This window comes from Mustela nigripes, chromosome 6 (assembly GCF_022355385.1).
Source record: "Mustela nigripes isolate SB6536 chromosome 6, MUSNIG.SB6536, whole genome shotgun sequence".
Taxonomy (NCBI): domain Eukaryota; kingdom Metazoa; phylum Chordata; class Mammalia; order Carnivora; family Mustelidae; genus Mustela; species Mustela nigripes.
In genome coordinates, this window is record NC_081562.1 from 19,577,212 (window position 1) to 19,721,390 (window position 144,179).

At 38.6% G+C, this 144,179-nt stretch overlaps 1 protein-coding gene across 1 annotated transcript; it reads right to left on the reverse strand.

Annotated features, from left to right (window-relative positions):
* Window positions 1–14,946: 14,946 nt before the first annotated feature.
* MYBPC1 (myosin binding protein C1) lies at window positions 14,947–75,561 on the reverse strand (the record flags this gene model as incomplete). The annotated part of the gene is made up of 29 exons (XM_059404642.1): window positions 14,947–15,166; window positions 19,743–19,929; window positions 21,599–21,735; window positions 22,694–22,853; window positions 25,503–25,642; window positions 27,797–27,992; window positions 29,473–29,561; window positions 33,443–33,610; window positions 34,581–34,634; window positions 37,781–37,915; window positions 39,012–39,200; window positions 39,990–40,094; window positions 41,667–41,826; window positions 50,553–50,686; window positions 51,014–51,120; window positions 52,065–52,227; window positions 53,883–54,049; window positions 55,244–55,349; window positions 56,246–56,370; window positions 57,903–58,035; window positions 60,121–60,287; window positions 65,684–65,740; window positions 67,786–67,837; window positions 69,022–69,139; window positions 69,476–69,624; window positions 71,328–71,438; window positions 73,052–73,087; window positions 73,803–73,833; window positions 75,529–75,561. Coding segments are annotated over 29 exons (3,510 nt in total), but the record flags the coding sequence as incomplete, so codon positions are not given.
* Between the last annotated feature and the right edge of the window lie 68,618 nt (window positions 75,562–144,179).

Consider the following 144,179-nt stretch of genomic DNA (forward strand, 5'->3'; position numbering starts at 1 on the left):
CAAGGCGTTGAAAAGAAAAACCAGGACTTTGAAACATTTACTGAAAAGGGGACTGAATGGCTGAAACCCAAATGCCCCCCCCCCCAGCATCCAATACCAGTAACTGGATATTTTTACACGCAGCTTTCTCTGGGAGTAGAGGACATGGATCCAGGCAATGTGTTCCCACTGCAGAGTGGACTAAGCACACTTGCCACACAATGGTAGTTCAGCAGCCCCTTACCTCACAATGCACCCATTTAGGCAGGGGACATCTTGTCATAAACATATTTCACAGCCTGAGCTAAGACTGCCACTTGCCTTTTTTTTTTCACTTCCTGGTCCTGTTCTAAGGCATAGAACAAGCTCAGAAACTGCCTTGGAGATAGTGTGTTAGGCAACATCTCTCAGCAGATGCGGTTTGTCCCACAGGATTCATTACAACACTCTGAGAGGAGTCAGCAAACTACTGCCCAGCCCGGCCGCCTGTTTTAGTATAGCCTGTGAGCTAAAAATGGCTGAAAAAAATCAAAAGAATTTTTTTTTGATGTGAAATTATATGAAATTCAAACTTCAGTGCCATGGATAAAGCCATGCTTATGCCTCACATATTGTTTACAGTACTTTATCCCTCCAAAAGCAGAGTTCAGTGGTTGTGACAGACATTGGCTTGCAAACACTGGAATATTTAGTCTGGGCCGTCACAGGAAAGAGTTTGGCAATCCCTTCCTTAGAGCAATATGAAGGTTCCTACAGACCTAACCATCCATTGAATATACATCTCCTGATCTTTAACGTGGAAAAAAAAAAAAGTGCTGAAAAATGCAGGAAGGAATCAGAATGACATCCACTTTTAACTATGCTGGTTTTATGTACAGTAAACTTGGGGACATCGGTTTTTTAAATTTATCAATACCATGAATAATCCAAGGAGAAATCCTTTTCCACAATAAATTTAACTATGTTACAATTAATTTTTAGTGTACATCAAAACATCAAAGGAGAATGAAAAGACAAGCCACAAGCCAGGAAAAGGCATTTCCCTCAAATAAAATCCACATTGACTAGTACCCAGATTATATAAAGGATTCCTAAAAATCAGTGAGAAACAAAAACACTCAACTGGGCTTACATTCAGATACCTGTAACAAAAATCCCCCAAATCTGGTGACTTAAACAGAATAAATGTTTTTTTTTTTTTTTTTTTTTCTTGCATAAGTCTAGAATCATGGTGGCTTCATGATCACTGGGAACTCAGGCTCTTTTGTCTTCCGCTCTAATATCCTGTATCTGACTTACACCTATAAAGTAGGTCATCTCTTGGTTCTGAATGGCTGATGGAGCTCCAGCCATCCTATTTGCACTCCAAGTAGCAGAAAAGAGAAAGAGGGTGAAAAAAAAAAGTTGGATACCACTCAGCTGAGCCCCAAAGTAAGGTGCTTTTCTAGAATTCCCAAATGACACTTCTACATACATCCCACTGACCAGAACTTAATCATGTGGCCTACCTGAGTGCAAGTGTTAGCAAGGAGGAATAGATGAGACAACCATTTTGAAAAACAGTCTGGCATTATCTGGTAAAGTTGACGATGCACATGCTCTAACACCACAATTCTGATCCAGGAGTATATCCTAGAGAAATTGTTGCACATGTGTCCTAGGAGACAGGTATAAGAATATTCATAGCATCTTTGTATAATAATCAACAACTATAAATATCCTAAATGTCCAATAATGCTGAATGGATACCCTGAGGTATTTTCATATAATTTAATATTACACAAAAAGTTTAATATAGCAGTAGAAAATTGATAAACCATAGCTACACTTATTACACGGATGGACTGCCTAAGTACAATGTTGACAGAGGGAAAAAAGGTTATAGAAAAAGTGCACACAGTATGATTTCACTCATACGAAGGTTGAAAACATGAATGACTTTGCATTTCGGAGTATGTACATATGTGACCATGTGTGACAAAGCTATGAAGAAAAGGAAGTAAATGACACATACAATTCCAGAAATGGGATTGAAGAAGTGCACACAGATTGCTTCCAAAGTATTGATAATTATATTAGGATACAAAACCACACAGCCTAAATATGATGTAAGTGTATTTTTCTCTTACCTAGTGTCAGGCAATTCTGGGCTGCCATGGCAATGCCAAAATGCCAGAGACAGATTTCTTCTATTTTATTAGTCTGCCATCATTACGATGTTGCCCCTTGCCCTTGTGGTCAAAAATGGCTAACCACAAGTTCTAATCAGTTGGAATGGGAAAAAAGAGAAAGCAATGCTGCATTCATTTCCTTACTCGGGGAGGTCTAAAGTGTACCCCTTCTGCTCTCATCCTATTGGCCAGAGCCTGGTCACATGACTGTGTAAAGCTGCAAGAAAAGGCTGGAAATGTAGTTTTCAGCTGGGCAACCATTTGCCCCGCTAAATGATTTCTATTATTACTGTAAAGTGGGAAAATGGATATTGAAGAGCCCTCTTGCTATCTCCACCACAATATTTAAATTAGGTAGTAAGAACATGGTTTTCATTTTATTATTTATGTTATATATGTATAATCATTTTCTTTTGCAAATATGGAATATCATATTATTTATTTATTTATTCATTATTAAGATTTTATTTATTTATTTATGAGAGAGAGAGCGCGTGCGCACACAAACTGGGGCAGCAGCAATGGGAGAGGGAGAAGCAGGCACTTTGCTGAACAGGCAGTTGCGGGGTGGGGGGTGTTGCAGGGGCTCTATCTCAGGACTCTGGGATCATGACTTGAGCTGAAGGTAGATACTTAACTGACTGAGCCACCCACGCACCCCTGGAATATTTTATAATTAAAAAGTAAAAGTAATAAAAAAAATTTAAAAATTAAAAGCACATTTTAAAAATAATTTTTGTATAAACATATAATGTATTATTAGCCTCAGGGGTACAGGTCTGTGAATCGCCAGGTTTACACATTTCACAGCACTCACCATAGCACATACCCTCCCCAATGTTCATAACCCAACCACCCTCTCCCTCTCCCCCTCCCCCCAGCAACCCTCAGTTTGTTTTCTGACTTAAGAGTCTCTTATGGTTTGTCTCCCTCCCAATCCCATCTTGTTTCATTTATTCTTTTCCTACCCCAAACCCCCCATGTTGCAGCTCCACTTCCTCATATCAGGGAGATCATATGATAGTTGTCTTTCTCCAATTGACTTATTTTGCTAAGCATAATACCCTCTAGTTCCATCCACATCAACTAAAAGCGCATTTTTAAAACTCATGCGCCTAAGCTGATTTCCCCCTGGTTTTTTTTGTTGGTTTTTTGTTGTTGTTGTTGTTTTGTTTTGTTTTTTAGCAGATTTTTGGAAATTTCAAATGAATTCAAGACATACTAAGGCCAACCTATCTAGTGTCAAAGAAAAGTAGATTAGCGGTTTCCTATTATCTCTTGCATCATGGCTCCCTTTGATTATCATGGTTTATTACATAGTGACTGACGTATACACAAATTTTCCTTTTCTTGAACTAACATGGTAGCTTACATTGATGAGCTTCAATGAGGCACTATTCTAAGAATGAAGAGTAATTTCATTTAATATTCACAAAAATTCTGTGAATTAGATATAATTATTTCCTCATTTTGCAGATTTTTTCACTGGAGCCCAGTGAGGTTCAATAACTTGCTAGGACTGCACAACTGGAAAAGTGATGAAATTGGAATTCAAGACCACATAGCTGATTCCAGACCCTATACTCCTAACCATTGCTAAATGACACCTACTAAGTTATGTATATTAAATATCGGACTTACTGTCAGAGAAAGACAAATACCATATTATTTCACATATATGTGGAATCTAAGAAACATAACAGATGAGTGAACAAAAGAGAGAGGGAAGGGAAAACAAAAAAAAAAAGAGAGGGAAGCAAACCGTAAGAGACCATTAACTGTAGAGAACAAACAAACTGAGGGTTACTGTAGGGGAAGTGGGTGGGGGATGGGCTAAATGGGTGATGGACATTAAGAAAGGCCCTTGTGTTGAGCCCTGGGTGTTGTCTGTAAGGGATAAATCACTAAATTCTACTCTTGAAACCAATACATAAGTAAACATATACAAAAAATAAATAAATAAATAAATATTGGATTTAGATAGGAATTTTTGTCAATATCGAACAGTCCAGTTTCTATAGATTTTTGCACCATTCTAAATATTATGTAAAAAATTGTTTTACCTAAATACTAAAGCTGATGATGAATTCCCCTGTTCAGATGCCTTTGGTAAAATCCAACCTCCCTTGCTTGGTATTTGAAGGCTGAATCTATTTTTCCAGTTTTACCTCCCAAATGTCTCTTCTTCCCTCAATCCCCTCTCTGCATCCCATGCTCCAGCTCCCATTAGCTGTTCCCAAACACACCCAGCGCTTTCTCATGATTTGCTCCCTGGGCTAGGGACGTAGCCTCCATCTCTCATTACCTCTAAAGCATTGCCCATTTGTCCAGGCTCGGCTTAAATTCCACCTTCTCTGAGATGACCTTTCACATTCTTCCAGTTTGACCTCTCCTGCTTCCACACCAGGGACTTTGTACCTGTATTCCAATCTGTCTTTGGTCACTCACTTATGTACCAATCTGCCACTCATCCAGCTTATAGAGTACCAAGACCACAGTCCTGCACTAAGTGCGTTCCTCAATGCTTGGCACTCAGTAGACATCCATCCACATACTTCTAAGAAAGTTTAACTTTTAAATAATTATAGAGTCAGAAAGTTGCAAAAATAATACAGAGAGATCTCTTGTACTCTTGACCCAACCTCCCCCAATGGTAACATCTTAATATATTCATAGTACAATAGGCCCATAAATTTTTCTATTATTATTCTTATTTAAAATTTTATTTATTTATTTGACAGAGAAAGAGAGAGAGACCATAAGTAGGCAGAGAGGCAGGCAGAGAGAGAAGGGGAAGCAGGCCCCCTGCCGAGCAGAGGGCCTGATGCGGGGCTTGATCCGAGGACCCTGAGATCATGACCTGGGCCGAAGGCAGAGGCCCAACCCACTGAATCACGCAGGTGCCCCAAGGCCCATAAATTTTTATTTGCTTTTTTAGCTGAACTGAATTTCTTTCCCCAAAGAGAAAGGATACCTTGGTTTTACCACTGGTTCTCTTTGTGTATGTCACTTTCACTCACATTGCAAAACTCCTTCTTCAGCATCCTCAACATCTCTGCTGACCTTCCATGAGATCTAACACAGTAGCCTCACAGATTAGGTGCATCTGTTGTGATATAACCGCTTCAAAAAGCCACTGACTTTTATTGGTTTGGAAAAAGGCATGGGTTGAAATCAAGGAATCCACTCGCTAGATTTTTGGTGTAGCAGAATGTTATCATTTAAGGAGTCAAGCTCTCTCTGTGTTTAGAGGTTTAGACTCATAGGCTGGAGTATTTCTAAAGATTTTGCAGTATGAAGACTTGTCTTTTTTCATTTACTTCCTTTGACCTAATTTATGTTTTTATAGTTTTGTACTTTGAGACTATAAAGTCTACAAATTTATAGAACTAGGATACCTTACAAAATGCATGAGTAGACATGCAGTGTTTACTAATAGATTGCCAAAAACATTTGCTCTCCTCTTTTACAAATGCTTGATTTCCTGGACGAGATCAGAAATAAAATTTCACAATACGGTCTCTGAGAAGTTGTAATTGTGCTTTTTATCTGAAATTGCGAAAGCAATTTAGGATTAAGGAAACTGATTTCCCTCAGAGACAGTTCTTAGCACTCTTTTTTTGTATCCTTTAACCTTTTTAATTTATTATCCTTTTCTGAGTTCATATCCTTCTGCTTTAAAATTTTTTGCGCAGTATGATCTGAGGAGCGTGAGAGGGAATGCTTTTCCTCAAAAATTCTTTCTTCAGCAGTCTAGGGGGCCTGAAATCCCAAGAGTTATTCCTTTGTTCGGGTTAGGGTTTTGGGGAGTAACAGGTTAGGTCACATTTCTTTTTTTTCTTTTTGTAAAGCAGTCAGATTTTATTTCTATGTAATTGTATTTATGATTTGATTTTCTTATAAACAATACCTTCCAGACGCCTGGGTGGCTCAGTTGGTTGGACGGCTGCCTTCAGCTCAGGTCATGACCCCGGAGTTCCAGGATCGAGTCCCAGCTCCAGCTCCGGGCTCCCAGCTCCATGGGGAGTCTGCTTCTCCCTCTGACCTTCTCGCTTATGCTCTCTCTCACTGTCTCTCTCTCAAATAAATAAAATCTTTAAAAAAAAATTTTTAAAAAATAAACAATACCTTCCTCATAATATTACATGAGGATTAAATGACATAGTGCTTAGAAAGCAATTAGCACAGTACTCAGCATGGTAGGCGCTCAATAAATGTTAACAATTGTTATTATTTAACTTCCATAACATTTCCCCATTTTTAAAATTTTAATTCAATTAGTTAACATATAATGTGTTATTGGTTTCAGAGATAGAGGTCAGTGATTCATCAGGTTTTGCTTTTTTTTTTTTCCAAGATTTTATTTATTTATTTGAGAGAAAGAGAGAGGGCATGCACTCTTAAGGGGGGGGAGGGAGAAGCAGGCCCTCCACCTGGTAAGAAGCCCAATTTGGGACTTGATCTTAGAACCCTGGGATCATGACCCAAGCCAAAGGCAGATGGTTAACAGACTGAGCCACCCAGGCATCCCAATGACTCATCGGTCTTATATGATACCCAGTGCTCACTACATCACATGCCCTCTTTAATATTTATCACCCAGTTACCTCATTCCTACACTCCCCTTCCCTCCAGCAACCCTCAGTTTTTAATTTATTATCCTTTTTTATTATCCTATGATTAAGAGTATCTTATTGGTTTGTCTCTCTCTCTGATTTCATCTTGTTTTATTTTTTTCCTCTCTTCCCTTATGATCCTCTGTTTTGTTTCTTAAATTCCACATATTAATGAGGTCATATGATAATTGTCTTTCTCTGATTGACTTATTTCACTTGGCATAATGCCCTCTGGTTTCATCCATGTCATTGCAAATGGCAGGATTTCATTTTTTTGATGGCTGAGTAGTATTCCATTGTGTATTACACCACATCTTCCTTATCCATTCATCTGTCCATGGACAATTGGGCTCTTTCCATAGTTTGGCTGTTGTGGACATTGCTACTATAAACAGATCGCTACATTTGTATCTTTGGGGTATATGCCCAGTAATGCAATTGCTGGGTCATACCTTAGCTCTATTTTCAACCTTTTGAGGAACTTCCATACTGTTTTCCAGAGTGGCTGCACCAGCTTGCATTTCCATCAACAATGTAGGAGGGTTCCCCTTTCTCTGTATCCTTGCCAACATCTGTTGTTTCCTGGCTTGTTAGTTTTAGCCATATGGACTGGTGTGAGGTGGTATCTCATTGTTCTTTTGATTTGTATTTCCCTGATGCCAAGTGATGTGGAGCATCATGTGTCTGTTGACCATTCACACGTCTTCCTTGGAGAAATGTCTGTTCATGTCTTCTGTCCATTTCTTAATTGGATTATTTATTCTTTGGGTATTAAGTCTGATAAGTTCTTTCTAGATTTTGAATACTAGCCCTTTATCTGATATGTCATTTGCAAATATCTTCTCCCATTCTGTTGGTTGTCTTTTGGTTTTGTCAACTGTTTCCTTTGCTATGCAGAAGCTTTTTCATCTTGATGAAGTCCCAATATTTCATTTTTGTCTTTGTTTCCCTTGCCTTTGGAGACGTGTCTAGCAAGAAGTTGCTGCAGCCAAGGTCACAGAGGTTGCTGCCTATGTTCTCTAGGATTTTGATGGATTCCTATCTCACATTTAGGCCTTTCATCCATTTAGAGTCTATTTTTGTGTGTGGTGTAAGGAAATGGTCCAGTTTCATTCTTCTGCATGTGGCTGTCCAATTTTCTCAACACATTATTGAAGAGATTGTCTTTTTTCCACTGGACGTTCTTTCCTGATTTGTCAAAGATTAGTTGGCCATTGAGTTGAGGGCCCATTTTTGGGTTCTCTATTCTGTCCCATTGATCTCTGTGTCTGTTTTTGTGCCAGTACCACACTGTCTTGATGACTATACCTTTGTAATAGAGCTTAAAGTCAAGAATTGTGATGCCACCAGCTTTGCCTTTCTTTTTTAACATTCCTCTGGCTATTTGGGGTCTTTTCTGGTTCCATACAAATTTTAGGATTATTTGTTCCAGCTCTGTGAAAAATGTCGATTGGGTGTGGTTGTAAATGGGGTCGACTCTTTAATTTTTCTTCTGTCTTGGTAGTATATAGAAATGCAACTTTTGTGCACTGGTTTTATATGCTAGGGTTGGGTCACATTTCAGTATTAAATTAGGTTATTATCAGGAATACCTTAGGAGGGACACTTTTATCAGAATGTCTTTCCTTTGAAAGGGAATGATGCCAAATAAAGATGCATGCAAGGAACTAGTAAGAAGGTTGGAGCTGTACCTCTCCAACATGGACAGATACAGGACTCAGCTGGAGATCCTGTTACAATGCAGGTTCTGTGTGAGGGGATGTGGAGAGTGAATGGTGTTGAGAGTTTTCTTTCCTAACAAACTCCCAGGTGATGCCCATGCTGCTGGTTACAAGACCCCAGATATTGGATGAGGAGGGACTGAAACATCTGGTCTTAGAAGGCTTGGGTGGATGCACTGTTCTGAAGAAGCCCCTTGAGTACCAGCTGGAATGGGGCTGGGCAGAACAAACAGAGAAAGCACTCAGGGCAGTTGAAGGTCAAAAAAGACCAGTTTGGCTCACTTGCTTAGAGTTATTCTTTCATGGGGCACCTGGGTGGCTCAGTTGGTTAAGCATCTGCCTTCAGCTCAGCTCATGATCCTAGAGTCCTGGGATGGAATCCCACATTGGGCTTCTTGCTCAGTGGGGAGCCTGCTTCTCCCTCTGCCTGCCCCTCCTCCTGCTTGTGCTTTCTTCCTCCCTCTCTCTCTATGTCAAATAAATAAATAAAATCTAAAAAAAAAAAAAAAAGCTATTCTTTCCAGGACAAAGAAGAGATCGATTGATAGATGGATAGATAGATAGATAGATAGATAGGCGCATAAGATTTAGTATCTTATTTTGTATTTCTGTTTTGTTTTTTTTTTAAAGAAAGGCAGACTGCCACGTGCAGCACCTTATTTGGATGTATCTGGAGTCTTGGAAGCTTGACTACCCTATGTTCTTCTACAAATGGACCTTGAGAGCTTGTTTGGATGTTTTAGCAGGGGAGCGTAGCTACTGGTATACCCTTGACAGAAGAACAGTCCTCTCCTCTATCAGGGAAGGTTGTCCTCTTCAACAGAGCGCACAGCTTCAGGAGGGACGCACATGGAATGGTAAGGGAGGAAGGGGACTCCCGCCTAGCCAGCCAGATCAGCCAAGTTAACCCTGGCAATCAATGGGGTGACAGATGTTGCAGCCCAATCGTCCTCACATCCTGTATTTCTAGTTTTATATTAAATATATTTATTTATTTAAAACTCATTACATAGTACTCTCTTCAATGGAGTTGAAATCTATTTGTTGGCCCCTGATGAAGTTGTTGATTGTTGATGAGGCTTTTCTAAGATTATACAGTCCTTCCCAAACTGAGAGAACTTTAGCTCCCTGACAGAATGCCTGGAGCAACATCTATTGGAAGATCTGGGAAGACAAAAATGTTTTCTTTTAAAATAAACTCCTATATTACAGAGAAGAATGCAACATGTGGATGAACTTCAATGCGTAAGCATACCAGGGGTTGTGGTTGTAGCTTCGTGCTACATTCTCTTGTTCTATCCAAGGTTTTCCTTTCTTCTGCAAATAGGGCAGTGGGGGACAAGGTGAAGAAATCGTGACCAAGATAATGCCGCTAAAGGACATAACTAGGTGCTCTTGTTTTTTTTTTTTTTAATTGTTGATTTTCTCACTGCCATTTCCTCTTTTTTTAGTTTTTGCCTCATGAGGTTATTTCTGGATTCATTTCTAGCTCACTGCTCTTGACTTTTCTTCCCTCTGTACAAATAATATGGTGCTAGTCTGCCTTCCTTTTCTCCCTCTTGTTTGATGTTCATTCTTGGGTCTTGGCCTCCACTGAGGCCCTTTTTGCCATCTTCTGCTCGTCCGTCCATCACTCCTACTTAACTTCCTCAGAGATTGGAGTTACTAATGGCAGACTTTGGGTCAGAGTCCATGCTTGCCATTGTGAGGACTTGATAATCATGGAACTTATCTCACCAATGAGCCCCTACTACTGCTAGCTAATGTTTATTGAGTCTTAACTCTGAACTATTAAGAAGTACACAAAAATATCCTTGTGCAGAGATATTCTACCTCTTCTTGGTAACCTGCACTACCACCCCCCCTGCCTCCAGCTCAGTGGCGCCTCCCAATGCAGAAATGAGAACTGAATTGACAATGATGCCCAGTGGACACTCAGGAATGGGACTGAGATGACTAGTCCAATGACACTTCATCCCATAGCCTGCAGGAGATACATTACTTGGCTCTCTAGTGCCCGGAATTTTCCAAATAACCACATGACTCCAAATCAGCTTTGGTTTATTTTGCAACATGGCTGCTTTCCAATTACCCCTTGTCCCAATCATTTAAGAGGGATGCATTACAAAATCCAAATAATGGTTCTTTTCCTTGCCATGGTGTTGCTGGTAAACCCTAGTTCTTATTTATTTATTCATTCATTCATTTAATTAACTAAAAAACTTTAAGTCAAGATTTTAAAATTGGTATATAATGTCTTTAAGATGTTTTCTTGGGTTCTGTGACTTAGGATGAAGGGGAGAGTACAGCAATAAAGGAGGGAACTTCTTGCCTGTGGATAGCTGTGTAGGTGTCTCTCCACAAAGAACTAAAAGATGCTTTCCAAAGCTATTGCTTGGGAGTGAAAGAAGTTATGGTGGATGTGTACTTAAATGCAATGTTTTTTCCTTTTCTGACTTGAGTCATCCAGTGCCCCAAGCCACACTGAATGACCCCTCTGGGAGTGTCTAACAGTCTTGCTGCCTCTCTGGTATTTTGTTCCTAGTAATCTACTCCAGATAGAAGAAAAATATCCAGCTAGGCCATAGATTGCTCAGGCCAGTGCATTTGGGGACAGAGAGAGATCATCAGGTGACATTAAGAGGGTGATGACAGACCTCAGAATCAGGAGAACTGGTTGTTCCATTAGGTGGTTTCTCTCATCCATTCAAAGTTATCAAAGTCTAATTATAATGGATTTTATAAATATCTACATGTAGCAACCACCTGAATCTTTGGTATAAGGATGGCCTGGCTAAAATAGGAAATAAAACAAATGTAGAGTTCAATCTACAATCAGTTAATATCATAAAAGAGTTGGTAAGAAGACTGGCATTATTATTCCTGATCCTATTCCTATTCCCAGGAAAAAGAGGCCAAACTTGTATTTCTAGAATTCTTTTCTAGGGAACTTGAGTGAGGAAGGTGAAGGAGGGTCAGACATGGAGTTTGGTGAGTGAGGAGAGAGGAGAGTTTGGGGTGCAGTGGGAGAGATGTTAGATGGGATACAGAGAAGGAATCAAAGATGGTTGAGGCAGACTGACCCTAACTTTAATAGCTCATATACATAAATATTTATATAAGCTATAAATCAAGCTAACAGATGGTTAATAAACTAGTAGTATCTTCCAGTCTTCCTGAGCTGAATCCATAATGACTTAGAAGGCCAGGTTTGAATTGTAGAGTTATTGGATTCTTCAGCGATACTTGCCAAAATATTGTGACCCACTGCCAGTCTCTGGGCTCCTTGCTTTTTACATCCTAGCTCCTTCCTGTGTCACACCATGAGGGTTCCCAGGCACACATGTACAGATGTCCCAACCTCAAGCATAAGCTCTGGTCACATCTCTCACACCCCAACCTCCTGGCAAACGGGTTTCTCTAAACCAACTCTTGGACATCAGTGTGCATATATTGGTGATAGCTTTCTTGCTTAGGGGTTTGAACTCAGGGAAAATGACCAGAAAGGCCATAAAAGTGAGCTTGGGTTCAGTCTATAAGATGGAGGTGTGGGAGGGGTTCCAAGTAGGCACATCCCCTTGGCTTCATGGCTCTCCTGCACTGTGAAGGGAGATACAGGTAGAGGAAGGCCAGACTGAGGCACTTGAAAGTAAAAGGGTCCCTCTTGCCCAGCTCCAATGCTAGTACTAAATGGTAGAACCATCCAGTATTCCCACAAAGAACACCCTTAGAAGTAGCAGGTAAATAGCCAAGCTATGACTTTGGAGGTTGAAAGACCCCAGGTCCACACTTGTCCAGGTAGTTACAGTCACTTGTCTTTGAGTGGACTGTAGTGGGCTATACACAGACAGACATTTCTGTAGTCATCAGTGTGGACTGAAATGGGGAGACTTTCCTTCTCTCCATTTTCTAGGCACAGAACTGACCTAGGACCCGAGGTAGGGTCTCCAAACAGGACAGAGAGAACTTCTCAATCTCCCTGGCTAGTGGAGAGCTCGTATTTTAATTTGATTTAGAAAAATAAAGTCACATGGCATGTCTCGTGCTTCATCCTAGTGTGATACATACATGGATAGTAACAAAACACAAGCCACATTATCCAACTTCTAAATCCTTACGGTGCTCTCTTATACCTGCTGTCTGCCCTTTTTATGTTTCCCTTTGTTTACTAGTCTTCTGCTTTATAAACTCCTTGAAGATACGAAGATGCTTATTCATAGTTGGGTTCTAGCCAAATCCACCACCATGCTATCCACACATCAGATATTCAGTAACTCATTTGTTGAGCTGAATAGAATGTTTCAGAATTATTAAAAATGAGTGCCTAAGGACATATTACCTCATTCCAATGTTTCTTGGAATGAGTGTTTTTTTTTTAAATTTCTGTATTAATTTAGGTGAAGCATTCATTAAGCTTTCTTTTAAAGTAAGTAAATAAGCATGATCCTTTAAAATATTTTGTAAATGTTTAGTTTCCAGAAAGAATATAATTTGACATATAATTTTTCTTAAAAAAAGTGTAATTCAAACAAAATCAGGACAAAGTTGTAGGAAAGTTAATAGCAATGACAGTTTCTGACATTTTTTGCTTTTTGTAGTTTCAAAATAGACTTTTTCCTCCTTTTTGGAACTTTGTGGTACAAGAGCACCCTTAATAAGAGAAGAGAGCATACGTAGAAAAATAACATTGTCTAGTACAAAATATTTTTGAGAGCATAAGTCATGACTGGAGAACCAGGGTTTTGTAGGGATACTTTACAGTCACTTTTAGGCAATGTTTACATAAAGCCTAACAAACTTGACCCTTACTTGGCAAAATCAGTCCCTGAGGGTTTGAATTAAGCAACCAACTCAGTTGCTGGGGTTCTGGGGTTCTGACCCAGCCGCCATACTGATTGATTTTGCCAGTCATTTATTGGGTGTGCACACAGAGATATGATCTTCTTGACTTTATAGATACACCAGCCTTCTTTTACATAAAATAATGTGCAATAATTTTCTGATTAAAATGGATATTTACATTGCGGTCGCACACATTACTGTTTCACAATTATTGAGCATATGGGATGATAGCTAATACTCTTAACAACCAGTAAGCCAAGATCACCAACCCACCAGAACAGAAGAGGCCAGAGTTTGGACAAGAACACGAGTTTTCCCTTGCTGGTTCCTAAGGTACTACAACTACCTAGATCATCCATTCCTTTCCTTGATGAAACCCTCATCAACCCAGGAGCATGACCACCACAACTTCCCAGGCCTAATCTGGAAAGGAAGCAGAGCAGATATCTTAAAATGCTGTCCCAGAATGCTATGGGCCCATCTGCAGGTCACAATGTATTTAACTCCTAGCACAAAAGACCAAAAGGAAGAAATGGGGGGAGGTGAGGGAATAAACAATAGCCGTGAAGTGACCTACTCACACTGCATTCCATTCCCTGAACAGAAACTTTCTCTAGGAAGTCAGAAAGAGTGACAGGAAGGCACCAAGAAGATGATGAGCTCCTATAGCTGTTTCTCAACTTCCATATTTTGACGGTCTCCATCAGTTGGAAAGGATGCCATTAGCAAACTCTAAATCTGTAATTTCTCTGTAGTCTGCAGTAGCTCTCTGTCACCATAACTAGCTGTTTGGCAGGAGCCCTGATGCACTCAGCCAGGAGGCCCCACCAGAAACCAATGAAGGTCAGGCCCAAGTTGGGTAGCACCCCAGCTTCCACTCTTTTGTCCTGAGTTCTGTCTGAGCACATAATCCCAGACACATAAATGAGCACTCTGTCACCTCATCATAAACACTTCAAATTTATTGTACCATTTATTGAATATATTTTCCCTTCCATTGAGAAAACTCACCTGAAAGACTTTATGAAGTCTTGCAGTGAATTCAAATGGGAAAGAGGGTACAGATCCACTGGTGTTAAGCAGGATTGTGTGAAATAAACAGCCTTGTTTTGCTTAGAAAAATCTCCTCGATCAAGAAAAGAGAGGGTTTTCAGAATCTGTGCTGTATTGTACGATATATGTCTGTGAGCTTTTTAAAAAATATTATTTATTTATTTGAGAGTGAGAGCAAGAGCCAGAGAGAGAGAGAGAGAGAGAATAAGAGAGAGGGAGCATGAAAGCAGAGAGGGTCAGAGGGAGAAGGAGACTCCCCACTGAGCAGGGAGCCCAACATGGGGCTCCATCCCAGGACTCCAGGATCATGACCTGAGTTGAAGGCAGTCGCTTAACCAACTGAGCCACCCAGACACCCCATACAATGTGTTTTTATTCTGTAAAAAATAAAGCATTTACAGCCTACAATTTTAAACTAAAATGACTGCTTTTGCTAATTGTATAGCTTGCTTTTTTTGGTAAAGTACAGTGACCAAGCACAGGCAATAATGACCAAAAATCTGACTTCAAATGAAATTTTGTATGCAATTTTTAATTAAGCAATCCGTGCAAACATTTTTTTCTTCAATATCAGGAGGAAAGAAAACGACCACACTTGAGTGCCTGGTAGAAAAACAGAAAATGCTTTCTCATTGCAACCAGATTTCAAAGCAGTGGCGTGTAGGGAGGCAGGGCCCATGCCCTTAGTATTCCTCGGGATTGCTTGATTGCAAGTCTCGCAAATATGAATCAATTATGTTAGGAGGCACACCTTGCAAGAGGAGCCTGCAGAAGGAAAGGCCACCTAGAGAGGACAGAGAGGAAAAGGCAAAGTCAAAACCATCTACATGAAAGATTACTTAACTACTACTTCCTGACTAGCTGCTTAGAAATGTGACTAATTATGTTCCAGTTAGTTACAAAGATTCATTCAGCCCCTACTTGGAAGTCTTCTGGGTTTAGTACATTTAAAATTTAAAGCACTTGGCAACTAGAAGGGAAAGTAAGTTCCCAGCAGACCCACAGCAGTTTTTTGTTCCCTGCTATTATTCAATCTTAGTTGGAATTCCTGACTGGTTGGAAAGTATCTATTACTCTTGGAGAGGTTTTAGGATTCTTCTACAGATGATTTAAGCCTTCTGACTGAATGGCAGATAAATGCAAGCCACGTTATGAATCAGTGGAAAGATCTGTTTCCTGTTTGTTGTTAATGTTCTTTTTTTTTCTTTTTTAAAGATTTTATTTATTTTAGAGCATGGGCAGGGGAAGGGGGCAGAGGGAGAAGGAGAGAATCTCAAGCAGACTCTGTGCTGAGCGCGGAGTTGGATGTGGGGATGTATCTCATGACCCTGAGATCATGACCTGAGCAGAAATCAAGAGTCAGATACCTAACTGACTGAGCCATCCAGCTGCCCTTGTTAATATTTTTTTTTTAGTTAAGTACAAAGAATTCCTAGTCAAGCACATTGGAGAAGAAAAAAGGGACCACTCCTCTAACTTTGGCTATTTATATCCTGTCAAACGTGCAAAAACTGGGAAGATTTTGTTAAAAAGAGTAAAATCCATCCAATACCTTCTGAAGGTGAAACACCTACTAATATTTCAAACTTACCTTCCAGGTTTCTCAATTACATTAAAAAAAAAAATTATCCCTCACAAGAGAACCCATGAAACCATAAAAATTCTTGGTCCTTTAAGGAAGTGCTTTACTACTTACTAATAAATTCACGTCCAGGCAAAAACAGCATGCCATTTGAACATTCTTAAAACTTATTTAATGCAAATTTGGGAAAGTCATTCTCCTTTTTTAAAAAAAAAATTCAAATCACATATTTATAGAAATGATGCCACTTATGTACATGTCCATTCCTTGATGCAAAGCGTTCAGAATGCTTGGGTATCATTTTCATCTACATTAAATGCTTTAATTCATGCTCTACTTCATTAGGCAACTTGCTCCATGTCAACAGGAGATTGTTGTGATGAATAAGTACTAGCTGTTAATTTCAAGATACTTAAATACAAATTAAAACTACAAAGTTAGAGATTTTAAAAAGTCTATTTTCATTGGATTACATAATGAAAATCATGCCATACTCTACAGGCTTTGTATGGCTTATGATAGTCATAAGCTTCATATGCCAAAACCATATGAAAGCTTACCTTAGATGGTAATATACATTCAAAAATCCTTACTGTGCTACGACTAAGGGAAAGAGAGAGAAAGAGAGAGAGAGAGTTGTAAGCATTAATAAAGTTCTAAAAACAAAGTTGAGTGCTTGTTGGATGAAATTATAGTCACAATTATGATGAGGTGATTTCATTAATCCTTAGTCATGTGAAAGATGGAGGGAAATAGAAGCGCGTGGAATGAAGGGCAGGGATCCAGTCACTTCAAAAGGATCATTAATATGTAAAACACTTATTAATATGCACAACCACTTTGCCTGAACAGGTGACAAAGCCAATCTGATTGTACACTGAATATTTATGCTAAGAGCTTCCAAACCATTAGCTTAAAAAAAAAAAAAACCTACAACATATATATATTGTGTTTTTCAACAAAAGAAAAACAGAGACAATAGACAAAGCATTAGTGCACATATATATATGTTGAAATTCTACAAGGCAAAATTATCAAGTAGGTATATTAGACTAGCGTATCTGTAATATTCTGAACTGGTTATATATGATCTAAATAAACACAAGGCTTAAACAAACTTAGACTAGAAAGTGACTCTATGTTTAATCTACCAAACCTTAAAGAAAGAGCCCTAATTCTGTCATCTTTTGTAAGCTGACATTTTCTCTAGGAATTGTAAACTCGGGCATCTAATTATTTACATCATTAGAGTTTACATCAGTTTGCTTACCCAGGCCCAAAAAACTTAACTCGTTCTTCCAAATGGGAGTGTATTATACATACAGGATAGGACTCATTTACTGCTTAATACACTTAGTAATAGGGCCTGGAATTTTCTTTCAAGTTCATAAATATATAAAATAATTCTAATCCTATGAAAATATCCAAAGTGCCCAAAAGATAGATGGGTAAGTTGGTACTGGTAAGCTACTGGTAAGTTTTTCATCAGAAATCTTAACTACGAAAGTTTCTAAATATTGGATCCAAAAATTTCCAAATTTCTTGTGTCCTCTCTCCAAAAAAAATGTCCAGAACTCTTTTCTACCACTTAACAATTTAAAAACGTTAGTCTTCTGAACTTAACATGAATCCAAGGAAACTATCTTAAAGGAAGGTCGTATTTCTCTACATTCAAAAAATGAAAATATTAAAGAACTGACACTGAGTCCCAAGTTTTAATCATCTGATGTCTACCATGAGGTCATTTTCAAATGTAGCTTTCTGGCTTTATTTATGGAGATGTGTGGTATGGTACTTAGTTTCCTGACAAAACACAGTGCCTACATTAATCAATATCCTTGAATAATTTGGCCTTCCTGTTCATGGCATAAACACCGTATGCCATGAGCTGCTAAGAAATACAATGAAAAGCAAATGAGAAAGTCAAGCTTTACATGCAAAGTGCGATTTCATGTAAGAGGAATGGAACAGAAAGTAGAAATATCCAGTGGGATATGAACTTTTAAAACCTGTTGCTGCCCCTCCAGGAAGACTGGTTGTCCAGGGGTATTTACTCCTTGATATATCACTGTAGAATTAGAATATTTGTACCAGTATTTATTTATTCTCAGTTGATATTCTTACCTTTTTTTTTTCTCAGATTAACTTGATTCAAATCACCTATTATCAGATAACAATCTGATGATCAACAATCTTGGCTTTACTCGTAGGACCAAAAGTGTTGACCAACACAGCACAGTTGATACTTTATCATGAACTTTCATACAAGGTACATTACTTGTATTATTAAATGCAATCCCTATACAACTTACTATACAATTATTATAAAGGATATATCATCCATATGTACAATATTATTTGTTACTACGGAGGACTCCAAATGGTAAACCATTTGTGAAATAATCATTTTATATCAATAGCAACATGTGTTTATTTTCAAAGCATGCAGACCTGGTACTGGGCTTTTTTTGTTGTTGTTCTTTATTGAATATTGAGACGTAAGTACCAACAATACCTTGAAAATAATAAGGCTAGGAGTTGAGAAACCAGATATATCTGCAACTGTTAACTGCATTTAGAGCTAGTAAACAGCTAAAATAATATTTAAACTTGTAAACACTATCTCAATAGTCACATTTGACATTTTCTAAGAATATTATTGTTTTATATTTGAGAGAAAAAATAAAAAAATTTCCTCTTGTTCAGTCATGAATCTACCATACTGTATTACTTGAGGATGGACAGAAATCATAGCAGAAAGAAAACAGTTTTTTGTTATAAAAATTTTTTTTCAACAAATAACTTTTTATACTTATACTAGACTAAGGACTAAAACCTCTTTCTTACATTATTATCTTAAGTATTTACTATTTTTTCTAAATAGATATTTACAAAGTTATCTTTCTGATTTTTGGATCATAATTTCATTACAGAGAGGTATAAAAAAATAAAGATTTTGGTTATCATAAAACAATAAAATATAAACAAGAAAATATAACAAGAAAAAGAAAAAAGACATTTGGATCATGTCACCCATTATCTCATAACAGGGACTCTGACATCTGTAGGAGTTCTCATGGTATCCCAAAATAGGTTTTGATTGTCAAGAAAAAACTTCAGTATAAAAATTAAACTCAATTACTACAAAAACTCATTAAGATGACAGGTTGTTCTGAGACTTTTCTACCAATTAATCCTTACATGTTTTCTTGGTTTACATTAGTTGCAAAACTTCTATAAACTAGTATAAATGCATACCTATAAATGGAAATTCTCTAATGTGATTTTTAAAGGCAACTGATTATAATATGGTTATGCTATATTCTATATGTGCAATAGTAAACACTAAATTAGCAAACTTACCCATATATATATTAAAGGTTTCACAAAATAGTAAACTAATTAAAAATAGTACAAAGCCTTTAATTGTAGTTTCATTAGATGGGTTTTTACACTAGACTTTTTTTCTAATATAGGTTATATCACCAAAGTCATATCTCACTAACTTTATTCACTCCCACTCTACCATACACATACTACCATTCCACTGAAATTAATATTCCTTTAGTTAATAAGAACTACAAGAGATGAAAATAAGTCTACTCAAATAAATCAGAGTGAGTGCAGTATGGAATAATGTCTTCTCTCCCAGAATTCTCTTTCCTCGTCCCCTGCCACCCCTAGACATTTTAGCAAACAATTTGGATTTTGCAGTAAGGGCAATAATCAAATCATTTTCTTTCATTTTAGTCTATACATGAGATCTTCAAACTCATACCTTTCACCTCCAATTTGCATTCGATCTCCACAGTCCCAAGGTCATTGACTGCTTTGCAGCAGTAAGTGCCTCCATCATAGGGGCTGGGCTTGCGAATCTCCAGAGTACAGACCCCTTGGTTGCTGAACATCCTGTACCTTGGGTCATCCACAATAGCAACTTTGTTTTTCATCCAGGTTATTTTGGGCTGAAGATTGAAGTAAGTAAATAGGTCAGAACATATCAGTACCTACTGTAATAAGAGACCATTAAAACAGGGGACCAGATTTTAAAGAATAGCTTAGAAAGAAAGTACATCTAAGAAGAATCCACATCTGCTTGAGCATTGTTTCTCTCAAATGAAATTCTTCTTATTGCTTGGCAAGAAGATGTATGAGAAGTTCTGAAGAAGCAAGCCAGACTTGTTCAGAGGACCGCTCTGGGGCTCTCTTCCCAAATGCTTCTTCAGAAGCATTTCAATTTGAGCCACAGGTCCCTGAAGTCAGCTCGTCCTGAAGAATGTATACTGCTGGGCACTTTTCAGAGAATCCCCATAGGGTATCCTAACCATCTGATTTTCTTCACTTCCTTTTCCTGACATTCTTTTCTAATTCTTTATGTGCTGCTTATGCCTCCCCACCATTTTATCTCTCCTCAAACACCTCTACTGATCATCCAGTAGAATGGGTCCACTTCAGATAATGCAAGATCAGTAAGGACCAGTCAGTCACCCAGGAAGACGACTCTATTCTCCTGGGCCTCTGAATTATATTTGATACCCTTGACCCTCCTTCTCCCTTCCCATATTGTCTTCTCCTTCCTTTGGTAAATATGTACTCTTCATGTTCTCTCTTCCACCTTTTTTACGCTTTTGCCCTGTTCAGACCCTAGAGACTTCCTTCTCTGTCTCCTTCATACTATCACCTTCCTCCTTTCAAATGGGATGGTTCACTGAGGATTATACCTTGGACTTTGCCATTTCACTCACTACTGTCTTTCCTCAGTGGTATCCTTTCTAGAGCTTCAGCTCCAAGAGGTGGGAGGCTTCCAAATCAAGAGTCACAGTCCTGGCCTTTCTCCTAAGCTCTGGTGAACCGCCCCTCTCCCTCCTGGTCGTTCCCATTTGGATATATCCATGTTACTTCCAACTAAGCATGAATTCAGGATCTTCCTCTCATCCTCAGTCTACCTTCTTCCTTGACTTCTCTGTTCCTGCTCATGGTATAATGCAGGAAAAATGCCACTTTGCAATTTTTACAAATTCTAGGGCACTTTTCCCACAGTGCCACCTAGGAATAGATATCTCTATGAGCAGCATTCAATATTTCATTTTTTTTTCAAATACCAATAAGAAACCTTAAAACCTTTCTAAATCTCTTCAATCAGATGTGATTTCTTCTTTCTGGGTACTCTGTATCCTTATCCCAGCACATTTTAAATTCTGTCTTGCATTATAATATCATCATTATTTGCTTTAATCTGTTTCAGAGAATTTGATGAATTTACATTACCACCTAATTTTTCAGGTAAAATGATACTACGTTCATTTCCTTAACTTTCAGCTCTTTTAAGAATTAGTGTTTTTGTTTTTTCTTAGTAGGTATCCTTTAGTTAGTAAAGAAATATAAACAGATTTTATTACTATATTTAAATGGTGGATTTAATTAGCCACCAACACCATAATGCTGTACCTTCTTCCTATCCCAGAGAAAGACACAGTAACACTTGGAAAGTCAGTTTATATTATTACCCACAATAATACTGTGTCTAATATAAAAAAAGGGAATTTGAGACTAATTCTTAAATTTCACTAATGTGCAAAAAAAACCCAAAACAAAACAAAACAAAACAAAAAAAACACCCCAAACATAAGGTACCTTAGGATTTCCTCTCACACTGCAGTTCAGGGTAGCATTGTAACCAGCCACAGCATAGGTGTTAACCAAAGGCTGAGTAAACATGGGTGCCTCTGTGAAATCGAAATCTTCATACACTGGATTTTTGTAGATTTTACCTTAGAAACAATGAGGAATATACAAATTGGCCTGAGAATATATTATTCTTGGCATACTTTACTCATGATTAAAATTCCCCTGAGCTTAAAAAAAAAAAAAAAACATGTAAAAACGTGGGTGAATATCATACTACATTCATTCTGAAGGGTACAAAGAGATAGTCAATCCCACCTGGGACAGAAAGCCAGTGTGGTCCTCTGAGACTGAAAGAAATATTGAGAAGAATTTGGTGTCAGTATTTTGATCAACAGTGTGCTTTAATGTGAACGCAATGAGCAAGGGTTTTAAGGAGAGTGGCTAATTTGAAATAAATTCCGATGTCTATAACTTGAGCCATTTCTAGGCCCACAGCCCAGAAACTGGAATGAATTAAGCTTGCATTTAAAAAAAAATGCAATATTAAAAATTTAAATATTTTACTGATAAAATGAACATTTTGCTTGAATATTTTTACTGCAATTTAAAAATGTGTGTTTATCAGTTTCAGAATTCCCATTCATCACATCTCTTCTTCCAGGCCTTTCCATCTAGTCATGGAAAACTGAGGTTTCCAGATGTCTAGTTGTGATATGGTGATTTATAATAAGAAGTAGATATTTGGTCTTCTGGCCACATTTCTGGCACAGAGCTCCTAAAATCCTTAGAATTTCCTAAGTGAGGGGAGTTGTAAAGGGGTCTTTTTTACATTAATGAGGTGACCTTTGGACCCAAGGATGGGGATTAGTTGCCAGAGAAACCCAGCCCTGTGATTAGTGGGTTCAAACTCTCAGCCCCATCCCCAGAATCCCAGAGGCAGGAAAGGGGCTGGAGCTTGTGTTTAATCACAAAGACCAGTGATTTAATCAACCATGCCTATGTAGTGAAGACTCTCTTTAAAAAAAAAAAAAAAGGAAAATGCTTCTCACTCCCACAAACTGAAATGAGAACCCCCTTTAAACCAGTCTACTGCTAACTCACCATCCTTGGCAATCACAGCGCTCTCTTTAGTCATTGTTGCATCCTCACTGAGGCCACACATATTTTCAGCAAAGACCCGGAAATAATATTCATTTCCTATGACCAGTTCCGTAATGGTGGCATTGGTTCGGTGATAATGCTCAATGACAGTGAACCATTCCTATGGGGGAAAAAAGTTTGTTTGAGAAAAATCATCTAAAAATACACAACTATTCCTACGGTTGATCAGAATAAATAACAGGGATGTTTCATTAACTAAAAGAAAAATAGCACTGATTTTTATATTGAGAGTAATAATGACATACATTTAATTTGTTTATACTTTACAACAGACTTATACTTGACTATGTATAATTTAATCTTCATTTGCATATTAGATGCATAATCATAGATGTCAACTCCTACCTTTATATTTCCTTCGTAAGTATATAGTGTCTGTCACCTATCTCTTGCATAATGAAGTCTAATTATATAATATTGTAAGTTTCTTTTTTTTTTTTTTTAATTTGAGAGAGAGGGAGCATGAGAGGGGGAAGGGCAGAGGGAGAAGCAGACTCCCTGCTAAGCAGGGAGCCTGATGCAGGACTCCGTGCCAGGACTCCAGGACCACGACCTGAGCCGAAGGTAGTCTCTTAGCCAACTAAGCCACCCAGGTGCCCCTAATTAAAGAATTTTAATTTAAACTTACCTATTCTGAGGAAGAGATGACATTAAATCACTAGAGAAAAATTAATATCACCCAATAAATTTGCCTTCCAGGTCTTTGCTCAGATATTACCTCCTTCTTAATTGTTTCCCCTCCAACCACTCTAGGCTATCACCTTAACCTGGCGAGGCTTTTTTCTTTTTTTTAATAGAAACTGCTACTTTAAATTACATTATATATTTACTATTTTACTTGTTTAGTCTCTACCTCCTTCACTGAAATGAACACACCATCAAGGTAAAGACAGACTTTTCTTCTCACTCCTGTATCTCCAGGGCCTATTAGAATACCTGGCACATAATGGGTACTGTGCAAAAAATAATTGTTTATTGGATACTTGAACAAATGAATGAGAACCCAAACAAGTAATTTTCTTTTCAATTATTTTCTCATCATCCTGAGAAACATAGTGATCTCAAAGTTTATCTTGCAACCAGTAAAGAACCACCTTGCCGCATGTATGTTTAGTATCACTAATTGAGAAAATATATTTTATGACAGAAAGTTCATAAAGGAGAAGGATTTTTCTCAGAATTTTTAGGGGCCATCATTATTTCTGTATTTTTGGATATTTTTAAGACACCAGACAAATTTAGTTATGCCTTCCTTTATTCCCAAAGCACTTTATTCCAACATTTATTCCAACATTTGGTGTATTATTCTATCATGTGATACTGTGATGTCTTTCTTCTTGCCTAGATTATGAGTGATCTTTTCTTTTTTTTCCCAATCCAGCAGCTAGAACAGTGCTCAACACATAGTAAATAAATGAGTAAATTAATGTGTTGGCACACCCAATGAAAACAGTGTTTATGAAGTGATGAGTGACAATAGGAATTTAAGTGAAGAATAGCACCTGTAGCCACAGTGAGGCAATGGTGTGGTGATCTCCTGGGACTTACACTGGGCAGAGGGAGCATTGTTTGGCCTCTAGGTCTGTCCCTGCTGAAATGCAACAGACACACAGGAGTGCAGGGGTTAGGGATCAGCCCCTGTTGCCGGGTACAACTCAGGTACATGAAGCATTGGGAAAGTCCTGGTTCATCTGGAGTTGACTGAATATCTAAGAAGACAAACACTGAGCAAGTATGTTGGGGGTCGGGGAGAGGGCAGTGCTTGAAGGACCCTCTATAAGAACCACGGTACCCCTGGATTCACTGCCAGTATCTGGGCCAAGGTCCAAACAAGAGGCAAGGTCCAAACAAGGGCCAAACAAAACCTTCTCCCTTTCATAACTTAGGTCATAAAATTACAATCTGATGTGACTTCATAACTGAAGTTCTTACTGAGATCTACTGGTGTAGTTGCCGAATGACTTCCTATCTACATCATTGAGTATGATACTTTACTCTTCCTGTAAGAATGAAAAATGGCTCTATGCCATTGTGTGTCCAACAGTCATTTATTCATTCATTCACTTACAAGTAGGGCAGTAGTAGGGTGTAGTGGATGGATTCTGATGCAGGAACACCTAGACTTTAACATTTTTAAAAATCTGGTGATCTTGAGCAAGTCATTTATCCTTTCTGAGCCTCAGCTTCCTCAGCGATAAAATATAGCTAATACTAACTCATACTCTGACTTCTGAAACACACTAAGCTCCTCCCCTCTTCAGGACCTTTACACACACTGTTCCCTTTAGAATCCCTCTTTTCTAACTGATGTCTTTCTGTCCATGTTACGCAACATTTTATCTTATAAGGAGAAAGTGTTGCACCGATTAAATTTGAGTTAGAATCCAGAGTGAGTAAATATTTGGTGAACAAATGAATTAAGTTCCATTGAGCATTGTGCCAGCTGCTTTATATTGTTTTAGCCCCACAATAACCAAGCAAAGTTAAGTATTCATGTCGCTATTTTATAGATGAGGAAAATGGAGATCAAAGAAGTTAAGTGACTGTCCATGTACATGTGCTCTTAAGTGGCAATACTGGGATTCAAATCCAACTCTCTGTGACTCCTAAGGCTTTATCCTTTCCATGAGGCCACATTGTTTACCCATGCCCCCCACACATTCCTCACCATAGAGGACCTCATGCCCCACCTTCACCTCTGATAAAATGTGATTCTGTTGCTGCTGAACCAGAGAAAGCCAGACCTTACCATACTCTTCTTGTCAGCCTTCTGGATTGTGTACCCTGTGATGGCTGCATTTCCATCATCCTTTGGTGGTGTCCATGATAGAGCAACATTCTCTCCCCAGACATCCTCAATCTTCACCATTTGAGGTGGACCTGGACGGTCTATAAGATGAATTCATGGCATCACTGTAAGATCATTTTCCCTCTCAACTTCTGCAGTGGGTCCCTCCTTAACAGCACTTTTGCTTTCTGCTGACAAGTGAGGTCCAGAAGCAGATGCACCTCCTTCTGACATAACATCAGAAGGTCAATGGTAGCCTAACACTATGTCCCAATGCCTGCATCATCGTCATTCACCTCACTTCATGTCATCATGTAGGCATTTTATCATCTCACATCATCATCAGAAAAAGGGTAAGTATAGTACAATGAGATATTTTGTGAGAGAGACCACATTAACTTTTATTACAGTATATGGTTATACTTGATCTGTTTTATTACTAGTTATTGTTGTTAATCTCTTACTGTGCCTAATTTATAAATTGAACTTTATCACAGGTATGGGTGTAGAAGACAAAGTATAGCATATATAGGGTTTGGTACTACCTGTGGTTTTAGACATCTGGGAACATGTCTCCATCGATAGAGGGGACCGCTGTACCTCATTACAGAAGGATATTTGAAATATCCATCCTTCCTTGCATTTCTACCCACATTTCCTTCATCATTTTTTTTTAAAGATTTTATTTATTCATCTGACAGAGATCTCAAGTACGCAGAGAGGCAGGAAGAGAGAGAGTGGAGGAAGCTGGCTTCCCGCTGAGCAAAGAGCCCGATGTGGGGCTCGATCCCAGGACCCTGGAATCATGACCTGAGCTGAAGGCAGAGGCTTTAACCACTGAGACACCCAGGCGCCCCTCCCTTCATCATTCTTAAACATCAGAGTAATGAAATGCACTCCAGCTAAGCTTCTCTAAAAACTCTTGACTTTCATCTTCATGGAAAGAAATGGATTTTGAAAAGAAAATTTAAATGAAACTTCATTAGTCATCCCTCCAAGGACAGGCTACTGGCCATGAAGCACAAGGCTACCCTGCCTAATGGGAAATGTGAGCTGACTTGGGACTCCAAATCATAACAGCCCATTTGGGCCAAGCATCTCTGGTATTTGGTGAGAGGCTCAGAGGCAGGCCACAGCCTGTGAGTGGGTTCCTCTGTTATACCCAAAAGATACCTTTAATGGGCATGAGGAAAACTTGTTTTATCTCTCTGCCAACATAAATTTGGAATTAGTAAAATAATTAGAATGAAAATCATTATTCGTTGAGCACTTTGAGTGTGCAATCAATGGCCCAAACACTATAACTACCTGATAAAGTACCTACATGGCAAAGTAGAAAAGAAAATTTCTTTTGTATGTTTCAGAGGGCATCCCTCTTCCAGACCCTCCCACGCAGGCTCCCGTTACAATGGAGCCCAGTCAGATCCAAGGGCACAGGGCAGCCTCAACACTCTTCTCAACTTAACAAAAAATCAAGAAAGTTTAGCTGGTAGGAAGAGAGTACTTAATTTAAAGGGCATGAACTTTTATCCAATCTGCCACAGGAAGTTGCTCCTTTGGTGAGAAAGCCCCTAGTTTCATCAAATTTGCTGAAATATGATAATAAAAATGACTGGAAACAAGTCTTCTATAGCACTGCTCTTAAATGTATTTCTTGACATGGCAAAAATGATAGCAAGTGAGAAGGGTCCATCTGTTAGACATCCTCCATCTATTCCCTTAACTCTAGACAGGAGAACTACACTTATTTATTATTTGGACAAATGAGTGAGTATCTAGCCTTACAGGATCAACCAATTTAGTGTTTAACTATTTAGGTATATCTTCCTTACACTTAATAAAAACTTTTCATTCTCCATTAAAACTTTATTATTAGCAAATTTTAGGTGTAGTAGGAAACATGTAAATTGTGTCTAGAATCTACTATAGTCATAAAAAAATGCAAGAATTCAAAACAGAAAATATTTTGTCACCAAGGAGATGAGAAACAGAATAAGAGAGAAGTGGATTATGAAGCAGTACACATGTTTCATACTAAAAGTATGTGCATTAATTTTCTTTAACATGTATGCCCTAAGTCTCCAATGATTAGTATTTTCAGTCAGTAAAAAATTATTTTGAAGTACTAATGTTACCAATTTACCTATATTTTCTAATTCTAGAAAAAGAATTTAATAAAAATTCTTACTTTTGCCTTAATGACAAGACCAAATACTGCTTCGACAGAACATTCTACTTCTTTCTTTCAAACCTACCAACGATCTGTATATCGATTGATGCAGTTTCTTCGTATTTGTCCACCTTGACTTGCATATCATATTTCCCAGAGTGGCTCCTCTCTGCTTTTCTGATAAATATGATTGTATCAGTCTCAGAGTTACGAATGTTTATTTGATTCTTATCAATTTCTGCACCATCCTTCTTCCAAGTTACTTCTGGTCTTGGTTTTCCCTAAAAAGACAGAAAAAGTAGAGGGGGAGGGAAATCAGATGGTCTCAAGACTTTTTTTTTCAGCGTTACAAAAAATGACAGTTGCTTACCCCATTCTAGGCAAAGTTGGAGATAGTCTGGTGGTTAGCAACTGTGGCAGAAACAGTGATACCCATATTGCCTATTGTCTGCATTCTTTGTGCAAGCACTACACTAGGTACATGATGTTTAATATTTCCTTTAATCTTCACAGCAAGATAATAAGTATCATTATCCTCACTTTTTGGATAAAGGACTTGCATCTTCCTTGGCTTTCCTTCTGATTTCACAAACTGCATGTAGAAGGCAACTGCCTCTTCTAAGCTATAACTCCAAGTGCAATAAGGGAGGCCCAAATGGCTCTCCTCTAGCTTGCTTGTCATGGGATCCTGGGTTTGAATGAGCTCTGTGTGTATTCAAATGTGTGCAGAAACCTAAATTCTAATTCAAGAGCCATGCTTTCTGAGAGAAGAGCCACAAGCTACACATGGCTATTTAAACTAAAGCTAATTAAAATTAAGGAAAATGAGGGACACCTGGTGGCTCAGTGGGTTAAGCCTCTGCCTTCGGCTTAGGTCATGATCTCAGGGTACTGGGATCGAGTCCCACATCGGGCTCCCTGCTCGACAGAGAGCCTGTCTCTCTGCCTACTTGAGATCTCTGTCTGTCAAATAAATAAACTCTTTAAAAAAAATTAAGGAAAATGAAAAATTAACCTTCCCAGTTGCACTAGTTTCAAGTACCACATTTCAAGTGCTCAATGGTCATATCTGGTTGGTGGCCACCACGTTGGACATTGATGCTACAAAACATTTCCATCATTGTAGAAAATTCTATTGAACAGTGCTGGCTAGAGGCATAAAAAGAGTCCATGGGGTGGTGGTGCAGTATGTGTGTGTGTGTGTGTGTGTGTACCAGACCAAAATTATTATTGTAGGTGAGGTCTGGTTAATCTTGTAAACAACAGATTCTTTTGCTGGAGCAATGATTTAACAATGTTTGCATCTTTCAGTTAGTGGCCTCTAGATTTCAACATTCAGTTATCCCTCTTCCTTTGGCTTGATTATGGGAAGTAAGTACATGTTGTTTTCCTGAATGTTATACCAAGAGCTTCACTTAAAATGAAGATTAGTTTTATCACAGATGTGCAGGGCCAGAAGCTTTAAGCTTTTCTTATTTGGGCATCTCCTTGCTATTTCCTCTCTGCCCAACCATAGTCCCTGAGCTTCAGACCGGTCCAACCTAGGTATCATTCATCTCATGGAGAAGGAGTATCTATCAGTTTCATAGTTTTCTCATCAAGCACAGGATTGTTTACTCACTCTCCATATCTCTTGTGTTATTTATCTATTTTCCCCCTGAAGAAATCCTGAATCAGCATGAGTTTAAGTGCTAGAGTAACTTTCTACTTCTTAAACATCCCAGCACTGAAAAAAGAAAATAAATATCCCTGAGTTATTACCTGGAAAGGTATAACCAGATTGACAGCTTCACCAACTCTGCGGATATAAGTCTGCTTCAGGTGCCTTGGGATGCGAATCTTTGGAGGCTCTGAGTGAAAGTAGAATAGTATAATTTTGTGATCAGTAGGGTATACGGGAAATAGCCTTACAGAAGCACACTGGCATAATACTCACTGGGATATACTTGCGCTGATGTCTCTACAGGAAAATCTCAGATGTGCCATTACCAGATCATGTACAGTAACTTTAGTTCTAAACATTTTTTTTTCAGAGATGTTTGCATAGTTTGACTCAATAGAGATGTTTGCATAGTTTGACTCAACAGAATTTACCCTTGACCTCCTTGAATTTATGGTAACTTCCCTTTTTTACAGTCATTAGAAGTCTAAAACAATGTTAGAGAAAAACAGCAAATTTTCTCTTAGGACCTTTGATATATTTTTCATAGGTTCTAACAGCGAGAATATTCTCCAGTGAACATTCCACAAAAGATCTATAGGCACCACATTGGTTGGTAGGACTGCTCATTTTTTCTCACCAGAAAAAAACAAAACAAAACAAAACGAAACAAAAGAGTTTAAGCACGTAGCACTTGTTATTTGGGTAGTTCTGTTGCAAGTGGATACTAACTCTCTCCCTGTGTGGCTATAAGACACACAAGAGGTGGCTGTAGCCCACATGTACTGATGTTGGTTAATTAACCACCATAAAGTACTAGGATATGTTGTTGCAAACCCATCAGAAGCAGAGAGTCAAAAGCCTGTAGACTCACAAGGATGAAGCAGTTCTCATCATTTGAAGGCGTAGTATGTGACAGACACTGGACAAAATACTTTCCATGTGTATTTTCATGATTTCAAACTCAAGGACACCCTGTAGGATAGGTACTGTTTTACTTCGTGATAAAGAAACAGAGGGACCCTGGGTGGCTCAGTTGATTAAGTGACTGCTTTCGGCTTAGGTCATGATCCTGGAGTCCCGGGATTGAGTCCTGTATCAGCCTCCCAACTCCACGGGGACTCTGCTTCTCCCTCTGACTTTCACCCCTCTCGTGCTCTCTCTCACTCTCTCTCTCAAATAAATAAATAAAATTAAAAAAAAAAAAAAGGAAACAGGAGGATAAGAGGTTAGGTAACTTGCCCTTGGTGACACAGCCAGGATTGGAAGCTGAGTTAGCCTTAAGAGCCCATGCTCAGGAGTGTGGACTTCGGAGTCCAAGATCTGCGTTTGAGTCTTAGATCTAATATATAGGAATTCTGGTTTCAGACTTTTCTTCCATAAAATCAGCATGATGAATGCATCTAATTTGTATGACTCTTGGGAGGATTAAATAAGGTTATCCACGTAAAGCATTTAGCATAATAGTTGAGAATAATAAGTGCTCAATAAACTTTAGGAGATGATGATGATGATGGTGACAATGATGATGACTACTGAATGTTGGGGCTGGAAGAGAACTTGGAGATCCCCTAGCTCCCTAACTTTACAAATGAGGAAAAAAAAACTCAGCCAGATTCTGCAGTAAACTAAACAATCATCACAATAAAAGCTAACACATATGGAGAGCTTATTACGTGACAAGCATTCTATTAAGCAGCAACATGGATCCATGTATTTAATCCTCAGAGCCTCTTGATGGGTCAGGTGCTATTATTATCCCCGATTTGCAGATGAAGAAATTAAGGCTCCAGGAAGATCAAGTCTCTTGCCTGAGGTCACACGGCTAACACACGATGGAAACAGGATTCAACTTACATAGGCTGTCTCTAGAATCCACTAAGAAAATGTGCAAGCTTCATGTTTTCTTTCACCCAACCATTCATCCATCCATTCACCCAACCAACCACCCAAACATCTATCCCATAACTCACTTCTAAAAGGTTTCAGGCAGCCACAACATGAGTCTGTGGCAGAACATGGTCTAGAACCCAGATACCCAGGCCCCCGTCCAGTGTTCTTTCCCCTGAAGCGGCAACTCTCAGACATGTTGTCTCAGTATTCTATTATACTCTTAAACATTATTAAGGATCGCTCTCAAAAAAGCAATTTCTCAGCTTTTGTTTATGTGTGCCGTCTATATCAGTACTTGCCCTATTAGAAAGTAAAACAGGATATTTGAAATATTTAGTTATTCATGTAAAAATAAAAACATAAATAACATTTTAATGGCATTAGTTTCTATTTAAGCAAGTCTGCTTAATGTCTGACTTAATAGAGGAGATCTGCAATCTCCAACTTCTTCCTGCCTTCAATTTGACTTCAATATGTTCCATAAGTTGAAGTCATTTAGTGAAGAATATCTGGCTTCCCACAGACTGAAGAAATATTCTAATAAGCTTTTTAGACAATTTTGGATATTCCTTTTTGACTCTAAACTAAAACATGATAAATTATAATTTTTTTAAAGTTTTATTTATTTATTTGACAGAGAGATAGAAATCACAAGTAGGCAGAGAGGCAGGCAGAGAGAGGAGGAAGCAGGCTCCCCGCTGAGCAGAGAACCTGATGCGGGGCTCGATCCCAGGACTCTGAGATCATGACCTGAGCCGAAGACAGAGGCTTTAACCCACTGAACCATCCAGGCACCCCGATAAATTGTAATTTCTTAAAGGTGAGGGAAAATGTGGAATCTGAAACTATTTCAATTAACTTTTCACACTCTGTTACATTAAAATCCATTGGTCTAGCTTACATTTTTAATATACATTGTACTGATGCATGTTTTTAACATGTATTTGTCATTTGGGAAATATTGCTTCACCAAATTATGTAGAACTTCCAGATGCTGACACATTCCATTATTCAATATCAAAAAAATTACATCCATTAATATCACTGCCTATTTAATGAGAACAGTTATAAGTGTTGAGAGCAGTTAAGTCTATGGGGGTGGATATAAGTTTTCCAAAATTCTAATTTTTCCCTAAAAGCTTATTTTTTTTCACTGAAACGCTGACAACAAATACTGTAACTTGTTTTATTTGAAGTGATAGCCTCATCGCTTTCATTTTCTACAAAATACCTGCCAAATAGCCAGTCATTTCTTTTTCAAGTAAAAATAGAATTTTCTGAGAACGGTCACTAGCTCAGCCTCTCACTCAGTCACACAAGTGCTATTCTAGAGACAACCATTGCACTGCAATATGCAGTGTAAGGCCTCTGTACATCTTTTGCATTTCATTGCTACATAAACATAGGAAAAATGTGTCCTTGAGGACCAAGGCATAATGAATTAATAATTTTTATGCTTCATCAAGCACATGCCAAGGTGGGCCACCTGGGTGGCTCAGTCAGTTAAGCATCTGCCTTCGGCTCAGGTCATGATCCTGGAGTCCTGGGATTGAGCCCCACCTTGTTCTCTCTCTCCTCTACCCCTCCCCCTGCTCACGCTATCTCTCTCGCTCTCTCAAATAAATAAATAAAATCTTAAAAAAAAAAAAAACAAAAAGAACATGCAGAGGCAAAGCTGGCTTTTTAACTATAACTACAAGTTCAAGGTGGTGAGGAAGACAGAAATAACTAGCAGAGTTTGATGGCACTGACTGAGTCTGTGCGGATCCATCACTTGTGCATCACCAGGGCAGATGCCAAACACTGAAAAGGGCAACTAACGTGTTCATTTCATTATGAAGATGGTTCTGGCCTCGCAGACCCGTCGGAGCCATGTTGTTGCTGTGTGCCCTGCTGCATTCATGCTCCCTCTCTTTAGTGGAAATCGGCAGCTCAGCCAGAGTGGGCTCACGGGATCTGGTGAGGTTAACTAACTGGTCCTTGTACCGAGTTGCAAATACTGACCTCCACACTGGTGGAAAGGAGATGTTTCGTTCATTCCTAACTTCCAGAGGGGCACTGACTATACATCAAAGGAGCGATAGCAAAACAGAAAGGTTTGAGAAAAAAGGGGGTTAGAACATAAAACCAAGTGATGTTGGAAATGGAGACAAAATTCTAAAAGTCTTGCCTACCTACCTATGATTTCCTTCACCAGAATGGGCTGGGAGTAGTACTTGGGCTCGCTGGCGCCTGCAGCGTTCACAGCCTTCACACGCACAAAGATCTTTGCATCTGTAGGCAGACCTGTGATGGTGAACTTGGTCTTGTCAATCAAATCTGTGTTTGCAACTATCCAATCTTCGGCTAAAACCCACAAAAGAGAAAGAAAACAAGGAGAAATGGTATTTAGTGAAAGAAATCACCCTAACTGGTACAGTCGGCTCCAAACTAGCATTTGACTCATAATTAAATCAGTTGGAGGAAATACGTTTTTGGTCTGGAGTCATACTACATGGGTGAGCATTTTTCATATTTAAATGAAAAATGGTCTCGAATGGCTAATGTAAATGACAGGAAGAAGGATCATCAGATTCTGCTATTTCTGAAAAACCTCTTATTCAAGATACCATGATACTAGAGTATCCTGAATTCTTGGGGACAGTTACTGTGATTCAGGAAATTAAAGTGATACTGGAGTATTCTGAATCATAGTAACTGTCCCCAAGAGTTTTGTAGCAGTTTTATTCCAATTCAGTTTTATAAGGATTGACATAGTCATGACATTTAGCCACCTATACATGTTCAACTTTGGAAAACGAAAATGCTATTCTTATGAATGAGAGACACAGACCTTTATGGTCACATAATCTCTCTGTTTCATCTTAGCTGGTCTTTTATTATGAGGCACTATTATGGGCCCCGGGAGTCTGATCATGCTCCCATTTATGAAGACAAGAAGCTAATATCCATGGTAAAAAGGAAACACAGCTTGGGTAGGAGCCAAGACCTCTTAAGGAATTGGCATTCTTCTTTTTACCTTGATCAAAAATGTTGATATTTTTAAAAGGTTTTGGTAGGCTTTGTCTATAACAGCAAGAGAGGGGTTTGCAAATATTTCACCTTCTAAAAGTTTGTATGCATTATGCCCTCAGTGGGGGGGAAGGGAGAGAAAGTTTGTATTCCACATTATTAATTCACTGCCCACCCACTCCCTTGATCTCTAGGGGCTTTTTTGTGTGTGGGTGGTAGGTATACTTCATGCCTGGTCATGGAACATTCCCAGAAACTTTTATCGTAAGTAAAAAAGTTCGAAAGCTTTGATAGAATACTTTACCTGGTAGATCATATGCAGCCTCCCCATTTTCATCAGACTGTTTTGCTGATGTACCTTTGAGAATCCGTCATTAAAATTAATTAAAGACACCCACTTTCACACCAGAAGAATATCGTATCAGTAGTCAGCATTCTCTGTTAGTAAAGTATGCAAAGTATGCAAAGATATTTGTCTTCAGAGCAGTGACGGAAGAGACCAAACACATTAGGGAGGGGGGAGTTCCTCAGGAGAGCCACAGCCTGCTCTGTTCAGACTACGGTTTTTGTCCTGAGGCACCTGCCACAGAGAAGAGGAGGAGAAAAGAGGCTGGGCACTTCCAGCTGTGGGAACAAGAGATAGAGAGGAACAAAGCAAGACCCTGAAGAGAAAAGAGGAGCAGGTCTTGGACTCCACAGAGGAGCAGCACACAGTGGAACAGTCTGTTCTTTGACCTGTTCCTGCCCCCTCCGCCTGGGAGGGTCCTCCCAGGTACCCAGGGAACATAGTGCTTCCACCACGGGGTTCAATCGTCACAGGCTGGGAGTGAGGGCACTCATGATAAAGTCAACTCTGTCTTCCCAGCAGCTCTGGAGGCAGCTCCCCCCATTGCCATGGCAATGGGTTCTGCAGTCAAGAAAACAAATGGAGTCTGCCTGGGTCCCTGAGTTTCGCATGGGGTGGAGGGAATGTCGCTGGCTCCTGGACTGGTCGTGAGGACACCCCACTGGTTTGGGATGATGCCTTTCTAGTTTCTCAGGAGAGGAGCAGGGGATTGGAAGCCCACGGAACCTTCTCCTCTCTCTGATTCCATCCCTTCTAGAAGTATCAGGGAGAAGGAACAGGGAGACAGAATATCCTGGTGGCTGCAAGGGCATATGGACTGATAAAAATTTTAAAATTTCAATAGGACATCAAAAAAGAGATACATCTTTAAGCCAATGGTCAGATTGGGAGCTACTGTGCTGGTATTTTCATAGTGAAGAGACAGTTGATGAGAAAGTGAAAATAGGAGACAGAAAATGTGCTTGAAAGAGTAAAGACCTAGTAAAGGAGAAATTTCAAGAGAAAACAGGACGAAACAAGATCAGAGGGGAAGAAAAAATAGCCCATCCCTTCACATCTGAACCACTTTTATTGAGGAAAACGAAAGAAAATGGTGTCGGAGAGATGGGGAAGGAATACGAAAGTTACTTGATACACGAGGAGAATTTTTAAGAAAGAAAAGAAAGAGCTAGTGTGAAGGAAGACAACAAAGAAGAGTAATGTGCTGCAGGCATTAAAAAAACAAAAAACCAAAACCCAAAAAACAAGAGAAAGGCAGACTCAAAACCAACACACGATCTTATAAAAGAACGAATTTTCTTACAGAATAAAACCTGACATATCTAAAAGCATTAAACACTACAGAAAATTAGTCTGGAGGACAACAGCCATTAAAAAGAATGAAGAATAGGGCAGCCACATAAAGAAAGAAAAGACTGCAAGAAGAAAGATATACACGTTATGAAAGAACTTCCATAGAAAGCTAATTCCAAAATGTTATGTGGCAAAATAGATACATAATAATGACTGTGTACATATATATATGTATAAACGCATATACATATATATCTACACAGACCACACACAAAATTATGTAAAATACACTTCGTTGTATTTTATCTAAGGTGGGTAACATCAAAATGACAGCCATCTATCATTTTGCTGTATCTTCTTACTTTTTAAACCTATCAGAAAGAAAAGAGTAAAGAATTTGCTCTGTTTCATACGTACACAAATGTTCGTGCTCAGCAGCCACATCACATGTAAGATTGGGAGATTTTGCTGCTGGGGGTGATATAAATAACAGAGTGGATTACTCAGGATTTTTTTGAAATGGGGTGGGGAGGAGGGATGGAATGGCCATAACACTTATTTTGAAGCGCTCAAGAATCTATCTGTTGCATTAGTGACACTACCCCACTCCCACACGGGGATACCTGGGAACTTTCTCATAATGTCCCCACTGGTTTTGGTTAGTGGCTTTCTAAGCCCTGGAGAAATCAAGCAGAGTGTTCTGGGAGCCAAGCAAATGAAAATGGAACTGTTCCCGGATGCCTTGCCCCTCCCCCACCCCCCTTCTTGTTCCCCCGCAACCACAACAGCCACCAGTGGTGCTCATTTCGAGGGATGTCCCGATCCAGGGGCCTAGGATTTCCTTTTCAGCAGTTGTTTCTTCATACGAAGTTTCTTTTCCATAGAGGTTTTCCTCCTGGAAAGGTGCTTTATGTTCACATTCCTGATTTCTCAAATGTGCTCTGTAGTTTCTGTCCTTCATGTAAGATCCATATTAAAGTTTGGGATCCAAAGAGTTTCCTCAGAGGTTGTCTTGGCCTATCATTTATGGAGATAGGAACACGCTTCCCGGGTGGACTGTTAACCTACCTCCCGTCATCTAGAGCGGAACCCGAGTTCAAACAGGGGTAGTTTTATTCGCCAATTTTCAAATCATGTCAAGTAGGAAATCAAAAAACACAGTGAACTTTACATCATTTTTGGTTTTAGGTACACTCTGGCCCATATTTTCTTGTGTCATTTCTCTTTTTCTATCAACATTTTGGGGAGGGCACTGTTTCTCTTCTCCTCTTAAATTTAAGTGATTCAATTTCCCATACAGAGACAAGTTCTGTCACATGTCAAATCTATTGAATACACTCTCTGGGGTTTAATGCTGCTTTCTCTAAGCACTGAAAGAGATCCTTAATTCTTCTTTTTTTTTTTCTTTAGGAAGGTAGGGGATGATCACCAACTAGCCAAATATGATCTCTCTTTGTTACCCAGAAATAGGCAGCGCTTTTGATAGCTGACCTCTGCTTAGTATAGGGTTTAGAATTCTAATTCGTTTCATCCTAACTAGACTTTTATTTTGCTTGGTACAATTTTAACACTCAAATTCAAGAGGTGGAAATCCCTGAAGTTTTGTCAGACTCCCTTACTCTTACGTCTTAGACCTATCATGTTGTCTGATCTGGTAGACTAGCTAGGATACTTTTGAGATCTCCATTTGTTAGCATCGAGTACCAAAGAAGGACTAAGTTTTTAATCCATGTTAGAAGGATGACCTTTACCTATTGTCATTTTCTGCGGAAGGAGATTTCCCAAGAACGAACAACAAAAGAAAGAGGAGGAGCGTATCTCACCTATTGATGATGGTATTCATTTTAACTACCAGTTGTACTTACTTCCTTCAAAGCAATACTCTAGCACATAGCCATCTAAACCCGCCGCACCAATCTGGTCTGGGGGCCGCCACTTCATCGTGACAGTGTTGTCAGTTACAGAGTCAACGGTCAGAAGGGTAGGAGGGCTAGTTACAGCTTTGGAGATAAAAAAAAGAGAGAGAGAGAGAGAGAGAAACAGAAGACATTAACTATGGTGTTACTGCATAAGCTGTAATAAAATGAACTACGATACAAATAAGTATGTACATAGAAGGCCCATCCATGTCTTAATAAAATTCAGTGAAGACTCCTCAAGCCTATACTGTGTGGAAGGCAAAGATTTGCCAGGCATAGAAATTTTTAGAAATGCTGCCACACTTTCCCTCCAGTTTGGATTGGCGAGGGAGGCTGGGAAGCCCAAGGAAGTTGAAAAAAGCCAAATGAGATCTAATAATCCAGAGTAAATTTTCCCAGAACCTTCTAACTTTAAAGTGCAAACTCTTGCACTAAATCTCCTTTCCATTGAAAGAAGGACTTCACTACCATAAAAGAGTGTGGACATTTTCTCTTGGTTTATTTGTCTTTAAAGAACTGACTTTGGGGTGCCTGGGTGGCTCAGTAGGTTAAGCCTCTGCTTTCGGCTCGGGTCATGGTCTCAGGGTCCTGGAATCAAGCTCCGAATCATGGAGCTCTCTGCTCAGCAGGGGGCCTGCTCCCCCCCCCTTCCTGCTACTCTGCCTACTTGTCATCTCTCTCTCTCTCTCATATAAATGAATAAAATCTTAAAAAATAAAACATAAAGAAGTGACTTTGTTGGATCAATAGGTAACATTTAAGGTGTGATCGTAAAGCAAAGAGACTAGTTTTCAAGTGTGCTTTGTTGAAGTGGTCTCTGTTTGAGTTACAATGCTTACACCTAGGTAGGTGCTGGGTTATACCTTCAGGACACATGGGGAGTGGTCCTGTGTCATTGGGCTCAGATAAGTGCCTGAAGAGGAAAGCAGACTCCAGAGCCACCTACAGCTCTCACTGGAATTTTGGTAATAAATTCCAGGGTCTACATTATGAAGACATTCAACTCTACCAAACTTGTTTTTCAGTTTCTTAGAAAATTGTCCCTAACTGCCTCCAACCTTCTGCTCACCCACCACTCTAAGAAGCTTCCAGGTGTGCTCCATTTAGAGGTGGGAATGGAGCAGTCACAAGCCAGCGCAGTGATCTGCATGACAGAGACGCATCTCTCTTGACTCACCCAAAGGAACAAAAGGCTTGGAGGGCATACTGGGCTTGGAGATGCCAATGGCATTGACCGCAAAGATGCGGACCTCATAGGCCACACCTTCAATCATCTTCTTAGGCTCAAAAGTTGTTTCTTTGCAGAGATCAAAATTTAGCCTCATCCATCTGGAGCTTTGTTTCTTCTTCCTCTCAATAAAGTATCCTGCAAGTGACACAAAGTGGAAATTGAGGTTTTTCCATGGTCTCCAAAATTAAACTTTGTCAGGTGTTAGAATTCTTAAAATTTCTCATATTCTCAGCACTTAAGTGAAGTAGTTAGGTATGCATATATTTTTAAGCCACCTTATCCCATCAGTTGTTTGAGAGAGATAATAGGGAATATAAACATTAATGTTATAGGACATGGATAAAAAGAATATAATATTAAAATATTAAAAATAATACAATAAAATTGTATAAGAAGAGAAGAAAGAAAAACAAATCACAGATATGTAAACTGTAGAAACTTATACCATTCCCTTAGTTGAGTAATAGATTTGGCTCCGAGTCCCAAGAGTGTAGGTAAGAAGAGGGAAATGACCAGTTTTATGAGTTTCAAGTAGGAAAAATTCTTGTTCCATAGGGGAAGCAAATTCTTCTAAGTATTTATCTCTAAAAGAAATTTCTTCATAGACATAGTTCTATGGAAGTAGACATTTGCTGACTAGGACAATTTAAAGTTAGACTTATAGATGTTGCAAAATTGGATATTAAATGTAAATGTCAAACAAAAAAAGAATAGGCAGTCAGATAATATTAGAGTTATCAGAGTTATTTAAATTGCAAGTACTTACAGAGAATTCCAACATACATTTCAATTTGAATGGATATTTAAAGTCACAGTATGATAGGTCTTCTTCTAAATGCAGTTTTTAAAAGGCCCTCTATACTAATCAGCATAAAAAGGATTCCAACTCCACTGGCAGTTCCATGGACAGACTAACGTAGTTACCTAAGATTGGGGACCCTCCATCATAGGCAGGAGGCTCCCAGTTCATGATGCACCAGTCATCTCCCACCTCTGTCACATTTGGTGCCACTGGAGGATCAGGGATATCTGTAGTAAGCAAAAAAATGGAATAAATAGACTAGAATGAAAAAATAAAATAAAGTAAGCATATATGAGAGCACAATGAAAAATGTCACTTGAAAAAAGGATTTTTAGTGATAATCACTGAAGCATTTTTTTTCTGAATAATTTTCCGTTCTTATTGAAATGCACATAGTAACTAATTTAGGCAAAAAGTCACACTCCATATGGGATAAGGGACAGTGGGCCCAATAAAGATAAAAATAATAATGTATTCAAGTTCTTTAGTGTTACAACATTAGAGAATAAGCCCCATATGGAACTCAAGACACTTGTTCTTTTTTTTAAAATTTATTTATTTGACAGAGAGAAATCACAAGTAGACGGAGAGGCAGGCAGAGAGAGAGAGAGGGAAGCAGGCTCCCTGCTGAGCAGAGAGCCCGATGCGGGACTCGATCCCAGGACCCTGAGATCATGACCTGAGCCGAAGTTCAGCGGCTTAACCCACTGAGCCACCCAGGCGCCCCAAGACACTTGTTCTTTACCTTGAAAATGGCAACTAAGAAATTACTGCATAAATATCAGATGTGATTTTGTTTTTTGTTTTTTGTTTTTTTAAATACAAGGTGAACTTTCAGCAGAACTGAATCAAGGACTATTGTTATAAATTATTTGGAATAATAAAGATGTTGACTGGTAGAAATCCAAGTCAAAAATGGCAAATTACCATGTCCTGTTATTATAGTTCAGTGCCTGATAAAGTGACCTTAGTTTCTGGTCCATTTGAAATATATTTCTTAAGGGAAAAATGAAGAGAGATGAAGAGACCATAAAAACTTGGACCATCAATAATCCGCTGGACTCATTTCACCTGGTTTCAAACTTGTACTTAGGAGGTCCTTAGATGACCTTACTCTTCTACAATGAAGATCTTCTACAAAAAAGATGATCTTACTCTTCTACGATGATTGTGATGTTGGAAATTGTTTAGCAATTGTGTTTCAGTGAGTTTAGAGGGCACTGAAAGGGAATATGGCTATGAAGAGCTAATGACCAGCAGCCCCAAATGATTAACCTTAGTGATGCATTTATACAATTGGACCTCTAGGCACGAAAAAAGAAGAGAAAGATAAGGGAAGGGAGAGAAGGGAAGGAAATTTCAAAGATTTATTTATTTTATTTATTTATTTTCATTAGAGAGAGACAGAGAGCAATAAAGAGCACACAAGCAGGTGCAGAGACAGAGGGAGAGGGAGAAGCAGACTCCTTCTGCTGGGAGCCTGATGCAGGGAGACTGATGTGGGGCTTGATCCAAGGACCTTGGATCATGACCTGAGCCAAAGGCAGAAGCATAACCATCTGACCCAGCCAGGTGCCCTGGGAAGGAAATTTTTCAAAAAGGAAAGGAAAGAAAAGAGAAGGCAAGGAAAGAAAAGAAGTGGCAAAGATAGAAAAATGGTGATTTATAAAATATAGCTATACTGTGTTTTCCTTTGTTGGCTACCCAGAAGAGCTAAGAGAACCAAGAGCTGCCCAAGTCTACTCTGCATATGGACATGTCAACTTCATTCTAGAAGTCTGTTGACCCAGAGCACTTACCCACAACTTTAATTTTGATGCTTGCATGTGCTTCCCCAGCTTCATTTTTCAGATTTATGTGGTAAACACCAGAGTCATCTCTTTCAGCAACATCAATGACCAGAGTGCTGCTGTCAGGGTAAGATTCTGCTCTTATCCGGCCACTGCCCTCCGCAATAGCCTAAGAAGGAGAGAAACAAAATACAGCATGACCTATCTGACAAGGACTACTCCAGAGTGCCTTAGAACTTAAGCTGGATGTGGTGCTAATGCCTAAAATACATGTTCTTAGTGTGATCCTCCACCAATCCTAAGGACAAAGGTATTAACATTCCATATTACACAGCAGGAAGCTGTGGGATTTGTCTCAAAAGCCCACTAACCATGAACTCACCAAAGAAAAATTTGGAGGACAAAAATATGACTGTAGAACTGTTGTTTAAGGAGAGGAGTCTCTTTGGACGTGAAATTAGAATATTTAAATTCATATCAGGAACTGATCATGATTTGCTCATTTCCTTATATGTCTTGAAAATTTAGAAATACCGAAAAGGGTTGAAGAAGACCACAACGCCTATTTTCTATACAAGTTGTTGAGTATTGATCTTTCCCTTCTAATAGGACATGAAAGAATGAACATCTAATTCCTTAAGTAAAGACAGAGTAGGTTGGGCCTTTCATTATATTTTCTTTCTTTTTTTTCTCCTCCTCCACCTCCTTCTCCCCCTTTTCTTCTCCTTCACTACTTTCCTTCTTTCTTAAATCAGAAATTTAAAACAGCATTCCAATTTTCTGATTCCTAGATCATCTTCCTACATGACAATGAACAGCCAGTATACAAAGAGAAAACACAGAGAAGGTCAAGGTAATTTAGAAACTGGGTAATTTTCTAGTAACGATTAAATTAACTCTTTACTCTTTTGGGTTTGGATTAGGACTCACACGTCTTCAATAACAAAAAACTGTGACAGCAATAAAAATACCTGCAATAGCTTATAGTTTTCATAATTCTTCTGTTTTATAATTGAAAGAAGATATGGTGTATATATATATACAATGGAATACTAGGCAGCCATCAAAAGAAATGCAATCTTGTCATTTGCGATGATGTGGATGGAACTAGAGGGTATTATGCTGAGCAAAATAAGTCAATCTGAGAAAGACAGTGATTATATGCTCTCCCTTTAGGAGGAATTTGAGAGGAAAAGTGGGAGGCTTGGTGGGTAGGGAAGGAAAAAATGAAACAAGATGGGATCAGGAGGGAGACAAAACATAAGAGACTCAATCTCACAAAACAAATTGAGGGTTGCAGGGTAGGGGCGTAGGGAGAGGGTCGTTGGGTTATGGACATTGGGGAGGGTATGTGCTATGGTGAGTGCTGTGAAATGTGTAAGCCTGACAATTCACAGACCTGTACCCCTGGGGCTAATAATTATATGTTAATTAAAAAAAAAAAAGAAAGTTTCCTCACATTAGCTAAATTCTAATTTTAAGATTATAGAAGATGTTCTGCTTTCTTTTTAATGTGAAAAGAAAAATACTTATTTAGGCTGGTGTTATATTATCTTCTTTTGTTTTCAACATTTTGTTTGCTTGTCTATTGTGCTATCAGAGTACAATTCACACACTTTTTAGACATAGAGTTCTATGAATTTTTATAAACTTGTGTGATTGTGCAACCACCACCACAATCAAGATACAGACCACTTCTATGACTCCCAGTGGTATCCCCATGGTCCTTCACAGTCAACTCACTCACTCCACACTGGTCCCTGGCAACCACCAATCCTGTTACTTGTCTTTCTAGTTTTCCTTTTTCTGGAATGTCATATAAAGGACTGAAACCATATGCAGTCTTTTGGATCGGTCATCTTTCACTTAGCATAATGCTCTTTAGATTCATCCATGTTACTACATGTTTTATTAGTACCTTCCTTTTCACTGTTGAGTAGTATCCGAGTGTATATTCCATGAGCAGTTGGTGTATGCATGTACAAGCTGTATGTTTGTACAACGGGACTTTTCGGTTGTTTCCAACTTTTGACGATTATAAATAAAGCTGTTATAAACATTCATGTACAAGTTTTTGTACAGACACATATCATTTCCCTAGGGTAAATACCTAGGAATTGTCTTGTGGAGTTGTATGCAAGTGCATGTTTACCTTTATAAAAACTACCAAACTGTTTTCCAGCGGGTGTACTAGTTTGCCTTTCCACCAGTGATGTATGAGTCTTTAGTTGTTACATATCCTTAAAAGGATTTGGTATTGTTAGTTTTTAGAAATATTTTTGTTGCTATTCAGCTTCTTTCATTCAGCATCATTATTCATCTAAGTTGTTGTATACATCAATAATCCATTCCTTTTTATTGCTAGTAGTATTCCATTGTGTGAATATCCTGTAATCTGTTTATCCATTCATCCACTGATGGACATTTGTGTTGTTTGCAGTTTCTGGATATTATAAGTAAGGCTACTGGGGACTTTGGATGGCATAGTTGGTTAAGTATCTGCTTCGGCTCAGGTCAGGACTCTGGTCCTGTGATCGAGCCTTCTTCCTTTCCCCTCTTCTTCCTTTTCCCCTCTCCCTCTGCTGCTCCCCCTGCTTGTGCTCACTTGCTCTCTCTCTCTGTGTCAAATAAACAAATAAAATCTTTAAAAAATTATAAATAAGGCTACTATGACCATTTGTGACATATTTTTTGTAGGTTACATTGAATTTTCTACATCTATGATTGTGTCATCTATAATAACAATAAGCACAGTTTTATTTTTCCCTTTCCAATATGAGTATCTGTTATTTCTTTTTCTTGTGTGATTGCCCTGTCTAGAACTTCTATTACAATGTTGAGTAGAAGTTGTGAGATGGGGGGGCACCTGGGTAGCTCAGTTGATTAAGCAGCTGCCTTCAGTTTGGGTCATGATCTCAGGGTCCTGGGATTGAGTCCTACCCCCCATGTCTCCCTATCCCACTTGTGTTCTCTTGCATGTGTTCTCTGCCTCAAATAAAATATTAAATAAAAAAAGTTGTGAGATCATATGATAGTTGTACCCCTGGGGATAAAAATATATGTTTATAAAAAATTAAAAATTAAAAATTAAAAGTAAAAAAAAAAGTTGTGAGGACGGACATCTCTCTTTTGCTGCTGATCTGTACATTCAATCTTTGAATTGAAACATTCAATCTTTCACTATTAAGTAAAATGACCATTGTAGGATTTTCACAGGTTTTTTTTTTTTTTATCATGGTGAGCAAGTTCCTTTTACTTCCTAGTTTGCTGAGAGATATTTATTAGGAATAGATTTTGGGTTTTGTCAAATGTTTTTCTTTATCTATGAGATGACCATGCTTACTTTTTTTTTTTGCTGGTTTGTTAATACGGTGAATTATATTAATTGATTTTCTTTTTTTAAAAAAGATTTTATTTATTTGTCAGAGAGAGACAGCATGAGTACAAGCAGGGGGAATGGCAGGCAGAGGGAGAAGGAGGTTCCCCGCTGAGCAAGAAGCCCAATGCGGGACTTGATCCCAGGACCCTGGATCATGACCTGAGCTGAAAGCAGATGCTTAAATAACTGAGCTACCCAAGCTTCCCTATATTAATTGATTTTCAAATGTGAAACCAATCTTTGCATTCCTGGGATAAAACCCAGTTGGTCATAATGTATTATTCCTTTTATATATTGTTGGATTTGATTTGCTAACTTCTATTTAGAATTTTTCATCTATGTTAATGAGTGATTTTGGTTTATAGTCTCTTCTAATGCCTTTTCCTAGTTTTGCTATAAGGGAATGACTGGGCTTCAAAAATGAGTTGGGAAATACTCCTATTCTCTTTTCAATTTTCTGGAAGAGTTTATGTAGAATTGGTATTATTTTTTTCTTAAATCTTTGATAGAATTCTCCAATAAAGCCATCTAGGCCTGGAATTTTCTTTCTGAAAGGTTTTATCTACAAACTTCATTTCTTTAATTGATATGGGGCTATTTAATACTGATTTAGTAGCATTCTGAAAATTATGATTAGTGGTATGCTCATAAACATCTTCTAATTTCCCTTGTGATTCTTTTTCTGATCCATGATTTATTCCAAAAAGTGTTAGTTTCTAAATTTTGAAAAATTTCCATATGTTATTGCTATTGATTTCTAATTAACCCCATTGTGATCAAAGAACATACTTTGCATGTCTTAAATACTTTTACATTTATTGAGACTTACTTATGGTCTATCTTGGAAACTTTCCATATGTAATTTTATTTATTTATTTATATTTTTAAAATATTTTGTTTATTTATTTGACACAGAGAAAGAGAGAGAGAGAGAGCAAGAGCACAAGCAGGGAGAGCAGCAGGCAGAGGGAGAAGCAGACTCCCTGCTAAGTAGGGAGTGCCCAGCGTGACACTTGATCCCAGGACCCCAGGATCATGACCCCAGCCAAAGGCAGATGCTTAACGGACTGAGCCACCCAGGCGCCCACCATATATAATTTTAAAATAATGCCCATTCTGCATTTGTCAGTGGAGTGTTCTATAAATGCCAATTAGATCAAGATGGTTGCTACTATTTTTCAAACCCACAGTAGCCTTACTGATGGTCTACATCTATCAACTACTGAGAGAAGAATATTGAAATCTCTAATTTATTTATTTTTCTTTGCAATTCTATTACCTTGTTGTTTTCTACTTGTCTCATCTGTACTTTATGCCTCTTTTTCTGCCTTTTTAAAGATTAATTAAATATTTTTTGTGATTTTCATATTATGTCCTTTGTTGGCTTATTAACTATAACTTTTTATTATTTTAGTGGTTCCTTTGGGTCTTACAGTATACATGTTTTTCAGTCTACCTTCAGGTGATATCAAAATAGCATACCTCCCTTTCAAACCTCCTAATTCTTACCTTCCATTTCTCTCCTCTTGACTTTATGTTTCTATTGTCATAATTTTTACTTACATTTATGTTATAAACACTACAGCATATGATTATTATTTTTAATGAGTCAATAATCTTTTTAAGAGATTTAAATAATAAGAAAAAAACTCTTATGTTTATCCATGTAGTTATCATTTCTGATGTTCTTTGTTCCTCTGTAAAAATTGTTTCCATCTGGAATCATTTTCCTTCTGACTTAAGGACTTCTTTTTTTTTTTTTTTTAAGATTTTATTTATTTATTTGACAGACAGAGATCACAAGCAGGCAGAGAGGCAGGCAGAGAGAGGGGAGGAAGCAGGCTCCCCGTTGAGCAGAGAGCCCGATGCGGGGCTTGATCCCAGGACCCTGGTATCATGACCTGAGCTGAAGGCAGAGGATTTAACCCACTGAGCCACCCAGGAGCCCCTTAATGACTTCTTTTAGCATTCCCTGTAGTGCAGGTCTACCAGTGATGATTTCTTTCAGCTTTTATATATCTGAAAACAATTTTATTTTGTCTTCATTTCTAAAAATTATTTATTTTTACTCAGTATAGAACTCTAGACTGATAGGTTTTTTTTTTAGAATTTGTAGAATTTTTTAGAATTCAGGGATGCCTAGGTGGCTTAGTCATTAAGCATCTGCCTTTGGCTCAGGTCATGATACCAGTATCCTGGGATTGAGTACCACATCAGGCTCCCTGCTAGGCAGGAAGCCTGCTTCTCCTTCTCCCCTTCATTGTGTTTCTTTCTGTAATATAAATAAATAAAAATCTTTAAAAAAAAAAAGGAATTTTTTAGCATTCATAGAAATATAGGTTGATCGTTTTTTCCTTAAAGATGTTGCTCCGTTGTATTCTCACTTGCCTTGCTTCTAGAGAGATCTGCTGTCACTTTTGTCTTTGTTTCTATACATTTAATGGGACTTTTTTCTCTGGTTACTTAAGTCTTTTTTTCTTAATCACAGATTTTGAGCAATTTGGTTATAATGGGTCTTGATGTGGTTTTATTAATGTTCCTTGTACTTAGGTTTTAATGAGATTCCTGTACCTGAAGTTTTAGTTTTTATCAAATTTTGAAAAATTTTGATCCTTATTTCTTTACATATTCTTCTGTCCTCTTTGGGAACTCTAAATACACATTCATTTCCCTGCTTGAGGTTGTCCCAAAGCTCAACGATGTTCTTTTTTTTTTCCACTAGAAAACAGAAACTCAACCTTTTTATTAAAAAATTATTCTTTTAAAAATTTTTTTATTGTTTTAAAAAACTTTATTTGTTTATTTGAGATAGAGAGAGAAACCATGAGAGAGAGAGAGAGAGAGAGAGAGAGCAAGCAGGGTGGAGGGGCAGAGGGAGAGGGAGAAGCAGACTCCCCGTGAGCAGAGAGTCCCGCATGGGGCTCGATCCCAGAACTCCTGGATCATGACCTGAGCTGAAAGTGGAAGCTGAACCAAATGAGCCACCCAGGCACCCCTTCTTCTTCTTCCTGTTCTTCTGTTTTATTTTGTTTTGTTTTTAAAGAAAGAGAGAGTGGGGTTGAGGGGGCAGAGGTAGAGAGAGAATCTTAAACAGGCTCCATGTCCAGACTGGAGCCTAACACAGGGCTCAAGCTCATGACCCTGAGATCATGACCTGAGATGAAATCAAGAGTCAGTTGCTTAACCAACTAAGCCAGCCAGGTGCCCCAATAAATTACTTTTTGAAGCAGATTTAGACTCACTACAAAACTGAGTGTAAAGTATAGAGACTTCTCATAGATAACCTTCCCTACACATGCACAACCTCCTCCACAACTGACATCCCACATCAGAGTGGTATTTTCGTTACAGCTGATGAACCTACACTGACACATCATTATCATTCAAAGTCTGAATTTACATTAGGGTTCACTCTTGTGTTTTACATTCTGTGGGTTTTGCCAAATCTATAACGACAGGTGGTCATCACTATAATATCATATGGGATAGTTTTACTGCCTATAATACATTTTATAGGGAGCCCAAGAGTGACATTTGAACTACTACTCCACCACTCCAACCCTATTTATTATTCCCCTCATCATTCACTCTGATGCAGAGTGGCTTTTTTTCAACTCCTTCAACTCCTGGCTTTTTTTCAACTCCTTCAACACATCAAGCTCATTTTCTCCTCTCCTCTTGTCCCTTGCACTTGCATTGACTTTACCCAGAAATCTTTTTCTTTTGATCGTCACATAATGGTCTCCTTGTTCTTCAGAAGGACTATGGTCATTTACCTCACAATCACTTGCTAATCATATTACTCTGTTTTTTAAAAAAACCTTCAAGGCACTTATTACTATCCAAAGTGGTTTTGCTCATTTACTTATTTAATAATTTATTGTCTATTTCTCTTCCACTCCATTCTGTGATACTCATTAGAATGAAAAATGGGCCACAAGCAAAAGGATGAAATTGGACCATTTCCAACACCATCTACAAAAATAGACTCAAAATGAATGAAAGACCTAAGTGTGAGATAGGAATCCATCAAAATCCTAGAGAACAAAGGCAGCAACCTCTGTGACCTTGGCCGCAGCAACTTCTTGCTAGACACGTGTCCAAAGGCAAGGCAAACAAAGACAAAAATGAACTATTGGGATTTCATCAAGATAAAAAGCTTTTTGCACAGCAAAGGAAACAGTCGACAAAAACAAAAGACGAGGACAGCATGGGAGAAGATATTTGCAAATGACATATCAGATAAAGGGCTAGTATCCAAAATCTAGGAAGAACTTGTCAGACTTAATATCCAAAGAACAAATAATACAACTAAGAAATGGGCAGAAGACATGAACAGACATTTCTCCAAAGAAGACATATGAATGGCCAACAGATACATGAAAAAATGCCCCACATCAACTGGCATCAGGGAAATACAAATCCGAAGACAATGAGATACCACTCACACCAGACATTATGGCTAAAATTAACAAGCCAAGAAACAACAGATGTTGGCAAGGATGTGGAGAAAGGGGAAACCTCTCACACTGTTGGTGGGAAAGCAAGCTGTTGCAGCCACTCTGGAAAACAGTATGGAAGTTCCGCAAAAAGTTGAAAATAGAGCTAACTTATGACCCAGCAATTGCATTACTGGGCATTTACCCCAAAGATACAAATGTAGTGATCCAAAGGGGCACCTGCACCCCAATGTTTATAGCAGCAATGTCCACAATAGCCAAACTATGGAAAGAGCCCAGTTTTCCATGGACAGATGAATGGATAAAGAAGATTTGGTGTAATATACAATGGAATACTACTCAGCCATCAAAAAATGAACTCTTGCCATTTGCAATGATATGGATGAAACCAGAGGGTATTATGGCAAGTGAAACAAGTAAATCAGAGAAAGATAATTATCATGTGATCTCACTAACATGTGGAATTTAAGAAACACAACAGAAGATCATAGGGGAAGAGAGGGAAAGATAAAACAAGACAAAATCAGAGAAGGAGACAAACCATAAGAAACTCTTAACCATAGGAAATAAACTGAGGGTTGCTGGAGGGGAGGTGGATGGGGTAACAGAGTGATGGACATTAGGGAGCACAGGATGTAATGAGCACTGGGTATTATATAAGACTGATGAATCACTGACCTCTACCTCTGAAAATAATAATGCATTATGTTAACTGAATTTAAATTTAAAAAGGAATTTTAAAAAAGAATGAAAAATGGGATCTTGTTCACTGTACATAAAAAGTTGCCTGGTGAAAAAAACCCAAACAACAACAAACACACACACAGACACAAACCTGCCTGGTCACATAGTAAATAGTTAGAAATATGAAAAGTAAATGAATGAGGATTATATTTGCATGAAAATTAGTCATCTTCCTTAATCAAAGGAATTATATCTCTACTGAACCCCTATGTGTATATTGCTTTCTTCTTTCATCTAATTGAAAATGGGAAGTGGGATCATCAGTGGGTGTGTGTGTGTGTGTGTGTGTGTGTGTGTGTAAGCAAAACAAACCTTATCTGCTCGGCTCCAAATGGCTTTGGGAGGTGGCTCTCCAGTGACAGGAATCTCAAGACGAAGCTTGCTTCCTGCAATTACTGTAACTGTATTGTCAGCATCAAGACCATCCAGGATGATCTTAGGAGGATCTAGAATATTAAACATAGCCTTTGTTATCAGACAATCATTTCTGTGTGAATATCTGGGCTAGTACTTTCCTAGTGGTAAATACTGGTAGTAACCAATATTTCATCTGGCTAAAAAGAATATAAGAGGAGTCAAAGTAGTAGGTGCCGGGGACCTTGCAAAACAACTTCACTATAAGACTCCGTAAGAATCAACTATTACAATTAATGACATACGAATTCATGCATTTTTTTCTTTAAATATCACAGTTTCATATGTGTTATATTTCCAAGGTAAGCAAACAACAACAAAACATGAATATAAAACTCTGCAACGATTCATCTACTCACCAATAACATGAACTTTGGCAGGCAAAGTAATAGAGTAGGCATCTGGTGTAAATACATATTCACCTTCATCCTCAGTGAGAGCATTGGCTATCACTAGCTTGTGGATTCTAAGGAAACAAGAAAAACATTTCTAAGAATTTACAAAGATTTAGATGGTTTGCCGCCCAACTGAAGAGATACCTGGCCTTTATCTGATTAACTTTTTAGTGCTAGCTGGAGAGAAAGATCAGGAAATCGAGAGAGAGAATATGAATGTGAAGGCTTAATTATCCTATTATTGACCTACACTGAGTATTCATTTTGGAGTTTATGAAATTATCTGTATGAATACAACCTGCTTATCATGCATGCAAGAGTCCATTATTCTTGTCTCATCATATAGCTTTTGAAAAAGACTGAAATATAACATCTCACCAGTGCCACACTTTAAGATTTAAGAACTTACCAAGAATAATCTTGACCTTGGCTTTTTATCCCAAATCTAAAAGCAGTAGTTCTTAACTCTCTGAGGTGGGGGGCGGTCAGTGAATATCTGATGGACATCATGGATCCTCTCTCTAGAGAAAAGTGTGTATTTTTGTATACACAGACCTTGCTTTAGAGGATTCACAATCTCCTAGGATCCACAGATCCAAGATTATGAACTTTTGCCTTTTAAGATATTTGCTAGATTCCAGGGCATTATGTCCACCCCCCAAATTGTGGGAGGTCACATGACACTTACTAGTTACGGACTGTTAATCCATTTTGATTCATTCCTTAACTAGGACTCAATATCAGTCCTTTAACCTCATGATTGGATGGAAAGAATCAGTTATTGGCTTTTGAATAGTCAAAGCACGAAGCCATGAGGTGCAGGTAAAGTTTCACTGGTAGGACAGGACGTAGAACAGAGAAATCACATGTTCTTGCTATTTGGAAGCAAAGAACCAAACACAGATCCTCTCTTTAGGACAACTCTCTAATCCTCCTCACCAAATATATAATTTAGGAAGTGAAGAGAGAGGATATGGGGACCAGCCCTCCCTTATGAGCCACCTGACTTGCTCACCTTCCCTTGTGAACAACCTTTAGACGGTCACTTTCCTGAACAGGTAGACCATTTTTAGTCCATTTTCCTGTTATGTTTTCAGAGACTTCACACTTCAAGCATATTTCTTTTCCAAGGTGTACAGTTTGGTCAGTCAGAGGTGTCAAAACCTTCAGAGGTTTCACTACAGAAAAAAAAGATAATTATAGGTCCCAAACCCAAACACCGGAGAGGCCAAGATGGTTTCTTGTTTTGAAAATGAAAATGTGTTCTGGTGCAATTGATATGTTAGGGGGCAACTGGAACACAACAAAAATTTTGTTTTTGATGATGCATGATTTGATTCATGAAAAAGAGAAAACAGCATCCAGCTGACTGAGCCAGGTAAGAACGCACAAATTGCACTCACGCACATGTCGAACATTTACCAGCTCCCTGAATTCACCCATGCGGTATGAGCCACACTCATGCACATCTAAAATTACCACTGTCTGTCCAATTTCAAATAACCTCTTTCCATCACTTCACAGTGGCTCCCTAGCGGCAACACTTCCAACACCACTCACACAAGCAAATTCCAGGTCTCACTTAATGTAAAGTGCCATATTTATTAACCATTTGACATGTGTAAAACTGTGATACTGTTTTTTTTAAATTTGGTTCTTCTTCTTCTTCTTTTTTTTTTAATGTACGGCTGACAAAATTTTTGAGTGTTGTACCCATAACCTCACCTTCTCCATTAGTCTTGTGGTTTTATTGCATGACTTCGTATAGCTCAATGATTTTAGAAATGCCTATGCTGCATTATAGCAGAACTGGCTGTAATTGCTTTATTTACTTATTGTGTGTGTGTGTGTGTGGTGTGTTTTGTTTTTGTTTTTGTTTGTAATTGCTTTAAATGAAACAAATTTCAGGTTGCCTATGGTTGAAAAACTTTTTTCATAGTAAACTAAAATGGCCGCAGTTCTGTGAAGCATAAGGAGTGTAACTGAGATAACCTCTGAATAATCCAGGAATCCTATGGATCACAACTGGACTATGCAAGAAGTCAGGAAGCAGGATTTTTGCTCTGCATGTATTACGAAAATTCCTGTGAGATTTGTTATTTTAATTCTCACGGTTAATTGGAAGAGACAGACTCTGCTGTTGAGGACTGACTACTATTTGGAGGCATTTGGGGAAGTACATAAATTCTCGTATGCCTCTTGATCCTGGTAGCAAATAATTTCTTACAATGTTCTCATTTGAGCCTTCTTGGTTTGAGCAACTTTCTTCATACTCTAAATGTAACTGCAGAATGTTGAATGTTTATATAATGAATAGATAGCAAATTCACCCATGGGTTATGCAAACATCAGGATTTTATATGACATTGAAGTATTTACTATCTATTTATGTGGTCTTGGGATTAAAGTATTTCTTAACTATTTGGATAACTTCTCTGGAAGGTGATGTTTATACTCCCCAAAACTGTGTTTTACTGTTTTTCCCCCTTTTTAAAAATTAGCATATAAGGTATTATTTGTTTCAGAGGTACAGGTCTGTGAATCATCAGTCATACACAATTCACAGCACTGGCCATAGCACATACCCTCCCCAGTGTCCATCGCGCAGCCACCCTATCCCTTCCCCCTGTTTTTACTATTAAATTGAGTAGTTGGTTTCTATCTCAGAGACCCTGACTGATGTGACATAGACACTCAGTTAGGATGGAATCCAATTTTACATATTTAAAATTGCCAGAAGTAGAAATCAAATAGATTGAAATTAAAATTGAATTAACAAATGCAACACCAATAGTTAGCCAACTTGGAAGACATCCAAGGACATCTTACTTACAGTCGACACTGAGCTTAGCAGTCGATTGTCCTCCCGTTGTCATTACAGAATATTCTGCACTGTCAGCCTTCGTTGCTCCTTCTATGACCAAAATATGTTTTTTGCCTTCAACTTTAACTCGGTATCTTGATTTTGGACCAGGGATAATCTCCTCACCATTCTTAAACCTGAGTTAAAATAGATTGTAAATAGATTTTTTTAAAAAAGAGTTGTATAAAGCTTTTATAAAACTCTTTTTTAGGAGATGGACATTTTTGGTCTTGGTTTTGTTCTTTGGGTTTTTTTTTTTTTTGCTATATCCTGGGATCTAAGAACTATTTGTTGAATTAAAGAATGTATGGATCGGGGCGCCTGGGTGGCTCAGTGAGTTAAAGCCTCTGCCTATGGCTCAGGTCATGATCTCAGGGTCCTGGGATCGAGTCCCCCATGGGGTTCTCTGCTCAGCAGGGAGCCTGCTTCCTCCTCTCTCTCTGCCTGCCTCTCTGGCTACTTGTGATCTGTCTGTCAAATAAGTAAATAAATAAATAAAAATCTTAAAAAAAAAGAAGTAAAGAATGTATAGATCATCATATCAAATGGATTAATAATGTAACAAGTATTGTCTGAAAAATTACATTAGAAGAATGTAGGTCCCTTCTTCCCATTCAAGATCAATCCAATGAAGATGCTAAGAGTGGATTTTACCTCTTGACCCACACCAATAAGAATAGCATCATTTAATATATTTTAAAGTTAGCTATGATTCTAGATTAGAATAAACATTCTACTCTTTGCCAGATACACGCTGTGTAATTTACTATACTTCTTAATAAACTATTTCATTTTAGGATTCTGAAACTCTTAGCTTTAATTTTGAGGTTACTCAATTAGAACTTGAGAAAACATTCCCTATCCAGACAAAAGAAATGCTTTTATTCTTTAAAGTGATCGGTGATTCTTAGTCTAAAATATTTTCCTGTAGTACTGTAACAATAAGGTAACTGTGAATTAAATGAAAAATATGTATGTAAGTATATTTTTTCATGTAAGTTTCCAGCATGCCATAGTGAGAGTAAGCAAGGTATAGAAGTTAGGAACATCTACCAGATTTAGAGTCTAACAGACCCCCGGCAACTGTAAATCACCCATTTCTCAGTAAGTGCCTACTTCCCTACATTATCAATCTAGATTTCCGGATTGCTTTCCAGCTTCATAGGTGAAAAAAACCCCAAGTATCTTCACAGTTTTAGTTACCACTTCTATGAACACAAATGAGATTACGATTCTTTTCATATGTGTAAAAGCCATTTCCTGTTCTCCAATCCATGAAGGCATTTTTTTCAATCTATTAAAAATGGACAGACCTCAGGAAAGCTATTTACCATTTCACATTGGCATCATCTTCAGATACCTCACATTCTAATTCCACTGTTTCCCCACAGTAAGCATTCGTATCTTCCAGCTGTTTGGTGACCATAATTGGAGGCTCTAGTGTGAAAAAAGGGGGAATCAGAATCATTAAATGTTCAAACCTGCTCATGACCACAGATTTGTTCACAAATTAAAGACCAACAGTAAGAAAGTATCATCTACCATAGGGCTATGGTTAGATGGTGGTAGATAGTTGGTGGGTTTTTTTTTAAAGCTTTTTTGGCGAAATAGCTGGTAACCCTGAGTAGGTTTTCTTAATTTCCTCAAATCCAAACAATTATTGTTCTGGAAAACAGGCAAAACATGTATCAAATATCCTTCTTTTGGCAAATGACTAACCATGTGGTAGGAATTTCTGATGAAGGAGAATCTATAACAGCATGATTCTTTGATTCTGGTTCTAGATGGACGATAGAGATTGCAGAGCTGTCTGTATTGAGAGGGTTCGTGGACTCCCTCAGGCTATTTCACAAAGTTTAAGTCAATGATAATCTTCAGCACCCTCCGTGTCAAACATTGATACCCTTTTATTAATGAAGCTGGTTTCAAGTGAAATCTACTTGTGATCAGCTGAATGTGTGAAATGAGGACTATCTAGTCGAGTTTGCTGGGTTTTAGAAACTATATCCAGAATAATTATCTACCGCTTGCTTGAGTCAAAAGCATAAGGCATTTGGACTCATTTTCTCCCCTCAGCTTTTCTAGTCTTCAACAAACTTGACGATTAATTAGGATAACTTAAGATAATAATAATTATTATTAATTGATAACTGCCAGTGTAGAGGAGCTTCCACGCAGAGTCAATCTAACACCCAGGCTAACCTATTTCTAGAGGTACTATGACCTCTGCTCTGGAGCTCAAGAGCTCACCTTGTCATGCTCATTTTAATTACTACCCCTGGGAGGAAGAGTGCAGAGGCTGTTCAAGACTACAGTAGGAGATTTCATTTTACCTCTTACAAAGAGCTCGGTGGAACATTTCTCATCACCAGCTGTCACATAGTACTCTGAATCATCAGTCAGTGCACAGTTATTGATAAACATGATTCTTTCACATCCTTTATGTTCAAAGATGTATCTGTGTTAAATAGGAGGGAGAGAACAGTTTGTGAACTTGATTTTATTCTTTACTTAATTACCAGCAAATCTGGCTTATAATTCAGTAATGTTTGAAAGTCAGGGATATAATTTTGATTTGTAATTTATGTAGCACATCCTACGTAGTTAATAGAAAACATGAAGCCAATTGTTATCTTTCTAATGCATAATGTAATACATATGCATATTTACATATAATATATAATTTCTGTATTTTTATAGAAGGTTTCATTTCATCTATAAATTAGTACTCATATATTTGTTATTTAATTTTTTTAACCCATTATTGGAAAATGGGGTTGGCTGAGGTTGTCAGGGAGATTTAGAATCCTGTACACTTTTTTCAAGGACCAGTTCTTTTACTTTATAGGTAGACAGGGACTCAGTCTTACTCATTGATTCATTGGTTCCACTCATTGCCTAGTGCAGTGTCACAACAGATTTTGTTAGGTGAATAAGTGATTATGTGGTTTTAGCAATACTATGAACTTAATCACTAACATAGGCGGTAATTTTACATAATGTGATGGTCTTTTAAATGAGCTTAAGAACTAGTGTTATCATATCATAGTAAGCACCTACTGAAAAAGGACTTGAGCATTTGGAAACAAAAAGCTAAAAGCCAGGAATATCACAAAATTTAATTGTCTGTGACCAGATTATGGGTAAGTATATTAGGGCATTATAGCAGACTAACAAGTTCTCATTTGGAAAATTCTCAAATTGAACACTTTAAGAATAAAGCATTACACAACATTTTCTAGATAAAGATAACTGATTAAAATTGTGTTTTTGGTAAATTCAAGCCACTTTCAAGAGATTTTTATCAGACTAAACATTATCATCACAAAGTCACTCTGTAGGCATGGCCCCATTAAGAAACTGGAAACCACCTAAATGTATTCCAGAAGTGACAGATTTTCAGGATTAAAGTCTTTTGTAAATGTACATGTGACTCCTGTTAACTTAAAAAAATATACTGGAGTTGAAAAGCTCTCAGGCTGAGAAGGATCTCTGTAAAGTAGTTTCATAATAGACTAGCGATACCATCAGACATCAGGGATTAGTTTGTTTCCTTCATTGGAGAGAGGGCCAAAAAATAAAATACAGTCTTTAGATGCTCTTCTGGAAAACCAAAAGTTCTCTAATTGTAGGTGTTATTTCCAGTTGTTATATCAAATATGTATTTCAAAATTTTATTTTAAAAATTGGGAGAAATTTGACAATGCTCTTGACATTGTATTTGACAATAATCATATATAACGTGTATTGGCACATCTGGAACTGGAATCACTCAAAAATAGTTTGTATGGAATTAAAACAAAAACCAAGGTTTTATTTATATATCATGGTAATTTTAATGGTTCCAAAATATATGAAAAGTTTTTACTCTCCCTCCATATGATTTTGCATTAAAAAGGTATAATAAAATGTTTTTTATTCCCAGAAAATTGAGTCAGACTACTATTAGATTTATATAGCTATCACTGATTATTTTCAAAGCCCACTTACTTTGTACTGGGTCGAATTTCTTGACCATTTTTATACCATTTCACCTCCAACTTTGGGTCTGCCAGTTCCACAACAAACCTTACTCTGCCTCCTTTATCAATTTGATAGGCAGGATCAAGAATTTTTGCAAAAGCTGGTAGAGAGAAAAAGCAAAACTATGTCAGTATGGGCATATATATGCTGTGAACTTAGTCGGTGTGTGTCTAAGAACCTAAAACTAAATGAAAAATTGAGACTTGAAGTAGAAAAAAATTAGGAATCTTCCAAATTATCTGATATATTTTAGAATTCTGTGTTGATTTATATATGACAAGATGGTCTAAAAATTTGAAGAGAGTCCACATGTTTTTGAAAGAAACATAAGAATTATTGAAGAGCAAAGAAACTGAGGGCTGCTGGAGGGGAGGTGGTTGGGGGGATGGTGTATCTGGGCGATGGGCATTAATGATGTGATGAGCACTGTGTGTTACATGCAACTGATGAAGTGCTGAACTCTACATCTGAAACGAATGTTGGCCAATAGAATTTAAATTTAAAAATTGGAAAAAAGAAAAGGAAAAAATAATTACTGAAGAATCTTTAAAAGTGATTGTCCTAATTCTTCAGGAAATTATAAAGCATCCAAATGAAACTAAACTTGAAGAGCATGCCTGTTCTTCTAGCAAGATTACTATCAGGATCATTGGCATTATATTTGTACTCCCTGTATATGATAGTTTTTTTAATCACAGAGTTTATGAGATAAACTCAATGACTCCTAAGATTAAATCGAATGCCTTTGACTAATTGAAATAGTAGGCTTATCAAAGTTTTCGTACTGTGGAAACTTGCCCAAATAATGACACATTTAAAACACTCCTTATATAAAAATGGTTAGGAACTTGGGATCAGAACACTCTAAATGACAAAGAACATGGTAGTTTTTTTAAAAAAATCTTTGAAAGGTCCTAAGCAGTTGTTAACTTCTTTGCTTGACTTAATCATTTTCCCCTGATTTTAATATAATACTCATTTAGACAGTTTGGAAGATACACACAAGTGTGGAATGCCTCATGAAATTTTTATGCTTGCATTTCCATCATTCCAACTTTGTTATACTACTGCTTAAATCAGCTCACCTCCTCATACCTTAACATAATAAACATGAGCTTTAAAAAAGTTATCGATCATTTACCTCAAGACATCAATTGAGAGCTAAGTGATAAGAATTAGATGGGCCAGTGTGAGGAAAAGAGATGTCAGCGTGGCATTCACATCTTTGTGACTGTACCATCTCAGACACCTCTTAAGAATAAAACTTCAAAAAGTTTTGAAGCTTTGAAATAGTGGGAATGGCTGAGTTACGTAAACAAGCAAAAACAAAACTCTTTTGTATTTCTTTGGGTCTAATTGTTCAACCAGTTTACAGGGAGGTTTAGAAACAAAGGGCAGATTTTTAAACAGAGGTGGATAAATTAAATAGAAAAATTCTATTTGGACACCCAGCCCAGGTTGGGCGCCTAAATAAATAAATTCTATTTGGATCTTAACAAACAATAAACAATAATAGGACGGATATGTTACCTTTTTGTGCCACAAAACAGATAACTGACAAGGACCAAGTACAGGAAAGTTTGAAGAGCTTAAGATCAATTTAGAATGTATTTCTTTTTCTTTTTTTATTTAAATCGCAACATTTGAAAGTTTTTAAAGAGTTATTTAAAACCACAACAAAACGCAGTCATTTCAGATCTTTATGCAGAGGAGCATAGCTGTTTTACAAAATAATCTGATTTCTGCATTTGGAGTGAGAAATGAATTCCCCACTCCCCGGTAAACGAGTAGAAGAATACGATGGTAAAAAAAGGAACATAGAACCAACTCTACCTAAGTAAGAATCGAGAATCTGAGAGGGAGGGAGATGTGGAGGCTGAAGAAAGGGGCCACTAAGAAATCCCCAGTGACAGCGAACGTACTTGATGTTCCATTACCTGTTGTCTGTGGTACTTGTAAAGTAAATCTCCATTACCTTAAACTTCCGCTAGCTCTCGGCTACCGTCCTAGCTACTGATGATGTGCAGAGCGGGGAGCTACTTCGCCCGAAGTCACAGGTAACGAAGAGAAGAGTAACGACTGCGAAGGCCACCCCACCGGTGCCCACCCCAAACCCAGCCAGAGACCGGAAGGTCCGCGGCGTGGACGCGGCGGTCCCCGCAGCCACACCCCCCAGAGGGCTCACCTGCGCTCTTCTTCTCCACCCTGCGCATGCGCTTGAGCCTCTTGAGCATGCCACGCAGGTCGGTGATCCCGTACTGGAAGGCGATCTTCTCATACTCGTTGGGGTTCGCGTTCTTCAGCAGCTCCCACACGTCTACCTCGGGTTCTTCCTCCTGCTGCTTCACCTCCCTACCCGGGGAAAACCATTCCCTAGTTTAGTAGCCGCCCACCGGCCCTTAAGGACAATGAATGAAGGTCGGAGTATGGTACCCATTTCTCGGTTCAGGGTTAAACCCCCCACCCCCTTTTTTAAAGCCTGAGCATGTAGAACCCGCAGTCTCAAGGAAGCTTTCAGGCAGTTAAAGATTAGATGTATGCGCTTATATTAGCACCCTCGCTTTCCTGGTTAAAAACAGAATATTAGGAAGAGAGAAAGAAAATATTCTGAATAGGTTTTTATTTATTTTCACTTGAAAGTGTAAGGAGAAGGTGAGATTTTGAGGAATTTAAGATCAGTTGTCACCTAGGATATGGGTACTGAAGTAATTTCGAAAAGTGGATTGAGAATGAGAAGATTTAAACATTGGTTTATGAAAGAAAAATTATCTCTTTCTACCTTCATTATTGTACACATTTTAGCTATATATGAAGACAGTATAAATAAGTATTTAAAATCCTAGGAATTTGCAAATAGTTTTCCTATCATATTAGTAAATGTGCACACTAATCATATTTTGCAAAAAAAAAATATTTGAAACTGCCAGAAGGGTTTGTTTTGTTTTAAATATGATTTTTGTGGCTATATTGACTTTTTAACAAATTTTTTTCTAACTTGGCAGGGAAAAAGGAAAATGAAGCAAAAATTCTCTCATATTTAATCTTAAAGTACTGGCTTGAACTTTTTTGAAAGCAGGTTGAGTATGAATTATAAAAATATAAATGTTAAACTGTAAAGCAAATGGCTAGGTTCCAATGAACAAAGGGAAGGTAACTTGTTAGTGTAATTATCAAAATTATGACCCAAATTTTTATCACTGACTAAAGAATATACAGAGAATATAAAGAACATATATGAGTAAGAATATATAAGATTTCAAATACACTTGTCTGTCGTTATTTTAAAACCAACTAAATGAAAGAAAAACTCAAGAATAAACACTCTTTAGGGAAAGGGCACTAGTGTAAATGCAAAATGTAATTTAAATTGATTTCCTTTGCTGGCTAAATAGTCCTGATTTTTTTTTTTTTAAATTTAAGATTTAGTTGACTGTTTCTATCAGGTTAACTTGGAGATACTGCAGTGAGTACTTATTGTGAATAATACTGGTTTGGATATAGTTTTCCAGGAAAACTGGTCAACAGATCTTAAACATCAGTGTGAAAACAGATTCATGCTATCAGGTTAGCAAATGATGGGTTACATATGTTTGCATTGTCACACTAATTACACCTGTTTCTGCATTTTTTTTAAAGGAAATACCAGATTGTAATTGTAGGGAAGGGGAGGAGAATGTAAATATTAAGAGAGAATTTAAAGTAGAGTTAGGCAAGGATGACTTTTGAATATCTAATTTACATTGTCATGTAAGTCTTTTTGCCCAGTGGAGGATGATGCTGAGGCAAATCTCCTGGAAAAAATGGAAGGAAGTGAGAGGGCATTGGTCCATCGGTAACCTTTATGAGAAGGACTAGGCAACATCATTAGGAAAATGTAATTCTTAAAAAACTAAAGATACGGAGCACCTGGATGTCTCAGGTAGACATGGACATGACTCAGTAGAGCATGGAACTCTTAATCTCAGGATCATGAGTTTGAGCCCCACACTGGGTGTGGAGCCCATTTATAAATAAATAAATAAATAAATAAATAAATAAATAAATAATCTTTTAATACTCAAGAAACAATTATTATCTTCATATGTCAATGAAATCATAATTACACCCTCTATTAACACAGGTAAATTGAAAAGCTTAAGAAAATTGTCCTGAAGTTGGAATATCGATAATAACTTGCCAAATCTAATAGGTCAAGTGCCTGAAAGCAGTCTAAATTTTAAATAAATCCTTTAAATATTTTGTAGGAAGTTTTGGAGAATTCTAATTAAAATGTGTCTGTATGTATCTATATATTGTCTCTGTAGATGTTTCTTTGACCACTTTATTAATGCTCTATTTTTATCATAGTCCAGCCTATAGTCCCCAAACTATAAAACTATGCCATATTACATTGTGTTAAATTTGTATTTCAACCAAGAATTAAGTATAATTTCAGCCATCCTCCTAACACTGGTGACAGGATTCAAAGATACCAAACTAGATCAAAATAGATAGGAAGCAGCACAGGTCAAACACTGTGGCATACCTAGGTCCATGAGGTGAATATTTATATAAGAGAAGCCAATATAAAGATCATCATTTTCAGTGTGATTTCATAAGTCAGTTTTGTTGACAGATTCATAAAACTGATCATCCTCACAATTTTTTTTCATGAAAACACCAAAATATACCTCACTCTACCATGTTCTTAATCTTATCAAACTTGGTATACACATACCAGTGACTTCTTGCCTATTCCTTCTTTTTCTATCCATTACTTAATTCAATTCCAAATTGCAAGAAATATTCATTATTTTTTACTAGAAAATGAGGTTACCTTAACTCATCCAAACATATCTTTACTTACCATGGTGGCTGCACATGGCCCTATCTGCATGGTTATGTTAAATTACAGTAGGAAGAAAAACTCAAATTCCATAGGCACCACTGATGCCTTTTCAAGCATTGGGATAGACCTATATAACATTTGCAGTACTTACATCTACATCAAAATTTCTCTAACTTAATGGTCCTAGTAAAGTACAAAGCAATTATACACATTTTATATAGAATAAAAATTTCAAATATATATGTATTTGACATAGATATATATACACACACGTGTGTGTTTATACATATATAAAATCTCATAACAAGATACTGCCCAATAGATTTAATCTGATTTAGTTCATGTCTATTTGAAATACTATGGCTTTGTTTAGGTCAGGGAGATCTTTTGTTACAGACAGATGATGGTTGTAAAGATATTTAATCTGGTAGGGATTTTGCTACACACTCTTGGAGGAGTAGAAATGGTGTCATTACCACAATGAAAACACATGCAATCACAAATCAGTAGGGAAACACAATGATTTCTAAAGTTATATTGGTAGATTAGTATATCATATTAAATGAGTATAGTCTTTTGCTAACAACAATTTAATTATGAGTCAAAATCATAATTAGGGGATGTAAAGAAAATGAGAACTGGAGACCTATTGGCTGCCCACTTTTTTTTTTTTTTTTTTTTGCTCATTTGTTTTCTTTATTCATTTTGATATGCATTAGATTTCTTTTACTCTGCACACTACTGCAGTAGTTTGGTCTTTTTTCTTTTGTTTTTCCTTCTTAATCAGAGCATGGGGTTTAATAATTGACTGTGTCACATCTTGATTGATTCATGTGTGTGTGCCTGTGTAGTATGTCTTTTTGTGAATATAGGCTCTTCAAGGGAAAAGGTCACATTTTGGTGGGAGTGAATATTTGACACGTGCTATGAGCCAGCCTCTTCCATAATTGATCAACTAGTCACATAAATACACATAAATCACATAACTGATTTAACTAGATTTTGTTCTCCACATTTATAGATGTGGAAATAGTCTCAGAGAGGACATGTAATTTGGCCAAAGTCATGCAGTTAGTAACTAGGAGAGTTGAGACCCACATCCATGTTTTTATCGCTACCTTTTTTTCCCCCAAATGCGTATCCAACCCTTTCTGTGTGCCAGACACTGGAAGGCACTGGCACACACAAGGCACAAAGAAAGCATTTAGCATTTTCCTGACTGAGTAAATGATAGCAGGAGGAAAAAAAAATGTTCTCTTCTCAAATTCTCAATTTGTATTATAAACTGAATCACCCAACTTCCAAGGCATATTCAGAGTGGTATTTCTTATGTGGAGTCACAGGAAATGAGCTGACTTAGAGGGAAACTTGGATTTAGGTCCCTGCCCTGTTTCTAAAGCGCTGTGTGACTGAGGGTAAGTCACCTGACATCTCTGGTCTTTGGTTTCTCACCTGTAGAATGAGGAAGGGTAAGGTTCAAGGTTCACGGAGAGCCACTTATACTACTGCTTTAAATAAATTTGGGGAATTAATAAATATTATTTAGACTAATGATTATTTGAAGTATCTAAAGAGGGAAAGATGTATTTTATACTGCCAAGGTCTCTTGATTGGCTAATATTCATTGGTAATTAATAAATTGCACCTGTTAATATTTCTGTTTTCAACTGAATTTTTCATTCACAGGGACTTGGATAAAGCCATCCAACTAAACTGAGAATGATTAAGCCGTCCAAACTGAGATGGATAAAGCCATCCAACTAAACTAAATAGAGTCCAGTTTATTACAATTTGTGATTTGTTGTGAAGCATATATACTTAGGTTTCTTTAGTAACTATAGAAAGCACTAAAAGTAATAAAAAGTGAACCTGAAAAGCTAAATGAAAACGAATATCAATATTATATATTATTAATTTAGAATCATAGTTTTATTATTTATGCACAAATTTCATATTTAAATAAAATCCTAGCAAAAATCAAGTTCTTTTTGTTGCCCTATAGTAAATATCTGGATATGCATAGCTTTACATATAACACATATATATGATTATATGCATATATGGGCAGAAATCCTGTAAGATGATTATGTATTGAATATCCACCATTAAATCTATAAATTTTATTGTAAGAGAACAATGTTAAGGGAGTGTGAATGATAATACTAAATATTTATTTCCATTTTACTCCTGTATTTTATCTCTTCTAAAATGCATATCTTTTGACATTTTAAACATCTTAAATAAGGATGTATCTTATAATCAATAGTGTGTCATAATAAACTCTTTGGGGCAATTTTTTCATTGCTTAATAATTTATGAAATACAGGTATATATTCAAATGAATTGTGTCTTAGATTTGATGGAATACAGTTAATTATAAATACCATTTTAAAGTAGATCTGAGATATATATAAACATATATATGTATATATATATATATATATATATATATATATTTTATGTGCACGCACACACACATACATATACCTGCAGAGACTTTTACCAAAATTGTGAAATTGATTTTTTGGTAAAATATCAAAGGCGGGGAATAGAGGTTTTATTTATTTGATCATGACAAGGAATCATGATGGAAATGAGAGAAATCATCAAAGAAATCAGAGACTTCTAGGTATTTGGGTCTTCTGCTTCAGTTTTCAGATCTCCTCATCCCCAACTAAGAAAGATTTAAAAAAGATTTAAAAAGAAGGTTAAAAAGCATCAGCTGAAATCTTTAGCAGATTAGTATGCACTGATTTCTCTGTCTCTTTCTTAGTTGACTCTGTGTTATATTCCATAAGCAAAACACATTTTAGGAAATGAGAAATTCTTTGAAAAACATCCACTTTAAACTTGACTTCTCTGAGTGGGTGTCTAAAAGATTTCCAGGCCACAACGCCTCACTCCATCGCTGGGTTCTCACCTACGTTTCAGGAGACCACTAAAGTCAAGTTCCCCTGCATCCTCTTGACCTTCTCCACTGTCATTAACAAAAGAAAAGCAAATCTAGGTTTAATACGAAGACATATACACACAGTTTCCCCCAAACACTCTACATATAACGTATATGCCATTTCGTACCAGCACACAAGTCATGGGACTAAATCAACACAAACTCTTTCTTTTCACACAAGTGACATTTTAAGTTTTGGAGTATGTACTTGTGGAAAAGTAAACATGAGAAGCTTGTGTTACTCTACGATTTCAGAAGACATATTTTTGAAGATTGCTTTTATGAAACTGCTTGGATTTGTGTTAAAGCAGAGTAACACAAATGCGCTTAAGCCAAGCAACACAAAGTACTTTGTTTTTCCAAGTTGGGGTTTTTAGAAACATACCTATGTAAAAAGCAAAGGACTTTTGCTGACCTCTGTTATTTGGGTCAGAGATTGGCTTGGAGGACGAAGTATACCAATGTCAAATATATAAGTACAAAGCTTATATTCAAAGGTAACTTCTTTGTGTCCATCAATAGTTGAATCAGATAATGTGATACCAACAAAACATAAAAATGGAGCTAGTGCAGAGCTTTTCACGAGATGCATTCCTTTCTGTTTTAAAGGGATATCATTGTAAGATTTTCACTCTCTTGTTAATATTTATACCTTTTAAAATGTATTTTTCAAAAATTTGTTTTTGAATTATTGATGAACCCTTTACTAGGAGTGCTTTCCTACTGAGAAATGCATCTTAAATTAGGCATGCATTGACCTTCATGATTTCATATAAACTCTAAATAGAAGCTATGGAGCTGACATTTAAATGGCACTACGTATTTACTTACATGTTTAATTTTTTAATGAAGATTTTGTTTCCTGCTCTTTAACAAATGTTAGTTATGGTTTCTAAGAAAAGAGTCTGTGGGTTTAAAAACAGTGTGTATAACACGTAAGTTATAAGAATTAAAGTCAAGTAATGTGTTTTCAAAATTTCTTTAATAGTAGGTATTTAGAGCTTTTGAAATAAACCCATTTCTATTCTCTTAAACCACAAAACTTAGTAGACTACATCCCATTCTCTTAGAATATGCTCATACATGGGATGAAGATACTTTTGGACCCTTTGCATTTGTTGAACATGGGGTGAAGGAAAGTAATAGGAATTAAGGTTATGACTTAAAAAAATACCCATTGATTGATCAGGTGATATTAAATATATTTTTAAGCAATTAAAATTTTCATTTGTTCATAATTTAGGAGAGAAATATGCCTTTTATTAACACACTAAATCATTGCTTTATAATAGTTTGGGATGACTTTCCTTACTCAACAAAACTAAGTAGATTCAGTCTTCAGAAGAACAAAATATCTGCTCTCATTGATGAACTCATAGTATAGAAAAATTAAGTGCAGAGAGTAAAATAATGTCAGGAAGGGGCTAGTTACATTTCTAATAGCCTGGAACTTTTTTTTTTTTTTTTCATTTTTCTTCCTTTTCCCCACCCACCCCTAATTTTTCGGCGTTGGCAACTGCAAAATAAACCAAACAGGTTTTATCTTTCTACAGTGTTCTTTGTTCTGTCAGACTCCGTGGTCTTTCGTTTAGCAATCCGGTATTTAAATAGGGCTAACTTCAGTAAGTAGCTACTTAATTGCAGTTTTCTGGACACATGACTAAATAGCTCCATAAGTAATTTCTAGATGAAAAACAATATAAATGAAAGTTTTCTGACATTACTTAACTGATGCTTTATTATTATATACCTTTCTTGGCCATCTGGTTGAAAATCATGCAATTAAGGAAGAAGCCACATGTGAAGACATAAGAGTATGTTTTTATAAGGCAACTGTGAAACCTGGAAAAATGGGAGCTTCACTATGACGAGAATATTCTAAAAAATGATCAGTTTTTACATTAAACCTATGGCTTTTCTAGAACACTGACCTTTGGGTACACAGTATGTTTGACTACAGCGAAGAGATGCTCTCTCTGGAATACAGAATGTGGAGGAAGGGAATGTGTGCTTTGAAAACCCTCCACTTGCTCATTATACAGAAGCTACCTAAATTCCCCTTTTGAAGTTACCTTCTCTTGAAAGCAGATCTGATGTCAATGTTTGGAGTAGTCCCGGTAGATTCTTTGAAAGGAAAGAAAACAATAAAATAAATACCCATTAAGTAGGCAATTTTGTGCTCAGTTCCTTTCCAAGCTGTGGGGATTCTTCAGATGGAAGGAACACCAGGTGAAGGGGGCGTGGGGGTGGCTCTCCTCCTGGATGGCTGAGCCACTGAGGTCTCATACCTCATTCTCCTTCACACAGAATCAATGTGGGGACTGCCGGAATTACCAGATCCAGTTGTCATTCCACCTGCCTTCACACTAGAATCACCTGAAGAACTTAAAAAAAAAATCAGCTTCTTGATCTCCTTGTTGGAGATTTTGATTCACTAGATCAGGGATGGGCACCAAGAAATCAATATTCTTCAAAAGCCCTTCAGGTGATTCTCAGAAATGCCAGGTTGAAAAGGCATCACTCAGCACCAGATTCCCACTCAATACAGAAATCTCTACAGCACCTCCATGATCACCCAGGCTTTATTTCAGATTTCTTGAGATGGGCCTCTCATACCTTTGTCAGGCTATTTACAGAGCTTTAAATAGAAAGCTCATGCTAAAGTGAAGACAAAAAATTCACTTCCTCCTAATTCCTACCTTTAGATTCTAATTTGTCTGAAACACTTTTGTGTGATAGCACTTCCCCTATTTATGCGTTGTCTAGGCCTGGCCTCCCTCACACTACATTCAGGTGACTAGGATGTTGTTTCTGAGTTCTTCATCCTCCTGGGTACCATACTCTATAAGAGAGCCAGGCAGATGTGTGGTGACCATGGCCAAAGACATTACTCCAAATGTGGAGCAACTAACATGTTGCAGAGAGTAGTGTTATTTCCTAAACCTAGGTCCTATACCACTTATATTAGCCCAGTATTAAAGCATACCAGCTTTGCTTCTTGTAGCTTTATCACATTTGGGATTCACCTTAAGTTTATGATCTTTGCTGCCAAGTCAACGTTCTCTTTGTTTACTTATCGAAGTGGTTTTATTCACCCCAATCTACATGTACACCTTTACATTTATTCCTGTTAAACTCACTCTGGACAGTATACAGCACATATGGATGGATAACTTCCCCATCTGACATTAGTTCTTAACCCACTGAGCCACCCAGGCAACCTCATAATATTAAATGACTTTCTTCTCTCCTATCCCCTCACACACCATGAAAAAAACCCACAGCTATCCAGATAAGAAGACTCTTACCGTGTACTTCAAGATCGAATGTGCAGCTGTCAAACTTATCCTTATAGCTGACCTCACACCTGTAGTTTCCTGCATAGTTCTCTTTGGCCTTGATGATCTGCATCTCGAATGTGTATATCTGCAGGGAAATGCATCAGGCATATTTCAGACCCACCGTGTCAACAGAAAGAAGCTATCACATTTTGATGATTTACGAAATTCCTCAGCATTGGCTTAAAGCTGTGTCTGTATCTGGGCATTCCAGCCCAGCGTTCTCAACACAGGATGGGTCAGTGTGATTCCCAGCCCCAGGGCACAACAGGGCAACCATGCTTGAGTGCAGACCCCAGGAATGATAACTCTAGAGAAATTCTCTGGAACTGAAATTTCTCAAAGCTGAACTTGAAAATGACCTTCTCTCCACACGGAAGGAACGACTTAGCCAAGCCCCTGTGCCAGGAGTTAAGAGCCATACCCGAGTTTGCCTTTCGAAGGTTTCCTTCAGCTGGAGGTGCTTCCCAGCTTTGCTGGCCAGGTCCATCCATTTCCCTTTGAACCATTTGATGGTGGGTTTTCTAAGAAGATCTTCAGCCTTGACTTTAGCTATAAAGGTGATATTTCCACCTAGAAAAAGCACAAGTGATTCAGACTGAGGCTTAAAAATTGCTATTTGTTTTGGGAAGGAGTTATAGAGGATTGCACTGTAGAGACTATGATGTGACTGGTGCCCCTGGAGTTGTGCCCTGAATTTTTTACACATGCTCTAGGAGTCCTTAGGATACTCCAACTTGTTCTGTTTTTGAGGTTTAGGAGAAAGAAAAGGAGAAATGGGTTAATCGGTGGGAATAGTTTCTGCTTAGCTTTATCATATATACATGAAATAAAAATAGAAAGCCTTATAAATGTATGGCCTTTTTTCTATTCTTCTTATTAGGTATGATGATGGGAAGTCTGGACTTACATGACCAACTATGACTAAATGAAACTAATATTTTTTAAATCAACCTGCCTATCTGTTTGTATTGACTGATGGACCCTAAGGTCATCAAAACTCTAGCCCAGCACTTTGGCATCTTCCAGAAACACAAGGGAACAAATATTCCCATATACCTGCAGTATGCTTCTGTATTATAGATCTAAAAGCAGTAATTTTAGAATATAGTCAGTTTTGTGCTCATTTGTTGTGATCACAATATATTCCTTATAAAAATTTATTTTGCAGGGTACCTGGGTGGCTCAGTTGGGTAAGCATCTGCCTTTGGCTCAGGTCATGATACCAGGGTCCGGGGATCAAGCCCCACATCAGGCTCCCTGCTCAGTGGGGAACCTGCCTCTCCTCCCTCTGCTGCTCCCTCTGCTTGTGCTCTCTCTCTCTCTCTATCAGATAAATAAATAAATAATTTTTAAAAAATTTATTTCACCAAAATTCCTGAACCCCCAAATCCTCTCTAGCTTACCATACTGTTTTTTTCCATCATGGCACTTGGCTTTTGTCATTACCTGTAATTCTTGTTGTATGTTCCTCCCATTATGACTGTGAGTTCTGAATGTTCACATGTTATACTCAGTGCTCAGCACAGTGCCTAAAACAGGTGGTGTAACCAATATTTTTTGAATGAATCTCTCCAAAGTTGAGCCCCCTGTCCCACTAGTTTCCTCTGAGATACTACACCCTATCATACAACGTGTATGCAGATTTGTAATCATCTTATGGAAGGAGCATGTCATAATGGCAGAAAACACTGGCTCAGAGCTTTAAGGTATGCCAGATGCTGCTCATTGTACTTCACAAGTAGTACTCCCATTTTACAGATGGGGTGATTGATTTGAACCCAATCTGGCTCCAGGGTCCAGGCACTCAACTACTATGAAATGATAGCTGTCACTCTTCTTTTCAGGCTATAAAAAGCAGGATTTAATATATAAATACAAAGGAATAGTATTCATCCATAAAAAGGAATGAGGTACCAATTCATGCTACAGCTTTAAGGAACCTTGAAAACATTATGCTAAGGGAAAGGAGCTGGACGCCAAATGTCGTATATTGTGTGGTTCCATTTATACTAAATATACAGAATAGACGAATCCATAGACACAAAGCAGATTAGTGGTTGGGAGGGAGGAGAGAGGGAGGAAGAATAGGGAGTAATGGCTTGGTGGGGTACATGGTTTCTGTTCAGGATGATGAAACTATTTGGAAACTAGAGGTGGCGATTATACAACACTGATAACCACCGGTCATTTGTTCACTTTAAAGGTAAAGTGCATGCAATGTGAATTTCACTTCCATTTAAAGAGAAAAGCAAGACTTCATGCTTGGCGCTCACCAACTTTCACTGATCCTGTCTGAGGCTTTTCCACGAACAGAGTGGACATCTGGGAATTGGCATTCTGCTTGTCTTGTTCCTCCCCAGCAGGTGATTCACCTAGAGACCATTCTAATGAGCAGAAAGGAAGAAAAGGATCATTTCAGGACCAAGTTCTTCTCAGGCAGACTTACCTGGGTTTCTTGTTCTTGTCAACGCCGAGGCTTTTCTTTGTCTAATAGACCTGGATAAATATAACATCATTCTCTCCATCCCTCTCCCCTGCAGCCATCCGGAGAGAGTGACAGATTCTCATTCTTACAGGGATGCCTCTTTCATGAGAGGGTAAAGAACATTTTGTATTCCTAGAAATAGTAAAACTTTTCAGGTACATTGTTACTCTGTGTTTGTTGGCAGCCATGGTTTGTTTCTCCATTCTGTCTCCTAACAGATAGACAAGGTGGGAAGTATACTGTGTATTGAGGCAGTACCACGTCATATTAGGTGAATGACTACAGTGTGCCACACCCATATAACAGAACTGGAAAAAACTAAAGGGATAGGTCAGTTTGCTAGTCAACTGGGAAAGATCAAGCAGCCAAACCTGGCCTGGTATTCCTAGATTCCTTGCTGCTATAGGATTAGATAATTCCATTAGGGTTGTATAGATGAGACCATAGTTGGACGATTAAGTAAGGGATCATGACCAGCAGGCACAAATTTCAAGAATACTAGAAGCAAGAGAAGCAGAAAAAGAAAAAAAAAAATCAATTCTTTGAGGCTTTCCCATGAAGACCGAGAAGCTGAAAGTGAAGTTTATTTTCATTTTCTGGGTTGCACTCCAGGTGCTTAGCTGGTGTGAATCAGCAGTCCACTCCAGTGAGGAGGGCAGGGGAGAGAACTGAAGACATTCCCTCTGTCTCCACGAGCTAAATGTAGAGAAGTTCAGTTTCAGCCACTTAGTAACTGGGGAAAAAAAAATGCATGGGTGCCAACTCTGTTAATGTTTCTTGAAAAGAAGGAAAAATATTTAGTTATTTTAGTTTTCATGTATCGATCATGCTATTCATGGAGATCATCATGAAGTGATGTCAACTTTCACAATGAAGTTACGCAATGTAGTCACATGATTATGTAGGGGGGTGGGGTGGGGTATGTGTATGTCTGTGAAATTCATAGTAATAATGAATTGTGGCCACTCATATTTGTAATATGAGGGCAGGAACTTGTTTTTTTTTTTTTTTCCTTTTTTATACCTACAAGTACCTACAAAAGTGCCTGGTCCATGAGGCCCACAGTAGAATTGTAGTATGTCCTCAGAATGAATTTGTAGAATGAATTGTAGTGATTGCTGACACGGTGCATATGGAGGCTTTTATAAAATGTAATAAAGTTCTATGGAAATGTGAATTATTCTCTAACTTAAGCAGATCCCCCAAATGGAGATTTTCAGTTTCTTCATCTCTGTGCATTTGCTAAATGTTAAAAATGTCAGCTATAATGACCACAAATCTGTGGTATATGTGGTTAAGTTACTGTATTTGTGTGTGTGTCATGCAAAATTAATTATTTCTCAATAAATTAGTTTTCTTGTAAGAGGGTACATAATGAAAAATTGCTAAAAAAAAAAAAAAGCTACAAACTGAATAAAACAAAGATTAGAATCAAAACCGCTTCAAGAGATGAGGTCATTAGTGACTATATTAGCATGGCGTCCGGTCGCCTTACTCCAGGCGAGTGCTCACCTGAATCTTTTCTTTCCAGGGCCCGACTACCCAAACCTGAAAGGAAAGCGTGATTTGGATGATACAAGGGCAAGAAGTGAAAATGGAGAGCTGACTTCAACCTTCTTGGATTCCCCCAAACCCTGTCTCTCCTCATGATGGGGAGAAAGAACTAGAGTCAGCTTGGGTTGAAAATCAGTAGACCTTCAACTATGAAAGCATCTATAAAAAGTGTGTGTCTTATTTAAGAAACAATAATAAAATAAAATAACGCAAATATCTAAAGAACAGAGGATAAGGGCATACAGCTGGAAATAGATCAAACATTTTGTCCCTAAAATTTATATCCAAGATTTACTAATCTTATTTATTTCACAAAGAAATTCTCCTTTTGTTTAAAAAAAAATAGGGGTGCCTGGATGGCTCAGTGGGTTAAGCCTCTGCCTTCGGCTCAGGTCATGATCTCAGGGTTCTGGGATCAAGCCCCACATCGGGCTCTCTGCTCAGCAGGGAGCCTACTTCCCCTTCTCTCTCTGCCTGCCTCTCTCCCTACTTGTGATCTCTGTGTGTGTGTCAAATAAATAAATAAAATCTTTAAAAAATATATAAAAGATCACCATTAAAACCAAAGTATCCCTCCTGGGCTGACAGGGGCAAAACGTCGTGCCCCTGTTCTACACACTGTCTCATCAAGGTTCTCTGCCTTTCCTTTTTCTTTACTGTCAATTAACAATAATTATAATGTGGGGTAAGATGTTGGAATTGTCCTAACCTGGAGGCAGGGCGCTAGGTGGGGAGGCTTCCTCTTCATCTGAAACAAGAAATGGGAATAAAAAGTCAAGAAGAAAAGGATTTTGTCCTGAGTATCCTGCAAAAAGAGAAAGCTGAAAAAGAAGAAAAGAAAACACAAAATGCTTTAAACTGATGAGTAAGCTTCAGAAGACTCAGTACCTAAAAGATTAAACTCAATATTTCAGATCAAAAAGAAAAATAAGTAAGTAAGTGGATGAGAGAATAGAGAAATCCTCTGAAAGTGTAGATTGAGAAATGAAACTCTGTGCAAATATTTCATGTGATTGTACATTAGGAAAAAAAATTAATGTTAAAAACCAAACCTTAACAAAGTCAACAATAGAGGTGTTTTCAAGTTCTTATTTTGTAACCTGAAGTCAATGTCAGACGTAATTCATATGCCATAGTCATTTGGACATAGACATAAAAAAGCATAAATGAATGAGAACTTAGTCTCTTCTGCCCCTGAAAAACTTGTGATTAATTCCCCTTTTATATTTAGGAGACAAAAGGCAAAAGTGACTACATTAACTAAGATAAATAAATTTGTCACACTTGCTAAATTTACCAATATTAATTTTAGGAAATTTGAGGGCATTTTCCCATGATTATATGAATGTTGGTATGCTGTATACGTTTTTAATCCTTATGAAAGCACGTTTGTAAAATTAAAAATATGCCTTATATTATTTATATACAGAGGTACTGAATATTCTCCATTTCTAAAATGTCTGAATTTCGAAGTGTCTTTACAATTTTAGATGTTTAAATAGGCATTTGGTGTTATCTGAATCTCTGCCTTTGCTTTCCCAAAGCATAAACATTAATGTTAGGGTAAATAATAATAATCTTTGTACTTAAAACACTAGAATAGTTGTGAATTTCAAAGCACAAACCTATATGATTATATAAAATAGGATACAGGACACATGCACCCAGCTGTTAATTTTAAAGTGCTTTAAAAAATTCCCAACAAGAGGTAAAATAGCACATTTTTATATAATCTATTAGAATAGTTACTACAAAGATTATTTACTAGCCTGAAATTCTTTTCTAAAACTGCCAACCAGCAATATGTATTATTACTTTTTAACAAAATAATGAATGTAATATGTAAGAAACTTAATGTCATTATCTTTGAAATGGAGGAGATTCGCTGAACACTGTGCGATTTAGGATTCTCCAGAGGAAACTTTCTGGGCTCAAAGAAGCTTGAAAAATGCTAAACTAAATGAAGTTAAATGCATGTATTTTACTGGATTGTATGAATGTGCACTTCCTGAAGGGTATCACAGACTTCTGTGTGCTAATGGGCACTGACATTTAGGGATAGAGATAAAAAAAGATCCAGCAGTTAGCCTTTCCCAAACTTCGTTCATTTTTTCAATACTTTTCTCCTGAAACATCTGTTAATATTCCACAAAATCATGCATTTGGGGAAATATAGCTATGTCTGAGCTATTCCAAAACACCGTTAAATAATCACAATTCTGCATAACTAAAATAAAATATCTTGAGATTTTTCTATATTATTAGCTATGCATTTAATTCAGTATTTGAATTTTATTCTTGCAACCTAATCAGAGACTCTTATTTACTGAAATATGTAAAGAAACTTGATTTTAGGAATGCCTGTGTGGCTCAGTCGGTTAAGCGGTTGCCTTCGGCTCAGGTCTGGATCCCAGGGTCCTGGGATCAAATGCTACATCGGGCTCCTTGCTTGGCAGGAAGCCTGCTTCTCTCTCTCTCCCTCTGCTCTGCCACTTTGCCTGCTTATGCTCTCTCTCTCTCCCTGTCAAATAAATAAATAAAATCTTAAAAAAAAAAAGAATCTTGATTTTAAAGCCCTGTCAAAATTCTTGAAAATAAAGTTTTAAACCTCAAACAAATCCTAGAAAGGAGCATCTTTGCTATATGTAAAGTAGAAGCTAGAACCATTTTGATCAAATGATCGCTTCATTTTAGGCATTTTTATGGTTGCGTGTTTGCTTTGTGCACTGTGCATGGTGAATTGAATTAATTGTCTAGAATTCAAAATGAGAAAAGAGTATTAGCATACCTTCATAAAACTAAAATGAAAGGAGAATCCACTTTTTAAGTAAACATCTGATAGGTGAGTAGTTTCAAAGTCCACTAAATGATAGAGGGGAGTGGGCAAGGAATGAGCTAGTTGGGTGATAGGCTTTAAGGAGAGCATTTATTGTGATGGGCACTGGGTGTTAGATGGAAGTGATGAATCACTAGATCCTACTCTTGAAACCAATATTACCCTATATGTTAACTAACTAGAATTTAAATAAGAACTCAAAGCAAACCTAAAACCTTTGGGGGGGGCATGTCCAATTATTTTAGACTATTACTGTATTTTATTTTATTTATTTATTTATTTTTTTTTAAAAGATTTTATTTATTTATTTGACAGAGAGAAATCACAAATACACTGAGAGGCAGGCAGAGAGAGAGAAGGAAGCAGGCTCCCTGCTGAGCAGAGAGCCCGATGCGGGACTCGATCCCAGGACCCTGAGATCATGACCTGAGCCGAAGGCAGCGGCTTAACCCACTGAGCCACCCAGGTGCCCCTATTACTGTATTTTAGACCATTACAGTGTTTTAAGGTATCATGAAATGATACTCTGGATGATCCAACATTACTTCCGAACACCAGTTACTTCTCAATTGACGATTCATCATACATACATGTTCAAATTTACTGAAGTGCTAGAAAATATAATAGACCAGGGGCAAAGTTTTTGATTCCCTTTCAAAAGTAGCTTTGGTCCTGGCATCCCATTAGATTGGAAATGTAGTTAAGATGTTGGATCCTGACTTTAAACTCTTGAGAAGTTGCCTGCTTGAATTTGGTTGAATTGGATGATAATGAAAGGTCTAATTGTTCCCATTTACTGTGAGAAAACAGGTTCTACTGCTAGCAGAGAAACTGAATATCCAACTTTTCTGGGTTGTGCCTAATTCAACAACACATATGTGAAAGGCTTGGCATCATACAAAGAATATTTTCAAACAAAACAAAACAAAAAATACAATATGTAAGTTATATTTTCTTTTTTTCTGTTTACAAGTGACTACCATAATGATGAAAGACATCTGTTCTTGGATCCTTAGGGTATAGCATATCTAAAGACCAGAGACCATAGCAGCAGACTCTCTCCCCTAGTTCATGGAAGGAAATTTACCGAAGCAAAATTTCACTTATCTTTAAGTCATGGGAAAATAGCATTTGTAAAACCATCAAAATGATTCTTGAAATAACTGAAGTTCCCAGAGAAGAAGGCCTGGAAAGCAGAGAAGAAACTCGGCCTCATATTACAAGCCTGGGATTTTAAGGGGGCACACATGAAATCTGGAATGCAGGGTGAGAACTGAAGAGAGAGTAGAATATATAGATTCTTATGCTTCTACATACTTACTTTGCCATAAATTAACTTCTACTTGTGGTTGATTTAAGTTGCCTTTCTAAATTAATTTTTAAGTCATGCAAACTTGGGACAATAGATGAGATCTTTGCAAAGACCAAAAAGCACATAAATTAAAATATGTGGCTCTCAACAAACCTCACTTAAATACCTATATAATACCTTGTTTGATTGTGACTAAGTTCAGAATCCTCAAGTGGAGAAATCAGTTGTGGAAAACGTTGGCTCCCATGACAAAAATAACAAGACCAGCAACAACAACTATGTGTGGAAGGCAGTAGCATCAACAGCTAACATGAATTCATCATGTTTGGAGGCACTGGATAAATTTATCATAGTTTCATAATGAAAAGGCACATGCCTTCACATCTTGATGCTTCTAAAATCAGAATGCATATATTTGATGAGTTTTTTCCTCCTCCAAATCTATTAAATCTATGTTGCAACTTATAATGGTTGTGTCCCAGAATTGAAAAATGTGGTAATATTAGCTTCTAACAAAGACCATTACAAAAAATTAATGTAATTAGAAAGCATAGAGAAAGTCCATTAGATGGTTGGTTGTCTGACACCTAAAGGTAAAATTAGATGCAAAAAAATGTAGCATTGAGTAAAAAGCACCAGAATAATGTTATTGCAGAAAAGGGATCTAAATGAAGAAAAAGAAGTTTAATCATTCTTTTAAGAATTTTCATAACAGTTAAGAGAAAACTGGGTGGAACTTGGTCTGATTCACTTCCTCATCTGCCAACCACATTCACACCAAATGAAAGATTCTTCATCTCAAGTTACATGAGATCTTTAATATGCACAAGGTTCATTCACGATAGTTTATGTGGTAATATTAATGTGAGTGCCTGGAAAAAGAAAACACATCTTTATTTACTTGCAGTGATTACAGAACCAAATATTTTTCTGGAAGAAAAATAAAAAGAGGCAGTAAATATCCCAGTTGGGCTTACTGAAATATGGACAGACTATAAACTATTAAGATGCAAAAACCAAAAAATCGTTTTTAAATGTCAGAAGTTATGTATGGAAATGAATACTGCTCTTTAAAGTAGTGTTTGATTCTATGCTCTGACACATCTGGAGCTACTTTTAAGACCTGTTTTGAACCTCCCTTAGGGCCAATTGTTAAGGTAGAGAAGAGACCCAATCTCACTACCCTGTGTTCACATGTACCAAGGCTGGCTGATCTAAAGAAGTATGATCCTACTTGATCACCCACATTATTCTTTACACATGGCTCTCCGTGACAATTGCCTCTTCTAAAACTGTCCTCTGCTGATGGTTGCTCTCCTCTCCAAAGCTCCCTAAAGTTGGCTCCAGAACTGCAGGACCCAGCAGCCAGACCCGTGCCTGGCACAGAGCCAACACTTAGTGAAAACTTGCTGAATAAGAGGACATTGGGATAAAAGACAGATCTTTGGTCCCCCTGAGCGTATAGAAAGTACTTCATTGATTTGCCACCTGTATTATTCTGGATGAATTCTAAGCCATGGTAGCATTGTTTTTATGAGGACATTGCTTCCCAGTATGATTACTCTAAATGGGATTTGTGCATCTAATTTCTGGTATTGTTGTTTGATTACACCCATTTCTATATTGTCATCTCTTTTGTTTCAATTCCAGGAGAAAGTTGGCAGTACTAGGGAGCAGGATAGCTGGATGGACAACTCCAGAGGCAAGCGAGCAAATTAACAAACACATATTAAAACTTCTTCCTGGGAAATCAGCTATTTCCCAGATAGAGACCCTTAGTAAATGTGAAATATTTGGCAAATCTAACTACAAACACTACTTATAAGATTGATTTAGGAACCAAACAACGTTCTGCAGCTATGAAAACAACAACAACAACAACAACAAAAACCTTTTCAGAACATTTCCAGATTGTTGTAGAAAAATTCAGGCAATCTGAGAAAAATATTAAGGCTACATTGTTGTGAATGATGTTCTTACTGGTAATAGTTTTGGAGCTATTAACTGAATATACTTCAATTAACTCAACAGAGGACGAATTAAAGTCCTGAAAATGTACTAATATCCAGGAGTGACCATTTTCAATAGTTTTAAGTGAGTTGGCCTTACAGTAAAAATCATCCATCTGTTCTGACACAGTGCACAACCCCAGTGTCTCCTCCTCAATCTCATTGACTAAAAGTATGCATGCGATATTCATACTCCTATCCAGCAAACATGGCAAAAGGGAATACAAATCTCTGGAGATGACCACTGTCCATATCATCAACAGCTAAGCCCTCCTGGAAACTCAGTTGTTCATTCTACAAGTATTTACTAGGAGATTGCCACATGCCGCTCTCTGCCAAACACTGGGAGAAATGAGCTAAAGGGACCAAAGAGGTGTTAAGACATGGTGCCTGACTGTCAGAAAACTTCCAACCTGTTAGGGAAAGGAGTGAACCACTAATACGTGATTAAGTGGAGAAAAGAGTGATTTAGCAACAGAGGCGAAAGGTCCAAGAGAAATCAGGAGGAGGAAGGGCAGATGAAAGTGAGCTAAGACAGTCAGATGGAAGCTGCACAGAGGAGTGGAGCCTGAATTGACTGGTTAAAGAACAATGGGATGGGCTGAGGGCTGGGGGAGGGTAAAGGGTAGGAAGAGACACTCTGGTCAATGCAGAAGAACCTGTCCTGTTGCCCCTGTCAGTCTTGCTATGCTCATGCAAGCCTTCTTTCTCAGCCAGGGAAACACATATAGCCATGATTGCGTTGCCTTTTACTTAAGCATTTTCTTTGAAATTTCCCTGTCCTTGATGAAAGTGAGTAATAGTTGAAGAGGATTGTGTATTAAGAAATAACTTCCAGGGGCGCCTGGGTGGCTCAGTGGGTTAAGCCGCTGCCTTCGGCTCAGGTCATGATCTCGGGGTCCTGGGATCGAGTCCCGCATAGGGCTCTCTGCTCGGCAGGGAGCCTGCTTCTCTCTCTCTCTCTCTCTGCCTGCCTCTCCATCTACTTGTGATTTCTCTCTGTCAAATAAATAAATAAAATCTTTAAAAAAAAAAAAAAAAGAAATAACTTCCAACCACCTACTTTTCTTTATTTAGGGGTGTCACTTTGTATCATAAACCGATTTGCTTCCTAATCTTGTAGAGCAAATGTAATCATGGCAGTTTATGTGGTTAGGCACGTGACTTCATGTGGCCATGGCCTTGCTTAACTTCTGCAAATGTCGGAAAAAGTAAGGCTAATTACAGGATTCCTTAGTCATCTGTCTTTGCTCTTTTATCATACTGTGTTCTACATATAGTAATGAGCTTTTATTGTACATTGACTGGTTGATTTTAACCATATTCTCATGTAAGCATGTGAATATAATATAATGACTTTTCATATTAAGGGTCAGTCACAGGCTTTGTTGAAACACTGACAGCTTGCCCTCTGGGATTATATCATCTACTTTGTTGGTTGAGCCTTACAACCTAGTCCAACTACCTTTCCAAATTTGGAAACAGAGGTGTATGCCATTGGTCTTGTAGAGAATAATGTTACAATAGCTTCAGCCAAGATGCCCAAATATCCTTGAACCCATCTCATGGAAGGAGTTCTAGGAGTTTGCACTGTCTGCATTCCATAAGCAAATAACCTTCAGACTGTAGCCCACATGGCCAGGAGTAGTATTCATGTTACTATCCATGGGAGCCACTGAAGGTCAAGGACAAAATGAGTGCACCAACATTGTATGTTCATTTATGAAAGTGTAAGTTCAAGGTAGCTGAAGTAAAGAGGTCCAGTGTACTGAAAAAAAGAGAAAAGTATTTTATTAATGTATAGGAGACAATAATACCATAGGAATTAGGTAATGAAATATGACATAGTAAGAACAAAGAAATACTTAGCATAATTTTGAGTAGCATCCAAGACAAAGAGAAATATCTTATTGCAATCAGGAAATAATTGGTTATTCCAAAATTTAAACTATGTGATTCAATTCACAAATAAAAGATGAACGTTTAAAAATGATGATACAAACATACAGGCAGAACTGTCAAATCTACCTCTGTGAAAACTTTCTTTTTTGGAAGAGTAATGCTCCTTATCTTAGAAGAGCTGGTCAGTAATGACAATGACTTCCTCCATGGGGAGACAAAGGAATGAATATTTCATGGATCCACAGCAGTACATGATAAAGATGATTCATTTTCTCAGATTGGATTATGTCCATATAAAATAAAAATAGAATAATATTGTAATGATAAATGAGTTTCCAGCTCAATAAGGAGCAACATAATGTTTGCTTAAGGTTGTATGTGTCAACGTACATAAGCCATTATATAAGTCCATGAAAATACATAGTGCTACAAAATGAGATGCTAGCCTTCAAGATTACTAGTGAAATCTGGAACAGTTCACACAGTAATACAAAAACAGTTTTTTTTTTTTAAATTATGTGTAATCCAGATAACTTTCCAAATTGGCGTAATCCCCTAAAGATCAGACACATCTTTTCCTTCACATGCACGTAACTTGCAAACTACCAATTAATTTGCTGGCATCTCAACAAACACTTGTGATATTTTTATCATTGTTGTTTTTCTTTTAGAAATATGTATCATGGGGCGCCTGGGTGGCTCAGTGGTTTGGGCTGCTGCCTTCGGCTCGGGTCATGATCTCAGGGTCCTGGGATCGAGCCCCGTATCGGGCTCTCTGCTCTGCAGGAAGCCTGCTTCCCTCTCTCTCTCTCTGCCTGCCTCTCTGCCTACTTGTGATCTCTGTTTGTCAAATAAATAAATTAAATCTTAAAAAAAAAAAAAAGAAATATGTATCATGAAAACTGATCCATTCATTATGCTGACTGGCCATGCAGAGAAGATGCGAAAGAAGAACTCAAAACCACACTGATCAAAGGAAATGCAGAGAAATTCTATCAGACCATCATGACAATCATTACTGACCTCTTCCTGCTTCTAATTTTGTTGAATTCAGCCTTGTTCTCCCTCCCTCTAACTCACCTTTTGCTGGTGTGGTTTCAGCCTCCTTCTCTTTATTTGGTTCTGTGTGGAAAGTACAAGCACATTTTTAAAAGTGTCTTAAAGAAAACATTTTATTATGTGATGAGCAACGGGTAGAGGGAGGGAGAGAAGAAATTAATGAGAACAGAAGAGATCATAAATGATTCTACATATTCATTTATTATGCTATACATGAGTTATGAACTTGGGAATGATAATGTAGAATCACATTAAACTTTTAATAAAAGCAATGAGTAAATCTGACCACTTTTGTAAAAAGTATACAGAGAAACATGCAATACAGATTTTGTTAAAATATACTTAGCTATGCTGGGACTATGTTAAACATGCTGGTGTGAAAGTGAGTATAAAATGTGGGTCACTTCATTTTAGACCTCAAAAGGGACTGACTTTTTAAGGAAGATTGACCCATGTAATGATTCCAATTGTTTAGACTTCCGGTTAATATAGTAATAATGAGTCAGGGTATAAAATCTATAATTGTCCAGTAGTTTCAAGGAAAATATTTTGGTGCATGTACTAATCTTCTAGGTTGAGATGAGTGGCAATTAATGGAACCTGAGAGCAGTAACATCCGATTTCATCAGTTGAGATCTCTCTGTCCGGAATCATATTTAGATACCTGCAAATGGTGTCTGCCTTGGGATATGTGTAAGAAAATAATGATTTTAAGCATGAATTCTCTCTCTTTCTTGGATTGATGAGCAGAGGTCTGAATCTCAGCTAACTAGTAACTATTTTAAGAGTTTGGGAGGAGACCGGTTTAAGCAACAGGAGGTCAGTATTATACAATGAGTATGAAATATGCGTATGCTATAACAAGGGAAAATTTAGAGTGGCTCAGTGACAGCAACTGATCTGAAGAATAGAAGGAAAAAGTTATATCCATAATGGCCTGTAGGTCCTCAGTGTACTCAGTATTGTCAAAAATAAATTGGTATGTGCAAGGAGAAAACACACCAAAGAACATCCTAAGAAGAATGTCACACTGCACCGGCTAAAAGAAGACTAAACAGAGCTTGTCCCTGTTTGAACCCATAAGGCACAGAGCCTCATTCATTCATTTTGATACATAGCAATATTCTTCTATACTGTTTAAGGGCTTTGAGAGTGTGAATCCAGTGTTCTTAGCTGGACAAAGGGGCTCCCATAAACAGTCAGATTTCTCAAAGTTCCCTCCTGAAAATGATCTCCAGGATGGAAGAGCTTCATAATCTCATTATAAATGTCCATGCAAAAAGATCACCAGCAACTAAGGCCTAGTCAGCTTCTCTTTCACCTAGACTGTGGTCTCCAGTGCTCTCTCATCCCCTTCCTTCACACCGTGTTGTCAACTTAAGAAACCTGCCTTGAGTCACAGATGGCCTTGGGAGGGTCTCCCAGTATTGCTTGCGTTTCAGTATGGCGGTTGTGTTATACTAAGGAGTTCTTCAGGCTGTATTTTATCTTCTACTTGGTTGTAAGCAAACAGAATCCAGGGAAATGTTTTCCGCTTAGAGTTTCAGTCTTTTCTCTTCCTTAGGTCTATGTGAACGCAAAAGCGGGCTTCACCTGCTCTGTGAAGTAGTAATGCCCACTGTCGCTCCCTACAACTCTTTACTCCTTGTTTTTTTGTTGCCACCTGGTGGACAACAGGGTACTAAGAACGGGAGAAGTGGAGCCTCAGAGGCCACCAAACTGTCCTGAAAACTGCTTCTCCAGGTGCTTGCTGGTGATATAGTTCAAGTGGGCAGGAGGCTGCTTGTCTTCCAGGACTGAGGTAAAATGTGTTCCCTAAACTCACAAGAAAGTGTGGGCTTTGTTTGCCTTTAGCTCTATGTGAAGAAGTGCTACAAATCCTTCATTCCCTTGGAGGCTCAGGCTCCACAAAGCTAAAACATGGGCATAACAACAACTTTGGCGTCGCTAGAAAGGTTTCGTAAGTATATGACGTGCCATTCAAATCAGGTACCATGAGACGGATATATAAATACAATGCATTATTATTATGACTATTATTAGTAGTCTAAACTTATGCCAAGTGTGGTCATCCAACTTCTCCATAGGAGTTAGGTTAAAACTCACAGCTTCAGTGGAGGCCAGATCATGCTGGGGTGGACGTTCTGTATTTGCGGCCCAAACACGTGAAGCGGTGTTTTTACTCACCTGGGGGTGGGGCTGGGGCTGGGGCTGGGGCAGACACTTCATTTTCTGGAAATGAAAAGAATAATGGAAGTGTTAGTCTCACTTCTCACAGGCAAAAGCTATTTTCCAAAGCCCCACACTGCCCTCAACTCTAGGCAGCCAACTCACCTGTACTGACAAGAGGGATGGAGCAGGAAAAGTTTCAACCTGTGGCCAAGACATACTGCCTTTTAGTGTGTGGTATGAGGTGAGGATCTAAATCGTAGTCTATAGATTTCCATGGTGGACCGATGGGCAGAGCACAGGTAAAGTGGGGATCCAGGGTGTCCTGGCCAGCAGGCAGAACATTTAATGGCATTTAAACTGAGCCTGTTTTCCTTTTCTGGAAAAGTGAATACAGCACTTATCCCCTATGCACAGGTTGCAAAGAGCAGAAGATGAGACACACTGAGTGGCATGCGTGTCCCTCATGGTCCAAAGTACTCACACCCTGCAGAACCTAAGGTGAGGACAATGCTCGTAAATGAGAGCCCGCTTTCCCCAGAGAGCGAGGACACGGCGGCATCTCTGACATCATCTTGCTCCCATGAGACATGCTTCCTGAATGGTGATGAGACCAAAATCCTCTGGCTCTGCAGAGTTATCACAAGTCAAAGCAAGACTCATTGGGAAACAGAATCAACTCCTCTCCCGGTCATTTCTGGGAATGCAAGTATCTGGTGTAGATTTCTTTCCTTTTTTTAAAAAAATTTTTTATTTATCTATCTATCTATTTGCGAGAGAGAGTGCATGTGAAGACGAATGGAGGGGCAGAGGGTGAAGGAAAGAGGGAATCTCAAGCAGGCTCCACACCCAGCACGGAGCCCAGTGCAGGGCCTTGACGGCAGGACCCTGACATCAAGACCTGAGTGGAAATAACCAACCGAGTCACTCAGACTCCCCCTGGAGTAGATTTCTATCTACACATATCCAAATTTTTGAGAACTTTGGTTCTGAGGTTTTTATACCTGGCTTTGGATATCCAGAATTATAAAGAAGGCTGGCAGTGAATTCTGTTAAAGAAACTTCTGTTAAAAAATATATTATGTCCAAGTAGCTAAAGGAATATCCCATGACCAAAGGGCATGGAATTTCCCGTTGAATCCCCATGGATTCCGTGAACTGGCAATTAGTGACATGTGTGTGAATCAACTCCTCCTTCTCCAGGGCAGGAAGAGGCAGTTAATGAAGGTAATCTCCTTTAAACTTATTTTCTGCTTGTCAAAGAAAAATTTTCATATTATAAGCACATGTGGGATCCCAGGAGCTCTGTTCCTGTCCAGATCTAGGATTTTCTAGTTATTTTTCCCACGACTGGCTCTTTCTATGCAAAGAGGAAAACAGCTCACAGCAAAGAGTTTAGCCCAAAGGTCATCACTATGTGTAGTCTTGGCAGGCTGGAATGAACATAGAAGAAAGAATGGACTGCACCCCAACAGATCAAGAAAGGAACAACACAGTGCTATCAGGATGCCGTGACATCTCCTTCCATCACTAATTTTTTTGTGTGTGTGCTGGGTACAAACTCCAAATTAAAAAATAAAAAAATTTCATTCAGATTCCCATAAATACCGTACTATTTACTAAAGAGGAAGAAATAAAACCAAAGGAGAGAAAACGTATAGCTTTAGGGCAGAAAGTAATGTGGCAGGATGCAATGTAGTTTGAGGATACAGTGAAACAAGTGTCCCCTGGATGGCATCGAGAGAAACGCTTTAGTTTCTTTACCACGTCATGGAAAGGATCTGTAGTGCCAGATCAACCAGAAGACAAAGCCCTCGGCCAAAGCATTTTATTTTCAGAGAGCTGAGTGCAGAAATGGGAATCTAATGTTGACCCCTTGGCTTTGGGTGAGTCGTTGCAGCGCACAGGTATCAGAATACAGAGAGCAAGAAGCCAACTTCTTTGGCATACTATCTTTCGGACAGGGTCATTGTTGCCTAATGCCCGAGAACCTCTGCCTGGCTCTCCTTGTAGATGAGTTTCTCTGGCTTCCAGCCTCTTTTTTCCCATAACTGCAGGGATTACTTAATGTCACAACCGTGTTTCACCCTGTTATTCTACCAGAGAGGGTCTCTGTTCCCTATTTGGTTAGGTCTACACTCTTTAAGTTCACATTCAAAGCCGTTGCCAGTGGGAACTTCCTCCTTCCCTTCCCTTAGCGCACCCTGGTGGCCCCCGCTGTTCTGGTTTCTCTTTTCAATGTCTGACCTTTCTGCCCCTGAGAAGACTGATGATCTTCTCCCCAGTAGACTTTGTTTATTCTCTGCATGTGATTGTGTCAGGTAGATCTCGGTTTGAATCCTGACTCTACACCTTATTAGTTGTGTAATCTAGGGTAATTCCTTAATCTCTGTCAGCCTCCCTGGACTCATTTGTGAAATAACAACAAGGTACTAATCTAACTAAATTATAAGCACAGTTCCCATATGTAGATAGAGCTCTATAATTTACAACAATAACTACTATCGTTGTTTTGTCAGTCTTGATCTATCTTTTTGTATTTCTCTGAGGATTCCCAGAACTGATTTTCCCTTCTGTTCCCCTCCCTTATTCTCTTGGCATTCTGAAACCCATGATAATATACTCTTTATTCACTAATTATTTTAAAATTATTTTCCAGGGGCGCCTGGGTGGCTCAGTGGGTTAAGCCTCTGCCTTCGGCTTGGGGCATGATCTCAGAGTCTTGGGATCGAGCCCCCCATTGGGCTCTCTGCTCAGCAGGGAGCCTGCTTCCCCTCCTCTCTCTCTGCCTGCCTCTCTGCCTACTTGTGATCTCTTTCTATCAAATAAATAAAAAAAATATTTAAAAAAATTAAAAATAAAATTATTTTTCATTTATCACAGTGTATTTGTTTCTTTTCCCTCCTAGCTGAACAAGAACAGGGATCTTTCATTTCCTTTCTTGTCTCCCTAATACCACATTTTCTTGTTGGAAACACATTAAATGCATAGTGAATTGATAAAAAAAAGAATTCAAAGGACTTCATTGGTGATAGTGTAGGGACTATCACACTGGCCATGCTTTCTCAGCATCTATGTAAACAAAAGCCCATTTTTGTAAGGGAAGCTATGCTTGCTTACTTAAAATCCTGTTTTGGAAGTAAGGCCAAGGGTGAAATCTAATAAAAATAAATAAAAGAGAATTACTCTGGATACTGAAACTGTGTTCTGGATGTGAATTGTCCGTTTCCATTGTGTTTGTATGTAAAAGCCCCCAAATCAAAACAAAATGAGAATTTAAAGGGCTTAGTTCAAGTTCCAACAAATCCACAGAACTTCGATCATTAACTGCCAATTGGATTATCAACAGAACTACAGAAATATTATAGAATATTAATGCTGATATTTTTAGAGTGTTTGCACTCTAAAAATGCCTGCTTGGTATGAAGGCAGAGCCAGAACTTTTCCTTCTTGAAATCATAGAAACCCTGTTACTTTATAGCCAGTGGAGAAATAAATAAGCAGCAACTACTTATAGGCCTCCACTGCATGAAGGACACAGTGTATGCTAATGGGTGTTAATCCTTACCATCCTTAATACTCCCTAAAATCAGTGCTTTAATTATCCCCATTTTGCAGATGGGAAGTGAGGCCCTTTGAGGTCCCTCAGCCCATTGAGGGTGGAGCCAGGCTCTGTCCGGTCTGCCTGAGTCAGAACTTGGACTTTATCACGTGGGACTGCACTTCCCTTCTCAGCTTTCATATTTGGTGGAGGCAGAAGTGGACTGATGGACTTTCCAGAAATATCACTCCATTTTTCCTGGTGAGCTGGTTAATCTATTGCCATGGCCACATAGCCTCCTATGGGTGTTGTTCTAGCTGTAGGAGTGGAATGTGCCTGAAGTTCCTTATCTATGTAGTGGACACAATAGCATAACCTATCTTAAGAGTTGTTGGGAGAAGTGGGTGAATTCCTGCGGAAGCAAGGAATGTGGTAGACACCATATACACTTCAATCTCTTTTTATTGTTATCATTGTTATTGTCATAATTTTACTCTGACACATTTGTGAGAACAGCACTCCTGTCTTTCTACACATGCCATTTGCTAGGGATTTGACTTATTTCTAGGTCTGTGGCTGTATCACGTTAGAACATGTTTGGAATTGGGTCGGGGGCTGAGGAAGCAGAGGAGGTAGACCTCTCACTCTCCTAACCGTAAAATGGTAATAGTAATTGATTTTTGATGAAATTTACATACACTGCAGAGTCTGTACAATGTAGATAAATGGACCCACCAATCAGTAAATCCTCGTGGAAGAGAAAGGATAAAAAGATGAACTCTCAATAGTTTGCAAGACATTTGAAATGAAGAATTCCAGCTGTCTTGGACCTGAAGAAATGGGGAAGCTGGAATGGTAAAGGCCACAATTAAAGGGATCAAAGGAATTAGGTTGAAAATGCACGATTACAGGCATGTCTCAGAACCCAAGGCATCTCCTTTTGCCTCAAGGAACTGCTCATATATCTCTCTTACTCCAAGGCATCTTTTGTCGCTGGTAGGTTGTGCCAAGCCCAGCTTCACCCACACCTCTAAGAGCCATTTGTATGTTCCCCAGATTCATTAGCTGCCTCTATAACAATGATTCATACACAACGATTTCCATAGTACCCACTGAATGGGAACTGTGGGAAGAAGGACCCAGGTGGTCGGAATTCATTGAGCATAAATCTATTATAAATCTCCCAAGAGTGGGCACTGATAAGATGAGATGCCTGTGTTTAAGAAACTCACAGATTGGGGCTCCTGGCTGGCTCGGTCAGTGGAGCATGCAACTCTTGATCTTGGGGTTGTGAGTTCAAACCCCATGTTGGGTGTAGAGATTACTTTAAACATTTTTTTTTAAAGATTTTATTTATTTATTTATCTGACAGAGAGAGAGAGAGAGACAGAGCGCACAAGCAGGCAGAGAGGCAGGCAGAGGCAGAGAGAGAAGCAGGCTCCCCACTGAGCAAGGAGCCCGTCGCAGGGCTTGATCCCAGACCCCGAGATCATGACCCGAGCTGAAGGCAGCGGCTTAACCCACTGAACCACCCCGGTGCCCCTACACATTTTTTAATTAAAAAAAGAAGAAGAAGCTCACAGGTAAATTAACTACTCTTTTCTATCGAGTCAGTCACAAAAGCAGGTGGCTTTGCACTCTCAGAACATTCAAGACTCAACATCTATAGTCCCTCCAGTGCTTCTGAAATTGCTGTGCACATATGAATCACCTAGGGATTTGGTCAAGTGCAGATTCTGATTCTGGGGGTCTGTGGGGGTGTAACTTTCTGCACTTCTAACAGGCTCTCAGGTGATTCTGAGGCTGCTAGTCCACACCCCACACTTTGGGTAAGTAAGCTCAGACTATGCCCTAAATATCACCTAATCCTGTCCCATTTCAAACGTGATTGTAAATGGTGAAGGGTTTACAGTACATGGGGAGTTTTCCTCTCTGATCACAAGATTCTTGAGGACAAGGTCTGTCTCCTCCTCCTTTTCAAATTCTGCACAGCAGGTGCTCTATAAATATAGTTGACTGGCAGAGTGTTCCTACCAGCACAAAAACCCCTTCTTCTCATTGCCAAGAAATCAAGAACCATTTGCTGGCACTCCAAGGGCAGCTTTCTTCATCTGCGTTACCCACAGAGAACACTATGTCTCCCATTGGCGACCCTCCTGCTGGCTGAATGCTGGAAGGCATTCACCCAACCCCATCTGTTTCTTAACAATGGCAGGAGAGCAATCAGGCTAGAGTTTTGCCCCTTGGTGCCAATACAATCCTTGCCTTTCTAAGGAATTCTGCCTTCCAAAATCTGGGCTGTAAATAACCCAAATAATAAAAATTTCAGCAAATAACCCTCAATCAGCCATGCCAGTTCCACTGTCAATTAGCTTAGCCCTGTCCACACTCTCAGGAGGCACCTGTCCTTGGGAAGCTCTCCATGTCTTTAGATTTAGAGCAGAAGGTTATTTATTAAAGGGAGGCCCTGCTAGGCTTCTGCTTATTCATAAACCCAAAGGCAGCTTTTGTAGGACTTTTCTGCCAGGTGAATGAAGTCAGACTTTTGTCTCCCTCTTCCCCTTGCCTTGATTAGGAAACACACAAACGGGATGGACTAAAGGATGTAGAACCTGCTGTTTTAAACTTCTTTTTAACAAAAGGAAGAAACTCGGAAACCCAGAAAATAATAAGCCCAAGGAAATATTCTTATGGACAGCATGAAAACTAACTAGATTCTGAACCAGCAACGAAAGCTACCTCCTTCTTCCTCAGGCAAGGACGGCTGTTCTTTGATCCTTTTTAGTTCACAGATATAGTCTTTCCCTCCCTCTGCAACACTGAAACGTGTTCAAAGGGCTCGATCTATTTATGGTGGATTTTTCCTATGACCACCTACTGTAAAAAGCACAGGTATGCCACCAATGGCATTCCTGCACGGAGAGTGCCAGGGCGTTCTAACTGACGGGCGCTGGTGGCGGCTAGTAAACAGACAGCCCATATGTGGCCTTGGTGCTCTGCTGGAAGACCAGAACCTCGTCACTCCATAAATGGTCAGGTTTGCTCCAATGAGGTCCATTCCTATTTTCCAGGATCAAGGCTTCCATGGTCAGTAAATTGAAAGAGGGGAAAAAAATCTTCAGTCTTAGGAGGCATTAATTAACCTGCCCCTCTCTATCGAGGTGTCTCCACACCAAAATGATAGAAACATCCCAGCTCTCTCTTCCCATGGGCTCACGGGCTCATATAATACATTGTTTGACCTACTTTCAAGTATCCTATTGACCCTCAACTTAGCCTTTTGCTACCTTGGAGAACATACTTACAACATATGAATATGTTGTATAGGCATGGAAAAGACAGGGAGAACACAATAATAACAGTTGTGATGACTGAGGGGTAGGATTTTATGTCTTTTTTGTGGCTTTCTTTTTGTCACTTTTTTGGGATAAAATAAATGTGCTAAAACCATGTTTTGGTAATTTGGTGTGTAGACAAAGACTATTATGTTCTTCTTTTTTTTTTTTATTTTATTTTATTTTATTTATTTATTTGACAGAGAGAGAGAGAGAGCACAAGCAGTGGGAGGGAGAGAGGGACAAACAGGCTACCCTCTGAGCAGAAAGCCCAAAGCGGGGCTCGATCCCATGACCCTGGGATCATGACCTGAGCTGAAGGCAAATGCTTAACCGACTGAGCCACTCAGGTGCCCCTGTTATGTTATTCTTAAATATTATTTATTCTCAAAGTCTCACTCTTGGTTTGAAATAAGCTGTGTGAATGCTTTATATATTGTAAACATTGTGGTGAATGAGGCTCTATCTGGCCAACTCCAGTTTTTGTCATTTTTGGTAGTATAGCAAGTTATCTTTCTTCTTAGGTTAAATAGGCTAAACACGTCTGGCATATCCCCCGTTGATAATGGGGTTTGGGACTGCGTGCATGTTGCAGCCTCGACCTCATATGTCCAGCACAATGGAGACTGCTTTAATATAGAATATTATTTGCATGAAGGTGTTAATAATACCTGGAGAAGTTTTGGATATATGAATTATAAGTGTCATCAAAAATATCAGCAAACACAATGACAATGTGTTTGTGGTCATATTCTTTATGCATCAGAATCTAGATTTTGGACATAAATAAATGTTTAATGTAACATTTTCATAGTTTTATGCTTAATTTGTCCCCTATTCTATTCATTATAGGCTGTGGGTGTGGATATCTTGTACCTTGGTATTTAAGGATTTAGATACCTTTTTAGAGGCAATTCTTTACTGATTTATAATAGTGACTCCTAAAGTATTGTCTAGGCTCCTCAAGCACTCCTGAGGCTTTTTTAGGGAGTCTATAAAGTTAAAACTATTTTCATAATAATGTTAATGCATGGTTTGCATTTTTCACTCATATTCTCTCAACAAATATGCAGAGAATATATAATGTGTGATGACATCAAAATTGTCTGAAAGCTAATAGAATGTGTACTGTGTATTTTTATGTTTTAAAATTTTATCAATTTTAATTTCTAATGTAGTAAATATCAACAGATATAATGCATGTAAACAAACACATTTTAGTATCTCAATAATTATTAAGCGCCAATGTATCTGAGACCAAAAAGTTTAAGAAACATTTAGAATTTGTGGTAAATCTTCTTAAAAAATTATTTTGTGGTTGCCTAGGTGGCTCAGTGGGTTCGGCCTCTGCCTTCGGCTCAGGTCATGATCTCAGGGTCCTGGGATCAGGCTCTCTGCTTGGCGGAGGGCCTGCTTCCTCCTCTCTCTCTGCCTGTCTCTCTGCCTACTTGTGATCTCTCTCTGTCAAATAAATAAATAAAATCTTTAAAAAAATTATTTTGTGCCTATGTACTTAAAAAAAAAAAAAAATAGGGTGCCTGGGTGGCTCAGTAGGTTAAAGCCTCTGCCTTCGGCTCAGGTCATGATCCCAGGCCCTGGGATCGAGCCCCACATCAGGCTCTCTGCTTGGCAGGGGGCCTGCTTCCCCATCTCCCTCTCTGCCTTCTTCTCTGCCCACCAGTGATCTCTCTGTCAAATAAATAAATAAATGAAATCTTTAAAAAAAAAAGAATTAAAAAAAATAAACTCATGCCATATGTCATTGAGGAAAAATCTGTAGCTTTGATTAATAAAATGAATGAAGCAGTCAAAAATCACAAATTGATTTTGTGGGCTGAAATATAAGTTATTTTCCTTTGTGTACAGTAATAGAGACAAAAGGGCAATATTGTCTAGTACCTCACCATCTCCCTACTCAGAATTCAAGTATCTAGCAACCTCACTTGTCCAGATAACAGCTGCTGACCTGCCAGTTTAGAAGGGTCTCCAAAATGCAAAGTGGATTTGTCTCCACCTCCTCAGGCTCTGTGCACTGAGAGCACCAAATGCTTTACTCACAAGAGAGCCCACCCAGGTCCTCAGCTAGCCTGGGAAGTGGGACTAGGGTGAGGCAGGCCAGGGGCCAGATTTAAGGAGGCCCTTGCTCACAAGTGCCAATCCAGCACTTGCATGACCCTGAGAGTGAGTGCCTCCTTAAACATGTTGCCACAGGTGCCCCAGGGACACTCTACAGTGAAGCCCCACTCTGGGGGATTAAAGACCTGGCCTTGGGTCCAAAAACAAACAACAAAGAAAAGAAAGGGCAGTGTCAGATACTGACTGACAAGAGTAATAAAAGAAGACAGTGGACTTCTAGCAAGGGATAAAACAGGAGAGCTATGAAAAATTGTACACAAACTCAAAATACAAGTAATATGAGCCCATTTAATACAAAAGCAAATAATCTGGGCTCTCAGGATATCATGTACACTAACTGATATCTATAATTTAAGGCAAAGTTATACACAGCTGTCCTTTGTTTTAAAAGCAAGGAGTAACATACCATTTTCGGTATGTTTCTACCCAAAATGGTTTAAATAATAAGGTTCAAGAGCAAAATAAACTCTTAGATTTCCAAGGAAATCAGCTGCTTCAGTCAATAAAATCCATATTCATTCACTGTGGCTAAATATTGTCAGACCATATTCTAAGACTCTGAAGAGATGAATCTAATTGTGCATCAAGTATGCAAATTTTCAGTGACTCATTATTCAGTTTGATGGAATTTCCCTGAACTCACAGGACTTTTTTCCCCCTTCTAGTCAAATTGTTCTTATGTCTTTCTAATTACACTGTGTTTCAGCTTGCAGATGTCATTCCACACAGGAAGGGGATTAAAATATAGTTAGTATTGCATAGCAACACTATGCCTCTCATTGTTAACATGGGGCTGGATGAAAATGAGGTCATTTGCTGAGATCTGATGAATTGTCTCTTTTACGTTATTCTTAAAATGTTCTGAAGTAAGAATCAAACAGGAGTTGGAGTGGCATAGATGGGGGTGGTGGTATGGGAAAATCTTTACGCAAATAGAAAAAGTTTAAAAATTTAGCTCAGGTCACAAGGAAATTATTGCAAAAGTGATTCAAATTTTTAACAATTTGCCCTTTTAGTCCCTGATTATGCCTCTCCTGAGATGCTGTTCTTGGGCAGACCATCACCACAATCACACCATTCTTAAGTGGTTCTATGGTTATCAGATACATCCCCTAAAGGCCTTGCCACAAGGCATTGCTGGGCCTCACATTGGGTGACTTTTTAAAAATAGAGGAAGGACAGGCCTGCTGCCAGGTGGGGTCATAAAAATAAAATTCCACAGCAGTAAACACAGTGGCACTCAATCAATTACATCCATATGTGGTCATGGAGAGTTTGTTACGTGGACATCCTAGAGATATTCAGACCTGAGGAAGACCCCACCTGCTAAAAGCACCCCTGTTGGGGAGAGAAATCTTAATGTTCCACAAACCCAAGCCTTTCACACTTTGGGGGGGATATAGTTACACGGTCGACTGTGCAGGGTGACTCTTTCATCTAAGTGGGTAAGGCCATGCTCCCACAATGGAACAGTGAAGAAACAACTAGTCATCTTCATCTGTTTAACAGCTGGAGACCCCCAACTGGACATGGCATATTTCAGTAGGAACACAGCAGAGGCTCTGGAGTGTAGACCTCTTATTTATTTATTTTTTTACATTTTTAGAATTGGATGACTTTTTTTTTTTCTTTTCTTTTTTTTTGACAGAGATACAAGTAGGCAGAGAGGCAGGCAGAGAGGGTGGGTGGGCAAAGCAGCCTTCCCGCCTAGCAGAGAGCCAGATGTGGGGCTCAATCCCAAGACCCCGGGATCATGACCCAAGCCAAAAGCAGAGACTTTAACCCACTGAGCCACCCAGGCGCTCCTAGACCTCTTATTTGATCTGGGCTTCTGTGGGCGGAAGCTAAGATGATTTACAAGTAAAAAAAAGGAAATACTCATGTTGGTGGTGATCATGGCTAGGATAATAACAGCAACTGTTTGGGAATGTATTCTAAATATTGATGATATTTATTAAATAAATATTGAGTAGAGGAGCAGGCATTGTTAGGTACCTTACAGTGATTGCTATGGGTTTCTGGAATGCCCTCAAAATGTATGAGAAGAAGGCATGTAACACCTTATGCTATATTCTGGGCTTGCTGTTTTAGAAGGAAAAGAGTTAAGCTCTTATGAGCTAGGTCCTGTTCTGAGCTTTTTACCTTATTTATCTTATTTCCTTCGTGTAAAGACCTAATGGGTTAAGTATTATTATTATTCACGTCTCACAGAGGAGGAAGCTGAGGCATATGTAATGTAACTAACTCAATACAATACATGGTCTAGCTGGAATTGGAAGAACCTAGAATGTTCTATGAATAGTACACTTCGTTTATGTCACTACGCTTAATAATGAATATTAGTTAACAGGCATAAGGAAAAAGCCCAAATGCATACTATATGCAGGACAACTCTAAAGACATCTAACTTTTAAAAAATGAGAAATTAAAATGAAGAATTATACAAATAAGTGAATTTTTAGTTATAAATAGAGCATCTGTTGCAAGATATATAAAATTTTATTAAATGCAAAAGCTATTAGCTGACACAAGCAAAGAATTCCTGAGGAATTTAAAAAGAGATTTAGTACTATTTAGAGGGAGAATTAGATGATTCTCCCTCTAAATAGATGATTGGAGGAAAAAAAATATTTTCTAGCCTAGGTTCTTGTAAATATCTACAGTACAAGCCAAAAAAATGAATAAAACAAAATTATAAGACCTAACATCTGACATATTAATAAACATAACTTTAGGTGTTATATTGATGTGCCAAATTGGCCCATAAAAAGATTCCTAAGAGAGTGTAAAAGGGCAAAAGACTTATCAAAGTGGATTTCAGACTTGAAAGGCATAATGAAAGTCAGATTATAGTTAGCTTTTTATGAACTCATTTTAGAGAGAGAAGTAAGCGTGTGATTAAATGATCCTGGTTTGCCAAATCGACAACTTCATGCCCCAGTCTGATGGAATCTAAAATTTTCCTCTGGAAATGCATAAAAAATGCACTGCCTATAACACAGGAGTGGAAAACTCTGTCCGTGAATGGGAACATCCTGAACATCCTGAAATTCGGCTTGTTGTCTACTGGTGAGACCATCCAAAACAAATGTACTTTTTGTAAGTTAAAACTGGGCCTAGCCACACAGAGGAGAGCAAACAATATTGTCACTCTTATAGTTTGGGCTCGTCTTTATAAAAAGCTGTGGGGACTGAAGCCCTGTTCTCTCTGGTTATGAGATAATTTGCATACTTAGAGGAAGTTAAGTGATAAAGTCTTCTTTTTCACAGCTTCATATTCTTTTATCACTATACTTTCAAATATGAGGAAGTTGCTCTTGAGTAAATAATAGCTACTTCGTGATTACCCTAAATAGGAACACTGTAAATCAGTAAACTGCCTTTCTACATATTTTTTGGGTTTTCCTCGGGTGTAATAGGCTGTACCAACAAGTACTGCAGAAAACACATCTGTTCTTGTCAAGAACTGACAGAGAATAAAAACAAAGAAAGAAGACCTGGCCGAAGTCCCTCAGGTACACACATAAAATAAATATTTTCTGCTTATTTTTGATTGCTTGAGCTTTCTCTAATCCTGTTCTTTATTACCTAACACATCCAAGTATGTCTAGAGAGGAGGTCTAGAATTACCAGAAGTCATAGGCTGCCAAGAATATTTTGTGTCTCTTAATATAGGTTTCAAAGACTAGTTATGGAGGAGCACAGATAAAAATAGTCATTATTAACAATAATAAAAATTCTTCTCTGTGTGTGCATAAAGAACCTACAAGTAAATTTTAGAGAAAATAATTATAAGAAATTTCAGCAAAAATAACAGAAATGCTTTCTAGGGCAGTAAAAAAAACCACACTTATTTTCTATCATGGCAGTTTCATTCCACAACTCTCTAACACTTAAAAAAGGGACCTATTTGCTTACGAAAGTATTACAAAACCATTGTTTTCATATTTGCTCAAGTTTCTAAAAAGGCCACTTGTTTATTTAGTCCTTGCGCCCATGCATTTCTTTCTTTCTTTCTTTTTTTTTTTTTTTTAAAGATTTTGTTTATTTATTTGACAGACAGAGACCACAAGTGGGCAGAGAGGCAGGCAGAGAGAGAGAGAAAGGTTGAAGCAGGCTCCCTGCTGAGCAGAGAGCCCAATGTGGGGTTCGATCCCGGGACGCTGGGATCATGACCTGAGCCGAAGTCAGTGGCTTAACCAACTGAGCCACCCAGGCACCCCAAGGGACATGCATTTCTTAAAAGTGACTTCAGCCTGGATGGTTTCTCCAGCGTCCATGTCAGATGCGGGGATCCTTTGAAGTCGCTATAAATAAGGAAAAGTGTGAATTGTGTGTCCATCAGGGGCCTAAAATAACATGTTTCAAGGCCATGTCTTGTGTCCAAAATAAAGGGAGTCATTGCGGGAACGGAGGCTTGTGGGTGCTTTCCTTTTTCCTTTCTCTTAGGTCCCTTGGACACACGGGAGAGGCCCGCCTTTTCCTTTGTTCATTTCAGGAACTCTCTGACCGCTGACTTGGCTGGGGTTTAAAAGGCCTGGGGAAGACTTCTTCAGATTTACTGGATGAGAAGCAGGGATACAATTTGTTTTTCCAAAGTTTTTTTAAAGCGATATATTTAGGACGCTTGAGAGGAAAGAATTGGCCAGTCCTTTATTTATCTTCCGAACAGGTGCAGCCCGGGCGGTCATAAAAGCAGGCTACTGAAAAAGAATGATTTTGCCAAGTATTAAGCCTCTCTGGTGTGCGTTTGCCCCGGAGTATTCTTTCTTACAGCAGAGAGCTCAGATCTTCCCCACCCATCTCCTGTTTGGCGTGGCAAAATTTTTTCAGGGGGAAAGAGCATGGCATTCATTCATACAGCTTCTTTATTCCTCATCCAAATCTACAACTTGGCCTACACGCACCATTTCAAATTTGGAGGAAAATCGTTGCCCTTGATCAAATAGCTCCTCCCTCTTCTCCCATTCTTTCCCTTACTTCCTACAAATTAACTCTCCCTCAATTTGTTTTTAAAGATTTTATTTATTTGACAGAGAGAGAGAGAGAGAGGGAGCCTGATGCGGGATTCCATCCTAGGACCCCCAGGATCATGACCTGAGCCACCCAGGTGCCCCTTCTCCCTCAATTTGAATGAAAGGTGGTCTTCTAAATGTGAGATGACATTTCCCCCCAGAATTTATTTTGGTGTTTGAAATAGGCCTTCCAGCCTCATGCAGGTAGAACTTGAAGGTCAAGGAGTAAATCTGAGAGGGAGGTTAGCCATCACCAGGGCACATTTTCTGATGATGACTAAGCCTTGGGCGATGCTGAGGAATAAGCAAGAGGTCATAAATCCTGCTCTGCATTCAGATAGGTTTGGGGCAGAAGTTTAAAATGTGATGAAATCTCTAGGGACCAAGAAGGAAGGATAAAGCGAAGGAAAATCTCCTATGAACTGAAAGAAAGTTTTTCTCTATCACCATGTTCCTGTCTAGGAACATGGCCAAGATGGTTTTGACAGATAGACCTTGTATGTTGATGTTACAAAAGAGTCCACAGCAACAATGCCATACCTTTGATCCCTGGAGTTATCAGAATGGTCCCTTAAAGTTATGGTCATAAATGAACCTATGTTTTGTCATATGTTTGAATTTTCAGGAAGAGGTTTTACATGGAAGACAAGAAGCCTACAGCGTCTCTCCCAAGGTTTTATGAATCGCACCCAAGCACCAAAGAGAACTTACACCTTTTCCCTACAAGTTAAGCACATGAAATATAACAGGGCTTGATATATCACATAACAAATAGTGAAAATCTTGTTAAGGCCTCAACCTGGTATTTTAGAAGTTAATTTTTCTAAGCCCTATAGACTGTGACAGTTAACAACTGTCTAAGTATATTAAAGAACCAGATTTTAATGATCACGTACTGTGGAGACAGAATTCTGAGGAAATCATTTTTGTGGATTGAAAAGCCATTTACAGTATTTTAAACTATTAGGGATTCTACGGCAGAAGAATTTTCTAATTTCTAATTAGAAATTTTCTAGTTTCACGTTGATAGAAATCACTTTTTGACAGGAAAAGAGAAATTTCTAGTGAAAGGTAATTTCTTTACATAGTAGAACCCAGAGGCAATTAACCATGAGGGCTTTTAGAACAGAATCCCAGAGACTAGCGTATAGTAAGTCCTCAGTTAATGGCTGATACATAAATATATGTATCAGTAAGGCATTCTGGGAGATTCCCACAAATCTGAAACTTCCACCCACATCCTGTTACTATTTGATTAGAATAATCTAATTTTGCTAGGCCTCAGGTTCTGCATGATTCCCCAGTGCAAGATAGATCTTTTATTTCCAAATGGTCAGTACAAATACTCTAAAATTTCTCTGATGAGTAACTCTACAATTGATGAAGGTGGAGAGGAGAGCAATGGGAAGTGGTTGCTCCTTAAAAGCAGGGCTTTCTTTCTCCAAAAGGGGTTACTGAGCCATCCAGAATATTTTCAAGAGCCTAAATCAGGACTGTTGACTAATGACTTCCACTAGACTTCCTCCTTGAGGGACAAAGTTATACCTGTCCTTCCTCCACCTCCTTAGAAGATTTTAGTTCTCCCAAGACCCAACATGAAGCTCCCAGAATTCAGCCACAGTAGATTGGGAGGTGATGAAGAGAGATATCTTTTACAGGTGCTGAAAGCTCAGCCTCTTTTGAGGAATTGCCAGGTCCTCCTGGATCCTAGGCCCATGTACCCTATTAAGATTCATAGCAAGTGGGCATGGTTCTCCCAGCTGGAGAAGTGATGTAAGTAGATCTATAGGGACTGAAGGAACCTGTCCCTTGGGGGTGTTTCTGTCGATAGTTCAAAATGACTCTGAAGAACTGGTTTGGGGACATGGTTTATTCTTGAGGCGATCGTCCAGAGGGATGCTTTTATGGAACAAAACCACCCCCAGTGAAAATGAAATCAGTTAGGAGAAGGTGCAAGAACCAGAAGAGTTCCTGAATTGCCATACTCCTTACTCCTTAATAGAAACACTATTAAAAGGCAGTGATTTCATTAGGAAAACTGTGTAAGGTGCAGTTCCTTTAAGAATCAGTTCTGCTGACCAGGAAACAAACAAATAAATCCCTGTGCTTCCTCAAACAATTTTAAATATATCAGTAAAACTCTTTTTATCCCCACCATCCAAATTTAAACTAACGAAGAATCTATGAGTACATAATTACTGTCCTGGGTCGGGGGACTCCGACACAGCATATCAACAGTGCTTTTATGGCAAAAGATGATCGTGGCGACTATGGTATCTGTATTGATTTATTCAAAAGGAAAAAAGAAACATTTTGGGGGCGCTATGCTGAAGTTAAAAATAGATCTTCCCCTTTGTAGCTCTAAAATTTCATTGTTTCTAAAAGCAGAGTGGGTCAGATTCAGTTGTCAGACCAAGAGTAAAACTTCATCACCCCTAGCAATCAGAATAATTTAATTAGCTTTATAGGCTCTACAGTCTGTCATCTTACTTATTAGTTTTTCAGCTTGTCATTTTCAATGGAGTGTTAAAATAACACATGCAAATTCATCCACTAAATGCAGGATAATTAAAACAATATTCTGTCCTTAGTCAGGAAACTTAGAATGCAATTCACCCAAATAAACCTTGAAGAGGCTAGTCAAGTGACAGATCAAATAAAAAGGACACTTAATACACATGTAAATCATTTGCATTACAAATAAGACACTTTAGCAGGGGTTGGACTCACTGCCTGATAGTCGGGATTAAGTTCCCATATTAATGCATGCATTTGGTGTGGTTATTTTGGGTGGAAGACTTCATCCATCAATGCCCTCCACCACTAAGTAAAGCCAACCTGTAAACTGATCACCACAGCCTGTCAACACTGGTTGCTTAATTATATAAAGAAAATATATTTCAAAGACTTTTGGTAATTTGGGTAGTATTTCAACTTCAGGTTCAATGTCTAGCATCTTTTCCAAGGTTCTTCAAAACAGTGGTTAAAAGCAGTTTTAAGAATTAAAATTTTTATGCTTCCTTTTCATTTTTTAAAATTTTATTTGCAGAAGTAAAAAAGATTCGGTAAGCACTAATGAAGACTAAAACGAATGAAATAATATTTTAAAAAGATATTTCCATTAAAAATTAAACTCAATGTACTTGTGCAGCTAATGTGGGTTTTTTCATTAGTTATTTCAGTAATTTCTAATTCCAATTTATTTTTTGCTAATTAGTAGTTTTCAAATACTTATCTTTTCATAGAAAGGAAAAACTACTTATTGGAGGAAGCATTTCTTCTAATAAAGAATATTATCATATTTTCAGTGTAATTATTTTTAAAAGGCTACATATTATGAATAGGTCTACAACAAAACTCATTAAAGAACACAACCTAGCAGTAAAATTCTTTTATCAAGTTGTCTGATGTCCTTTTTGCATGCAAGAATTTAGCAATATAATAGGTAATGAAGGTTTCAAGACACCGATAAAAACAAAAAAATACCTGCATCTGTATATCTGTATATTTTAAATGTCTTTCCATGAAAAACTATAGCAACTCTGGAGATACTGTCATAAATTCTTTTTTGAAATCTCGATCAAATTTATTAACTAAGAAAGTGCTACAAGTCCCTCCCACCACCCACGAGTTTCAAACACATGGTGAAAACTTAGTTACTGAATCTAAGAGAATATGCTTGAAAATGCAGTCTATTCATCATGAACAATTAACTTCTTTACATGACACTTTGATGATCCCTTTCAACTTAATGATAACATAAAAATTTGATCATTTTATCCCTACACCTTCATAAACCATCTGTATCAGGTATTTTTCAATCTGTTATACTTTTCCTATAATTTGCCTCTGGTCTGTTTATTGGAAAGGATCTTTTCCTTAAATCACAGTGATTCTATTCTCTTGTAGTCTGTTGAAGAAATAAACGTACTTTATTAAAAAGTGCAGCAAAGAGATTTATGGTTGAGTCTTACCCTCTTTCTTAGTGGGTTCTGGCATGACCACAAGAAAGTGTTATTCTCCAAAGAGTTTGTTCCCCTCCGACACCGGCTGACAGAAACCCCACAGGCAGTCAGAAAGGGCGCAGGTCAGCGTGACAAGCAGCTGGGGGAAAGTCCAGGGCTTTTATACGCTGTCTGCACAGCAATCATGTTGGCACCTCCCTTTCTTCAACACAAGGATGCTGGAACTTGACAGCTAGGAGGACCTTTCTCACATCTGTTGTCTGCACTCTGCTCTCTCGCCTACTGGAAGGAATCTCCTGTCCATCTCATGTGGCTATGAGAACACCTCTAACTTTCTAAATTCAGCTGCAGCTTCGTGTTCCTTCTTACTTTTCTCTTTCTGTCTGACAGAGGCATGTGTCAACTCAGGAGCGCAAAACGTTTGTCAGATGATAAAAAATTAAGTTAAAATCATAGTATGCTCGCTCAACATACACCTTAATTTTCACTAAGATTATAAGGGGAAAAAAATCTCTGTGTTTGGAGAACAATTTTATGCTGCCATTAGCTTTTCATATTCATCTGTTTTCAATCATTGGTTTTTTTGTTTTTTGATTTTGTTTAAGATTTTTATTTATTTATTTGACAGAGAGAGATTACAAGTAGGCAGAGAGGCAGGCAGAGAGAGAGAGAGGGGAGGAAGCAGGCTCCCTGCTGAGCAGAGAGCCCGATGCGGGACTCGATCCCAGGACCCTGAGATCATGACCTGAGCCGAAGGCAGCGGCTTAATCCACTTAGCCACCCGGGCGCCCTCAATCATTGGTTTTAATGTTCTTTTATTTTTTTAATTTTTTTTTCAAGATTTTATTTTTTTTATTTATTTGACAGAGAGAAGGAGATCACAAGTAGGCAGAGAGGCAGGCAGAAGGAGAGGGGGAAGCAAGCTCCCTGCTGAGCAGAGAGCCCCATGCGGGCCTTGCTCGATCCCAGGGCCCTGAGATCACGACCTGAGCTGAAGGCAGAGGATTAACCCACTTAGCTACTCAGGTGCCCCTAATGTTCTTTTTAAAAAGATTTTTTATTTTTTTATTTGAGAGAGGGGGAGCAGAATGACAGAGAGAGAGAAGGAGAGAGCATGAGTGGGGAGGAGGAACAGAAGGAGAGGGAGATGCAGACTCCACGCTGAGCAGGGAGCCTGATGCAGGGCTAGATCCCAGGACCCTGGGATCATGACGTGAGCTGAAGGCAGACGCTTAACCAACTGAGCCACCCAGGCGCCCTGGTTTTAATTTTCTTTCCCATTTTTATTAACACAGTAACATTAATTTGTCAAGCCAAATTTCTTTTTTTTTTTTAAGATTTTATTTATTTATTAGAGAGCGAGCGAGCTCACAACCAGGGAGAGAGGCTGAGGGAGAAGCAGAATCACTGGTGAACAAAGAGTCCGACTTGGGGCTCCATCCCAGATCCTGAGATCATGACCTGAGCTGAAGTCAGATACTTAGACACTTAATCAACCGAGCCACCCAGGTTCCCCATCAAGCCAAATTTCTATACTGATGATCCTGTCTCATTTTCTTACCGAAGAATACCAAGTGTTTCTGTTGAGGAATATGTAGCGTTTACTTTTTTCAAGAAATGTCCTTTTAAAAAAATGAAACAAGATGGGTTCAGGGGGGAGAAAAACCATAAGAGACTCTTAATCTCACAAAACAAACTGAGGGTTGCTGTGGGGAGGGGATTTGGGAGAAGGGGGGTGGGGTTATGGACATTGGGGAGGGTATGTGCTATGGGGAGTGCTGTAAAATATGTAAGCCTGGTGATTCACAGACCTGCACCCTGGGGCAAATAATACATTATGAGTTAATAAAAATAATTAAAAAAAAAGAAATGTCCTTTAAAAAAATTACAGGGCGTGTAAAAGAATGAAGTAACGACAGAAGTTACAACATGCGTGAAGCTTCAGAGTGATATGCCAAGTGAGAGAAGCCAGGTGCAAAAGACCACAGTGTACAATTCCACCGATATGAAATGTCCGTGTTAGGCAAATCCATAGAGTTAGAAAGTCAGTTCGTGGTTGTCAGGGGCCAAAGGGAGCTTTGCTCCCTTGAGTCACTGCTAATAGATATGGAATTTCTTTGAGGGATGATGAAAATGTGTTCTAGAATCCGGTAGTGGTGATGGTTGTACAACTGTGAGGATATATTAAAAGCCAAGGAATCGTACACTTAAAAATATTTGGGCTGTGAGGAAAGATAGACCAGTAGCCATTGTCTTGCTTCAGGATGGCAAGCAGACACACAAACGTAAACTCATATTGGCAGACTGTGTCAGATTTGGCCACTTTCTTCCAAAACTCTCATAGAACTGATGAAGAAATATGAACTATCATGTGATCAAATTAAAAAACACACCTTCCTTTCTTTGTCTCATACATGGCACCTCAAAGACCAGGACTAAAATTAGTTTACGTGACAAGATAACCGCTCAGGTATCTTTATTGGCATGTGTTTTTGAGATTATTTTCAAGGGACTTTGATTGATTTGTACTGAACCAGCCACACTGTCTCGTTTAATTTCCCTTGTGGCTAAGAGCACAGCTGGTCAGACTTAGCTCTACCAAACTCTGTGCCAAGCTAACTTTTCATATAAGGATGGAAACTCAACTTAGAACTCAATGGCATCATGCTTTAGCTATGTGGTGGGGAGGGGAAGGAAAGCCAGTTAAGAAGGTCAGTGAACATCTTCTACAAAGAAAGACTTTTTCAACCACATAATGAGACCGACCACATTGTTCTGCTTTTTAAGATATTCTTGTGCTCTTAGATGTGAAACAGCTAAATGTCAGCCAGAAAACAGAAGTTTCTGTAATATAAAGTTAGAAGTGCCTTGAAAGAAACTGTAACTTTTTTTTCTGAGTCTACCATGAAAGTATCTATCACAGATGAAACCAATTAAAGAGGCTAGAATCTGAAGTCAGACCCCCTTGGGTTCTATTTTTCAACCTACCATTAACCAGTTGAGTTAATCTAAGAAAGGGGTGGCCTTTCTAGGCCTCAGCTTTCTTCTGTGTAAAATGAGGGGTTGAAAAAAAATGACCTCTGAGGCCCCTTCTAGGTTTAACATTGTGATTCTTTATGAGTGGCCCCTAAAAAGAATCTTTTTCCCCCCAACATTCCCAGCATGCTGGACACCGCATATGAAATGGACATAAGGACAAGGTGTCATGTTGCAGAAGAATGTCTACAGTGATGGAGAGATTTCACACATGCCACAAAAGAGGTGCCATGCCATCACTGGCTTCTGCAGAAACTCCATTGGGTCTTTAATGCACTGATCATTTTACTGAAGTGAACAAATGCCAAGATATATTGCAACCCATGGAGAAAATATTTATGACCTGCAAAAATTTTAGTGATACAGGACATGATTATAAAAAGACAAGAACTTACTGGAGGAATTGGAGTATGGACAAATTCTAGGACAAATGGTTGTGAAGTGTACAAGATGGTTCAAGTAAGATTTAAATTGGAATAGTAAGTAGATATATGTAATTTTGCTAGGACTGTATTGTTTTAGGAACACATAATCCTTGGTTCAGATCTTATATATCCATCTAGTAGGTTACAGACTTCAATCCAACAACACTCTCAGGAAGTGGGGGAAAATGGTCAACAAGGCTCTTTTTTTTTCTTTTATTAAAGAAAAAGAATTTTATTACATGCTTTTTTGGGCTTTTCCTTTTTTATTATTTAGGGTTATATTTGGGTGAGTATAGCTCTAAAACAACAGCAGTTAAACCAAGATATTTCTTGCTCACATAAAGCAAATCCAAAAGTAACTAGAATAGGGTCATTTGAGTGGTTCCACAGTGTCATCAGAAATCCAAGCTGCTTCTTCCTGCTCCACTATTCTCTAGGTAACTTCATGGCCGAGTTTGGCTGCTAGTGCTCTGGCCATTAAATCTACATTCCAGGCGGCAGCAAAAAAGAAAAAAGAACTCATTTTCTCCATTTTAAGAGAACTTTTTTGAAGTTCTACACAAAACATCTAATACATCCTGTTGACTAGAACTTAATTATATGGCTGTCTTTGGCTACAAAAGAATTTGGGAAGTGTGGATTTTTTGTTCTCAGTGGCAATGGACTTTTATTGCTAAAGAGAGTAAAGAGAATGTGTGTTGGACCTGCAAGTATCAATCTCTGCCACAGCTTCCTAAACAAAAGCAATAATGTTTCCTGCCCCAACCATAGAATACAGAGAAGTATAAATGTAAGCCTCATCCTCTTCCTAACCTTGTTCTCACTCCATGATGTGAATTAAGGTCTAAATTTCCTTGTGTATAAAAGTACAAACTTATATATTCACATATGGGGAGTTATTAATCTATTTTTTAATTTACTTGCTTTTTTCACTTAACCTGTCACTTCATGCTAATATATGTGTGTGTGAATGCATACATATATACATATGTGTGTATATGTATGTGCATGCATGCACATATATACACATGTGTGTATGTACATATACTTAACTCAATCTTTTTTTTTTAAAGATTTTATTTATTTATTTGACAGACAGAGATCACAAGTAGGCAGACAGGCAGGCAGAGAGAGGGAGAAGCAGGCTCCCTGCTCAGCAGAGAGCTCGATGCGGGCCTTGATCCCAGAACCCTGAGATCATGACCTGAGCCGAAGGCAGAGGTTTAACCCACTGAGTCATCCAGATGCTCCTAACTCAAACTTTTCAATTGCTGAATAATCATTCATGGTATGGGTGTGCAGTAATGTGCCTTATTTTTTCAATTAACTTCACTTTTGGTAGACATTTAGATTGTTTTCAGTGTTTCACCACCACAGTTAATACTGTAGCAAACATTATAGACATTAACCTTGTATATTGATACTTTCTAATTAGTAGGATAGATTCTTAATAGTGAACTTGCTGGTTCAGATGCATAGTTTAAATCTTAATAGATTTTTACTAGAATATTTTCTGAAAAAAAAAAGTTGCCTATAGAACAGGTCAATCAGCGATATACAAGATTGCCTATTTTTCTGATATCCTGGATGTTATCATTAAAAAAACCAAAAACTTGGGGCACCTGGGTGGCTCAGTGGATTAAAGCCTCTGTTTTCAGCTCAGGTCATGATCCCAGGGTCCTGGGATCGAGCCCCGCATTGGACTCTCTTCTTTTCCTCTTTCTCTGCCTGCCTCTCTGCCTACTTGTGATCTCTCTGTGTCAAATAAATAAATAAATAAATAAAATCTTTAAAAAACAAACAAACAAACAAAAAAACCCAAAAACTTGTCAACTCAATGTGTAAGAAATTATTATTATCTCTCTAAATTTCCATTTTTCCAAAAGGTTAGGCAATATTTCATGTTTATTGGTGATCTGTTTCTTTTTCTGTGAATTGCTTTTTTCAAATACTTTAGTTTTTATTAACAATATTAACTCTGTAATATATGTTTCAAATCACCTCCCCCCCTTTTTGTCTTTTGATTTTATGGTGTCTTGTGATAGAACAAATTTTTAAAATTTGTATTTATTCAAATCTGTCATCTTTTCCTTTATGGTTTCTGGATTTCCTGTCTTATTAAAAAAAAAAAAGTCTCTCCACCCAGGATTATTCAAAGACTCTTATAAATTTTCCTCAAGTCCTTTTAAATATTAAAATATTTTTATTGTGTGAGTTAGGGGCTATAAACTTGTTTTTGTTCACATCCCCCAGCTTAACAGGGACTCATGCCTTATGCACCATGTCACTGTTACTTTACCACTGACCTGAAATGTTGCCTAGATTCTATGTCCAGTTCCCACATAAATTTGAATCTATCCATAGATGCAGTGTACATTTGTCACTGGTTGGTGTGCTTTCTCTTTAAATCCATGAAGCCATTTCTCCTTATTCACCCTCCGGCCCAGCCCCGGCAATCAACGATATGTTTTCTGTCTTTGTGGATTTACCTATCCTGTGATTATTGTATATAAATGGTCATACAGTATGTGACCTTTTATGGCTGGAACAGTCTCTCTGATATTGATGCCGACCTCGATCCCTTTCTCACAATAGATAATATCCAAGTATGAATAAATATATTAATTGGGAAAATATTTTATTTCCAATAAAATATTATTTTGGGCTTAGTAATTGCTTATCGAGTAGTATCCTTTATGTTGATTTAATCAATTGTGTATAAACAATACTTATAAAAATAATTTAATTCTAAATATACTGCTAACACTCTAAAGCTCTGTGGTCATAGAAAAAAAAAGGTTTCTAAAAATTTCTAATTATATAACTTTTGAGGCAAAAATATATAAGATAAAAGATTTTTTAAAACTTAAAGCAGGACGAGGCACCTGGGTGGCTCAGTGGGTTAAAGTTTCTGCCTTCCGCTAGGGTCATGATCTCAGGGTCCTAGGATAGAGCCCCTCCTTGGGCTCTCTGCTCAGCTCAGCTCTCTCTGTCAAATAAATAAATAAAATCTTAAAAAACAAAAACAAAAAAACCCAAAAAACTTAAGGCAGGGAGCCTGGATGGGGCCATCAGCTAAGCATGCGACTCCTGCTTTTGGCTCTCAGGGTCATGAGATCGACGGTCCCCCCATCAAGTCTCATATCAAGCTGCGTGCTCAGTGCTCAGCGCAGAGTCTACATGAGATTCTCTTTCTCTCTCCTTCTGCCCCTCCTGCTCATACTTTCTCTCTTTCCCTCCCTCGTAAAATAAGTAATCTTAAAAACAAACAAACAAACAAACAAACAAAAAACCTAAGTCAAGAAATTATGTTAAATGGAGTAGAATCCTATAGAATGAAAATATTTACTCAGGGAGAAGGGGAATAATGTTAAATTTCCAGGGATTAAAGAACTTACTTATATGTTTAGAATATATTATGATAGCTAGTAGTATCATTTTGAAATTTTTATTCCATGGAGATATTTAAAACACTGAGGTTACAGTTTTATTTTTATTTTTGACGCCAACTTTTATGGAAGGTTGGAAATGGCATTTTTTGCACTATTTAAGCTTATAACAGAAAATTTTAAATAGCAATTGGAAAGAGGTGCCTGGATGGCTTAGTTAGTTAAGCATCTTTTTTTTTTTTAAGAGAGAGTGTGTACATATGTGCAGAGGGAGAGGGAGAGAAAAAGAATCTTAAGCAGGTTCCACACCCAGTGTGGTGTCCAACAAAGGACTTGATCTCATAACCCTGAGATCATGACCTGAGCCAAAATCAAGAATCAGACACTTACTGGACTGAACCACCCAGGTGCCTCTAAGTGTTTGACTCTTGATCTCAGCTCAGGTCTTGATCTCAGGATCATGAGTTCAAGTCCAGTTTTGGATTCCTCACTGAGTATGGACCTACTGAAAAAAAAAAAAAAAAGCACTTAGAAAATGTGTAAAGATTGTCCAAAATTTTCTTTGAAGGTGCGGTAGTCTGCTCAGGGTTCCATAAGAAAATACCATAGATTGGGTACCTTAAACAGAAGACATTTATTTCTCACAAGTCTAGAGGCTGTAAGTCTAGATCAGAGTACCAGCATGGTCAGGTTCTGGCCTTCTTCCCCGTCTTCAGACAGGTGCATTCTCATTGTGTCTTCATGTGGCAGGGAGACACAGAGATCAAGCTCTCTGGTGCCACTTTTTTTTTTTTTAATTAAGATTTATTTATTTTAGGGACACCTAGGTGGCCCAGTTGGTTAAGCATCTGCCTTCGGCTCAGGTCATGATCTCAGGGTCCTGGGATTGAATCCCACATCAGGCTCCTTGCTCACCAATGAGCCTGCTTCTCCTTCAATCTGCTGCTCCCCCTGCTTGTGCTCTCTCTCTCTCTGACAAATAAAATCTTAAAAAAAAAAAAAAAGGTAAAAAAAAAGATTTATTTATTTTAGAGTGGGGAGGGGCAGAGAAGGAGAGAGAATCCTCAGACTCCCCGCTGAGTGCAGAGCAGAAATGGGGCTCCATCTCACAATCCTGAGGTCATGACCTGAACCAAAATCAAGGGTTGCACACTTAACAGACTGAGCCACCCAGGTGCCCCTCTGGTGTCTCTTCTTATAATGGCACTAATCCCATCATGACGATCTCATCCTCAAGACCTCATCTAAGCCTAGTTACCTCCCAAAGGCCCAATCTCCAAATACCATCAACTTAGGTTTAGGACTTAGCATATGAATTTTGGAGGCACACAGTTCAGTACGTAGCAAAAGGTATGTGAACAAAATAGCTTCAAGGCTTTGTTTAAATGGCCCATTTCAGAAGAGGACAGTGGTCAGGAGGAAGGGGTCTGTATATCTAAGTGGCAGGAAACAGACCCTACCTCTCCTCTGATTTTCCTCTCTCTCTTTGCCTTGGGGTTTTGGGGGTGGTGGGCTTTCCCCAAGATTCTGCTGCGGGGCCTCTGCTCCCTATGTACATTCTCTCCCTTGGTGAGCTAATCCCATCTCGCATTCTCAGCTATTACTGTGTGAATGACTCCCAGAACCCATCTCAGACCTCATTCCCGAGTTCCACTTCTGAGCCTACCATGTGTATTGGATATTAAAAATTTAATCCATTAGAGATGTTATAATTGTTATATTTCCTTCCATTTTCTTTCCATACATATTGTATATTTGTTAGTTTATTTGTTATATTTGGGTTTTCTGATTTTTTAAAAAATTTTTAAAAGATTTTATTTATTTATTTGACACAGAGAGAGAGATCACAAGCAGGCAGAGGCAGGCAGAGAGAAAGAGAGGGAAGCAGACTCTGCTGAGCAGAGAGCCAGATGTGGGGCTTGATCCCGGGACCCTCAGATCATGACCTGAACCAAAGGCAGAGGCTTAACTCACTGAGCCACCCAGGTGCCCTATTTGTTATATTTGTTATATTTCCTTCCATTTTCTTCCCATACATATTTTATGGAGAATTTTGAGTTTTAAGTAAATTGTGAAAAGCACAGGTCCAGGATCCAAATTAGATGAGTCAAAACACAACAGAAAGCAGGTGATCTAGTAATTTAAAATGTGAAACCTGACCCCACAGAATTCTTACTGATATCCTCATGTCCATCAGTTTTCCCAATCATAACCTGCCTCGTTGTATGCAAAACAAGAAGGAAGAAGAGGCAAAGATGGTGAAGACTTGGCGAATTTGCACAATTTTAGCAGAGTTTTGCAAAGCGATGACTAAAGTGAAATTCATTTCTCTTTCTTTCCGTGTGTGTGTGTGTGTGTGTATGAAGTTTGTTCTATATGCCCTTACAACTACCAGGACAGTGATGTTTCTATCACGGCATTGTAAATTGATATTATGAATAACCAGTCTTTAAATTAAGCCCACGAATGAACAGATGGTGATAAATGGAAGCTGTTTCCCCTCCCCACAATACTCAAGGGGAATCTATTCCATTTTTAAAAACTTTCTTGAGCAAAATGCTCCTGGATTCCTCATTCTTGAAACGAGAAAGAAAGAAACCTGCCTTCTTGACATTCCTTAATGTGACTTTGAATTTCATCTCACACCAAGTACAAGTTCATGCTGGAAGCCTTGCAGGCTATCAATAGAACTCTGCTCACCCGCCTTATTTTAAAGCAGAAGCATGTTAAGCTCTCTAAGCCTCTTCTCATAAGACATACCCTTCATCTCCCAAATTAGTCCTGGTGCCTCTGCTGGATCCCTTCCAAGACTCAGATGTTCTTTTAAGCTTCATGTCCTACCACACACCATGCAGTAGACTACAAGCAGTGAGAGCTCTTCTGCCTCAAAAATCTCCATTGATTTATGGACCCTAACAATTTCCAGCCTCCATATCTCCTTCTCTGTGCTTACAGTGCTTACTGAAAACACACAAAATTTTTCCTAAGTTTGATGACTGTAGATGATGTGTAAAATATGTTTTTTTCAGTAAGAAACTAAAAACAAAGCAAAACAAAAAGCAAAGTAGAGTGTAATGGAACCCGAGTTCCCTGACCTTGACCCATCACTTCCCATCTGCAGATCTTCATTCCTACTGTTTCCGGCAGCTGAAGCAGCATTCCTACCCATCACAGTGGCTCCAAAGCTGACCCATTTTGGAAGGATAAACTCGAAGATGACTTCTTCCAGAGTCATCTCTAATGTTCTAACTCCAAATTATATTTGACTTCTCTGAATACTTCATGTACAATCCTTGCAGGGTAATTATAGTTTTGTTAACCTTATATTGTCCTTATTTATGTGTCTTATTGCTTAAGCCAGAGATCTCAGACTGGTAACCTCTAAGCTAAATCCAGTTTGCAGGTGAATTTTGCTTGGCCCACATACTTCATACAAAAAATATAAATATCACATAAAATATGAATGTGTAGCTTCCCTTGGGAATATCTGGCCCAAAGAGAAACAATATGGTGGAACTTACAGGGCCACCCTAGTTGTTTTTTGGGCCACTTCAATCATTTGTGTTACATGCCTGGTCCAGGTGGGCATTTGAACTTGCAATATTTTTTCTAGACTATAGTATTATTGAGGCAGGATTTTCTCTTAATCAAACCTTACAGCAGACACTTGGTAATTTGAAGCTGAAAAAAATAAATGCATCTGGTCCAAGAGGCAAGTATTTTTTTTTAAATATTTTATTTATTTGACGGAGAGAAATCACAACTAGGCAGAGAGGCAGGCAGAGAGAGAGGAGGAAGCAGGCTCCCTGCTGAGCGGAGCGCCTCATGCGGGGCTCTGTCTTTGGCTCAAAGAGATTCCCTTTGAGCCAAAGACAGAGGCTTTAACCCACGGAGCCACCCAGGCACCCTGAGGCAAGTATTTTTTTAAAGTAACTTTGAAGTATGCCATTGAGATCGGACCAATTCCTCCCATTCCCCTATCACTTTGTAACATTGTTCCAAATCTGTCAGTAAGTATCTACTCATCTTCTACTATTTGCTGAAAACTTAGAGATACAAAACAAACAAGTGCAGCACCCTGCCTCATCACAAAAGGGACTATTTGAGGTAACAAGAAATATACACATGGAATAATCTGTGACTGAAATATCACTGCCATTTCAAGGCCACACAAAGAAGTATTAAACAGATAAGATGCTGGAGCCAGATAGAATTGGGTCTAGATTTGGCCGTGTACTTAGAATCTTCTAATAATGAACAAAGTATTTGCCCTTGAGCCTCAGATTCCTCCATCTTTTGCTGGCCCCCTTTCAAGATCTAGATGGACACAATAATAACATCGGCCCTGCAGAGAAGTGGGAGGCTTAAATGAGCTAATACATGTGAAGTGTGTGGCTCCGTGTCTGGACCTGCTAAGTGTTTTACAGGTGGGAGGGGCTATTCCTGGCAGTGAAATGATTCAGAATCACCTGTGGTAGATACAAGAACATCTCATCCCTTGAGAAAATTTGCCAAGCCCTCTTTCTCATCTAGTCCCTATTATCAGTTAGGTGGCTATATTCTACTAAAAATGGTCACTTCATATTCAGACTTGACTCCTATGAGGGTTTGCTGATGCTGTGTGTGTGTGATGGAAAAGACGGCTTTGTCGCTGGGAGTCCTTTGACACTGTGGACATGTAATGGCCAGTCCTGGCGCTGCAGCTGCAGCTGCTATTTGCAGCCCTGGGGCCTCCGAGATGGGATTCTGGGGCTCAGATTTATTTTCTGCCCTGTCCTTTGTTTGCAAAGACTCTGGTCCCTCTCAGCTGCCCTGACTGCTGCTGCTGCCCCACAGTGCCCTCAGTTTGCCTCCCTGGGTGAAGGTGTGTTTCCTCCCTCAGCTGTCTCCCAGAAAATTCAGGGCAATCACGGTCACTATTTATTAGTAAACACTTACAGTGTCCTGGACATCTTGCTAAGCATTTTACATGTATTATCTCATTTAATTCTTTAAAAACTCTGTGAGATGGGTAACACTGTTATCATCATTTTAAGATGAAGAAACTGAGGTACAAGATTAAAAATTTTCCAAAGCTCATAAGAAGTGAAGCAAGTATTTGAAAGCAGTTGTTTCTCAGAATCTATGGTTTTGTTGTTGTTGTTTGTTTGTTTTTTGTTTTGTAAGACAGAGAGAGTGAGGGCATGTAGGGCATGAGAGACTCCCCAATGAGCAGGGAACTAATGCGGGACTTGATCCCAGGACCCTGAGGTCATGACCTGAGCTGAAATCAAGAGTCGGACACTTAACTGACTGAGCCACCCAGGGGACCCCAGAAATCCATAGTCTTAGCAATTAAACTATACCTCCTCAAATTTAGGTGAACATCATTCCTTTGAAAACACATTTTTTCCAACCTTCAGTTGTTTAATGTTCCTTTAGCATGACAACGAGGGTGACAAAGAGATTCCCTCTGTAGGCTTACTTCATAGAGCTCTGTAATGTCACCTGCAACAGGACATTAAGGACATTGAATACCATTTGGGCTAAGTGAGGAAAAAGGAGTGATCCATTAGCAAATCCTGCTATGGACTTTCAGAATGTCTATCTATGGATAATGAAGTGGAAAGATCCATAAGAACGGATCTTTGTTTCTTCATTTTGAGGGAACGTATCAATAGAATGATTTCATGAGTTAGGACCACAAATCGAAGTCATAGCATGATCTTAATATTCTTTTTTTTTTTTTAAGATTTTATTTATTTGACAGAGAGAGATCACAAGTAGGCAAAGGGGCAAGCAGAGAGGCAGGGTGGGGGGAGGAGGAAGCAGGCTCCCTGCCTAGCAGAGAGCCCGATGTGGGACTCGATCCCAGGACCCTGAGATCATGACCTGAGCTGAAGGCAGTGGCTTAACCCACTGAGCCACCCAGGCAGCCCCCGATCTTAATATTCTTGAAGGGTATGATGTCTTTAATTTCCTAAAGTTAAATAGAGAAACGCTTTCCTATTTTAGGACTTTGTCAAATTCTAAATCTTTTTTTTTTTTTTTTTTTTTTTTAAGAGAGAGAGCACCTGCATGAACCTGGGATGAGGGCAGGGAAAAAAGGGGCAGAGAGACAGAGAGAGAGAGAGAATCCCAAGCAGGCTCCACTCCCAGCTCAGAGCCTGGTGTGGGATTCATCTCACATTCCTGAGATCAGGACCTGAGTGGAAATCAGGAGTTGGATGCTTAACTAAGCCACCTAGGAGCCCCAACTTCTAAGTCTTTAAAGTTAAGAAGAAAAACATTTATGTATCTTCAAATTATATCAAGTCCAAAAGTCTTCAGCATAAGTGAGAAACCTACACACATATCTTAAGAGCTGAAGAAACACAAAATACAGCCGTCTGATTAGCGTGGTTCAGAGTTGTTAGGGAGCTGCAGACTCTTGACAATGGAGAACTGGGTACTGCAAGACAGAGGACAGCCTCCCAAAGCCCAAACTATAATGACTACAAGAAGGACCTCCAGGTTGACAGTGGAGTGCAGAATACCTCTGGAGTTCTAGGTCTCCTGTCTGGACAAAATCTCTAGAATAGTTTTTTCATGGTAAAAAGGGCAAGCTTAGTTAGCTAACATAGTAATCATCTTCATTAACTGACAATGTGTTTCTTTAAACTCTAGAAATATTTAAAACTAAGAGTAGAAAAGTTTTAGAGAAGCAAAATCATGGTATGAATATTTTTGTATTGCTCTTTGGCATTTGTGCTATACTATTTAGGAGACAGCCTCATAATTCCAGTGTAAAATGTGTAATTGTTTTAAGTTGAAACCTCATGGAGATTTTGGGTTATATCAGCATATCTCAGAAAATTTTATTTTACACACACACACAAGTTATTTAAATATTTAATGTGTTATTTAATTAATAAAAGTAAAATCTTTTAAAAGAAAACCAAATACATAAATTTATAAAACAGCTTATTAGAGTAATGTCCTGTTTTAGAAAGATCATTTAGCTCACTAGATTTTCAAATAGAACAATCTAATGTTATCTCTTTGAAAATGATGGCTAAATTTTACCACAGGTAAAAATATATTTGTAAGTTCAATTTAAAAGCTTAAAAAAAAACCCTAGATTTATAATGTGCAGTGACAATAAATTGTTTATCCCAAATTAGTTTCTGAATAATCTTTTCTGCATACAAAAGCCTCTGGCATACCTTAAATCTTCCATGGGCAAGAAGCATCTCTTATCTATCATTTGATTCAATTATGGTTTCCTAAGACATCCAAGACTCCTATGACTAATCCTTAGTCCCCTTAAGGGACTTCAATCCAATTCAATTCTATGTCTATTTATTGAGCATCTCCTTTGGGCCTAACACAGTGTTAGCCTGGGTTTTCAACAATGAAAAGACCCAGTGCCTGCCCTCAAAGAGCCTATAGTTTGCTGGGGAGAGACACTAATAATAATTCACCTCATGGCAGTTCACCGCATTGTCAGACTCATGGTGGAGGGATGGGTCGACACTTCTTCAATACCATCTAGTGGACTAGAGCTCACTGTTTCTGATGCCACTGTTGATTTAGTGTGATTGTTGGTGACACCATGAAACTATTCAAGAAGCCAGATACAATTTCTTTCATTGGTTGAAGAAGAATCTATCCCCACCTGCATGAAGGACTTCTTATAGTCAAAGTTGCATTAGCCACAGAGCATGGCTATTGCTTCTTCCATATTCCTTGCCAGGGTTAATAGCTCTACCACCAGTCCAGTCATCTACGCTAGAGTATTTGATTTCACATTGTCGCTACTATCCTTCAAGCTCTACTAAGTCTAGTTCCACCATAACACCATGGTCATTTACCCATTTATTATTTTTTTAAGATTTTATTTATTTATTTGACAGACAGAGATTATAAGTAGGCAGAGAGGCAGGCAGAGAGGGGGAGAAGCAGGCTCCCTGCTGAGCAGAGAGCCTGATGTGGGGCTCCATCCCAGGACCCTGAGATCATGACCTGAACTGAAGGCAGAGGCTTAACCCACTGAACCACTCAGGCACCCCCATTTACCCTTTTATAGACAAAGGGAGAGCTTCACATTGCACATCTAGACCAAGTTTCCTGTTACATCCATGTGTCTCTATTTGTGTATGATTTGTCCCTTGGGACATATTCCCAAGTAGAAGATCTACAGAGTTATATCCCAAACTTATATTACATAAATAGTCTAAACTTCCAATAACATTTTTTAAATACAATAACATGTATGTGATCCTGGGCCACCTACACAGGACCTTAGTTAGCAAGCTCCCTTGAAGTCTGCTCTATAATCCCAATTAAGGAATTAAACATTTTCTCCAAAGAAAGTTACTAAAGAGGGAGAAGGTACAGATATGGTATCTAAAACCTCTTAGATCTTCCCTTCTAGGGATTAAGAACTTTCCTACATAGGCCCTTCAGCTCCTCAGGACCATGTGGATGGGCTCTGAACTTCCCAGGTTAACACCACAAAACAAATACTTAAAAACTGAAACTAAAACAACCAAGTTGGAAAAATACTTGGCAATATTTATAAAAAGCTGAATCTGACCTTGCAATTCCACTCCTAGTCACATACCCAATAGAAGTGCATTTTTTATGCACCTGACAAGATAAATAACGTTTGTCATAATATAAAGAAAATTGGAAATAATCCAGTTGTTCACCACCACTATAATGGATAAGTCATGACATATTAGCTAGCAATGAGAATAAATGATATGGATGAATGTCACAAACCTAACGCTAACCAAAAGCTGTACAGAAGCAAAAGACACAGAGAGAACATACTATACATTTCCATCTATGAAGAACAAAACAGGCAAAGCTAACCTACGCTGTTAGAAGTTATAATGTTCTGTTTCTCAATCTAGATGCTGGTTACACCAATGCATTGTGTCTGTAAAGTTAATTGAGCTATATTATTATGATCTATGCACATTTCCATAAGCATATTAAATTTCAATAACATTTTCTAAATGGAGGGACACCTGGGTGGCTCAGTTGGTTAAGCAGCTGCCTTCAGCTCAGGTCATGATCCCAGTGTCCTGGGATCGAGTCCCACATCCGGCTCCGTGCTCAGCAGGGAGCCTGCTTCTCCCTCAGCCTCTGCCTGCCATTCTGTCTGCCTGTGCTCGCTCTCTCACCTTCTCTCTCTGATAAATAAATAAAATCTTAAAAAAAAATTTCTAAATGGAAACAATAAAATAAGTGTTTTAGCTATGAAAAAGACCAACTTTGGGAATACAGGATTTGCTCCAAAATAATACAGGAAGCAAGGGACTTGGTAGACTATAAATCAAAAAAGATTGGCTATGAGTTGATAGTTGTTGAAAGTGGGTGATGGATCATTATACATATAGAATGAAAGTTCATGATCTTATTCTTCTGTTTAAATTTTTTTATAATAATACAAAAAACAGAGAAAAAAGCTGACTACCTATCTCAGGCTAATTGTGACTGGAAAGACTCTGCCCGGAGGAAATGAAATCACCTTTCCCCATTTTCTCCTAGTGTGAAACACTTGGAAAGTAATAATTTGGTAAAAGCTTCTTTATTCAACATGATAAGATGGTAGGTTAAGGCAGCACCACTTGTTATTCAGAAGAGACCACAAGGAGAAGCAAGATGGTGGACAAGTAGGAGATCTAAACATTACTGGGTCCCAGGAATTCAGCTGTATAGTTATCAAACCATTCTGAACACATACAAACTCAATAGGAGATTGAAGAGAAGAAGAGCAGCAATTCTAGGAACAGATAAGTGACCACTTTCTGGAAGGTAGGATGTGCGGAGAAGTGAATCTGAGGCGATACATGGGAAGATAGACCACGGTGGGGAGGGGCCGGCTCCCGGCAAGCGGTAGGGCAGCAGAGCACAAAATCGGAACTTTTAGAAGTTTGCTCCCCTGAGGGACGTCGTTCCAGAGGCCAAGCGAAGGGGTGGATGCCTCGCTGGGTCAGTGTGGTCTCAGGACCCATGGGGTACAAGAAGACCAGCAGTGTCTGAGTGTGGCAGAGCTCTCAGGTATTAGAGGGGGAAGCTGGCTGCAGAGATGGAGATGGAGATGAGGAGTGGGCTTTCAGCTTGGGATTACTTTAAACTGTGATCCAAGGTACAGGTGGGCCACTGCTCTTTAAGCAGGGACTCCACAGGTGGCAGATCTGGGGAGATCTCCTCTTTCCTCATCTGGGAGGAGTGATGCGGGAGCACACTGCAAAGATCTGCTGGGTTTGGAGACTCCAATGGGGTCATGAGGCAGAGATAGGAATGCTCAATCACAGGCTGGGTGAGCTTGGAAGGTGGCTGGAGACCAGGGAGATGGGAGGGATTGACTGCTTTTCTCTGAGGGTGCACTAAGGAGTGGGGACCCAAGCTCTTGGCTCCTACAGGGCTGGAGATTGGGAGGTCACCATTTTCATTCCCATTCTCCAAAGCTGTACAGAAAGCATTAATGGAACAAAAGCTACCCAGAGCAAACCGGAGCAGATTACTTAGCCTGGCCACAGGCAAGGGTGGTGCAATTCCACCTCAGGCAAGGACATTTGAGAATCACTGCAATAAGCCCCCTCTCCTCAAAAATCAACAGAAACACTCTGCCAAAACCAAGTTCACTGATCAATGAGAAGTGCAAAATTTCAGAGCTATGGGAATACAGCACATAGAATTTATGGCTTTTTCCCCATGATTCTTTAGTCTTTCAAAGTTAAATTTTTTTAATTTTATTTTTTCTTATTCTATTTTTAAAATTTTTTCTTCTTTCTTATTTTAATGTTTTTAACTATTTTATCTTATCAATACCTTTTAAAAAAATCTTTTTAAATTTTCATTGTTATAGTCATATTCTATCCCTTCATTGTATTTAACCTTAATTTAAAAATTTAACCTTAATTTTAAAAATTTAAAAATATAGCTTTATCTTTCTTTAAAATTTCGGGATACAGTTTCTTCTAACAGGTCAAAATATACTCTAAATCTAACACATGGCTTTGGTCTAGTCTCCAGCCTATTCACATTCTTTCCTCTTTTTTTTTTTTTTTTCTTTTTCCAACCAATTTCTTATCTTATCAATCCCTTTTTTAAGAATCTTTCTAAATTTCCATCTTTACAGTCATAGTCCATCCCTTCATCATGTTTAGTCTTATTTTTGTTTATCTATAAGTTTTTCTTTCTTTAAAATTTTGGGAGTCAGTTTCTTCTAAGAGATGAAAATACACCCCAAATCAAGGGTGTGGCTCTGTTCTATTCACCAGTCTAATATATATACATATGTTTTTGTTTTTTCTTTCTCCTTTCTTCTCTGCCTGGTTTCAGGTCTCTTCCAATTTGGTTAGTGTATATTTTTCTGGGGTCACTGCTACCATTTAATATTTGTTCTCTCATTCATCTATTTTTTATCTGGATAAAATGAGAAGGCAGAAAAACTCTCCTCAAAAAAAAAAAATAAATAAAAAGAACAAGAGGCAGTACCGATGGCTAGGGACCTAATCAATAGGGACATTAGTAATATGTCAGAACTAGAGTTCATAATGACAATTATCAAGGTGCTAGCTGGGCTCGAAAAAAGTACAGGAAATACTAGAGGATCCCTTTCTCGAGAAATAAAAGAACTAAAATCTAACCAAGTTAAAATTTAAAAAAAGCTATTAATGAGGTGCAATAAAAAAACGAAGGCTCTTACTGCTAAGACAAATGAGGCAGAAGAAAGAATTAGTGATATAGAATACCAAATGATGGAGAATAAAGGAGCTGAGAAAAAGAGAGATAAATAATTACTGGACAATAAGGGGAGAATTCGAGAGATAAGTGATACCATAAAACAAAACAATATTAGAATAATTGGGATCCCAGAAGAAGATGGAGAAAGAGAGAGAGGGGCAGAAGGTACATTGGAGCAAATTATAGTAGAGTATTTCCCTAATTTGGTGAAGGAAACAAGCGTCAAAATCCAGAAGGCACAGAGAATCCCCTCAAAATCAATAAAAATAGGTCAACACCCTGTCATTTAATAGTAAAACTTACAAGTCTCAGTGACAAAGAGAAAATTCTGAAAGCAGTTCGGGACAAGAGGACTGTAACATAAAATGGTAGAAATATTAGAATGACAGCAGACCTATCCACAGACACCTGGCAGGCCAGAAAGGACTGGCATGACATATTCAGAGCACTAAATGAGGAAAATATGTAGCTAGGAATAGTACATCCAGGTAGGCTTTCATTGAAAATAGAAGAAGAGATAAAAAGCTTCCAGGACAAACAAAAACTAAAAGAATTTGTAAACACCAAACCATCCCTACAGAAAATATTGAAAGAGGTCCTCTAAGCAGAGAGAGCCTAAAGCTAACAGACCAGAAAGGATCAGAGACAATATACAGTAGTGGTCACCTTACAGGCAATACAATGGCACTAAATTCATATCTTTCAATAGATACACTGAATGTAAATTGGTTAAATACTCCAGTCAAAATACACAGAGTATCAAGATGGATAAAAAAACAAGACCCGTCAATATGCTGTCTATAAAAAACTCATTTTAGACCCAAAGACACCTCCAGATTTAAAATGATGGGGTGGAAAACAATTTACTATGCTAATGGACATCAAAAGAAAGCTGGGGTAGCAATCCTTATATCAGATAAATTAGATATTAAGCCAAAAACTATAAGAAAAGTTGAGGAAGGACACTATATCATACTTAAAGGGTCTGTCCAACAAGAAGATCTAGCAGTTTTAAATATCTACACCCCTAACATGGGAGCAGCCAATTATATAAACCAATTAATAACAAAATCAAAGAAACACATTGACAATAATACAATAATAGTAGGAGACTTTAACATCACGCTCACTGAAATGGACAGATCATCTAAGCAAAAGATCAGCAAGGAAATAAAGGTTTTAAATGATATACTGGACCAGACAGACACTACAGATATATTCAAAATATTCCCTCTCACACAACAGAATACACATTCTTCTCTAGTGCACATGGAACATTCTCCAAAAGAGATCCCATCCTGGGTCACAAATCAGGTCTCAGCCAGTACCAGAAATTGGGATCATTTCCTGCATATTTTTAGACCACAGCTTTGAAACTAGAACTCAACCACACAAGGAAAGTTGGAAAGAACTCAAACACATAGAAGTTAAAAAGCATCCTACTAAAGAATGAATAGGCAAACCAGGAAATTAATGAAGAATTTTTAAAAATTCATGGAAACAAATGAAAATGAAAACACATTGGGATACAGCAAAGGCGGTCCTGAGAGAAAGTATATAGCCATACAAGCCTTTCTCAAGAAATAAGAAAGGTCTCAAAAACACAACCTGACCCTACACCTAAAAGAGCTGGAAAAGAGCAAAGAAACCCTGAACCCAGAAGGAGAGGAGAAATAATAAAGACCAGAGCAGAAATCAATGAAAAAGAAACCAAAAGAACAGTAGAACAGATCAAAGAAACTAGGAGCTGGTTCTTTGAAATAATTAATAAGATCGATAAACCCATGGCCAGACTTATCAAAAAGAAAAGAGAAAGGACCCAAATTAATAAAATCATGAATGAAAGAGGAGAGATCACAACCAACACCAAAGAAATACAAACAATTATAAGAACACAGTATGAGCTACTATATGCCAGCAAATTTGACAATCTGAAGAAATGAATGCATTCCTAGAGATGTATAAACTACCAAAACTAAACCAGGAAGAAATAGAAAACCTGAACAGACCCAAAACTAGTAAGGAGATTGAAGCAGTCATCAAAAATCTCCCAACAAACAAGAGCTCAGGGCCAGATGGTTTCCCAGGGGAATTCTACCAAACATTTAAAGAAGAATTAATACCTGTTCTCCTGAAACTGTTTCTAAAAATGGAAGGAAAACTTCCAAACTCATTTTATGAAGCCAGCATTACCTTGACCCCAAAAAACAGACAAAGACCCCATCTAAAAGGTGAATTACAGACCAATATCCTTAATGAACATGGATGCAAAAATTCTCACCAAAATACTAGCCAATAGAATCCAACAGTACATTAAGAGGATTATTCACCTCGACCTAGTGGGATTAATTCCTGGACTGCAAGGTTGGTTCAACATCTGCAAATCAATCAATGTGATACAATACATCAATAAAATAAAGAAGAAGAAACATATGATACTCTCAGTAGATTCTGAAAAAGCATTTGACAAAGTACAGCATCCTTTCTTGATCAAAACTCTTCAAAGTGTAGGGATAGAGGGCACATACCTCAATATCTATGAAAAACCCACAGCAAATATCATTCTCAATATGGGAAAAACTGAGAGCTTTTCCTCTAAGGTCAGGAACATGGCAAGGCTGTCCACTATTACCACTGCTATTCAACAGAGTAGTAGAAGTCCTAGCCTCAGCAGTCAGACAACAACAAGAAATAAAAGGCATCTGAAATGGCAAAGAAGAAGTCAAACTCTCACTCTTTGTAGATGATATGATACTTTATGTGGAAAACCCAAAACACTCCACTCCAAAACTGCTAGAACTCATACAAGAATTCAGTAAAGTGTGGGGATATAAAATCAATGCACAGGAATCTGTTGTTATTTCTGCATACCAACAGCAAGACAGAAGAAAGAGAAATTAAGGAGTCAATCCCATTTACAAATGCACCCAAAACCATGAGAAATCTAGGAATAAAACTAACCAAAGAGGCAAAGAATCTGTACTCAGAAAACTGTAAAGCACTTATGAAATAAACTGAGGAAGACACAAAGAAATGGAAAAACATCCCTTGCTCATGGATTGAAAGAACAAATATTGTAAAAATATCTGTACTCCCTAAAGCAGTCTACACATTTAATGCAAGCCCTATCAAAATCCCATCAGTTTTTTTCGAAGAAGTGGAATAAATAATCCTAAAATTTATATGGAATCAAAAAAGACCCCGAATGGCTAGAGGAATGTTGAAAAAGAAGACCAAATTTGGTGGCATCATGATTCCAGACTTCAAATTTGAATTTCAGCTCTATTATAAAGCTGTAATCATCAAGACAGTATGGTACTGGCACAAGAACAGATACAAAAACAGACACCCACAATGGAACGTAATAGAGAGCCCAGAAATAGACCCTCAACTCTATGGTCAACTCATCTTCAACAAAGCAGGAAAGAATGTGCAATGGAAAAAAGACAGTCTCTTCAAAAATGGTGTTGGGAAAATTGGACAACCACATGCAGAAGAATGAAAGTGGACCATTTCCTTACACCGCACACAAAAATAGACTCCAAATGGATGAAAGACCTCAATGTGAGACAGGAATCCATAAAAATCCTTGAGGAGAACACAGGAAGCAACCTCTTCAACCTCAGCTGCAGCAACTTCTTCCTAGAAACATCGCCAAAGGCAAGGGAAGCAAGGGCAAAAATGAACTATTGGGATTTCACCCAGATCAAAAGCTTTTACACAGCAAAGGAAATGGTCAATAAAACCAAGAGACAACTGACAGAATGGGAAAAGATATTTGCAAATGACATATCAGATAAAGGGCTAGTATCCAAAATCTATAAAAAACTTATCAAACTCAACACCCAAAGAACAGATAATCTAATCAATAAATGGGCAGAAGACATCAACAGACATTTCTGCAAAGAAGACATCCAAATGGCCAACAGACACATGAAAAAGTGTTCCACATCACTTGGCATCAGGGAAATACAAATCAAAACCACAATGAGATACCACCTCACACCAGTCAGAATGGCTAAAATTAACAAATCAGGGAATGACAGATGCTGGTGAGGATGCGGAGAAAGAGGAACCCTTCTACACTGTTGGTGGGAATGCAAGCTGGTGCAACCACTCTGGAAAACAGCATGGAGGTTCCTCAAAAAGTTGAAAATAGAACTACCCTATGACCCAACAATTGCACTACTGGGTATTTACCCTAAAGATACATAATGACCCAAAGGGGCACCAACACCCCAGTTTTATGGCAGCAATGTCCAGCAATAGCCAAACTATGGGAAGAATCTAGATGTCCATCAATAGATGAATGGATAAAGAAATGTGGTGTGTGTACACACACACACACACACAATGGAATACTACACAATCATCAAAAATGAAATCTTGTTATTTGCAATGATATGGATGAAATTAGAGGGTATTATGCTGAGCGAAATAAGTCAATCAGAGAAAGACAATTATCATATGATCTCTCCGCTATGAGGAATTTGAGAGGCAAGGCAGGGTATAGTGGGGGGAAGGGAGGGAAAAAATGAAGCAAGATGGGACCAGGGAGGGAGACAAACCATAAGAGACTCTAAATCTCAGGAAACAAATTGAGGGTTGTTTTTTGCATTTTCTCTCTCTCTCCCTCTCTCTCTCTCTGTCAAATAAATAAATAAAATATTTTTTAAAAGGTAATAATACCTATTATTCCTTGACTACTTAGATAGGGTATCTAACTCAAGCATTATGTTGAGCGTTTTGCATAGATGATTCGATTTAATCCTTTATTAAGGATTCTGCATTCACTATTTCATTTAATTCTTCCACTATCCCTGAAATTATCATCACCATTTCACAGATTTAAAAAGTTTGAGAGAAATTGAGTCATTTGTCCAAATATACAGATATTTAGGAAGTAAAAGAGTCAGGATTTCAACTTATGTGGTCTGTCCCCAACACCCACCCTTTAACTGCTGTGGTCTCTGCTTCTCATGTTCAGTCAGTCACGAAAAGCTGGGAAGAAATTGTTAAGACATGTCCCTATTTCCTAAAGGAGGAGAATGCCGTTTGACCAAAAATGTCCTCCACTTGAAAGTGTCACAGACTCACATTTTGAGGGCTTACTAAATAGGGGAGAGGGCAAGACATCAGAGGAAGCCAACTGGCTTCATCCTTTCTTAGGAAATGTTCTGAAGGATGCAAATGACCTTGGTAAGCACAACATCATAAATAGTAGCCGCGAGGCACCGTCAGTAAGACAAGTTCACTTTCCTTAAATAATTTCCATGGGTATCTTTACACAAGTCAGATTCTCTTCTCTCCCTCAACTGTCTTGGTTATTACAGTCCCAATGGCCCTCTTCTGAGGAAGGAAGGGGAAAAATGTCAAGTTCTAAGCAGATGCTTGCAAGTTGCTCGGGGAATTTGAAATAGAAATTTTTTTTTCAGATTTAGGGGGTTTGCAACCCTGCTATCCATCAGAATTTCCTGGGGAACTTTGAAAAAAATACCTATATCAGGCCTTTCACTGCCTTGTTTGGGTCCACATTCAGACTTAACTGGGGTGGGTAGGAGAGAGCACCAGCATAAGGATTTTTTTTAACTCACATTCTTCCAGGTGATTAAAATGCACAGCCAAGTCTTTTTTTTTTTTTTTTTAAGATTTTATTTATTTATCAGAGGGGGGGCAGAGAGCAAGCACAGGCAGACAGAATGGCAGGCAGAGGCAGAGGGAGAAGCAGACTCCCTGCTGAGCAAGGAGCCCGATGTGGGACTCAATCCCAGGACACTGGGATCATGACCTGAGCCGAAGGCAGCTGCTTAACCAACTGAGCCACCCAGGCGTCCCGGCCAAGTCTTTAACTATAGGTCTCAACAGTCAGACTTTTAAGGACCAAGTGGTGTGGTTGATTGGTCCAAAGGAAGGATTCCTGCAGGTGTAGCTCCCTTTTACAGTGCCGGTATTCCTGAAAGGCCACTAAAATTATAATCATCTCCTTGCTCACTAACTTTATAATTTCAAAAGGCCTATTTTTTTCTTTCATGGCTGCTCACTAACATTTCAGCTTCTTTGTCAAATAGCAATAACCTAATAATTCTGCATTATATAATTTTTAAAGATGCGTGAAAATTCACCATTCATTTCTCCCCTCCCCAATAACAATATCATGATATTCCAGGGGAAGGGTCAATGATATGTTCAGCAACTTAGAGCAAAACAAAGGTGTTTTTGGTATATCACTGGCCCACATCATCCGATTGTTTATGAAATAGTCTGTTAGAAAAGACCCTAACTTTACATTTTCTAATTGATTTGAAAGGGAAATAGAAAGAAAGAAGATCTGGATATTTTTTGAAGACTATACTTTTGCAGGTTATGCTGATTATGAGCATAACCATATAAAATCAGCCCCAGAGGGACCAAAGTGGAATTTTCATAGTGCTACATGGTGCAATTGGTCAAATATGTCATAAATTGTTATTTTCCCTTTCCTGCCAAACCCAAAAGCCTGCCTTTCTTATCTATTCTGAGAAAATCTCATGTGCTTGAATTGTTCTTTAAGAGAGAAAAGAACTCTGTCGGGACATTCCCATATTTACAGAAAAAATAAATCACACATTTCCAGTTCTCTCTTCTATTTTTCTTCAAGGTACATTCAAGGTCATAGTAATGTGTTTTTTTTTTTTTTTTGTAGGAAAAACTTTACAGTCACTCTGATCAAAATAGCTTTTTTTTTTTTTAAAGAAAGTAAAATATTAAACTCCTACGCTGAGCTTTTCTGATACATTTATTTTAAAAGACACTGCTGCCTGCTTAAAGCAAAATGATGTGTCATCACATTTTTTAAAAATTAGACTTTGCTGTTCCAAAATGCTGTTTGGCCATTTTAAACACATATATTTATAGGTTTGATGAAATGCATACTCTCTATATATTTATCCCACCAACTCTATAGACTTAAGGAGATTTATAGAGTCCTTTTCCCAAGCATAATGGGCTGAAATTGCTCTTCGAGACCTCTCAGTGTCCCTGCAGCTCTGTGTTCCCCTCTGTAAACTGAGTGACCAACACAGGAGTCTGGAATTTTCAGAGAGAAAAGGACAGCTCTGCGCATTTAAAGAAAGTTCTCCCCTCCAGAATTTCCCAGTTTCTAAAGGCAGAGAACTAGAGACACTGGTTGAGAGGCCCTCCTATGGGGGAAGATTCTTCATCCCAAAATAAACTCTTCCTGCTCAAGTTAGAGCCTCGGGCTTAAAGTCTCAGCGTCCTGGAACCAGAACAATACAAACATGGGCTAAGTGGAATGAGACAGGAGCATTTGTACGTGATGTGATCATCGCTTTGTTAGTGCGGGCTCAGTGACACCTCGGGAATGTGTGGAAGTTAGGGGGGATTTTAGTCAATATAAAGGAAGATTAGGTGCCATCTACTGGTGAAGAAACTGAACACTCCCCGTTTTTCCAACAAAACTTAAGTGTCTTTCCAGACAGTGCAGTGTGCAGGAGCTGGTTACAGGATATACAAATCATCATCCTGTTATGATAAGCTGGAAAGGCTGTCAAGCACATTCGCCAGCCTGCTTTGGAAACTTACATTTCCATTTCTAAAAATTTACTCACAAAACTCTGTGCACAAGACGGTAAAGATAACGTAAAAAGGTATTTACTGTGGCACTGTTTGCAATTACTAAGAAAATGAGCCAAGGGCCCAGTAACAGGAATCTGATTAAATATATTATATTTGTCTGCAGCACAATGAGCGGGCACATGAACTCGCAGCCATCAAAAAGAAAGAAGTAGAGTTAAACAGTTTGTCATGGAGTGCTATGTTTGACATATATCAAGGGAAATTTAGCAAGCAGAACAGAAAGTATAAATATATGTAAATATATATCTAATGTGAACCTGTTCTATAAATAATAATAATATGGAGGATTATTCAATAAAATAGTGACAGTTCTTATACCATGTCCCATTTGTAACTAGGATTATAAAAACCCAACACAAATTATTTTTAAAGGAAAGTAGGAAGTTTGCAAGATGAAGCTATGTCATATTTTATTATTTAAATTTTATTTCTAAAATAAAAATGGTTCGTGCCCTTTTAAAACATTTTGATTTACATATGCACTTCCTTTTCTAGAAATTTATTGTACAAAAAACACTTGAATGAAATAGCAAAGATTGTGTAAAATCACGCAGCTATAGAAAAGTTATAGAAATAGGGGAAAAATCCCACATGATATACAAAAGAAAAAAATTAGTCCCCTGAAATTCCACTACCCAAGTATTCAATGTTGTTGGTTTGTTTCCTTCCTTTTGGTATCAGTTCCACATTATTTTTTATACACACGGTTTATGTGCTGTTTTTCTGCGCCACTTTACAATAACTCTAGAAACTGCCCAGTTTTAAAGATGCTCCTTTTCATTTCTTATGCTGCATCCTGAGGTAATTTCAAACAAAGCATTTACAGTTTTACCCTCCCATTTCAGCCCCTTCTCTTTGTTAACCTAGTTTAAATATTGTTTTCATGCCATCACTAAGGATAAAACTCTGGCATCTTCCAAAATAGAGACCAAGGAAACGATCAGATTTCTTTAATGCTCAACTCAGCATAATAACTTGGCTGACGAAATAAATGCATGTTAAAGAGCGGCACACAAGGCCTCGTAAATAAAGGGCTCGTTGCAAATATCCCAATTCTTGCAAAATTTGACCAATTAAGAAAATAAGATCCTTTGGTGAAATGAAACCAGCTGGGAAGATGGACTTAATCTGGTTCGAATCTGAGTGAAGAACAGTGTAAGCCACTAGGAAAACTTACTTAGAGGAGTACTTGATAAGTCCGGCTTATGTACTTTCTTTTTAACTGACAGGGAGGCTCCCAGTAGGCTTGGAAAACAGAAACAGGGGTTTATACAACCCTGAGTGTTGACGGAAAATTTCATTCAAGTGCCTGGCTCACCTAAGAAAGAAGGAGAGAACAATAGGGGTGACCATGATAGGGAGCTGGAGGCTTGAGGGTTTTGAGGCCCCACTGTATTACACTGGGAGTTATTTTGGGATGGTCACAAGAGTACTTGAACCCTGAACAAAGAACCTCTCCTTCCCTTATCCTCCTGCAGATGGGAATGAAGTGTTTCAAGTGCCCCAAATCTAAAGCAACTGTGAAACTCCAACCAAAAGGCTAATGGATGGGGGTCTTTTTCATTCTTTCGGCCTGCCTTTCTCCTAAAAACCAGTAACGTTCCCAAATGCATGTTGGGCCCGTTTTCTCATGGCATTTATAATCGTCTCCTTAGGGGGCATTTGATAGGACTGATGAAAGAGTGGGCATCTGATACAGCTGGTGACAGGTACAGTAAGGAAATGTCACTAACTCTGGTTACACCTGGTTATAGCCAACTTTGTCCTCAGGGCACTGCCTTGGCTACTGGTGGGAGTTGAATTTAGAAAAGGAAAAACAGGGGGACCTGGGTGGCTCAGTGGGTTAAGCCGCTGCCTTCGGCTCAGGTCATGATCTCAGGGTCCTGGGATCGAGTCCCACATTGGGGCTCTCTGCTCAGCAGGGAGCCTGCTTCCCTCTCTCTCTCTCTCTCTCTCTGCCTGCCTCTCTGCCTACTTGTGATCTCTCTCTGTCAAATAAATAAATAAAATTAAAAAAAGAAAAGGAAAAACAGCGCCACCAAGAACACATGACCAAAGTCATTTTCCTTTGTCGGTAAGCAATTCAGGAATATTCAAGCCTTCAAGACTTTCCTACAGGAAAATAAGTTTTTAAATACTAATACAGAGAATAACATTTTTTAAGAAAAAAATTTAGTTAATTAACATACAGTGCAATATTGGTTTCTGGAGTGAGAAAAACACTTTATGATAAAAAACAAACCACACTGTGGTTAGTTGGATAATATTAACTTCCCTTCAAGTTCAATATTACTCAGTATCCGCTCTAGAAAAAAGCTGTAACAAGTTAAAATGTAGATTCTAAACCCTGTTATAGGTCAGTACCAGCTACCTAGAGTTTTTTCCCCCTTCCTTCATGGCCTGAACTTGACTTGGATCCCAAATGAACGAGGACATTTCATCTAAGCAACAGACTTCCAGGGCAGTTATAAATATAGTCTCAAACTGCCTTGCTCATGGGGTTAGGTTTAACTTCTGATATACGAAGTGCTAATAGTTTCAGTGAGGACCTGGCAAAACATCTGCTGTGCTCTCTTTCCTTATAATATATTGTGATTCTATTATCCAAGCTAATTACAAGTCATTCAAATGAAAATTTCTCCTAGCCCCTTTGCTTTCTAAGCTCATCCCATTCAGATTCAATTATAATGCTCAAGTTCTATTTCATCAAACATTGACTGTAAAAAGAAAACCATTCTCAACTCCCCATCTCAAGAGGGCTAATGTAATATTACTCCTTACTATTGATCACTACAACAATCCTTTGTGGCAGGTGGTATTATCAACTTTATTCTTCAGATGAAGGAACTCCTTTCACCCAAGTTACACAGCTAGTAAGTGGTGGAGATGAGATCTGACTCTGGATTATAAGGTTCCAAGCCCGTAGTTTGAAGCTTGGAGAAAATATAAACTCACTAATACCCTCAGTCTTTCATTTTATCTCCCTTCTCAATGTCAGCTTGTTCATATATTTTGAGCACAATTCAGTGAGGTATTTGTTGCTAATACAGTTCTTCAATAATTCACTTTCACACATAATACTTAAAGATTGAAGCAATAGCATCTTCCCCAAAGATACCAGATTATCTTATCCCTCTGGATAGTATTCATTCACCAGCTGCGCAAATTCTACCATTCTAATAACATCCAATAGCCATATCAGTAGGGTAAAAAAGATATTTTAAGTTACAGTCAGGTGGTTAGTCACCCCTTCTTCCTTTCTGTCCTGGCAACCCACCGGCTGTTGTTACTCCTTTGGCAACCTGCAGGAAGGAATATGATAGAGTCAAATGGAAGAGGAGAACCAAGTTAGCAGTGGAAAAGCATGTGAAAGGTCCCTTGTGATGGGACCAAGAAAAAAAAATTGATGCCAGGATATCTACAACTTTTTTTTCCTCACTGTCTCACCAAAGAGAATTCTCTCTTTCCTCAAAGCCCCCCCCCCCCCCAAAAGAAGGATTCTTGCTTGGTGAAAGAAAAGCTAGGTCAATTCAAAGATGAGGAAACTGAGTCATAGAGGTTGCTATCCCCAAAGTTCGTTCTGTGGTTAAATGATAACACCAAGATTCTAAATCTAAATAGTGCCACAATGACATCTTATTAATGCTTGTACACAACATGGTAGCATGGGGCTACATGCTTGGTCAAAATTTGTGTAAATGAAATGGATAGAAAGGAAAAGAGGAAAAGAAAGAAGAAAAGCAGGGCATCTGAGTGGTGCAGTCAGTAAAGCATGTGACTCTTAGTTTTGGCTCAAGTCATGATCTCATGGTGGTGGGATCAAACACCACACGGCTCCATGCTCAGCATGGAGTCTCTTTTTTTTTCTTCTACTTATTTGACAGAGAGAGATCACAGTAGGAGAGAGGAAGGGAAGAGATCACAGAGAGAGGAAGGGAAGCAGGCCCCCTGCTGAGCAGAGAGCCCGATGTGGGACTCGATCCCAGGACCCTGAGATCATGACCTGAGCCGAAGGCAGCGGCTTAACCCACTGAGCCACCCAGGCGCCCCTCAGCATGGAGTCTTAAGCAGACTCTTGCTCTCCCTCCGTCCATTCCCTCATGCTCTCTCTCTCTCTGAAATAAATAAATAAGTCTTTTTTTTTTTTTTTTTAAATGAGAGAGAAGAAAAGAAAGGAAATTGCTGGCAAGTGGTATTTATTACTGTGCTTGAACTCATGGAAGGCAGTGATAAAATTAGGTAAATTTATTATCATGGTTGTTTCTGTGCTTCTTCAAACTAGAACCCCTTGGTGACATCTGAACATGACTTTGATTTATGCCTAATTCTGTGTTAGACTTGGTTGCATAACAGTGAGCTGTTGAATCAAGCCGTCCTTAGATGTCACTGAATATCCAATTTTCTTTCTGGGCTTTCATTCTGCATGGATTTTTCCAACCAGCATATTTGGAGTCCTTTTATTTACTAGTGACTGACCCTGCAGGGTAAAAGAGGAACAAAAAATGAGTAGGAATGATAATCTCATTGGGGGTATCACAATGTGGAACCAAAGAGTACAGCATGGTAGGTGGTCTGGTGGAGAAGTGTGCCCAGTGCTGGGAACAGAGAACAGTAATTCCATCTTCTGTGGGAAAGAAGAAAATAATCAGGGGAAAATTTGCAGAGGAATCCTAGAGGGTAGAAAGGACATTCCTGATAGAGAAAGCAGCCAAAGCAAGGGCATGGAAGCGTACATATCATGCTGTGTTCAGGGCCTGGCAGAAAGGCTGGTGGGGCTGGTGCAAAGTGTCTGGTGGAGCCTGCATGGTGCCAGGGGCAGACACAACCAGGTGGCTGAACCAGATTCTGAGGGGCCTTATCTGGTCTGCTAAGGAACTCAGGCTTCCTCTTTCTTTCTTTTTTTAATTTTTAAATATTTATTTATTTATTTAGACATTTTATTTATTTGACACAGAGAGAGAGCAGGGGGAGTGGCGGGCAGTGGGAGAAGGATAAGTAGGGTCCTCGACTGAGCACAGAGCCTGGCATGGGGCTCGATCCCAGGACTCCGGGATCAAGACCTGAGCCAAGGGCAGACTCTCAATGACGGAGTCCTCCAGATGCACCCCCCCCCCCCCACTTTTTTTTTTTTTTAAATAACCAGACTTCTATAGTTTTCTTGCATAGACATATAGCTGTGCATTCCTTGTTCTTTAGTCTCCGAGTGGATCTGCTTCAGTGCTTCCACCAGCCTGTACCTTGGTCCTTTTGGTAAGAAGTCCTAGAAAACTCTGTTTCGGTAAGACTGCAACTGCCAGCCACAGCTTGATGAGAAGCCTAGAACAATGAGGGTATTCTGGAGATGTGTGTGTGCGTGTGTGTGACATCATAAACGTTTGTCCCAAGCACACCAGAAAACATTGTTTTTGTTGTCAAAGGACAAACATCTAAGAAATTTTGTTTCTTAAATCAGCTTTCAAGGGCGCCTGGTGGCTCAGTGGGTTAAGCCTTCGGCTCAGGTCATGATCCCAGGGTCCTGGGATCGAGTCCCGCATTGGGCTCTCTGCTCAGCAGGGGGTCTGCTTCCTCCTCTCTCTCTGCCTGCCTCTCTGCCTACTTGTGATCTCTCTCTGTCAAATAAATAAATAAAATCTTTTTTTAAAAAATCAGCTTTCAATATTATATATATATATTTTTGTTATTATGTAATTAACTAACCTGAAAGTAAAAGGTCAAAAAAATTAAAGAGGCAAATAATTCCGTGTTAAAATACCAACTACTCGCATTATAAATTTTCTTTTTTCTTTTAATCATTGTGTAAATCATTTTTAAATAACTAGTATAAAACACACATGTCCTGTTCTACTTTTTCACTTAGCCGTATCCCATACAGAGTTCTCCATTTTTCTATTCATCTTCTCATTTATTTCATAAATTATGAAGTAATAGTAGTAACCATAAGGATATGTGTATCTTAGCTATCTATTTGTTAGAGACTCTTGTTATCTCCATCTCAAAATGAAGAAACTAAAGCCCAAAGAAATTAGCTGACCTTTTTAAAAAAGATTTTATTTATTTATTTGAGAGAGAGAGTATGAGAGGGCAGAAGTTCGGAGGGAAAGCAGACTCCCCATGGAGCTGGGAGCCTGATGTGGGACTTGATCCTGGGACTCAATCCTGGGACTCCAGGATCATGACCTGAGCCGAAGGCAGTGGCTTAACCAACTGAGCCACGCAGGTGCCCCACTAACTCACATTCTTAAAGTCACACAGCCAGCAAGAGATAGACCCAGGACTCAATCACAAGCAGAGTATATATCTAGTTCCGGCCTTAGTGATTGTATTGAAATGTACTTAGTACATTATGGTTTGCTTAATTACTCCCTGGTTTTCAGCCATGTGAGTTTTCTATTGTATTGTTGAAGAAAAAATTATACAATTTTTTTTAAATAAAAGGGGTCATAAAGAGGGGAGAAGTAGCTATCTCTTCAGGGTATATTCTCAAAGTGAGTGCCATTTATTCTAGGAAATTTGTTTACGTGGCTCAGCTCCTTTCAAGAATGATGTCTGATTCTTACAGACCCCAATTACCTGTCAACAACATCTGTTGCTCAACAGTCCTGCCAACCTTGAGGGTTTTTTTCCCTCACCCTTTATTTGATTTTCTTTTCAAGTCTCAAAAGAAATGCCTGCTTTTTGCCACAAGCCAACAATACAATTTCCTCTACCACAACATCATTCTTCCTCAAATCTCAAGGTAATTAATAGTAACAGTTGAAATATATCATTCCATATCTTTCCCTGTCACATACAAATATATTTATACATATGGAAGGCTTTTCCTCTTACCTTTTTTAACTTGAATGGATTGAGTTATACACATTATAGTATAACTTATTTTCTCACTGTAACATGAATAGTACTTAAAATAAATACATACAGTATTATTTTTACTAGTATGGATATACTACAAATTTTCTTTTTTATATTAATGGAATTAATATTTTTGCTCAAATAATGTCACACTAAACATCCTTGTATAAATATCCTTATACTCTGGTGCTTTTATTTATCTAGGAGAGACTCCAGAAAGAACCAAAATGTATGAATGTTTTTAATTTTAGTGTATACTGCTACATTTCTTTCCCTGATAGTTGTAGTAACTCAAAATTTTTTTAGTAATTTAAATTTTTAATAGCAATGCATGGCAATGTCTATTCCCCCATATCCTTGTCAACATTGGATATTACTAATATTTTTAATATTTCCTCAAGTACTCACCCCAATGGTATCTCATTGTTTTAATATACATTTTGATGATTATCAGTGAGGTAGAGTATCTTTTCATGTATTTATCATGTTCATTAGCCCTTGAGGGAAGTTTCTCTTCTATGAATACATTTTTATTTATAAGTGCTTTATAATGTGTTGCTCTAATTGAAAATCCATGAATGAAAAACAGCAGTCTTTATAAATCTTTATAAATTGATAAATGTAAGAGAGCTTATTTAAGGTAGAGAGAGGAGTTGTATAGATGGGTTAATTTTGAGGTGTTTCTACTTACTAGTTAAAAATTTTTTATAGATATTACTCTGTATGCACACAGTTGTTTTTGTGTTCTCTTCATTTTGCTTTTCACTCTACTTTTCTCTTTCTCCCTAAAAGATCCTGTTGGTGCCCTTTCCATGACCCCTGGGCACTAACCATTCCAGTCATGCCTGTAGGAGTCATCTTCCCTTAAGGGCCTGTTCTTGGTCCCCTGGAAGCAGGCTAAGTGGTTCAGAATTGGAGGATAAATACCTTAGCTTCTTCCCCTCTGGGGAAGGCAAATAATTTTGAGATGCCTCTGAGATGGTCTCCCAGATTTCCCCAATGTGATCATGTCCGGTACTCAGTGACACACCATTATTGGCCTTGTCTTCCATGTCTCTCTTCTCTGCCTCCTTATTAATGCTTCCTCCTGGAATATCTACTTCAAACCAGGCCCTTTTTGAACTGCTGGCTACACTCTGTTGAGGAAGATGGCCAAGGTTCTTCTCCATGTGAACTTAGTCTTTTTTTTTTTTTTTTGCTTGTGAACTTGTTGAATAGCATCAGCAAGTGTAAGTTGCAGGAAACAAATGCTGCTGAGCCCAACACTGTTCTTAAGGAGGTCTAATATTCAGATGGTGTTGGAGCGAACACAAAAGAGGCAGAAAACTTGGAATCTGCTCTTTTCCCCATTCTTTGCTAGGAATTTGGCATGAACATGTCTAACTTGAGACATGTTTCCATAATCAATCCCAAGTGTTTACATCCTTTACCCCGCCCTACCCTGGTGCCATCTCCCAGTTAGGAACACAATCTGACTGATAAGTAAATTCTCCATCACAGGAGATCTCAGAGCACAGTGTTCATCTTGACTCCACGTCTTGTTCAATGAATTGAAAGACTCCCCTCCACACACACACACACACACACACACACACACACACACTATGTAAGTGAAGAGTCAGAGTACAAGCTTCAGAAAATTTCTCTTTTCATATGTGAGTTGCTATGGTGATGGGAGAGTGGCAGAATTGGAGGAGCCTGTGGAAGTGATTATAAATGAAGCTTAAGTAATCTTCAAGAACGTTTTCCTCTCAAAGTCAGACTTGAGCAAGAACATCACTTTGGGCTCCCTTGGCTTGTGATGAACACATTTTTATGTTCATTCATTTAATAACTTCAGTGTGGTAGGTAATTGATCTACTACGGTAGACACATACCTGCCTGCCAGGGGTCAATGGTGAAATAAGACACCGTCATTAGCAAGTAGAAGCATAAGTAGGATACATGGCACCAAGCAAGAGCAGGGACTATAAGGAGAATTCTATTTTATATTTGTTATTTATTTCCATATCATATTTGTGGTGGCATACAAGGGGAAAACAGACAGAAGCTTGGGGAAGGGAAGCTTTCTAAGGAAACATTATCAAACTACGATCAGAAGAATGAGTGATGGTGCTGAGCCATGTCTGAGGGTGGAAATGGAGGCAGAGCAACAGCCCTGCAAAAGTTAAGGAGTGGGGAATATGGGGCTACATTCTGGGATTGAAAGCACAGGGAAGGTAGAGTCTGGTGAATGAGATGAAGAGTGGGGAGATGGGCTGGAGTTGGAGGTGGCGTCTGGTGGCTTCATACCATGTGTATTCACATGGTCCCCAGATCATTATTTCACTCCTGGAAATCTCTTAAACTGGGATTTTCTTTGCCTCCATTCCCTATCTGAAATATGCACCAAGATTGATAACTGGACTACCTATTTGGGAGAAGATGAACCTGCTTTTGGATAGACACTATTACCAGGAAGGAATAAAAAATGATGTGTGCCAACAATTCCACTAAACCTTCGGGAGCATATCCCTGTCTTGATACATGATACCACTTGCCAGGGTCACCCACATAGGATTTCTGTGCTTCCTGAAACACTTCCTTCCCTTAGCTCCCATGACTCATGCCTCTCCTAGTTTCCTCCTGTGTTGACATTTGCTTCTTTTTCTCCTTTGCAAGCTCATCACTGGCTCTGGAATGACGGGTGTCCTTCACAGGTCAGCTCTCATTTTTGCTGGTTAGTGCCTACTTATATCACTCAAATCTCATTTTAAGCATCAGTTCCTTGGTGAAGGGCTTTCCTGGTCTCCTTGACTAATCAAACCCCCATGTGAATGGAATGTTTGTGTCCCTCTAAAATTCATATATTGAAATTTTAACCTCCAATGTGATGGTATTTGGAGATAGGGTTTAGGGACATAATTAAGTTTGGATGAGGTCATGACAGTTGGGACCCCATGGTTGGATTAGTTTTTTTAAGAAGAGGAAGAGACCAGAGCTCTCTCTCTCTCTCTCTGCCATGTGAGGACACCGAAAATGTGGCCATGTGCAAGCCAGGAAGAGAGCTTTCACCAGAACCTGAGCATGCTGACACCCTGATCATGGACTTCCGGTCTCCAGAACTATAATAGATCTCTGTTGTTAAATCTGCCTAGTCTGTGGTATTTTGTGGTGGCAGCCTGAGCAGACTGAGACATGCTCCCTTCCAGGCATGGTAGAATGCTCCTGTCCTTCAGATGTCCTTAGAGAGTCATGATTTTCAGTTAATTGGTGTGATTAATGAATCCTTTCCAGAATTTAGCTCCAAGAGTACAAATGCTCATTTCCTAAGGCTTATCATAAGAACTGGCTAACTGGCTTCATGTAATGTAGTCACATAGTCCCTATGCTCAGAAAGGCCCCATGCTTGGTTTAATGCTCTGTGGTCACCATCTTGAAATTCTTAATGCTTTTTAAACAAGGGACCTGCATTTTCCTTTTTCACTGGCCTCACAAAGTATGTAGCTTATCTTTTTTTTTTTTTAAAGCTTTCCTGATTTTATTTATTTATTATTTTTAGATTATTTATTTATTTATTTATTTATTTATTTGACAGACAGAGATTACAAGTAGGCAGAGAAGCAGGCAGAGAGAGGAGGAAGCAGGCTCCCTGCTGAGCAGAGAGCCCAATGTGGGGCTCGATCCCAGGACCCTGGGATCATGACCTTAGCCGAAAGCAGAGGCTTTAACCCACTGAGCCACCCAGGCGCCCCTGTAGCTTATCTTTTATCTCAGCACTGAACATAGTATCTGGCACATAGTAGATCCTCAATAAATATTAGTTGAATGAGTGGGTGAATGCATTAATAACTGGCTGAATATAAAATGCCAGAGCCCAGAATTATGGGCGGGTCTGTCTGATCCCCAAACCTACGCATTTTCCCCCTTCTCATAGACTACTATTTGCACTTACATATGGAGCTGGGTTTGACTAAATCTGCCCAAGGATCTTCCTCTCTCACTTATTTTCAAATTATTTTCTCCTGGGGCATCTCTGGGGTAGTGTTGCAGTGGCAGCATTCTCTGGCATAAACATCCCTCTGAGTCATAGAGCAATGCCATCGCAAGGGGCCGGGACAGCTGCAGCTGTCAGGCATCTGTGAGTTACTTTGAGATGGCATGAAAAATATCTCCCGATTGGTTCAATCTACCTTACGTCCTGCCCCCAGATCTGTAGGATTGACATTTCCAGAGAATGCTTTTATATACATACGAAAATACACCACCTGCTGCTGAAGGGAATGGGCCTTTTCTCAAACTCAGTGAAGAGAATCCCTCACTTCAAAGTTAATTCAGATTTTATTTGAAGCTCTTTGACACCTCTCTAGCCATAGTTAATTAACAGGAGTACTGTGAAAGGATCATACTTGGAATCAGAAAGCTGGGGCAGTCTGGGAGAATCCATTCAGTTTGGGTAAGGGAATTTGTGTATTGGCTTGCGTTCTGTCTCTATAGTTAAGCGTGCAGGGAAACAGATTTGTAAAATCCTACCTTGAAGCAACCATCAAAGCTAAAAAGCTGCAGCCGCCTTTGGTGCAGTGCCCACTGGGCAAATATTTAGCCCTTTCAGCATTCCAGAAATGAGCTCTGTGCCCATAAACCATCTTCAAATGCAAGCTAGGGAGAAGTACAGGCTCAAAGAGAATTAGCTGGTGTGCTTTCAGTCATGCATAAATCACACCCTGGGTGAGGGGCAAGGGGCAAGGGCTGCTGAGCAAATGGATCAGCTCCAGGAATAGCAAGGCCTAACATTCTCTAAATAAAAATCTGATCAGGGCTTTTTTTGGTGAAATTGTGCTTTGCTGCATCAACTATGGCACTTACCCTATCACGGTGGTGCCACCTTTGCTTCGGTTTGTCCTCTTGGTATTATGATGCGGGGATGGATAAATCCTTCTATTTTGGGTTCCTTTTAAGGGTGGAGGGTATTATCTTTTGGATTTTTTTTTTAAGATTTTATTTATTTATTTGACAGCGAGAGATCACAAGTAGGCAGAGAGGCAGGCAAAGGGTGTGTGTGGGGGGAGCAGGTTCCCTGCTGAGCAGAGAGCCCCATGCAGGCTGGATTCCTGGACCCTGAGTTTTTGACCTGAGCCGAAGGCAGAGGCTTTAACCCACTGAGCCATCCAGATGCCCCTTAACTTTTGGGTTGATAGGTTTAAATGTCTGGTGGTTTGAATCTCAAGGAATCTTCAATCTGCTTGGTAACTCTGTGTACCTTGGAAAAGTCTCAGGAGCTGTGTTTAAGGTCCACATGAGTCTTTGGCAGGTACAAAAAGGACATTGTAGCACATTCATCCATTCCAGACAGATCAGGAACTCTCAAAGCCTAATTCACTCTCTCTTTCTGATACCATCTCAAGAGAACACTAGACCAGGAATGTCTCCTACCAGCCACCCAGCTGTCGGATAATAGTGTTGATAATAATGACAAAGAAATCACTAACGCTTTTTTAGTGGTCAAAACATAAAAACTATTTTGTATGTGTAGACATTTTACATATGTTGATTGACTTATTTATGCAACAGCTCTCTGAGATAGGTATTATTGTTCCTCTCCTTTGACAGATGAGGAAACCGAGGCATAGAGAGTTATGTAGGGTCCCTCTACCCAGGGAAGGGACTACAGTGGTTTTCCTCACCATATTTTCAGGACTCAATTGTAGGAGTTTGCAAAGGTGACTTGAAAAATAGGTTTCAATATAAGAGAGTTGGTAGGTGGGGCCTCTGGGTGGCTCAGTAGGTTAAAGCCTCTGCCTTCTGCTCTGGTCATGATGCCGGGGTCCTGGGATAGAGCCCCGAATTGGGCTCTCAGCTCAGCAGGAAGCCTGCTTCCCTTCCTCTCTCTCTGAGTGCCTCTCTGCCTACTGTGCTGTCTGTCAAATAAATAAATAAAATCTTAAAAAAAAATTTTTTTTTAATTCCAGGAGTTATTCCTGACATGCCCCTCTCTCTTATTTCCTGTAACCATTACATTTCTAAGCCCAGTTGGTTTTACCTTCTATCTTTCAGATCCATCTACTTGTGTTCACATTTGACTTTACCTATTGCCTGGAGATAGCAGTGGTGTTCCTATCAACCTGCATCCTCTCTTAACCTTCTCTAAACTCTAAACCTGTTATCTAGTCTAGTTATCTTTTCCTTTCTTTTTTTTTCCTTTCTTTCTTTTTTTTTTTTTTGAAGTAATCTCTACACCCAGTGTGGGACCCAAACACACATTGAAATCAAGAGTCACATGCTCAGGGCACCTGGGTGGCTCAGTGGGTTAAGCCTTTGGCTCAGGTCATGATCTCAGGGTCTTTGGATCAAGCCCCACATTGGGCTCTCTGCTCGGCAGGGAGCCTGCTTCCACCCCTCTCTCTGCTTGCCTCTCTGTCCACTTGTGATCTCTCTCTCTCTCTCTGTCAAATAAATAAATAAATAATCTTAAAAAAAAAATAGTCATATGCCTTTCCAATGGACCCAGCCAAGCACCCTTCTAGCTATTTTTTTTCAAAAGATAAATATGATCATGTCTTCCCTCTGATCTTACCTAGAATGGAGATTCTTTGGTCAGACTTAAATATGTAAGAGCTTCACTTCCTTTTCTGGAACAGTTGGTTTCTTTAGGAGTTCACATAAGCTGTGATCAAAACATCGCTATTATATGCTCTGCTAAACACTGAGAGAAGCATAAGCCTGAGGCTCAGAATTGGTTGGATAACTGAAAAAGAGCAGCTAAAGGGAGGACCAGAGGCAGAGTTGGATTGGCTGTTATTTTGGGTTGCACTTGAAAAGAAATAAAGACCATGTGTAGGGGGCCTCTGAGTGGCTCAGTGGGTTAAAGCCTCTGTCTTCCGCTCAGATCATAGTCTCGGGGTCCTGGAATCAAACCCCGCATCAGGCTCTTTGCTCAATGGTGAGCCTGCTTCCCCCCTTCCCCTCTCTGCCTACTTGTGATCTCTGTCTGTCAAATAAATAAATAAAATCTTAAAAAAAGAAGAAAAAAGACCATGTGTAGCCCTTTGCCTGGTCTCTATGTCTTGGTATTCTGACATTTTATTTCATCATCATAACAAAGAATCAAAGTGAGGTTTGACCCAGCAAAGAAAAGTATCCCTAAGTTTTGGAGACCCAATGACAGCTTCCCAATGTTCTTTATGTAAATATAAAGATGCTGGGCCCTACTTACTTCTAGCTAAAGCTCAGACAACCTGCCCTCACTGTTTTAGTCTCTGTCCCTTCCCCACTGTGTCCCTGCCACCCCAGGACTTATGTTCCTATTGTTTCCTCTGCTTGGAATGCTGTTCCCTGCTCTCTCTACTTGGTTAACTCCTACTCATCTAGCTCTCAGCCCTATTAGCACTTCCTTGGGGAAAACTTCCCTGACCAAATCAAATGCCTTCCTCCTAGGCTCTCAAAGCAATCCTTTCTCTTCTCAATAGCAATTATGTCAGTTCAGTTGGCAATTTTATTTGTGTAATTATTTGGTTAACTTTTTTAAAAGATTTTATTTATTTATTTGACAGATAGAGATCACAAGTAGGCAGAGAAGCAGGCAGGGGGTGGGGGAGAAGCAGGCTCCCTGCTGAGCAGAGAGCCCGATTCGGGACTAGATCCCAGGACCCTGAGATCATGACCCAAGCTGAAGACAGAGACTTAACCCACTGAGCCACCCAGGCGCCCTGTTTGGTTAACATTTTTATCCCCCACTGGATTGTAAGCTCATGGGACAGGGTATGTTCTGCTTACTATTGACTCCTCAGTACCTAGCAAAATTTCTGGCCCATAGTAAGCCTTCAATATGCATTTGTTGAATAAATGGATAGTTGAATGACCATACATGTAAATAAATGGAAGAATAAAGATTTAGAGACATCAAAAATATACTTTTAAGTGGCCCAAAATAACTGTTGTAGAATTACTCCATTGTTTATTCAAAAACTGTCATAAAAGTGCTCCAGGTAACAATTAATATATCATGGTATTTGGGCCCTCAAATATATCCTGTGGTATTAATATGGATTTGTAGCTGTAAGCTGTAGTTTCAAGAAGACAAGTGCTATCTTCTACTATAGTGAATCATGGTTTCAGTCTCTGAAGAGATCATCGGAAACAAGCTGGAATACTTTTATAGCTGTGAGCCTAATTTTATATCCCAATAAAAATTGTTTATTTGGAAAATCCAGTAAGAGTCTATTTGCAAGAGCACCTGGCTGGCTCAGTTTGTAGAGAGTATGACTCTTGATCATGGAGTCATGTGTTCAAGCCTCATGTTGGGCCTAGGGCCTACTTAAAAAAAAAAATCTTTTTGCAGACTTAATAGTATAAGGAACTTACAAAATAATAATATAAGGAGCTTTGTTGAGTTACAGGCTACCCAGCTTTGTGAAAGCACAGCTCAAGACCAAACTCTCCCTGATAGTCTTTATTTGAAGTGAGATAGGAATTCTGGAGTGGCATATGATTATCTTTGCAAAATGTCAGACATATAGTCCCTATTTGGAAAGCTCAGAGCCGGACCTTATTGAAAGATTTCTTTGATCATTATAAGGATGTGGTTAAATGGTTATCTGACGATAATAAAAGGTAATATTTACTGAGCACCAACTCTGTGTCAGGAAATGTTCTAAGTGCTCATTTAATCCATATAACAATTCTAAATTAAGTAGGGTCTATCATTTCTCCCAGCTTATAGATGAACAAACTGAAACACAGAGGGTTATTTAACCTTCCTAAGATTATA